At 42.4% G+C, this 144,179-nt stretch overlaps 2 protein-coding genes, 1 non-coding gene and 2 pseudogenes across 7 annotated transcripts in view; 2 read left to right on the top strand and 3 right to left on the bottom strand.

The window, feature by feature from the left end:
* Positions 1–1,265: 1,265 nt before the first annotated feature.
* NIPA1 (NIPA magnesium transporter 1) lies at positions 1,266–67,303 on the bottom strand. 2 transcript variants are annotated; one of them, XM_007533886.3, is made up of 5 exons: positions 67,096–67,303; positions 26,806–26,853; positions 19,464–19,554; positions 7,240–7,400; positions 1,266–2,253 (listed from the first exon to the last, which is right to left on the bottom strand). In XM_007533886.3, the coding sequence occupies exons 1-5, from the start codon at positions 67,256–67,258 to the stop codon at positions 1,742–1,744; spliced, it is 975 nt and encodes a 324-aa protein (XP_007533948.1). In that variant the 5' UTR covers positions 67,259–67,303; the 3' UTR covers positions 1,266–1,741. The 2 variants fall into 2 exon arrangements, with proteins under 2 accessions (XP_007533948.1, XP_060035224.1); XM_060179241.1 differs by lacking the exon at positions 26,806–26,853.
* LOC107523115 (large ribosomal subunit protein uL23-like) lies at positions 8,763–9,345 on the bottom strand (annotated as a pseudogene).
* On the top strand, positions 21,112–22,034 carry LOC103123237 (large ribosomal subunit protein eL32-like; annotated as a pseudogene).
* A 21,292-nt stretch (positions 67,304–88,595) lies between the features above and the next one.
* Positions 88,596–88,736, bottom strand: LOC132535198 (U4 spliceosomal RNA). The gene has a single exon (XR_009546969.1). It is a non-coding gene; the product is annotated as a U4 spliceosomal RNA (small nuclear RNA).
* A 3,907-nt stretch (positions 88,737–92,643) lies between these two features.
* HERC2 (HECT and RLD domain containing E3 ubiquitin protein ligase 2) overlaps positions 92,644–144,179 on the top strand; it is a 206,635-nt gene continuing 155,099 nt past the window's right edge. For all 4 annotated transcript variants that reach the window (XM_060179237.1, XM_060179240.1, XM_060179238.1 and 1 more), the window contains exons 1-17: positions 92,644–92,752; positions 93,349–93,451; positions 106,175–106,289; positions 111,516–111,653; positions 116,845–117,058; positions 118,842–118,942; positions 120,199–120,355; positions 121,974–122,084; positions 122,642–122,813; positions 127,669–127,842; positions 129,729–129,917; positions 130,478–130,629; positions 135,192–135,349; positions 135,438–135,551; positions 135,927–136,178; positions 138,923–139,116; positions 141,871–142,071. In XM_060179237.1, coding sequence (XP_060035220.1) covers positions 93,380–93,451; positions 106,175–106,289; positions 111,516–111,653; positions 116,845–117,058; positions 118,842–118,942; positions 120,199–120,355; positions 121,974–122,084; positions 122,642–122,813; positions 127,669–127,842; positions 129,729–129,917; positions 130,478–130,629; positions 135,192–135,349; positions 135,438–135,551; positions 135,927–136,178; positions 138,923–139,116; positions 141,871–142,071 — 2,514 coding nt within the window. In that variant the 5' untranslated portion in view covers positions 92,644–92,752; positions 93,349–93,379. The remainder of the gene's footprint in view (positions 92,753–93,348; positions 93,452–106,174; positions 106,290–111,515; positions 111,654–116,844; positions 117,059–118,841; positions 118,943–120,198; positions 120,356–121,973; positions 122,085–122,641; positions 122,814–127,668; positions 127,843–129,728; positions 129,918–130,477; positions 130,630–135,191; positions 135,350–135,437; positions 135,552–135,926; positions 136,179–138,922; positions 139,117–141,870; positions 142,072–144,179) is intronic.

The following is a 144,179-nucleotide window of genomic DNA, read 5'->3' on the forward strand; positions in this document are numbered from 1 at the left end:
TGCCTGGAAGAAAAAAACATATTTCATTCTTAGTAACATTAACTGGGTATTATTAAATTTCATGTTCTAGTTTATCACACCTACCTGACTCAATCCCATCTTTCGACTCAGGATAATTCCCTATTCTGATAAAATATTATACATAGGGGCCAGGAAATGTTTCACCTGATAGAGCACACATGTGCAAGGACCTGGGTGCGAGTCTCCAATCCAATGCGATTGCCTGCATTGGGATGCTTCACAAACAGTGGAGTGGTGCTGTGGTGTCTCTCTTCCTCCTCACCCCCCCCTTCCTTTCCTCTCTACCACTCAACTTCTAAGTGAAAGAAAATTATGGCTTCTGGGAGTAGTGCAGTCATGTGGGCATGAAGCCTCCAAAATAACACTGGTGACAAAATAAAATTGCAAATAAGACACAATATCTTGGTGAAATATCTGAATCACTTTGTGCTTGGCTCCCATTTAATACACATGGAAGGTTACTATTATACACAGATGAATGAGTTCTTTTATCTAAATTTTGGCTTAATTAATGAAACTTTGCATTTCAGAAATTTAACAAGAGATTATCTAATGTAATAGGGAGGTAACTTAATGAAATGTTTTCGGTTTTGTTAGAAATGGTTTTGAAAATACACTACGTTGAAAACGCTTTTAAAAATATGTCATAGCATCTAAAACACAGACAGTAAAAACTGGCTTAAGTTTAACAGTGTCCTTTAACTTTTTCCTGTGTTTTAAGAAACTCAGCATATGTGTTACTAAACAGTCTTTCATTTAATAGCCTTAATATTCAGTTAGACTATTTATTTATTCTGAAGGCCCACAAGACTTAAGAAAGTGAATTTGTACATATTTTATACTGCATCCCCTTTAAGTAAATTGAGTGCAAGTAAAATAACTCATGCTACTTAATTCTCTTTAGCTAGACTATTAACTATATGTTAAATAGACTGATTTGTTCTAATGTGTCTTCATCCTTGACTCTCTTCCAACAAATAGATATGCTATTGTTTCTAATTGCTTTTAACATTTATATTTTGAACAATGAGATAAAGTATAACTCAGGAAGCTGCATTATTCTAATCTGTAAGAACATACACAGTAATAGTCAAATAAAGTGAATATTTCAAGTGATAAAGGCACTGAAATTGATTTGAGCTATTAAAAATCATCCTGCAAATGAAGTACTGCATGGTGTCCATTCACACTTCTCTCTCTACCTGTAATTAAAATGTCTTAAAGAAGGGAAAGACACATGGGACTACAATGGGATGTTATAGGATTAAAAATAATCAAATGTATATATCTCTTATTTGAATGTGGTACCTGAATGTTACACATGCTTAATGCAAAATAACATGACTACATAAACATTTACTATATAGTCAAATTTCAACATGATCTTCCTATTTCCAAAGTAACCTGCTTCCCTGTGAAGACTCACCAGAAAGAGTCTCTATTTTCTATTTCAGTGTTAAAATGTTTAAAAAGTAAAGAGGATTCATGAAAACTTTCAGATTAAAGGAACATGAGATACCACTCATCAGAGAGAGATGGCGCCAAGCAACCATTTAGTAATGTCAGACTGCAGCAGGGGCTGGGCCCCCACCCTGGTGCTGGGCAATTCCCCCTCTCCCACTAATACTAATACCAGGTTCAGGGGCTCTTCTACTTCACATCAAATTAGGACCAGACACCACATCCATTTTTCCTGCCACCCAATTCCTCCCATTACATCTTAGTCTGTTTTCATATTTGATTTGTTCATTTCCCCAAGGTTGAAATTGAATTCTTTGAACACCTGTATAAGGACAATCCCAACAGAGACGGTGGTGAACCCACAGGCCATCCCCAAGAAGTCCACCAGCCCCACATTGCTCCATTCCCGGAAGAGGATGGCGGAGGCCAGCAGAACCAGCGTGGTGAACACGACGTAGTAGATGGCCCCAAACACGGAGGAGTCGAAGCACTCGAGCGCCTTGTTGATATACCTGAACTGGATGATGATGCTGCAGCCGAGCACGGCCAGGAGCACCAGGCACAGGCAGAGGGCGCGCTGACTGGACGGGTTGTTGTGGAAGATGTCTTGGGCTGCCAGTCCAATGCCCTTGGTGGAAGGCACGGTAAAACTGCCCAGCAAGGAGCAGATGCTAATGTAGACCATGATGTTGGTGGGTCCGTGAGCTGGTGCGATCCAGAAGATGAGCAGCAGCAGCATGAGAAGCACGATGCACAGATAGCCCACAAACACTGGAAAATAAAGCAGCCATGGGGAGTCAGGCGGTAGCGCAGCAGAGGATTAAGTGCATGTGGTGCAAAGCGCAAGGACTAGCCTAAGGATTGGTTCGAGCCCCTGGCTCCTCAGCAGCAGGGAAGTTGCTTCACAGGTGGTGAAGCAGGTCTGCAGGTGTCTTTCTCTTCCCCTCTGTCGCCTCTCCTCTCTCGATTTCTCTCTGTCCTATCTAACAACAACGACATTAATAGTAACAACAATAACTACTACAATAAAAAACAACAAGGGCAACAAAAGGGAAAATTAATAAATATATTTAAAAAATAAAGCAGCCATAGTGAGAGGCACATCAGGAGGTGTGCTTGCCTGTCCCCATAGTCACTACAAGAGCCAGGGGGGCCCTACGCACAGGGTATTCTAACAGACCCAGAGTGTGTGCCACAAGACTCATTCCCTACATGTCAACTGTGGGGTTAATTGTGAAAGCATGGTAAGAGCATAGGGAGCTCTCATCATAAAGATGGAGGTCTGAAAAGATACCCCACCTGTCAGTCTCTCCCTTTCAGGGGTTGGGAATGGAGGGAAAAGCTTTCCTGACTCAGTTTCTCCTTGTCAGTCTCCCAAGCATCACAGGAACCTACATGTCCTAACACTTAATTCATTTCCTTGTTATAAACCAAGTGGTTTGCCTGCTTAAAGTTCACTATAGTTCGCCTGCTTTTGATCACACATACTCCATATATCAACACTTCTACATTGACCAAAAGGCCCTTCTTACTATTTCCTTAACCCCCTCCTCCACTTTGGTCTAACTCCTCTATCTTATCTCTCTGCCTTCAAGGCTCACTTCAGTCTGCTTCTCTCTTGCCACTAATCACTTTGGAACTTCCCTTTACCACTATCAATTCTCTTCATTCCTTAGAACTTTCACCATGAAGGTTCTGACCTTCAAAACCCATCACTATCGCCACATGTGAAAAATGTCCTTTGTTCCCTTCTGCTACTTAAACCCTGCCTTCTGTATAATAAAATAGATCATTTGTGATTAAAATGGTCTCCTGGTCTTTTCCTGCTGTTAGCCACTAGAGTTAACAAGAGATGCCAGTAATAAGGCTTACCTCTGAGAGGCCACCCACTCGAGTACCAGCAGTCAACAATTGAACTCGTTCTCTCATTACTAATGCTTTGTCACAATAAAGTCAACACAGATGCTCAGAGATTTTGTTTTAAAGTCATTTACAGGGGGTCGGGCGGTAGCGCAGCGGGTTAAGTGCACATGGTGCGAAGAGCAAGGACAGGTGGAAGGACCCCGGTTCGAGCCCCCAGCTCCTCACCTGCAGGGGAGTCACTTTACAGGCGGTGAAGCAGGTCTGTAGGTGTCTATCTTTCTCTCCTCCTCTCTCTCTTCCCCTCCTCTCTCCATTTCTCTCTGTCTTATCCAATAACAATGACATTAATAACAGTGATAATAATAACTACAAAAAACGATAAAACAACCAGGGCAACAAAAGGAAAAAAATGGTCCCCGGAGCAGTGGATTCGTGGTGCAGGCACCGAGCCCCAGCAATAACCCTAGAGGCAAAAAAAAAAAAAAAAGTCATTTACAACATGGCCTTTCTGGGTCCAGGTGGTGCCCTACTGGCTAAGGGCATGTTACAATGCATGCAAGGACCCAGGTTCAAACCCCCAGTCCCCACCTGCAGGGGGAAAGCTTCATTAAGTAGTGAAGCAGTGTTGTAGGTGTCTCTCTGTCTCTCTTTTTATCTCCCCCTTCCTTCTCAATATCTGGCTGTCTGTATCAAATCAATAAAGACCAGAAAAAAAATTCTTTTAAATCAATAGAAACAACATGGGCTTGGGGGTGGGCGGTAGTGCAGCTGGTTAAGCGCAATTGGCATAAAGCGCAAGGACCAGAGTACGGATCCTGGTTCAAGCCCCTGGCTCTCCACCTGCAGGGGGGTTGCTTCACAAGTGGTGAAGCAGGTCTGCAGGTGTCTATCTTTCTCCCCCCCCCCCCCGCCTTCCTCTCCTCTCTGGATTTCTCTCTGTCCTATCCAACAACATCAGCGGCAACAATAATGACAACAACAAGGCAAACAAAATGGGAAAAAATGGCCTCCAGGAGTAGTGGATTAGTAGTGCAGACACTGAGCCCCAGCATTAACCTTGGAGGCAAAATAAATAAATAAACAAATAAACAACATGGGCTTTCTTAGGACTGGTTCAACAGCTCCTAAACAAAGTGCACTCTGTGCGTGCATGCATGTGCGTGCGTGTGTGTGCGCGTGTGCATACGTCTACATTAGGAAACTTGGGAGAGGGTATTCATTGCATGATGAAGTCTATATATAGTGAGCTGAGACCTTGGTCCTGGGATGTACAGAATTGTGCCATTCCACACAAGGAAAAATCATACTAGGAAATGGAGTGATAGTTCAGCAGGTAGGGAGCAAAATCCTAGAACCACATTAAGAGGTTCTATGGTACCCAAGGAAGCCATGCGGTGGTGCACCTGGTTAAGCGCACACATTACACAATATGCAGAGATCCAGATTCAAGCCCCTGGTCCCCACCCCCACATGGTGAAAGCTTCAGGAGTGCTAAAGCAGGGCTGCAGATGTTTCTCGGTCTCTTTCTCTCTCTATCTTCCCCATCTCTCTCAATTTCTCTGTCTCTATCCAATAATAAATCGATTTTTTAAAAAAAGACAAAACAAATCTTAAAAACTAAACAGAATACTTTTTCAAAAGTGGTTGCTTAATTATAATAATATCACAGACAAACAGTTGGCTCTTAAATAGCCTGAGGGTTTAGAAGAGCTGCCCCTTACCCAAGTGAAAGGACCAGTATAATTTTGACTCCCTCCAAATTGTATCACTGTATCCACAGAGGATTAGTTTCATGAATGCAGCTCAGCTTAAGAAAATCTGAGGACACTCATTCTCTGAGGTAGCCCCAGGGCTTGGGGAGATAGTATAATGTTCGTGCAAAATTTTCATGCCTGAAGTTCTGAACTTCCAAGTTCAATCCTTGCAATAAATATCCTGAGCTGAGTGGTGTGTTAGCAAAAAGAAAAAAAAATTAGAAGTAATTAAAAAGTAGTTAGCCCCTCATTATCCCCAGGTTCCATAGCCTAGATTTCAGCAAAATGATGTTTATTGAATCATGGTGGACTGAATGACTGAATCTGTGAACTTTCAGTGTTAACCATAGTGATGGGGACCCCACACATGGTAAAGCATGTGCTCTACCTGTGAAATTATCTCTCAAAAAATACATGAGAAGCCTGGTGGCTCACCTAGTAGTGCACACATGTTGTTGTGCTTGAGGCCCTGGGTCTGAACCCTGGCAACACATGGGAGCACTACACAGCACTCGAAGAACTCCACAGCTAATACAGTGGTACTATGCTACTTCTCTTCTCCCTCTCCCTCTCTTTGTCCTTAAAAAAAAATAATAAAAAAGGGTGGGGGTATAGCATAATGGTTATGCAAAGAGACTTTCATGCTTGAGGCTCTCAAGTCCCAGGTTCAATCCCTCACACCATACCATAAGCCAGAGCTGAGCAGTGCTCTGTTAAAAATAATAATAATAATAAAATTAAATTAAAAAATAGAAGAAAATTGGGCCGAACATGTTACAATGCACAAGGACCCAGGTTCAAGTCTCCAGTCTCCATCTGCAGGGGGAAAGCTTTGCAAGTGGTAACACAGAGCTGCAGGTGTCTCTGTCTCTCTCCCTCTCCCTTCACTCTTAATTTCTGGCTGTTCCTATCTAATAAATAAAGAAATAAAGAAATAAATGTAATTTAAAAAAAGAAAGAAATTTGGGCCAATAAGGCTACTTAGCAGTATCATACATGCATTGCAACCCTGGATATATTCCCTGGCTCTGTATCATCATATGTCAAAATGTATTAAAAATATGTAGGGGTCTATGAGGCTTCCTGCAGAATTTTCCATCTGAGGGAAGCACAGAGACAGGATACATAGTTTCCCCCTTCCCTTCCCTTCCCTTCCCTTTCCTTCCCTTCCCTTCCCTTCCCTTCCCTTCCCTTCCCTTCCCTTCCCTTCCCTTCCCTCCCCTCCCCTCCCCTCCCCTCCCCTTTCCTCCCCTCCCCTTCCCTTTCCTTTCTCTCTTTTCCTCCAGGGTTATTGCTGGGGCTCAGGCCGCTACTATGAGTCCACTGTTCCTGACGGTCATTTTTTCCATTTATTTTTTTATTGGACAGTACAGAGAGAAATTGAGAGTGGAGGGGAAGAAACAGAGGGAGAAAGACTCATGCAGACCTGCTTCACTGCTTGTGAACTGTGTCCCCCTCCCCTCCACCACTCCCTCCAGCAGGTGGGGAGCATGAGCATGAGCAAGGATTCAAACCTGGATCTTTGCACAGGTTCTTGAGCTTTGTACTATGTGCACTTAACTAGGTGCAACACCACCGGATACTCCGACACATACAGTTTCTCCAGGCAAGTAGCCCACTCCCACCCTTGGCAGGGAAAGCAGGTGTACAGATAAGGAGATAAGGTGGGAGTAGGGGTGGAAGGAGGTGTTGGGCATTTGAGAAGTTGTGCAAGGGAGGGTAGGAGAGATCACGAGAGGTAGAGATTTTAGGAAAGGGTACAAAAAAAGAAGTGGGAGATGAGAGCAGGGAGAAGTAGTAAGGTAGATGGTTTAGGGGGAAGTGAGACAACCAAGCAAATGATCCCTCTCTGGAGATGGGGCATTATAGAGGAGGAAAGAGAGAAAAGGCACAAAGTTTCAGAGGACAGAAAAAGACATAGAAAGTCAAGCCCCATGCATGAAGGTGGAGTATCAACTTGCCACCATGGTGTCAGGAAGAGGCAGAGAGGGAGGGCTGGAACTGGAAGGCGGGCTCTATCATCTTCTTTAACAGAGCCACACACACTGAGGGACAGTGGTACACACGCATGAGCAGATAGTGTAAGGGCAGGTTCATCCAGGGAAGATAAATTCTGGCATCATAGCTAGAAAGGACTTACCTGGATTGGTCAGTTTCTCTTCCAGCTCGGCCTGAGTTGTCACACTCTCTGATTTGGGGGAGTGGATAATCAGCACGACAGAACCTGCACAACTTAGCAGACACCCCAACTTGCCCAAGATGTTGAGTTTCTCCTTCAGAAGGTAAGAAGCTAAAATAGACCTTCAATTAAAAAGAAATCATCTAAGTTAAGTCAAACTATCTGATCCATTTCTACTTACTGCAGATACTTTATCTCAAAAAGTCACAGCCATTAAAATGTTTAATATAGTGTTTTTGTTTATTTTTTCCTCCAGGGTTATTTCTGGGTCTCAGTGCCTGCACTATAAACCTACTGTTCCTGAAGCCATTCTTTCCATTTTATTGGGTAGGACAGGGAGAAATTGAGAGAGGAGGGGGAGATTGAGTTGGAGAGAAAAAGACAGACACTTACAGAACTCCTTCCTGCTTGTGTAGCATCCTCCCTGCAGGAATTCGGGCTTGAACCTGGATACTTGTGCATTATACTATGTGCACTTAACTGGGTGAGCCAATGTCCAGTCCCCGTGTTTGTTAGATTTTTGGTTTTTGCCTTCAGGGTTATCACTGGGGCTCGGTGCCTGCAATACTGATCCACTGCTCCTAGAGGCTGTTTTTTTCCCATTTTTGTCGTATGCTTTACATTGGTTTGTCCTAGCCCTCCCCCCCGCCAAGAGAATTGGATGAGTCCTGTTAATTTCGCGGGCCTGCTTGGCCCCGCCCGAAGGAACCCCGGGAGAGGGTTCCTGAGTTGAGAGTAAGAGAGTTCCAGAGTTTCAGAGTATGAGAGTTCGAGAGTTCCTGAGTTCGAGAGTTTCAGGGTTACAGAGTAAGAGAGAGTGCCAGAGAGACAGAGTTCCAGAGTTCCTGAGTTCCTGAGTCCGAGAGTTCCAGAGTTTCAGAGTACGAGAGTTCGAGAATTCCTGAGTTCGAGAGTTTCAGGGTTTCAGAGTAAGAGAGAGTGCCAGAGAGACAGAGTTCCTGGGTTCCTGAGTTCCAGAGTAAGAGACGGTTCCTGAGTTCGAGAGTAAGGGAGAGTGCTTGTGCCACCGCAAAGAGACAGCCGAGTTCTGTTTGGTGATTAGTTTGTCTTAGTTTGTGAATCGTTGTTCCTGAATAAAGAAATACAGCTTCCCTGCCCAGCCGTTGTCTCCGCGTCTCTGTTACCCGCCTGTGAAGCAAGCCGGCCCGGCAAGAGCCTTACGAATTTTTAACAACACATTTTTGTTGCCCTTGCTACTGCTGTTGTTGCTGCTGAATAGGACAGAGAGAAATCAAGAGAGGAGGGGAAGACAGAGAGGGGGAGAGAAATATAGACACCTGCAGATCTGCTTCACCGCTTGTGAACCAACTACCCTGCAGGTGGGGAGCCAGGGGCTCGAACTGGGATCCTTATGCCTGTTGTGACCCCAAAAGGAGTTTGGGACAACTAGTAAACAAATGACGTTAGCCTGAGGCAGAGCAGACTGATAAGGGGACGTATTTATAGACCAACTTGGAGCAGCTCCCGTTCTTAATTAGATTACCTTCAAGATGAACTTGCCATGGCTCCAGATTGATCCTGGTCTTTTTTTTTAACAGTGAAAAGTTTTATTTAGAATTAGGCAGCTAGACTCAGTTTAAATGATCCCAATTTTGTTGGCAACACCCAAAGCATCATAGTCAGGAGCCAATCGAACATATGCCTTTTTCTCTCCATCAGGTCTGATCAGGGTGTTGACCTTGGCCACATCAATGTCATAGAGTTTCTTTATAGCCTGTTTTATCTGGTGCTTATTGGCCTTCACATCCACAATGAAAACAAGTGTGTTATTGTCTTCTATCTTCTTCATGGCTGAATCCATGGTTGGGGGAAGTTGATGATGGCATAGTGGTCAAGCTTGTTTCTCCTGGGGGTGCTCTTCCAAGGATACTTGGGCTGTCTTCAGAGCTGCAGTGTCTTGGGCCTACAGAAGGTAGGTGACGTGGGGATCTTCTTTTTCTTATGACTGTGGACGCCTTTCAGCACTGCTTTCTTGGCCTTCAAAGCTTTGGCTTTAGCTTCGGCTTCAGGAGGGGCAGGGTCTTCCTTCTTTGCTTTCGGCCATCTTCATAGAAAGGGTTTGATCAGGAGTCAGGCGGTGGCGCAGCAGGTTAAGCACAGGTGGCATAAAGCACAAGGACCAGCAGAAGGATCCCTGTTCGAGCCCCCGCTCCCCAGCAGGGGAGTTACTTCACAGGCAGTGAAGCAGATCTGCAGGTGTCTATCTTTCTCTCCCCTTCTCTGTCTTCCCCTCCTCCCTCCACTTTTCTCTGTCCTATCCAACAATAACGACATCAATAACCACAACAATGATAAACAACAAGGGCAACAAAAGGGAAAATAAATAAATAAAAATTTAAAAAATTTAAACAAAAAGAAAGGGTTTGATCCTGGTCTTTTCATGTGGTGATTTGGGATAACTTAGTTTGCAGACTTTGAAATTTTGCTTATTTTCCTAGCTAGACTTCTCCCCTCATATTCTCTGTGATTTTATTGAAAAAACCTCTCTTTTGCTTAACCTTAAATGGAGTGGCTTATTTTGCAGCATGTACATACCTGTCTTTTACCTGTTTCACGCTAATAAAGCCTATAATTGTTTTCACCTGTTCCCAGCCCCCCCCCCCCCCCCCCCCAGCGAATCCTTACGGGCCACACCACAGCCTAAAGCCCCTTTTAAGTTTCAAGTTACATGCACTTCACATCATATGTGTTTAACCCCCTGCGCTAACGCCCAGCCCCCTTAATTTAGTTTGGGGGAGTCGGGCTGTAGCGCAGTGGGTTAAGCGCAGGTGGCGCAAAGCACAAGGACCAGCATAAGGATCCCAGTTCGAACCCCGGCTCCCCACCTGCAGCGGAGTCGCTTCACAGGCGGTGAAGCAGGTCTGCAGGTGTCTATCTTTCTCTCCTCTCTGTCTTCCCCTCCTCTCTCCATTTCTCTCTGTCCTATCCAACAACGATGACAACAACGATAATAACTACAACAATAAAACAACAAGGGCAACAAAAGGGAATAAATAAATAAAATAAATATTAAAAAAAATAAAATATATATATATATATTTATTGGGAGTCAGGCAGTAGCGCAGCGGGTTAAGTGCATGTGACGCAAAGCGCAAGGACCAGCACCAGCATCCCGGTTCAAGAACTGGCTCCCCACCTGTAAGAGAGTCGCTTCACAGGCGGTGAAGCAGGTCTGTAGGTGTCTATTTTTCTCTCCCCCTCCTCTCTCCATTTCTCTCTGTCCTATCCAACAACAATGATATCAATAACAACAACAATAACTACTACAACAACAATGAAAAACAAGGGCAACAAAAGGGAAATAAAATAAATAAATATTAAATATATGTATATGTATATGTATGTTCTATGTCAAATATATATATATATATTTGACATAGAACAGAGAGAAACTGAGTGGGGAAGGGGGGTTAAGAAAGAGGGATACCTGTAACACTTCTTCACTGGTCATGAAACCTCCCCCCCTGTGTAGGTAGGGACCAGGGAACTCAAACCTAAGTCCTTGCACATTGTAATGTGGGCACTCAACTGGTACACTACCACCAAGCCTCTTAATTAAGTTTTTTTTTTTTTAAGAAGCTGACATTTATTTATTTACACATGTATTCTTTTTTTCATGTTTTTCCTTTATTGGGGGATTAATGTTTTACATTTGACAGTGAATACAATAGTTTGTACATGCATAACATTTTTCAGTTTTCCATATAACAATAAACCCCCACTAGGTCCTCTGCCATCCTTTTCCAGGACCTGTACTCTCCCCTGCCACCAACCCAAAAACTTTTACTTTGGTGCAATACACCAACTCCTGTTCAGGTTTTACTTGTGTTTTCTCTTCTGATCTTGTTTTTCAACTTCTGCCTGTGAGACCATACCAATTCTGCCTTTTGTTTCTGACTTATTTCACTTAACATGATTTCTTTAAGCTCGATCCAAGATGGGCTGAAAATGGTGAAGTCACCATTTTTAAAAGCTGAGTAGTATTCCATTGTGTATATATACCACAACTTGCTCAGCCACTCTTCTGTTGTTGGACACCTGGGTTGCTTCCAGGTTTTGGCTATTACAAATTGTGCTGCTATGAACACTGATATAAACAAATTTTTTTGGATGGGTGTGTTGGATTCCTTAGGATATATCCCCAGGAGAGGACTTGGAGGATCATAGGGTAGGTCCATTTCTGCTCTCCACAGAGGTTGGACCAATTTACATTCCCACCAGCAGTGCAAGAGGTTTCTTTTGTTCCTAGAACCTCACCAGCATTTGTTGCTGCTACCTTTTCTGGTGTATGATATTCTCACAGGACTGAAGTGGTATCTCATTGTTTCTTTATTTGCATTTCTCTGACAATCAAAGACTTGCAGCATTTTTTCATATGTTTCTCGACCTTTTGGATCTCTTCTGTTGTGAATATTCTGACCATATCCTCCCCCATTTTTGTATGGGGACAATTGTTTTCTTGTTCTTGGGTTTGGCAAGCTCTTTATATATTTTGGTAATTAAACTCTTGTATGATGTATGGCATATAAAGATCTTCCCCCATTCTATTCTTTGCTGGGTGTTTTTTTTTTTCATAAATATTTATTTGTTTATTCCCTTTTCTTGCCCTTGTTTTACTGTTGTAGTTATTATTGTTGTTGATATTGATGTCGTTGTTGTTGGATAGGACAGAGAGAAATGGAAAGAGGAGGGGAAGACAGACAGGGGGAGAGAAAGACAGACACTTGAAGACCTGCTTCACTGCCACCACAGGTGGGGAGCCGGGGGCTCGAACCAGGATGCTTACACTGTTCCTTGTGCTTTGCACCACGTGCGCTTAACCTGCTGCGCTACCGCCTGACTCCCGGGTATTGGTTTCTTTTGCTGTGCAGAAGCTTTTTAATTTGATTCAGGTTATACTTGCCTTAGTCTTTTTTGTAATTAGATTTATTTGATTGGAGATGTCTTTAAAATATATTTTTATTTATTCCCTTTTGTTGCCCTTTGTTGTTTTATTATTGTAGTTAATATTATTGTCGTCGTTGGATAAGACAGAGAGAGAAATGGAGTGAGGAAGGGAAGACAGAGGGGGAGAGAAAGATAGACACCTGCAGACCTGCTTCACCGCCTGTGAAGTGACTCCCCTGCAGGTGGGAAGCCAAGGGCTCAAACCGGGATCCTGTTAAGTGTTAGTTTAATTCCACTGTGGTCTGAGAAGATGCTTGGGATGATTTCAATGCTCTTGAATTTGCTGATGCTGTCTTTGTGGTCCAACATATGGTTTATCCTTGAGAATGATCCATGTGGACTTGAGTAAAATGTGTATTCCAGTTTCTTTGGATAAATGACTCTGAAAATGTCTAATAGTTCTAGTTTATCTCATTTAGCTCCCTCATATCTTTATTGATTTTCTGCCTGAATGACCTGTCAAGTTGAGAGAGCAGGGTGTTAGAAGTCCACTACTATTACTGTGTTGCTGTAGCTCTTTCAGTAGATGTTTGATGTATTTAGATAGATTCTCATTGGGTGCATAGATGTTAATAACTGTTAAGTCCTCTTGATTGATCCTCTAAGCATTAAGTAATATCCACCCCTATCTTTTTAAATTTTATTTAATTTAAAGTCTATTGAGTCAGATATGAGAATAGCTGTTCCTTCCCTTTTTTGTGGGCCATTGGCTTGTATGATAGTTTTCTATCCTTTCACTTTGAATCTTTTTGTTTTGTTGCATTAGGAGGCTTTCCTGCAGACAGCATATTGTTGGCTTGTTTTTTAGTCCATCTTCCTACGCTGTGCCTTTTAATAGGTGAATTCAGGCCATTGACATTTATTTAGATCATAGATTGAAGATATTTTAATGCCATTTGTAGATATTTAGAGTGTACTGATATATGGCATATTTATGGTGGTCTGACTGTTTATAGGAGACCTTTCAGAACTTCTTTCAGGGCAGGCTTCGTGATAGTAGATTCTTTCAGTTGTTGCTTGTCTGAGAAGGTTTTTATGCCTCCATCTAGTCTAAATGACAGACTAGTAGGATACAGTAGTCTTGGTTGAAAGCCTTTCTCATTGAGCACTCAATAGATATCTTGCCATTCTCTTTTGACCTGTAGTGTTTATGTGGAGAAGTCTCTTACAGACTTCAGGATCCTTTCTTTCTTTTTTTTTTTTTTTCCAGGATCCTTTCTTTACCCTTACTCCTTTCCATTCTAAATATGATGTGTCTTGGTGTCTTTAGGTCGGGGTTAATTCTTTTTGGGACCCTCTGGGCTTCTTGAACCTTTATGTCTTTGATGTTGTCTAGACTACAGAAGTTCTCAGCTATTATGTCCTGAAGAATGCTTTTTTACTTTCCCTCTCTTTCTTCCTCTGGTAAGCCAATAATGCATATATTATTTCTTTTGAAGTCATCCCATAGGTCTCTGTTGTTGCTTTCAGTATCTCTTAATTTCGTTTTGAGATCTACTTCTTTTTTAGTCATCTCTAATTCGTCCTCGGTCTTGCTAAAACTGTCTTCAGTCTCATTTATTCTATTCTCTCTTCCCTCTACTGTTTTCTGGAGTTCATCTATTATGTTACCCTGTTCTGATACTGTTTTAGCTTGTTCATCTAGTTGTGTTCTTATCTCAGCTATTTCACCTTTCAGCTCTCTAATAACCTTGAGATAATTAGTGTTTTCTTCCAGAATCTCATTTGTTGTTTCTGCATTTCTGATGATAATTCTTTCAAACTCTTTACTTACTCCTGTGATTATTTCCTTAACTAGTGTTTGGATGTTGAACTCATTATTTTATGCTTCACCCTTTGGGGGGCTTTTAGCTGGACTCTTGTCCTGGTTCATTTCTCCAATATTTCTTCTTGTTGGTTTAGCCATTTTATATATTATGTTATGAGTTCCCTTTATCAGTACTTTTCAAATTACTGATCACTCTTGCCTGGATTGACTTGTGTCTAAGTAAGGTAATTAAAGGGTTCACAGTGGTGGAAGTTGACAGTTGTTTCAATAGTATTTTAATCCCTGATTTGGAGCTCAGAGGCTTAAAAGCCTCTTTTGTTCTTTTTCTTCCCTGTAGACTATGGGAGCCTGAGGGCTTTTAAACTATAAGTAGGCTTCTTAGCTTAATCACTGACTCCTGACCAAGAGATAAAGCAGGGTGTGTCAGAGATAATACAGTGGTTATGCAAAGAGACTCTCACACCCCAAGGATTCAAAGCTCTGGGTTCAATTCAGGTTCTCTGCCAAGCTGGACAGTACTGCTTGGCCCTGTGAGTTTCTCAACAAGTCCCATTTATAGTCTGTGGGTTCTGAGGCAATTATTCACCATGTTCTCATCAGGAGAACAATGTGGAAAGGCTCCCACTATACAGCCTCACTGCTAGGCCACCGAGGTATAGCTCTTCTGCTGAGTTTCCTGGTCAGTTTTCTGTTCCCAGATGTCAGCACAGGGCCTCCCGCCTGCTGCTCCAGCCTCTGAGGGCAGTAGCAATGGAGACTCACAGTTGCATTTGGTGAATCTTAGGGAAGTCCTCTCCTCCCTTCATCAGTCTTTTTGTTAGTGAAACAGACTGGAGGTGGTGCCTCAACTGGTAAACTGTCAGACTGTTACCAGCTGCTGATTCTCTCCTTAGGCCACCTCTGTCCATGAGCCACATGTGTTTGCACTCACCAGTGATTTGATGGGTTCCAAAAGTCATTTTAGTCCTGTCTTGTTTCACTACCAGGTGATCTCATTTGGTATTTCTAATTTAGGTTTTTTTGTTTGTTTTGCCTCTAGTTTTACTGCTGGGGCTTCATGCTGGCACCATGAATTTCCTGTTTCTGGGGGCCATTTCTTACATTTTATTGGACAAGACAGAGAGAAACTAAAAGGGGAGGGGAGACAGTGGAAGAGAGAAAGACAGACACCTTGAGACCTGCTTCACTGCTTAATCAAGAACACCACCGCCCAGCTGGCCTCTTGAAAATTATTTTTAAATAGATTTTTTTGAAAACCTTTGAAAAGGGGCATCAGGTGGTAGCACACCAGGTTAAGCCACATAGTATGAAGTACAAGGACCCATGCAAAGATCCCAGTTTGAGTCTTTGGCTCCTGACCTGCAGGGAGGTCACTTCACTTCACTTCATAAAGCAGGTCTGCAGGTATCTATCTTTCCTCTCCCTCTTTATCTCCCCATCCTCTCTCAATTTCTATCCTACCTAATAGAATGGGAAAAAAATGACCTCAATGAGCAATGGATTCATAGTGCTGGCACCAAGTCCCACCAATAACCCTGGATGAGAGAGAGAGAGAGAAAGAAAGAGAGGGAGATGCTCAACAAATTGTTTGGCTTTGTATGTTAACTCTCTTTTCAATCACCAGGTTCCAGATGCCACCAGGATGCTGGCTAGGCTTCCCTGGATTGAAGACCCCACCAATGTGTCCTGGAGCTCAGCTTCCCCAGAGACACACCTTACTAGGGAAAGAGAGAGGCAGACTGGGAGTATGGACCGACCAGTCAACACCCATGTTCAGCGGGGAAGCAATTACAGAAGCCAGACCCTCTACCTTCTGCAACCCTCAACGACCCTGGGTCCATGCTCCCAGAGGGCTAGAGAATGGGAAGGCTATCATGGGAGAGGGTGGGTTATGGGGATTGGGTGGTGGGAATTGTGTGGAGTTGTACCCCTCCTACCTTATGCTTTTGTTCACTAATCCTTTCTTAAATAAAAAATTAAAAAAAAAAATGCAAATAAAGACAACAATGAGATAGCACTTCAAAAAAAAAAAAAAAGAAAGAGAGGGAGAGGGGGAGAGAGAGAAAGAGAGAAGAAGGATGGGGGGAGAGTCAGAGACAGGAGAGAGAGTCAGGAGTCTTTTTTTCCACTGACACTTTGTTTATTCTAACCAGGATTATTTTAGCCCTGAAAAATGAATCCACCACTATTCTTAGCAGCCACTTCTTTTCTTTTTCTTGCCCTCTTCCTCCACCTTTTCCTTTCATGATAGACAGGGAGAGAGAGAGGAGGGGGGAAGAGATAGGACCAGGTGGTGGTGTACCTGGTTGAGTGTACACATACTATGTACAAGGACCTGGGATTCAAGTCCCTGGTCCCCACCTGTAGTGGCGAGATTTCACAAGTGGCAAAACAGTGCTGTAGATGTTCCTCTCTCTCTACCATCTCTAGTTCCCCTTTGCCTTTCCATGTCTCTATTCAAAATAAATAAATAAAAACATATATATAGAGAGAACTGCAGCATTGCTCCACTACTTATGAAGCTCCTCCTCTCCCATCCCCTGCTGCAGGTGGGGACTGGGACTGACACACAAGGATCAGCTTAAGGATCCCGATTTGAGCCCCTGGCTCCCCACCTGCAGGGAGGTCGCTTCACAAGTGTGAAGCAGGTCTGCAGGTGTCTACCATTCTATCCCCCTCTCTGCCTTCCCCTCCTCTCTTTATTTCTCTCTGTCTTATCCAACAAGAACAAGAACAATAACAACATCAATAACAACGGTAACAAAATGGAAAAAATTGCCTCTAGAAGCAATGGATTCATAGTGCAGGCACAAGTCCCAGGGATAACTCTGTAGGCCAAAAAAAAAAAAAAAAAAAAAAAGATTAAGAATAAAACTGGCCACTGGAAGTAGTAGAATTTTGCTGCCATCTAGCCCCAGCAGTAATAGTGATCAAAGGGGGGAGGCTGGGTCAACATGCTCTGCCACTTGAAGTCTGGTCCTGAAATGAGTGTAGCCTAGAATGTTCCTTGCTATCATCACAGAATGAAATCAGACCAACAGGGATGCAAAGGTTACACAGGCTCCTATGCTAAATATGAATAGACAAGGGCCTGAGGTCAAAACAATGGGATTTACAGTTAATGTAAATAATGTAATGTACTTATATACTTTTTTCCATATTTGGGAGCTTCTCTCGGCTCTTATCCAGCTTTCTAGTCCTATTCTCAACTCTGACACCATCTTCCCAGATAATACCTTTAGCTCACAAGCATGTTAACTGTTGGGCTGAGTCAAAAATTAGTAAAGTCATGGGCCCCTTGGAATATACCTAAAATAGACTTCCTAGTTTCTTCTAACATGAAGGCCCCAAATTTAATCTGCTATACTCTTAGCTTTAGGTTCCTGATTATTAAACAAATTGTTCTGTTTCATATCTTAATGCTTTTTAGCCACCAAGTTACAGATGTTGCCATGACGCCAACCTGAATTCCCTGGGCAGATGACCTCACAACTGTGTCCTGGAACCCCACCTACCCAGAGCCCTACTCCACTAGGGAAAGAGAGAAACAGGCTGAGGGTTTGGATCGACCTGTAAATGCCCTTGTTCAGCAGAGAAGCAATTACAGAAGCCAGACCTCCTACCTAATGTACCCCATAAAGATCCTGGGTTGATAATCCCAGAGGGATAAATAGTAGGGAAACTTTCAATGGAGGGGAGGGAATATGAAACTCTGGTGGTAGGAACTGTATGGAATTTTATCCCTCTTAGACAACAATCTTGCCAATCATTATTAAATCACTAATGAAAAATTATTTTTTAAAAAAAGGATACAATAAAAAAGAGAGGTACAAAGCACAAGGACTGGCGTAAGGATCCCGGTTCAAGCCTCTGGCTCCCCACCTGCAGGGGAGTCTCTTTACAAGCGGTGAAGCAAGTCTGCAGGCGTCTTTCTTTCCCCTTCTCTGTCTTCCCTTGCTCTCTCCATTTCTCTCTGTCCTATCCACCAACAACGACATCAACAACAACAACAATAGTAACTACAACAATAAGACAACAAGGGCAACAAAGGGAATAAACAAACATAAATATTAAAGAGAGAGAGAGAGAAAAGAGAGAGAGAGAAAAGGGGGGAATAGGTTGTTTATTTGCTTGGCTACTCTTCACAGGAGTCAGCCGGAGAGTGAGGCTGGGTCTAGGGACACTGAAATAAGTAGCACTCATGCAATTCAAGCTTCTTAGGGCCCTTCAAATTGCAAATATGGTATCATATTAAGCATGTATTTGGATAAGACAATGTGCTACAAAAACATATCCCAAGGTCTACATATGAAAAACACATTTTTTGCATATAGGTCACAGAACCTTAAAGCTGCAGTGACTTTAAGACCTAAAATTTAATATATCCACTAGATATACTTCTCTGCAAGGATTTGGGAGTGTCTGGAATACAGCAGAAAATTATGTGTCAGTGAGTTGGAAACTTGGATTCTGAGGAGTAGAGAGCATAATGATTGCAAAGAGACTCTCATGCTTGAGGCACCAAAGTCCCAGCTTCAATACCCCACACCTCCTTAAGCCAGAGCTGAGCAGTGCTCTGGGGGAAAAAAAAAATTGGATTTGGATTTTGCTTCTCTTCCAGTCTCCTTCCATTCTTTTTTAATTCAAAGATAAAATAATATAAGTAGGTTCACAAGAGGATATGTGTTAAGCTACTTAATAAATGTTTCATAAAACGATTTTGTAGGTAATCCAAGCATAAAGAGAGATTGTGTGATGTGCAGTGGCTGAAAATCATCACACTCCTACCCACAAGTGGGCACAAATCTGGGAAACACAATAAAAGAGAGAAAGACAGATAGAGTCTTTCAGATAGGCCTGCCCTTAGCCACAGGCTGGTCCTTTGACACTGGAAGAAATTTCCACTCATTCAAACCCAGCCCAAGTGTAGGAACTTCCATTTGGCTTGCAAGCTAACTACAGTAAAACCCAGAGCCTAGTCTCATTCCTATTTCACCCTGGACAAACTGGAGGTCTCTTTGTGGGGGGAAATCTGTTTGCTATTGACAAGTGTTGTCATCAATCCTATTTCATATCCACTGGTACCATGTCATATTTGTACACCCTCCACCAATTTCTGTAAGAAATCTCTCATAACAAACCAGGAAAATGATAATATCAAATTTGTTGATATTCATAAACATGCTTCCCTCCCCCCCTTTTTTAATAGAGACAGAAAAGACACTGGGTGGGGGGAGAGAGTATAAGGAAGAAACCACAGTACCAGAGCTTCCTTCAGTGCAGAGAGGTCGGCCAAAATGAATGAAGTTATTTCACCAGGCCCATAAACAAGTTTTGATAAAACAAATGTTTAAGAGAATGGTCAATAATTTATACATCTAAAATTAAAGGGCTATTAAACCATAGAAAATGGAAAGCTGAAGATCTTCAGTGACAAGTTCTCACTCACCCAAATGGCACTCCGAGGGCACCCAGGGGAGTCACCAGGACTGTGGGGACCGCAGTGTAAGCCAGGAAGTTCCCAATCTGGCCAACAGCCACTGTGAAGAAAATCAAAAATGGTCACTCACAATTACAGAGCTTGCTTTGAGGCTTAAGCACAGAGTTGGGTTTGTCATAGCTTGGGCACTGAAAAGGGCTACTTTTCCACACTTATGAGGAGGAAATGTAGGGCATACTTTATATGTTTGAGGGTCCTGCCAGCAGGACAGAGCAGGCCCCAGGCCTTCACTGGTCAAATCAGCAGGGGCAGAAGTTTCAAACCTCTATGGAAATTCCAAATGTAAAATATTTGAGGACCCCAATCAGGTTTCAGATGTGTCAATGAGCATACCAATTCAAAGAAACAATAAATAAAATAAAATAAAATAAAATAGCAAGGGTCGATAGCATAATGGTTATGCAAAGAGACTCTCATGCCTGAGGGTCTCCAGTTTCTGGAGTGGACTAAGTTCTCACAAAAAAATACTGGCTGGTATTTTATTTACTAGCAGGAAAGATTCTAATCTCTAAGAAATCTCTCAGAACCAACCAGGAAAATGATAATATCAAATTCACTGATATTTATAAACATGTCCCCCCCCCTGGTTTTTTTTTGCCTCCAGGGTTATTTATTGCTGGGGCTCAGTGCCTGCACCATGAATCCACTGCTCCTTGAGGCCATTTTTTCCCCCATTTTGTTATCCTTGTTGTTGAAGCATTGTTGTGGTTATTATTGTTGTTGATGATGATGTTCATTGTTGGATAAAACAGAGAAATGGAGAGAGGAGGGAAAGACAGAGAGGGGGAGAGAAAGACAGAAACTGGCAGGCCTGCTTTCCCACCTGTGAAGCGACTCCCCTGCAGGTGGGAAGCTGGGGGCTTGAACCAGGATCCTTACCATGTGCGCTTAACCAGCTGTGCTACCGCCTGACACCCCCTTTTTTAAATAGAGACAGAAAAGACACTGGAGGTGGGGAGAGAGAGTATGAGAAAAAGAGTATGCATGGGGCCCACCATAAGCCAGAGCTGAGGAATGCTCTGGGGAAAAATAATAAGAATAAGAATAAATAAATGAAATAATAATTAAGGCTAGGAAAACAGTACAGAACATGAATGTGTGAAGTACATTCAAACTGCATGTACACCAAAGAGGTGCTCTGTTTTCTCTCGGGAAATCAATTATTCTTTCTTTTATTTATTTTTTATTTTTTATGTTATTTTAAAAAATATTTATTTATTCCCTTTTGCTGCCCTTGCTTTATTGTTGTAATTATTATTGTTACTGATGCCATTGTTGTTGGATAGGACAGAGAGAAATGAAGAGAGGAGGGGAAGACAGAGAGGGGGAGAGAAAGATAAGACACCTGCAGACCTTCTTCACTGCTTGTGAAGCGACTCCCCTGCAGGTAGGGACCCGGGGGCTCAAACCAGGATCCTTGGTCCTTGTGCTTTGCACCACCAGCGCTTAGCCTGTTGTGCTACCACCCAACTCCTAATTACGTTTTCTTTTAGAAGTTATCAAATATTTATTTATTTATTTATTTATTTCCTCTAGGGTTATTGCTGGGGCTTGGTGCATGCACTATAAATCCACAGTTCCTGGCAGCCATTTTTTTCCATTTTATTGGATAGAGCTGAGAGAAATTGACAGTGATGGGGTAGATAATGAAATGGGGGGGGGGCTCTGTGGTGGTGCATCTGCTTGAGCTCACGTTACAATGCACAAGGACCCAGCTTCCAGCCCCCAGTCCCCACCTGCAGGGGGAAAGCTTTGTGAGTGATGAAGCAGGGCTACAGGTCGGTCTCTCTCTCTCCCCCACCCCTTTCTTCTTGATTTCTGGTTGTCTCTATCCAATACATAAATAAAGATAGCAAAAAAGTATTCTTAAAAAAGAGGAGGGGCTGGGTGGTGGCGCATCTGGTTGAGAGCACATGTTATAATGCACAAGGACCCAACTTCGAGGCCCCGGTCCCCACCTGTAGGGGGAAATTTTCACGAGTGGTGACGTAGTGTTGCAGATGTCTCTCTGTCTCTCTTCCTCTCACCTCCTTCCCTCTAGATTTCTGGCTGTCTATCCAATAAATAAATAAAGCTAATAAAAATTTTAAAAAAACATTAAAAAAAAAGAGAGATCTGCTGCTCAGCATCATGGCATCCCTCAGACCCCTCGTGAAGCCCAAGATCGTCAAGAAGCGGACCAAGTAGTTCGTCCAGCACTAGTCGGACCGCTATGTGAAGATCAAGAGGAACTGGAGGAAGCCTAGGGACATCGACAACTGAGTCTGGTGCTGCTTCAAGGAGCAGATCCTGATGCCCAACACTGGCTACGGGAGCAATAGGAAGACCAAGCACATGCTGCCCAGCAGCTTCTGGCAAGTTCCTGGTGCACAACGTCAAGGAGCTGGAAGTACTGCTCAGTGCAGCAAGTCCTACTACGCAGAGATCACCCACAACCACAAAGCCATCGTGAAGTCGGCCACCCAGCTGGCCATCAGGGTCACCAACCCCAATGCCAGGCTGCACAGTGAGAACAAGTAGCCACCCCCACCCCGAGTCCTGTTAATAAACCACAGACTCACTAAAAAAAAAAAGAGGGGCCTGAGTGGTGGCACACTTCACTGAGCACACATGTTCCAATGCTCAAGGACCCAGGTTCAAGTCTTTGGTCCCCACCTGCAGGGGGAAAGCTTTGCAAGTGGTAAAGCAGTGCTGCAGGTGTCTCTCTTTCTCCCAGTCTCCCCCTACCATCTTGATTTCTGGCTTTCTCAATCCAACAAATAAAAAGTTTTTTAAAAAATTAAAAATTTAAAAGAGAGCTAGACACCTGAGGAACTGCTTCATGTTTGTGAAGCGAACCCTCTGCAGGTGGGGAACCAGGGGTTCGGATCCTTGCACTTAGTACTATGTGCACTTAACTAGGTACACAACCGCCTGGGCCACCCTCCTCTTCTTTTTATATTCATTTATTACTGGGTAGAGACAAAGAGAAATTGAAAGGGAAGGGAGAGATAGAGAGGGAGAGAGACAGACAGACACCTGCAGCCCCGCTTTACCACTCACTCATAAAGCTTACCCCTTCAGGTGGGGATCAAGGGTTCAAACTAGGGTCCTTGTGCGTTGTAACATGTGCACTCAACTAGGTGCACCATTACTTGGCCTGGCTCTTATTTGATAGGACAGAGAGAAATTGAGAGTGGAGCAGAAGGGAGAGAAAGAGTGTATCCCTGCTTGACCACTTGTGAAGTTCACTCCTGTAATGTGGACTGAGGGCTTGAGCCTGGGTACTTGCATATGGTTATATGTGCACTCAAGTGGGTGAGCCACCACCTGGGCCACACAGCTTTTAGAAATATATTAAGAGAAAGAAAAAGAAAGTTACCCTTTCTCCTAAACAGGAATTTTCTCTGGTCTTCTTCACTGTTCTCCCTGAAAGCAGGAAATAAATCTCATGCCCCAAATTTCTGAGTATGGAACCTTTTGAAATAGTATTGAGTCAAACACACACAGCACAGCATGCACACAGGCACATGTGTCACATCCCCTTTCTCGGCTGCTTAACCATAATAAAGAAAACTGTCCAGGGTGGTGGTGCCTCTGGCTGAGTGCACACATTAAAGTGAGCAAGGACCCAGGTTCAAGTTCCCAGTTCATTCCTGTAGCAGGGAAGCTTCCTTCCCTCTATCAATCTTTCTCTCTATCCAAAATAAAGAAATGAATAAATAAAACAAAGTATTTTAAAAAAGAAAAGTTTTGGAGGCCAAGCACAGTGGGTTAAGCACACATGGTGCGAAGCACAAGGACCAGCATAAGGATATCGGTTCGAGTCCCTGGCTCCCCACCTACAGGGGGGTTGCTTCACAAGTGGTGAAGCAGGTCTGCAGGTGTCTGTCTTTCTCTCCCCCTCTCTGTCTTCCCTGGCTCTCTTAATTTCTCTATGTCCTATTCAACAACAGCAATGACAATAACAACAACAAGGGCACAACAAGGGCAACAAAAATGGGAAAAATAGACTCCAGGAGCAATGGATCCATAGTGCAGGCACCGAGGCCCATCAATAACCCTGGACCAAAAAAAAGAAAGAGAAAGTTTTCATGGCCCAGGAAGTGGTGCAGTAGACAAAGCAGTATACTTTCAAGCATGAGGTTCCAAGTTCAATCCCCAGAATCACCAGGGTGATGCACTGATCTGTGTTTTCTCTCATAAGTAAATAAAATGTTCCTTATTTTTAAATACTGTTAAATAGCAAAAATCCTACCCACTGTCAAGACATTGCCAGCTTAACCATTTGTGGACAGAAAGAGTGATGGTGGGGGCCGGGTGGTAGCACACCCGGTTAAGCCCACATAGTACAAAGTGCAAGGATCCCAGTTTGAGCAAGCCCTCAGCTCCCCACCTGCAGGGGAGTTGCTTCACAGGGAATGAAGCAGGTCTGCAGGTGTCTATCATTCTCTCCCCCTCTGTCTCCCCTCCTCTCTCCGTTTCTCTCTGTCCTATCCAACAACGACATCAATAACAACGGCTACAGCAGTTAAACAACAAGAGCAGCAAAAGGGAATAAATAAAACAATATTAAAAAATAAGTTTAAAAAAAAACAGGGAAAGCAAGTTATGTAAACAGCCCTCTTTAGCTCACTAAATTAATTGTCCTAACCAAAACTTCCAGTATTTCTTGGTCCAGTTTGCTCTTTACAGATTTATTGCTCCTTTGTTAAAAATGAAAGAAAGGAAGAAAGAAAAGGAGAGAAGAGAAAAAAATATATATATATAGACACACACATACACAGACACACACTCCACTGTTTACCCTAGACTGGGATAAACATGTTTCATGAACCAGTCTTTTCTCCTGCTAATCTCTCTGTGTCAATTTATTTTAGGGAGCCAGCCAAATGAACCAAACAAGTGAGAAAGATTCCTCCCAAATTGAGTGGGGGCGGGGGGGACAGATAGAATAATGGTTATGTGAAGAGACTCTAATGCCTGAGGCTTCAAAGTTCCAAGTTTGATCCCTTGTACCACCATAAACCAGAGTTAATCAGTGCTCTGGTTAAATAAATAAATAAATAAATAAATAAATAAATAAATAAATAAATAAGAGATTCCCTCCTCCAATTACCATTGCACTGGCAATGACTGACAGCTGGTGCAATACAATGTGTTTAAATCTCTCCTTAACAACCCTTATTTCAAGCTGGTTACTGCAGAGCTCACCATTTCCCCTCAAATGCCCTAGGATGTATTTCTTTCTTTTTTATTTATAAAAAGGAAACACTGATAAAAACCATAGGATAAGAGGGGTACAACTCCATACAATTCCCACCACCAGAACTCCGTATCCCATCCCCTTCCCTGATAAGCTTTCCGATTCTTTATCCCTCTGGAAGTATGGACCCAGGTCATTATGGGTGCAGAAGGTGGGAGGTCTGGCTTCTGTAACTGCTTCCCCTGAAGCTGAAGATGGGCATTGGCAGGTCGATCCATACTCCCAGCCTGTCTCTCTCTTTCCCTAGTAAGGCAGGGTTCTGGAGAAGTGGGGTTCTAGGACACACTGATGGGGTTGTCTGTCCAGGGAAGTCCAGCTGGCATCATGGTATTAGCATATGGAACCTGGTGGCTGAAAAAAGAGTTAACATATAGAGCCAAACAAAAACTGTTGACAAATCATGAACCCAAAGGCTACAAAAGTTCATATGAAGAGTTGGGGGGGTCTCCTTTTTTTTTATTATTATCTTTATTTATTGGATAGAGACAGTCAGAAATCAAGAGGGTGATAAAGAAGGAGAGAGAGAGACACCTGCAGCACTGCTTCACTATTCACAAAGCTTTCCTCCTGCAGGTGGGGACCAGAGGCTTGAACCTGGGTCTTTGCTCATTGTAATACGAGAGCTCAACCATTTGCGCCAGCACCCGGCCCCCCCCCCCCCGTTCTTTTTTTAACACATTTAAAAAAATATTTATTCCCTTTTCTTGCCCTTGTTTTATTGTTGTAATTATTACTGTTGTTGTTACTGATGTCATTGTTATTTGATAGGACAGACAGAAATGGAGAGAAGAGTGGAAGAAAAGGGGGGAGAGAAAGAGAGACACCTGCAGGCCTGCTTCACCGCTTGTGAAGCGACTCCTTGGCAGGTGGGGAGCTAGGAGCTCAAACCAGCATCCTTACACCAGTCCTTGCGCTTTGCGCCGCTTGCACTTAACCCACTGTACTACCGTCCGACTCCCGGGGGTTTCCGTTTTGTAGATAGTAGTCCTGTTTTAGTTATATTCCAAAGAGCCCGTGACTATACTAGTTTTGTTTTTTTTTCATGAGTCTGACATCTGATATGCAGGTGGATCTAAGTTATTGTCTGGGGAGATGATGTCATGGCTGATATTGTGCCTGCTGAGTCAGTGACATAGTACTAGCACACTGAGTGGGAGCACTACTGCACAGAATAGAGAAATTAAAGATAGCTGTCTAAGGAAAAGAGATCCCTTCTTGCCTAAGAGATAGTGTGTAACAATTAAACCTTGTGATATTCCTGAAATTTCTACTGCAATGGTTCTTTCTCTATTTAGAGTTCTGCACTGTAATTTTATTGCTTATTTTTACATCATCACATCTGACCTCTGATCTGGTACTTAAAGCTGAGTGAAGAAAATATTATTTACAAAAACCAACTGAGTTCATCAAAAACATAGAATTCTGGGAGCTGGGTGGTAGTGCAGTGGGTTAAGCACATATGGCGCAAAGCGCATGAACTGGCCAAAGAATACTGGTTCAAGCCCCTGCTCCTCATCTGGGGGGGGGGGGCGCTTCACAAGCGGTGAAGCAGGTCTGCAGGTGTCTATCTTTCTCTCTACCCCTCTGTCTTCCCCTCCTCTCTCCATTTCTCTCTGTCCTATCCAACAACAACAATAGCTATGACAATAATAACAACTACAACAAGAGCAACAATAAGGGCAACAAAATGGGAAAAATGGCCACCAGAAGCAATGGATTCGTACTGCAGGCACTGAGTCCCAGCAATAACCCTAGAGGCAAAAAAATAAAGAAAAAATAAAGAATGGAATCCCACCAACTGCCAACAGCTCAACTACAGATGAGTAAGCAGGAACTATTCTCATTTCTTCAGGACCAGGACAGTCTGACCTGGACTAGATTTAGGTTTAATTACAGGCAGCAGGAGCTTCCTAGTCCCCGTTCCAACGAACAGAGCCAAATTCTGCCTATAGCCTTGCAGCCCTGCCAGACAAATAACAGATGGGGAGAGAGAGAGAGAGGGAGGGAGGGAGAGAGAGAAACAGACACCTGACACAGATTACTTACTTGCAATTGTGCCTGCCCACCACACAATGTCTGTCAAATAGGAAGTACCTATAAAAAAATGAGATAGAATATCAAGAAAATACAAAGTTAAGAGGCTCACAAGAAGTCACATGCTTAAAAAAGAAATTTCTATATGAATATAAAAATTTTATATAAGGGGACTAGGCGGTGGTGCACCACGTTAAGCACATATAGCACGATGAACAAGGACCTATTTCCCAGACAACAACTTGGGTCCACCTGCATATCAGATGTCAGGCTCATGAGAAAACTAGTATGGTCATGAGCCTTTTGGAATATAACTAAAATAGTCCTAGTAGCTATCTTCAAAACAGAAACTCCAAATCTACATCTGCAATATTCCAGCCTTTAGGTTCATGATTAATAAACAATTTGTTTGCTTTTATATGTTAACGCTTTTTTCAGCCACCAGGTTCCAGATGCTAACATGATGCCAACTGGACTTCCCTGGGCAGATGACTCTACCAATGTGTCCCACACACCACATATGCCTGAGTAGTGTTCTGATGTCCTCTTCTCTCAGAAAGCAGTTAGTTTTTTTTTTTTTTGCCTCCAGGGGTGCCTGCACTACGAATCCAACTGCTCCTGGATTTTTTCTCTTTTTTTGTTGCCCTTGTTGTTGTTGCTATTATTGTTGTTATTGCTGTCATTGTTGTTAGGACAGAGAGAATGGGAAGACAGAGAGGGGGAGAGAAGGTTAAACACTTGCATAAATGGTTCACTGCTTGTGAAGTGACCCCCTGGTAGGTGGGGAGCCGGGGGCTCAAACCAGGAACCTTACACGGGTCTTTGCACTGTGTGCCATGTGCGATTAACCTTATGCTGTGATATCATCCAGCCCCCTACAGCTAAATATTTTTAAAGAGAAAACTGAAATTGGAAAGAATAATGAATACCAAACAGTTAAACCACTCTACAAAAAAAATATTTAACCAACTATGACACCATCTCCCCAGACAATACCTTGGGTACACATGCATGTTAGCTGTCAGACTCAGGCAAAAACTAGTAAAGTCATGGGCCCCTTGGAATATACCTAAAATAGACCTACTAGCTTTTTCCAAAACGGAGACCCTCAAATCTTCATCTGTAATATTCTTGCCTTTAGGTTCATGATTAGTCAACAATTTGTTCTGCTTTATATCTTAACTCTTATTTTATTCAGCAATTTTTTTTTTTTTTTTTTTGCCTCCAGGGTCATTGCTCGGGCTGGGTGCCTGCACCATGAATCCATTGCTCCTGGAGGCCATTTTTTCCCTTTGGTTGCCCTTATCATTATTGTTGTTACTATTATTGTTGATATTGTTGTTGGATAGGACAGAGAGAAATCGAGAGAGGTGAAAACAAAGAGGGCGAGAGAAAGACACCTGCAGACCTGCTTCATTGCTCATGAAGTGACTCCCTTGCAGGGGCTTGAACCGGGATCCTTACGCCAGTCCTTGTGCCATGTGCGCTTAACCGACTGTGCTACCACCTGACCCCCAAATTAAAAAATTAAATTTTTAAATATTTATTCCCTTTTGTTGCCCTTGTTGTTTTATTGTTGTAGTTACTGATGTTGTCATTGTTGGGTAGGACAGAGAGAAATAGAGAGAGGAAGGGGAGACAGAGAAAGACACTTGCAGACCTGCTACACCACTTGTGAAGTGACTCCCCTGCAGGTGGGGAGCAGGGGCTCGAACTGGGATCCTTATGCCAGTCCTTGTGCTTTGCGCCACCTCTGCTTAACCTGCTGAGCTACAGCCCGACACCCCAACTTTTTTTTTAGTCTTCATGTATTTATTGGATAGAGACAGCCAGAAATTGAGAGGAGGCAGGGAGACAGAGAGGGAGAGATACCTGCAGACCTGCTTCACCACTTGCAAAGCTTTTCCCCTGCAGGTAGGGACCAAGGGCTTGAACCTGGGTCCTTGTGCACTGTAACATGATTTTTTTTTTTTTTTTTGCCTCCAGGGTTATTGCTGAGGCTCAATGCTTGCACTAGGAATCAACTGCTCCTGGAGGCTATTTTTTCCTTTTTTGTTGTCACTGTTGTTTATCGTTGTTGTGATTGTTATCATTGCTGTCATTGCTGTTGGATAGGACAGAGAGAAATCGAAAAAGGAGGGGAAGGTAGAGAGGGGGAGAGAAAGATAGACACCTACAGAAGGATGAATATGGGATGATCTCACTCTCTGGCAGAAGTTGAAAAACAAGATCAGAAAAGAAAACACAAGTAGAACCTGAACTGGAATTGGCATGTTGCACCAAACTAAAAGACTCTGGGGTGGGTGGGGCAGGGAGAATACAATTCCAAAAAGGATGACAGAGGATCTAGTGGGGGTTGTATTGTTATATGGAAAACCGGGAAATGTTATGCATGTACAAAACTATTGTATTTACTGTCAAATGTAAAACAGTAATTCCCCAATAAAGAAATTAAATGAGAAAACTGTAAATAAGACAGACACAAACAAAATGAAAACTAAGATCAGTTCATGTGTCCATTAGAAGTTCTCAATAGCAATAAGAAAAAAAAAAAGATAGACACCTGCAGACCTGCTTCACTGCTTGTGAAGTGACCCCCTGCAGGTGGGGAACTGGGGGTTCAAACCAGGATCCTTGTGCAGGCTCTTGCACTTTGTGCCATGTGCGCTTAAACCACTGTAATACCACTCTTCCCATCACTGTAATATCTTTAAAAAAAATTTTTTTATATTTATTTTCCCTTTTGTTGCCCTTGTTTTTTTATTGTTGTTGTAGTTATTACTGTTGTTGTTATTGTTGTCGTCATTGTTAGACAGGACAGAGAAATGGATTGACTAGGGGAAGACAGAGAGGGGGAGAGAAAGACACCTGCAGACCTGTTTCACCTGTGAAGCTATTCCCCTGCAGGTGGGGAGCTGGGGGCTCAAACCCGGGATCCTTCTACGGATCCTTGGGCTTTGCACCACCCTCAGTGTAATATCTTAACTCTTTTTCAGCCACCAGGTTTCATATGATACCATGATACAAACTTGACTTCCTTGGGCAGACGATCCCACCAATGTGTTCTGGAGCCTTGCCCCAGGAAGGAAAGAGAGAGAGACTGGGAGAATGCCAATGACCTGCCAACGCCCATGTTCAGGCGGGGAAGCAATTATAGAAGTCAGACCTTCCACCTTCTGAACTCCTTAATGTTCCTGGGTCCATACTCCCAGAGGGATACAGAATAGGAGAGCTTTCAAGGGGAGAGAGGGCAGATGGGATAGAGAGTTCTGGTGGTGGGAATTGTGTGGAATTATACCCCTCTTATCTTATGGTCTTGTCAATATCTCTATTTTATAAATAACACAAAAAATTAAAATATTTAAATTCATTTACAATTTATAATAGGAGAAACCACTAAGTGGCACAGTTTTTTTCTTTTTATAACCAACACAAGCTGACTCAAACAAATGAAGTGATTTTTTTTTTTTTTTAATTAACAAAACCATAGGGTAGGAGGGGTACACACAATTCCCACCGCCCAATCTCCATATCCCACCCCCTCCCCCGATAGCTTTCCCATTCTCTATCCCTCTGGGAGCATGGACCCAGGGTCATTGAGGGTTGCAGAAGGTAGAAGGTCTGGCTTCTGTAATTGCTTCCTCGCTGAACATGGGCGTTGACTGGTCGGTCCATACTCCCAGTCTGCCTCTCTCTTTCCCTAGTAGGATGGGTCTCTGGGGAAGCTGAGCTCCAGGACACATTGGTGGTGTCTTCAATCCAGGGAAGTCTGGCTGGCATCCTGATGACACCTGGAACCTGGTGACTGAAAAGAGAGTTAACATACAAAGCCAAACAAATTGTTGAGCAATCATGGACCCAAAGCTTGGAATAGTGGAGAGGAAGTATTAGGGAGGTACTCACTGCAAACTCTAGTATACTTCTGCTTTCTTACTTTGGTGCCATACTCCAAACTCAGTCAATTTCTGCTTTGCGTTTCTACTTCTTTTTTTTTTTTTTTACATGCATAACATTCCCCAGATTCCCATTTAGCAATACAACCCCCACTATTTCATTCATCATTTTTCATGGACCTGTATTCTCCCCACCCACCCACCCACCCCAGAGTCTTTTACTTTGGTGCAATACTCCAATTCCATTTCAGGTTCGACTTGTGTTTTCTTTTCTAATCTTGTTTTTCAACTTCGGCCTGAGAGTGAGATCATCCCATATTCATCCTTCTGTTTCTGACTTATTTCACTCAACATGATTTTATCAAGGTCCATCCAAGATCGGCTGAAAACGGTGAAGTCACCATTTTTTACAGCTGAGTAGTATTCCATTGTGTATATATACCACAACTTGCTCAGCCACTCATCTGTTGTTGGACACCTGGGTTGCTTCCAGGTTTTGGCTATTACAAATTGTGCTGCCAAGAACATATGTGTACACAAATCTTTTTGGATGGATGTGTTGGGTTCCTTAGGATATATCCCCAGGAGGGGAATTGCAGGGTCATAGGGTAGGTCCATTTCTAGCCTTCTGAGAGTTCTCCAGACTGTTCTCCACAGAGGTTGGACCAATTGACATTCCCACCAGCAGTGCAGGAGGGTTCCTTTGACCCCACACTCTCTCCAGCATTTGCTGCTGTTACCTTTTCTGATGTGTGACATTCTCACAGGAGTGAAGTGATATCTCATTGTTGTCTTGATTTGCATTTCTCTGACAATCAGAGACTTGGAGCATTTTTTCATGTGTTTCTCGGCCTTTTGGATCTCTTCTGTGGTGAATATTCTGTCCAATTCCTCTCCCCATTTTTGGATGGGGTTATTTGTTGTCTTGTTGTTGAGTCTGGTAAGCTCTTTATATATGTTGGTTATTAAACTCTTATCTGATGTATGGCATGTAAAGATCTTCTCCCATTCTGTGAGGGGTCTCTTGATTTGGGTAGTGGTTTCTTTTGCTGTGAAGAAGCTTTTTAATTTGATGTAGTCCCATAGGTTTATACTTGCCTTAGTCTTCCTTGTAATTGGATTCGTTTCATTGAAAATGTCTTTAAAATTTATGCGGAAAAAAGTTCTTCCAATATTTTCCTCTAAGTATCTGATAGTTTGTGGTCTAACATCCAAGTCCTTGATCCACTTGGAATTTACTTTTGTATTTGGTGAAATACAGTGATTTAGCTTCATTCTTCTGCATGTTTCAACCCATTGTTTCCAACACCATTTGTTGAAGAGACTCTGCTTTCCCCATGTAATAGTCTGGGCCCCTTTGTCAAAGATTAGATGTCCATAGGTGTGGGGCCTCATTTCTGGACTCTCAATTCTATTCCACTGGTCAGTGTGTCTGTTCATGTTCCAGTACCAAGCAGTTTTGATGACAATGGCACTATAATATAGTTTGAGATGTGGCAGTGTGATGCCTCCGGTTCTGTTCTTTTTTCTCAAGATTGTTTTGGCAATTCTAGGTCTTTTCTGGTTCCAGATAAACATTTGTAGCATTTGTTCTATTCTCCTAAAAAATGTGCTTGGGACCTTGATGGGGATAGCATTAAATTTGTAGATGGCTCTGGGTAATATATTCATTTTGATGATGTTAATTCTTCCAACCCATGAGCATGGAATATCTTTCCACTTCTTTGTGTCTTTTTCAATTTCTTTGAGTAGTGACTCATAATTTTCAGTATACAAGTCTTTCACTTCTTTGGTTAGGTTTATTCCTAGATATTTTATTGTTTTTGTTGCTATAGAAAAAGGAACTGCTTTCTGGATTTCAATTTCTTCTAACTTAGTGTTTGCATAGAGGAATGCCACTGACTTTTGAATGTTAATTTTATAGCCTGACACATTACTGTATTGCCTGATGATTTCCAAAAGTTTCTTGCTAGATTCCTTAGGTTTTTCCATGTATACTATCATGTCATCTGCAAATAAGTAGAGTTTGACTTCTTCTCTTCCAATCTGTATCCCTTTAATTCCTTGCTTCTGCCTGATTGCTATGGCAAGAACTTCCAACACTATGTTGAATAGTGATGGTGATAGTGGGCAGCCCTGTCTAGTACCTGATCTGAGGGGAAATGCTTCCAGTTTTTCACCATTGAGTATGATGTTGGCTGTAGGTTTGCTATATATAGACTCCACTATCTTCAGGAATTTTCCATCTATTCCTATTTTTTGTAGTGTTTTGATCATAAAGGGATGTTGTATTTTGTCAAAGGCTTTCTCTGCATCTATTGATATGACCAAGTGGTTTTGGTCTTGCTTTTGTTGATGTGGTGGATCACATTGATTGATTTACGTATATTAAACCAACCTTGCATGCCTGGGATAAACCCCACTTGGTCATGATGAACAATTTTTTTGATATACTGCTGTATCCGGTTGGCTAGAATTTTGTTCAATATTTTTGCATCTATGTTCATCAGAGATATTGGTCTGTAGTTTTCTTTTTTGGTTGTGTCCCTGTCTGCTTTTGGTATCAGGGTGATGTTGGCTTCATAGAAGCTGGCAGGGAGTATTCCAGTGTCTTCAATCTTCTGGAAGACTTTTAAAAGTAGAGGTATTAGTTCTTCTTTGAAGGTTTTGTAGAATTCATTTGTAAAACCATCTGGTCCAGGACTTTTATTTTTGGGAAGATTTTTGATAACTGTTTCAATTTCATTAGCTGTGATGGGCCTGTTCATGTTATCCACTTCCTCTTTACTTAGTTTTGGAAGTTGGTAGGTATCTAGGAAATCATTCATTTCTTCCAGGTTCTCTAGCTGGGTGGCATATAGTTGTTCATAGAAGCCTCGCATGATATGTTGAATTTCTGCAGTGTCTGTTGTGATTTCTCCTCTTTCATTTACTATCCGATTTATTTGGGTCTTCTCCCTTTTTTGTTTTGTGAGTCTGGCTAAAGGTTTGTCGATTTTGTTTACTCTTTCGAAGAACCAACATTTACTTTCATTGATCTTTTGTATGGTTTTCCTATTCTCAATGTTATTTATTTCTGCCCTAACTTTAGTAATTTCTGTCCTTCTGGTTGCTTTAGGGTTCCTTTGTTGTTCTTCTTCTAGGTCTTTAAGATGTGCAATCAGGCTGTTTATTTGTGCCTTTTCTTGTTTCCTAATGTGTGCTTGTATAGCTATGAACTTCCCTCTTAGGACTGCTTTAGCTGTGTCCCAAATATTTTGATAGCTTGTGTCTTCATTTTCATTGAACTCTCGAAACATTTTGATTTCTTCCTTGATTTCCTCTTTGACCCAGAAGTTGTTAAGGAGTGTACTGTTGAGCTTCCACATTTTGGCACTGTTACTAATCTTTTGTTGATTGTTAAGTGTTAGTTTAATTCCACTGTGGTCTGAGAAGATGCTTGGGATGATTTCAGTGCTCTTGAATAGGCTGATGCTGTCTTTGTGGCCTAACATATGGTCTATCCTTGAGAATGATCCATGTGGATTTGAGTAAAATGTGTATTCCAGTTTCTTGGGATGAAGGACTCTGAAAATGTCCAATAGTTCTAGTTTATCTATCTCTTCATTTAGCTCCCTTATGTCTTTACTGATTTTCTTCCTGGATGATCTGTCAAGTTGAGATAGTGGGGTGTTGAAGTCCCCTACTATGATTGTGTTACTGTTAATATATTGCTGTAGCTCTTTCAGTAGAAGTTTGATGTATTTAGATGGCTTCTCATTGGGTGCATATATATTAATAATTGTTAAGTCCTCTTGATTGACTGATCCTCTGAGCATTAAGTAGTGTCCATTCCTATCTTTTTTAATCTTATGTATTTTAAAGACTATCATGTCAGATATGAGAATAGCTGTTCCTGCCCTTTTTTGTGAGCCATTGGCTTGAATGATAGTTTTCCATCCTTTCACTTTAAGTCTGTATTTGTCTTGTTGCGTTAGGTGAGTGTCCTGTAGACAACATATTGTTGGGTTGTGTTTTCTGATCCATCTTCCTACTCTGTGTCTTTTAATAGGTGAATTCAGGCCATTCACATTTATTGATATCAAAGATTGAAGATATTTTAACGCCATTCTTGTAGAGTTTTAGAGTGTTTTGATATATGTTCTATTTGTGGTGGTCTGGTTGTTTATAGGAAACCTTTCAGAACTTCTTTCAAGGCAGGCTTGGTGATGGTTGCTTCCTTCAACTGTTGCTTGTCTGAGAAGGTTTTGATGCTTCCATCTAGTCTGAATGACAATCTAGCAGGATATAGTATTCTTGGCTGAAAGCCTTTCTCATTGAGCACTCGATAGATATCTTGCCATTCTCTTCTAGCCTGTAGTGTTTGTATGGAGAAGTCTGCTGCTAATCTTATGGGTTTTCCTTTGTAGGTGACTCTTAGTTTTTCTCTTGCAGCCTTGAGGATCCTTTCTTTATCCTTATTCCTTTCCAATATAAGTATGACATGTCTTGGTGTCTTTAGGTCTGGATTAATTCTGTTTGGGACCCTCTGGGCTTCTTGAATCTTTTTTTTTTTTTTTTTTATTTAAGAAAGGATTAATTAACAAAACCATAGGGTAGGAGGGGTACAACTCCACACAATTCCCACCGCCCAATCTCCATATCCCACCCCCTCCCCCGATAGCTTTCCCATTCTCTATCCCTCTGGGAGCATGGACCCAGGGTCATTGAGGGTTGCAGAAGGTAGAAGGTCTGGCTTCTGTAATTGCTTCCTCGCTGAACATGGGCGTTGACTGGTCGGTCCATACTCCCAGTCTGCCTCTCTCTTTCCCTAGTAGGATGGGTCTCTGGGGAAGCTGAGCTCCAGGACACATTGGTGGTGTCTTCAATCCAGGGAAGTCTGGCTGGCATCCTGATGACACCTGGAACCTGGTGACTGAAAAGAGAGTTAACATACAAAGCCAAACAAATTGTTGAGCAATCATGGACCCAAAGCTTGGAATAGTGGAGAGGAAGTATTAGGGAGGTACTCACTGCAAACTCTAGTATACTTCTGCTTTCTTACTTTGGTGCCATACTCCAAACTCAGTCAATTTCTGCTTTGCGTTTCTACTTCTTTTTTTTTTTTTTTACATGCATAACATTCCCCAGATTCCCATTTGCTTCTTGAATCTTTATGTCTTTGGTGTTGTCTAGACTAGAGAAATTTTCAGCTATTATGGCCTGGAGAACGCTTTCTTCCTCCCCTTCTCTTTCTTCCTCTGGTAAGCCAATAATGCGTATATTGTTTCTTTTGAAGTCATCCCATAGGACTCTGTTGTTGTTTTCAGCATCTCTTAATTTCTTTTTGAGATCTCTTACTTCTGTTTTAGTTGTCTCTAATTCATCCTCAATCTTGCCAATTCTGTCTTCATCCTCATTGATTCTATTCTCTCTGCCCTCTACTGCTTTCTGGAGTTCATCTATTTTGTTGCCCTGCTGTGATACTGTTTTAGCTTGTTCAGCTAGTTGCCTTCTTAGCTCAGCGATTTCAGCTTTCAGCTCTCTAATAACCATGAGATTATTAGAATTTTCTTCCATATTCTCATTTGTTGTTCCTGCATTTCTGATTACAATTTTTTCAAATTCTTTACTCACTCCTGTTATTATTTCCTTAGCTAATGTTTGGATGTTGAACTCGTTGTTTTGTGTTTCGCCCTCTGGAGGACTTTTAGCTGGACTCTTGTCCTGGTTCGAGTCTCCATTATTTTTTCTTGTTGTTTTAACCATTTTATATAAGTTAACAGTTTTTTCAATCCCTGAGTTGGAGTTCAGTGGTGTAAAAGCCTTTTTTTTTTTCCTGTAGGCTATGGTAGCCTGAGGGCTTTTAAACTATCAATAGGCTTCTTGGCTTAATCAATGACTCCTGACCAAGAGATAAAGCAGGGTGTGGCAGAGATAATCCAGTGGTTATGCAAAGAGACTTTCACAGCCCTTCAGCTATGCCACCGAGGTATAGGTCTTCTCCTGAGTTTCCCGGTTAGATCTCTGTGCCCTGGTGTCCCTCCCTGTTGCTGCTCCAGATTCTGAGGGTAGTAGCAATGGAGACTCAGAGTTGTACTTGGTGAGTCTCTGGGGAGTCCTTTCCTCCCTTCAGCTGTCCCCTTGTTGGTGGAGCAGACCGGAGGTGGTGTCTCCACTGACAAACTGTTGAACTGTTAGCAGTCACTTAATCTCTCCTTAGGCCCCTCTCTCCTCTCTGTCACCAGCCACGCGACGCGTGTTTGTACTCACGGGTGATTTACTGGGTTTCTGTGGTCATTCTAGTCCTGTCTTGTTTCGGTCCGGGTGGTCTCCTTTGGTATTCCTAGTTGATCCGGGAGAGGAGAGGAGAGGAGAGAAAGCGATCTGCTGCTCGTAGCTCCGCCTCCCAAAATGAAGTGATTTTTTTTGAGGGGTGTGTGTGTGTGTGCTATTTTAACTAATTTAATAGGATACAAATGTTTCTTATTTTTTATTTTTTTAAGCCTCCAGGGTTATTGCTTGGCCTCCATGCTCGCACTATGAATCCACTGCTCCTGGAGGCAATTTTTTCCATTTTGTTGCCCTTGTTATTGCTGTCATTGTTGTTGGATAGGACAGAGAGAGATTGAGAGAAGAGGGGAAGACGGGGGAGAAAAAGATAGACACCTGAAAAAAGTTAGACCTGCCACACCCCACTCAAATCTAGAATGATGGGTCTGACAGGGTCAGCACCCCGGAAAACTCTCTTCAAGGAAGAAGAATTCTGGAAGTGGGTCTTGGCATCCTGAGCAGATCTAAATTGGAAACTCTGATTATTGTTATCATTATGTACATGGTAATGATAACGTGTAATCCCAGATTAGATACAGATGAACAGGAAATGAGGTAAACGAAGTTATGGGTCATCAAATACATAAAGTTTTAGGAAAAATTCTTAATAATACCTCCTCTTATGAAATATGTTAAAACTCTACGTAAAATACTATCTGCTAAGCCTATTACTCAGAAATGCATCACTCCATTAAGTACGACATTTCTGCAAAACCTCAAGGCCATCTAATCAAGAAATGAGCTTTACTTTCTGTTTCAGATATTGTCTATGTAAGACTGAAATAAAAATGGAGCTCAGATTCACCCTCCAACAGACTGTGGTGTGTTCTGTTCTCCCTGTGCCGACTCCTCACCCACCAGGTGGTCGCCTTCGGAGTTCCCTGATCCTTCCTGCTGCTCTTTCGCTTGAGCATAGACCTACTTCACCGCTTGTGAAGTAACAACTCCCCACCCCTGCAGGTGGGGAGCTGGGGATTTGAACCAGGATCCTTACCCCATCCTTGTGCTTTGCACCATGTGCGCTTAACCTGCTGTGCTGCTGCCTAGCCCCCACGTTTCTTTAAATAAGGTTTTTTTTATGCTGATTTCAAATGAGATCTGCTCCACAAAGTCCAGTCCTCTCATGCATTTACTGTAAATGTAATTCTAACCTAGAATTCAATGACTCACTGTTTAAACAAGTTACTCAATTTTCATAATTCAGAATCTTTCCAATATGGCACTTTTTTTTGTTTTGGGAACCATTTGAGAATGGTTGAAAGCTGAACCTTCTGCTTACTCAATGCTTTCCCTCCAACTCAGTTGGGTCACACTCAGCTGTTATGAAAGTTGCCCAGGCCTCCCTCTCACATCTACCCTCCTTCTGCCTATGTGACAAAGAGAGGGGATATCCTGATCTATGAAACAAACTTAGTGTTGTCACCAAAGTTTCACTGCTTTGGGGCTGACTTTTTCAAAGTCAGAGTCTAGGGTGGGGGGGTAGAGATGGAGAGAGATGGAAGGAGGGAGGGGAGGGAGTCAGGGGAGAGAGAGAGAGACAGAACACCACAGGTCTGAAGCTTCCTCCAATTCGGTGGGGACTGAGTTCGAACCTGAATCATAAACAGAAAAGCAGGCATCCTTCCACATTTGAACTTTCTTTTTTTAATCTTTATTTATTGGATAGAGATGGCCAGAAATCGAAGGGAAGGGGGAGATAGGGAAAGAGACAGAGGGACACCTGTAGCTCTTCACCACTCACAAAGCTTTCCCCTGCAGGTGGGGACCAGGGGTTCAAACCAGGGTGTACATGTATTGTAACATGTACATGTATTGTAACATGTACATGTATTGTAACATGTACACTCAAATAGGTGCACCACTACCCAGCCTCCCTGAACTGTTTTATTTATCTATTTAAAATATCACAGCATCACTCTAGCACATGGAATGCCACAGATCAAACTTTAAAAACTTTTTATTTATAAAAAGGAAACACTGATAAAAACCATAGGGTAAGAGGGGTACAACTCCACACAATTCCCACCATTAGAACTCCATATCCCATCCCCTCCCTTGATAGCTTTCCTGTTCTTTATCCCTCTGGGAGTATGGACCCAAGATCATTGTGGGGTGCAGAGATGGAAGATCTGGCTTCTGTAATTGCTTCCCTGCTGAACATGAGTGTTGACAGGTCAATCCATACTCCCAGCCTGCCTCTCTCTTTCTCTAGTGGGGCAGGTTTCTGGGGAAGCGGGGCTCCAGGACACATTGGTGGGGTCATCTGCCCAGGGACGTCTGGTTGGCATCATGTTAGCATCTGGAACCTAGTGGCTGAAAAAAAGGGTTAACATATAGAACCAAACAAATTGCTGACTAATCATGAACCTAAAGGCTGTAATAGTTCATATTAAGAGTTGGGGGGGGGGGGGTCTCCGTTTTGTAGATAGTTAGTAGTCCTATTTTAGAGATCAACCTTTTTTCTACTTTTATGGACACTAAATAGTGTCCTGAAAGTGTGTCTACCCTGAAGTGTGTCTACCCTCTGTTGCCCCCATTTCCTTCCTCCTGTGCCTGGAGCTCCTAAGAGCCTGCATTCTGTAATAGCCTTCAACCCATCACACAGATACTTTTCTTTTTTCTTTCTTTCCTCTTTCTCTCTCTTTCCTTTTCTTTTGTTTTCTTTCTTCCCTTTTTATGAGAAGACTGCTCAGCTTTGGCTTACGGTGGTTCTCAGGACTGAACCTGGGACTTTTGGTTCCTCAGGCATGAAAGGCTTTGTGCACAACTATTACATTATTTCCCCGGCCTAGATATTTTTCTCTTATGTACTAAAATCACCTGATTTTTGTCAGTTTCACTTACAGGTATTAAAGTCCCTCACCAGACATTCTCAGGAGGTACCAGTTTGAGGCTAAGCCTGGGTTGGGGCTAAGTTACCCTCAGTGGAGAGCTGGGCTCCTCCTCTTCTCAACGGATGTCTAGGACTCTTTAAACCCTCTAGCTTCAGCAAGAACAAGGAACTTCAACACTGTGGAAGGCTGAAGATTTTCCATTTGGCTAAGGAACATGCTCCCCTCCAAGGTGTGGGTTGCAGAGGTCACAACTGTTAAGGTTTGGGGTTTGTATTTTCCTTTTTCTTCTCATTTTGAAAATTTAAATGCTAAGTGAGAGTTGAATTACAGCTAGACTGTAAGACAAAGGAGTGTTGTGCAAATACAAAAGAGACTTGTCAGGATCAAACTATCCATTGGCAGGGATGTTATCCAATCATGGCTCATGGTTTTTAAAATCTCCTGTTTCATTTTTGGTATTGTGTTGTACACTTATATGTAACTCACAGAGAAGCTGTGATTATACTGCTTATGAATAAATCTTACATTCAGTTCACTATAAAGAAAGCTTTTTTAAATTCTTTTAGATTTTAAAAACAAACTAAATATTTTTGTTCAAATTTATTTTATATATTACTTTGGTTTAAACTTGCTACTTTCCTTGTCTTTGTTCTTTACATAAAAATCATTGCTGCAGGGCTAGGCAGTGTTGCAGGCACAGCACAAATGGTACCATGTGCAAGGAGCTGAATTCAAATCCCCTGTCCCCACCTGTAGGGGGGAAGCTTCTCAAGTGGTGAGGCAGCACTGCAGGTGTCTCTCTTTCTCTCTTTTTTACTCTTCCTCTCCCCTCTCAATTTCCCTCTGTTCTGTTATATAAAAGAAAGAAGTGGGGCGGGCAGTGTGCAGTGGGTTGAGCACAGTGGGTTGACTGCACGTGACACAAAGTGTAAGGACTACCCTAAGGATCCCGGTTCGAGTCCCTGGCTCCCCACCTGCAGGAGGGTCGCTTCACAAGTGGTGAAGCAGGTCTGCAGGTGTCTATCTTTCTCTTCCCCTCCTCTCTCCATTTCTCTCTGTCCTATCCAACAATGAGAGCAATAACAACAACAACGATAAACAACAAGGACAACAAAAGGGGGAAAAATAGCCTCTAGAAGCAGTGCACTTCATAGTGTAGGCACTGAGCCCCAGCAATAATCCTGGAGAAAAAAAAAAAAAAAGAAAGAAGAAAAAGGGGGAAAAGGGGGAAAAAGACCTCTCTCAATATCTCTTTTTCTATCAAATAAACATTTTAAATATACACAGTAAAATACTATTCAGCTATAAAAATGATGAATTCAGAGGTCAGGCGGTAGTGCAGCGGGTTGAGCACACGTGGTGCAAAGCACAAGGATCAGCGTAATGACCCCAGTTCGAGCCCCCGGCTCTCCACCTGCAGGGGAGTCACTTCACAGGCAGTGAAGCAGGTCTGCAGGTGTCTATCTCCCCCTCTATCTTCCCCTCCTCTCTCCATTTCTCTCTGTCCTATCCAACAACAAATGACATCAATAATAACCACAACAAGGCTACAACACAGCAAGGGCAGCAAAAGGGGGAAAATGGCCTCCAGGAGCAGTGGATTCATGGTGCAGGCACTGAGCCCCAGCAATAACCCTGGAGGCAAAAAAAAAAAAATGAATTCACCTTCTTTACCTCAGCTTGGATGGAACTTGAAAGAATCATGTTAAATGAGATAAGCTAGAAAAAGACAGATGAATATGGGATCTCACTCTTGGACAGAAGTTGAGAAACAGGAACAGAAAGGAAAGGGACCAAGCAGTGACACACCTGGTTAAGCGCACACATTACAGTGTGCAAGGTTCAAGTCCCTGGTCCCCACCTGCAGGAGGAAAGCTTCATGAGTGGTGAAGCAGGTCTGCAGGTGTCTCTCTGTCTCTTTCCCTATTATTCTCTCCCCTTTCAATTTCTCTTTGTCTCTATCCAATAATGAATAAACAAACGCATAATAGTTAAAGAAAATTTTTAAAAAGAACAGAAAGGGAGACACAAAGCAGAAGTTGGACTGGGTTTGATGTATTGTATCAAAGTTAAGTACTCTGGGAGGAGGGATGGCTTTCAGGTCCTGGTACATGATGGTAGAGGAGGACCTAGGCTGAGGCTGAGAGTGTTTGAGAAAACTGAGAAATTTTACACATTTACCAACAACTGTATTTGCTATAAACCATTAATCCCCCTAATTAAAAAATAAATAAATGAAAATAAAAAGGTGGTTCGGAGCAGTGAAGTCCCAGCAATGATAGATAGTAAATAAATAAACAATAGCAGCAGTGTCAGAGCTCACTAGGTATGCCCTGCCATGTTCACAGTCCAGGTTCTAGTCCCAGTACCACATGGGAATGCCACAGCTCTGGGGAAGCTCTGATATTGTGGTTTCATTCCTTCTCTCAAAATCACTCAATTTTTCTAGTTAAATGGAAAACTCAGCCTGGAAGTAGTTGAATTCATGAGTGCTAGGGACACTGATTCTGCAATAGAGATAAGAAAAAAAATAGAAACAACTAACATGTTTATCAGCAGGTATATTCAAACAATGAGCAATACTTAGCAGTATAGGGAAAGCATTGCTGACATACAAATTATCATTAAGAAAATTTTTTTTTTCCTCCAGGGTTATTGCTGGCGCTCAGTACTAGCACTTCTGGTGGCCATTTTTTCCTCTTCCTGCAAACTTGCTTCACTGCAAACTTGCTTCACTGCTTGTGAAGGGTCCCCACGAATCTTTGTGCATCATAGTACTATGTGTGCTTAACCAGGTGCAGCACCACCCAACCCCTTTGACATACAAATTATAATAAATCTTTAAACTATGTTCAACAACAACAAATTCAAGAGTACAGGTACTGTATAATTTAATTTACACAAAGTTCAAGAGCAGTCAAGGTCCACACAAACAGCTCACTGGGTAGTAATAGCCCTGTGCGTAGCCCAGATTTTAGCCCTGCCACCATATGGAAGGTAACACTCAGAGAATCTCTAGTAATGTGCTCTCTCCCCCCCATCCCACTCTCAATGAAAAAACAGCAACCCAGGAGCTGTAAGACCACGTATGAGAAAGGCTTCAAGTCCACAAGCACACACACACACCAGAAAGAAAAAAAAAAGGAAAGAAAGAAAAAGAGAAAGAAAGGGGCAAAGAGGGTTCTGGAGTGAGAAGAAAAATAAGAACATGGGGGCCAGGTGGTTGCACACCTGGTTGAGCACACATATTACAGTGCACAAGGACCTGAATTCAAGCCCCTGGTCCCCACCTGCAGAAGGGAAGCTTTGTGAGTGGTGAAGCAGGGCTGCAGGATCTCTGTCTCTCTCCCTCTCTATCACCCCCTTCTCTCTCGATTTCTGGCTGTCTCTATGCAATAAATAAAGATAATAATAAAAAAAAAGTTGCTCTCACTTAAAAACATTCTTTAAAAAAAAGAAAAAGAAGAACACAAGGGAGACAAACATAATCAAGAGGGAAGAGGGTGACAGAGAGACAGATAGACACATGCAGCACTGCTTCACCACTTGCAAAGCTTCCTTCCTACAGGTGGGGACCAGGAGCTTGAACCCAGGTCCTTGCGCACTGTAATGTGAACTCAACAAGGTGCACCACCACCTGGCCCCTATAATCAACTGGGCTTGTTGGTCACACAGATATATCTGTCAGAATTCACCAAACTATACCTTAATGATCTGTGCAGCAGACTATGTAATTATATTGCCCCTCCCCCTTTTCTTAAAAAAATAGTTTGTAGCTGGAGCGGTGACTCAGTGGTAGAACACAGTACTTGCATACATGGGGCCCTGAGTTGAGTCCCTGGAATTGCACAGGCCAGACTGACTTTCTGGTTCTCTCTTCCTCTCTTGTTACAAAAGAGATCAATCTTAAAAAACATAATTTACAAACAATAATTAGACTTTAAGGTAAACTCACACAATACTGAACATCAATAAGCCCCGTAGTAACAGGAAAAACTGATGAGATAATCATATAAATCTAACACTATACAGATATATATATATGGGAATGTTGAAGAATTATTGTCCACTGGTAGGTATCATGGCTACGTTTAACTAAGAGACACTCACTAAAATATACACTTGATTAAAAAACAAGATCAGAAAACATAAGTAGAACCTGAACTGTAGTTGGTGTATTGCACCAATGTAAAACACTCTGGGGTGGGCGGAGGGTCCAAGAAGGATGGCAGAGGACCTAGAGGGGGTTGTATTGTTATATGGAAAACTGAGAAATGTTATGCATGTACAAACTATTGTATTTACTGTCGAATGTAAAACATTAATTCCCCAATAAAGAAATTTTAAAAATGTATATATACATTTGAGATTCTGCCTAGAATCTGTTCCCAAAACTGCCCTGGGGCAGGGTGGGAGCTTCCAATGGGGGTGGGGGGGGGGACACAAAAGGGATTGGATGAGACAGGCTGAGACTGAGGATGACAGAAGCAGGTGAAGTTCATTACACCATCACACCTTATGTTAGCCAATTTCCATAAGAGGAAGTTCTTTAACAGATTTTGAGGATATATATAGAGAGTGTGTCTGAAGAGTATTGTTCACCCTACATATGTGCCCCCCCATATATATATGGATTTAAGTTAAAATTCAATTTTGAGAGCATTTGGACACGTAGGTGCTGTGCACCTACAGCCTCCAGCCTGCTGGGTGTCCCAGCTCCCCAATTTCACATTGGGGCCAGGGTCAGTGAGAGGTGCCTGGCTCCACTGCCACCACAGCCTGTGCACCCAGCAATACCAACATGAGCCTCGACTGTGACAGATTTTGAATGTCAAGTGGCAAAGCACCTGTTTGATAAATGTGAGGATGCTGGGAACTTTGGGGGACTGTTGTTCTCTAGATGAGGCCACCACCTATGGCAGACTGACAGCAAAGGCACAGGACTGTGTTGGGATATTGTACAGATGTGGTTGAACATTGGCAGGGCCCACAAACCACTATATTTTTATGCAAGTATTATTTACATATTCCCCATCACATTATCCCCTCAGGGTATTGCTAATTTCCCCAGCTAAAACTACAGCAACCAGAACTAAGGAAGTTCCCAGAATGCCTTTGTCTTTTCTTTACTCTCTTCCCTAGCCAATTCCGTCCTGACTTGCCACTTCCATTTTTACCCTATAAAACCCACCCCGGTTTCACCCTTTTTCTCTTCTGCGTCCCGACCTGGAGAAGGGCTGGCGTGCATAGCGGGAGGTGGCCATTTTGCTAGCTCCACTCCACGTGGCCTAAACCCGCTATGCTCACATCCGACTCTGGCACATCCGCATCAATAAAGAACTGTATTACCACATGCCACGAGTTCCTCGTCTTATCTCTCGTGAAGCTAGCCCGGCAGGAATGGGTGGTTTATCAAAGACCTTGCAGATAAACCTTATGCATTTGAAGACTATCATGTGGCCTCTGGGTGTGGTATTTTGACAAGCAAGCTGGATGGAGATCTAGGTCAACAGCAGACCTGAGGAAGGAAATCTCCAGTGGACCCAAGTGTTAGAACTAAACTGGGAACACTGAGTGTGCTCTCACAACAGGGTGTCCTTCCAAACTGCTGGCTATGGAGCTAATTAAAATCTTAAGGAGCAAGGAGTTGGGCAGGGGCACACCTGATAGAATGTGTTACAATGCTCAAGGACCCTGGTTCAAGCCCTCAGTTATAAGACTGTAAGATTACAGTGTATAGTCCCACACCACACCCAAAGTTATGTATCCCACAAAGATAGTTCTCACAAATCCTACAGTTTGCTGGCTTCTTTTCTTTTCTTTTTTTGCCTCCAGGGTTATTGCTAGGGCTTAGTGCCTGCACCATGAATCCACTACTCCTGGAGGCCATTCTTCCTCCTTTTGTTGCCTGTTGGTATGCATGAGACCCCTTCTGTTTCATTTGGTTTAAATCCCCCCTGCTTAACACTATTCTATTTACATAACCACTGTTAACAAGTTCCACCCTCCCTCCAGGGCACTGTGGTTCAGTGATAGGATTCTCGCCTGCTCTGCCCCTTCTTTGTCACACTCTGATTTTCACCAGTCACTTTCTCTCCACCCTCTCTATGTCACATCCTGTTTCCACCCTACTTGGCAAGTATATATAAAGACAGCATTGTGAGTTTTAGAGTACTTTACCTTGAGTTTAGCTTAGCTCGTCTTAGATTGTGCTGCGTCCTGCATGAATAAAGAGATACTGCCTACAGCTCAACTATGAGTCCCTGGTCGTCTGTTACCTGCCCGTGAAGCCAGCCCGGTGAAAACAACCTAACCCGTCGAAAACGACATATGGCGCAACAACGTGGGACCAGACCTGCGCAACTCCCAGATAAGTGAAGACTTTGCCTACCTATGCACTATGGTCTTCTCTTCTACTTACGAAGAGGTTTGCCAAAGCCTCTACTGTTTCATTATGAGACAGTTTCTCTGTCTCTGGAACATTTTACTCTGGGCCACACTTCGGTTCCCTCACAGGGAACTTTGGTTTCTTATGACCGGGATCATAGAGCTTGGGAGATGCACGGAGATTTCTCCTTGGACTTTCTGGATTCCCTCTCCCATGTTTCCTGAGGAAAAGGACTACATTTTGCTCCGGGCCACAGTTTGGTTCTTTATGACCGTGGTCGTAGACCTTGGGATATGCATGGGGATTTCCCCTGGAACTTTCTGGACTTCTTCTCGAATGTTTCCCATGGAGAAGGACTACTCTAATTTGAAGAACATTCTCGAGTACCCTGGCAGTTCCCAAGTATGGAGACATGTGGCTAGTTCTACTCTCCTGATTGGATTCTTTCTTCGATGGGAAGACGCTTTTAAAAATGGGTGCCTGAAGCAATCCAGCAGGAACAGTCAGAAACACCCTAAATGGAATTTCGAGGACCTTTTTGGACTAGGTCGCCCTCCGGGGATTCTTAATCCTACATGGTGAGATCTTGATAATCTGGTTCAAGTTGCGTTTCATAAGAGAATGATTTGAATGACTGAATTTTTGTTTGACATTGACTTAAAAAAAAAAATGCTGGACGCAGCCATGATTTCTAGAGACATCCAGAAACAATCCAAAAAGTTGTTTTTTCCCTCCTTTGATTTCTCTTTTACGTCTTGACATGAATCTGAAACGTTTAATCCTGAAAACTGTATGAGTTATGGGTGGGGCAGATAGTGCAATGATAATGTTAATTATTCTCATGCCTGAGGCTTTTAACCGTGGTTCTTCTATTTACCTTTCTACATTTTATTGAGTTTAAACTGTTTAAACAACCTTAAAATGATACTAGAAAGGACTTCCAATTATAATGGAGTTATCAATTATAGTAAACTTCTAATCTGCTACAAGTTTTGTTTGACAAGTAAGTGAATTTCAGCTGTCAAGTCTTCACATGAAAAAGCATCTACTCAAATGGAATTCCCGGAAATCCATTTGGACCCCTGTTCTCTGACATCGCCCCCGGAAACCAATGATGTGACCTGGCACGACCTGAAGAAACAGATTTACAGACTCGAAAGCTCACTCTCTACAGAAAAGCAGAATTCTGGTGGCCAACATTCCCCATCGAGACAGACGTGCAGCGTTTCATCCTCCGGCATTTTCTTCTGTGGTCAGCTACTTTGGACTGACACCTCCATCGGACTTACTGGTACACACTGCTGTGTTTCTCAAAGACTAACTTCAGCCAATTGCCTTGAAACTTTATAGACCATGTCCCCTCGCCTGCAGGCTCTGTCCCAGAGGCAGAAAGCTCCCCCTCCTTATTAGGTTATGCCCACAGAGGCATGAAGCGCCCCAAGAGGCAAGAGATGCCCACAGAGGCAGGAAATGCCCTTTGAGGCAAGAGATGCCCCCAGAGGCATGAAGCATTCCCAGAGGCAAGAAATGCCCTTTGAGGCAAGAGATGCCCCCAGAGGCATGAAGCATTCCCAGAGGCAAGAAATGCCCTTTCGCCTGCTAGGCCTTGACCTTTGAGGCAAGAAAAGCTCCACTTGGCATCACACTGGTTATTGCTGCTCGCCTATTTTGTTTTCCATGTCTTATGCCAGTTCTTTTGAAAATGCCTGTACGATATAGGTTTCTGTTCACCCCACAATGGCCATTAGTTAAAAAGAAAGGGGGAATTGTTGGTATGCATGAGACCCCTTCTGTTTCATTTGGTTTAAATCCCCCCTGCTTAACACTATTCTATTTACATAACCACTGTTAACAAGTTCCACCCTCCCTCCAGGGCACTGTGGTTCAGTGATAGGATTCTCGCCTGCTCTGCCCCTTCTTTGTCACACTCTGATTTTCACCAGTCACTTTTCTCTCCACCCTCTCTATGTCACATCCTGTTTCCACCCTACTTGGCAAGTATATATAAAGACAGCATTGTGAGTTTTAGAGTACTTTACCTTGAGTTTAGCTTAGCTCGTCTTAGATTGTGCTGCGTCCTGCATGAATAAAGAGATACTGCCTACAGCTCAACTATGAGTCCCTGGTCGTCTGTTACCTGCCTGTGAAGCCAGCCCGGCGAAAACAACCTAACCCGTCGAAAACGACATTGCCCTTGTTGTTGCAGCCTTTGTAGTTATTATTGTTGTTGATGATGTTGTTTGTTGTTGGATAGGACAGAAAGAAATCGAGAGCGGAGGGCAAGACAGAGGCGGGAGAGAAAGACAGAAACCTACAGACCTGCTTCACCACCTGTGAAGCGACTCCCCTGCAGGTGGGGAGCCAGGGGCTTGAACTGGGATCCTTACACTGGTCCTTGCACTTTGCACCACGTGCGCTTAACCCACTGCACTACCGCCCGATGCCCTGCTTCTATTCTTTTTTGGGCATGTGAATCAGATCTCTAGATTTCACATATGAGTGAAACCAACTGGTAGTTGTCTTTCACCTCTTTATTTATTTCCCTAAGCATAATCACCTCCAGTTCCATCCATTTTTGCCCCAAAAGGACACAATATCATCTTTTTTTATCACAGAGTGATAGTCCATGTAATATATATGTCATAACTTCTTCTGCCAATCAGGCTGTTTCCCCTCTTTGACTATTGTGAATAATGTAGCTATAAACACAGGGGTGCATATGTCCCTTTGAATTAGTGTTTCAATGCCTTCTGAATAAATGCCTGAGTGGTATTGCTGAATAACAAGGTAATTCTATTTTTATTTGTTTAAGGATTCTCCACTCAGTCCACTTTCAAAACCTTCCAGTCTCCCCACTTTAAAGTCCTTGGGTCCTTATATCTACTGCAGTAGAACTTGGCTAATTAAAGCTTTGGGCTCTGTATTAAAAAAAGAAACACTTCCGGGGGCCGGGTGGTAGTATAGCAGATTAAGTGCTCATGACACAAGTGCAAGGACCACAGTAAGGATCCCAGTTCGAGCCCCTGGCTCCCCACCTGTAGGGGTATTGCTTCACAAGTAGTGAAGCAAGTCTACAGGTGTCTATCTTCCTCTCCCCTCCGTCTTCCCATCCACTCTTGATTTCTCTGTCCTATCCAAAAATGACAGCAATAACAACAACAATTACAACAGCAACAACAACAATGATCAACAAGAACAACAAATGGGGAAAAAAATGGCCTCCAGGGGCAGCAGATTTGTAGTGGAGACACTGAGCCCCCAATAACTCTGGAGGCAAAAAATAAAAAAGAAACACTTTCTGTTACTGTATTTACTTGAGAATCTAAACAATCTTTTACTCTGTCTAGAATGATGCCCATGTAGTAGATGGAAGCTATAATTCTCCCCAAGTGCCTTATTTTTCTCTGATATTTGTTTTTTTTTTAATATTCTTTTATTTATTTATTCCCTTTTGTTGCCCTTGTTGTTTTATTGTTGTAGTTATTATTATTGTTATTGATATCGTCATTGTTGGATAGGACAGAGAGAAATGGAGAGAGGAGTGCAAGACAGAGAGGGGGAGAGAAAGACAGACACCTGCAGACCTGCTTCACCGTCTGTGAAGTGACTCCCCTGCAGGTGTGGAGATGGGGGGCTCGAACTGGGATCCTTACGCTGGTCCTTGTACTTTGCGCCACCTGCGCTTAACCCGCTGCACCACCGCCCGATTCCCTCTGATATTTTTTTATAAAAATCTTTTCCAGTGGGTTTTTTGATGTGTTTGCTGGACCAAGATTACAGGGAGTAGGCACATAAGTGGGAAGTGTCTAAAAATGAGTACTTTTTCTCTGGGGGAGTGGGGGAAAAAAAAAACTCAATTGAACATCTGAGCCATAGTGTTAAGCCAAATTCCTAATGTGAACTTTTCCTCTCCACCATACTCCTCTCCAGTCTTTAGCGGCATTTTTTTTAAATGTTGTTTTAGGAAGTCAGGCTGTAGCGCAGCGAGTTAAGTGCAGGTGGCACATAAGGATCCCGGTTCAAGCCCTGGCTCCCAACCTTCAGGGGAGTCACTTCACAAGCGGTGAAGATGGTCTGCAGGTGTCTATCTTTCTCTCCCTGTCTGTCTTCCCCCTCCTCTCTCCATTTCTTTCTGTCCTATCCAACAACAATAACAATAATAACTACAACAATAAAACAAGGGCAACAAAAGGGAATAAATAAATAAAACAAATATTTAAAATGTTTTTTTTTATTTACTATTGGATAGACAGAAATTGAGGGGGGCTGATAAACAGGGAAAGAGAAAGAGAGACACCTGTAGCCCAGTTTCACCACCTGTGAAACGTTCACCCTGCAGGTGGGGACCAGGGGCTTGAACCTTGGTCCTTGTGCACTGTAATGTGCGTGTTTAACCAGGTGTGTCACTGCATAGCCCCCCTCCCTTTTGTGTAAATACTGGAGCACTGTTCAGCTCTGACTTATGGTGGCATGGTGGATAGAACCTAAGACTTTGGAGCATCAGTCATAAAAGTCTTTTTTGTACAGTCATTATGCTATCTCCCACACCTATAGTGATTGTCGTACACCCTTGATACTATAGTCATTTAGTTAAAAAGAAAAGGGGGGGGGCGGAAGTACATAGCATAATGGTTATGCAAAGAGACTCTCATGCCTGAAGCGCCAAAGTCCCAGGTTCAATCCTCTGCACCACCATAAGCCAGAGTTGATCAGTGCTCTGGTAAATAATAAATAAATATCTAAAAAGATAAATAAAATTAGAAGACAGTAGTTAAAAAGAAAAGGGGGAATTGTCGTATGCTTTACATTGGTTTGTTCTAGCCCTCCCCCTGCTAAGAGAATTGGATCAGTACTATTAATTTCGCGGGCCTGCTTGGCCCCGCCCCAGGAACCCCAAGAGAGGGTTCCTGAGTTCGAGAGTTCCTGAGTTCGAGAGTTCCAGTATGCCAGAGTTTCAGAGGGTTCCCAAGTACGAGAGTTCCTGAGTTCCTGAGTTCGAGAGTTTCAGGGTTACAGAGTAAGAGAGTTCCAGTGTGCCAGAGTTTCAGAGGGTTCCCGAGTACGAGAGTTCCTGAGTTCCAGAGTTGGAGGGTTCCTGAGTTCGAGAGTAAGAGAGAGAGTGCTTGCGCCGCCGCAAAGAGACAGCAGAGTTCTGTTTGGTGATTAGTTTGTCTTAGTTTATGAATCGTTGTTCCTGAATAAAGAAATACAGCTTCCCTGCCCAGCCGTTGTCTCCGCGTCTCTGTTACCCGCCCGTGAAGCTAGCTGCCCCGGCAAGAGCCTTCCGAAATTTTAACAACAAATGGCGCCCCACGTAATTTTAACAACAAGTGATAATTTCGTTTTTTTTTTTTTTTTTGTCCCCAGCTACAGGATAATTTCTTTTAAACTATTTTTTGAAGCCCTGTGATTTCATTTGTTTCCCAATTAAGTATGTACTGTAATTCAGAGAACTGAAGATTCCAAGTAACTATTTTTTGTATGTACTCCAAAATATGCAAATACAAGCATTTAAAATGAATGGACACTCTCGGACTTCCGGAGGCGGAGCTATGAGCAGCAGATTGCTTTCTCTCCTCTCCTCTCCTCTCCCGGACCAACTAGGAATACCAAAGGAGACCACCCGGACTGAAACAAGACAGGACTAGAATGACCACAGAAACCCAGTAAATCACCCGTGAGTACAAACACGCGTGGCTGGTGACAGAGAGGAGAGAGGGGCCTAAGGAGAGATTAAGTGGCTGCTAACAGTTTGACAGTTTGCCAGTGGAGACACCACCTTCAGTCTGCTCCACCAACAAGGGGACAGCTGAAGGGAGGAAAGGACTCTCCAGAGACTAACCAAGTGCAACTTTGAGTCTCCATTGCTACTACCCTCAGAATCTGGAGCAGCAACAGGGAGGGACACCAGGGCACAGAGATCTAACCGGGAAACTCAGAAGACCTATACCTCGGTGGCACAGCTGAGGGGCTGTGAAAGTCTCTTTGCATAACTACTGGATTATCTCTGCCACACCCTGCTTTATCTCTTGGTCAGGAGTCAGTGATTAAGCTAAGAAGCCTATTGATAGTTTAAAAGCCCTCAGGCTCCAATAGCCTACAGGGGAAAAAAAAAAAGGCTTTTACACCACTGAGCTCCAACTCAGGGATTGAAAAAACTGTTAACTTATTTAAAATGGTTAAAACAACAAGAAAAAATATTGGAGACTCGAACCAGGACAAGAGTCCAGCTAAAAGTCCTCCAGAGGGCGAAACACAAAACAACGAGTTCAACATCCAAACATTAGCTAAGGAAATAATAACAGGAGTGAGTAAAGAATTTGAAAAAATTGTAATCAGAAATGCAGGAACAACAAATGAGAATATGGAAGAAAATTCTAATTATCTCATGGTTATTAGAGAGCTGAAAGCTGAAATCGCTGAGCTAAGAAGGCAACTAGCTGAACAAGCTAAAACAGTATCACAGCAGGGCAACAAAATAGATGAACTCCAGAAAGCAGTAGAGGGCAGAGAGAATAGAATCAATGAGGATGAAGACAGAATTGGCAAGATTGAGGATGAATTAGAGACAACTAAAACAGAAGTAAGAGATCTCAAAAAGAAATTAAGAGATGCTGAAAACAACAACAGAGTCCTATGGGATGACTTCAAAAGAAACAATATACGCATTATTGGCTTACCAGAGGAAGAAAGAGAAGGGGAGGAAGAAAGCGTTCTCCAGGCCATAATAGCTGAAAATTTCTCTAGTCTAGACAACACCAAAGACATAAAGATTCAAGAAGCCCAGAGGGTCCCAAACAGAATTAACCCAGACCTAAAGACACCAAGACATTTCATACTTAGATTGGAAAGGAATAAGGATAAAGAAAGGATCCTCAAGGCTGCAAGAGAAAAACAAAGAGTCACCTACAAAGGAAAACCCATAAGATTAGCAGCAGACTTCTCCATACAAACACTACAGGCTAGAAGAGAATGGCAAGATATCTATCGAGTGCTCAATGAGAAAGGCTTTCAGCCAAGAATACTATATCCTGCTAGATTGTCATTCAGACTAGATGGAAGCATCAAAACCTTCTCAGACAAGCAACAGTTGAAGGAAGCAACCATCACCAAGCCTGCCCTGAAAGAAGTTCTGAAAGGTCTCCTATAAACAGTCAGACCACCACAAATAAGACATATATCAAAACACTCTAAAATTCTACAAGAATGGCGTTAAAATATCTTCAATCTTTGATATCAATAAATGTCAATGGCCTGAATTTACCTATTAAAAGACACATAGTAGGAAGATGGATCAGAAAACACAACCCAACAATATGCTGTCTACAGGACACTCACCTAAGTCAACAAGACAAACACAGACTTAAAGTGAAAGGATGGAAAACTATCATTCAAGCCAATGGCCCACAAAAAAGGGCAGGAACAGCTATTCTCATATCTGACATGATAGACTTTAAAATAGATAAGATTAAAAAAGATAGGAATGGACACTACTTAAGGCTCAGAGGATCAGTCAATCAAGAGGACTTAACAATTATTATCTATGCACCCAATGAGAAGCCATCTAAATACATCAAACTTCTACTGAAAGAGCTACAGCAATATATTAACAGTAACACAATCATAGTAGGGGACTTCAACACCCCACTATCTCAACTTGACAGATCATCCAGGAAGAAAATCAGTAAAGACATAAGGGAGCTAAATGAAGAGATAGATAAACTAGAACTATTGGACATTTTCAGAGTCATTCATCCCAAGAAACTGGAATACACATTATACTCAAATCCACATGGATCAATCTCAAGGATAGACCATACGTTAGGCCACAAAGACAGCATCAGCCTATTCAAGAGCACTGAAATCATCCCAAGCATCTTCTCAGACCACAGTGGAATTAAACTAACACTTAACAATCAACAAAAGATTAGTAACAGTGCCAAAATGTGGAAGCTCAACAGTACACTTCTTAACAACTTCTGGGTCAAAGAGGAAATCAAGGAAGAAATCAAAATGTTTCGAGAGTTCAATGAAAATGAAGACACAAGCTATCAAAACATTTGGGACACAGCTAAAGCAGTCCTAAGAGGGAAGTTTATAGCTATACAAGCACACATTAGGAAACAAGAAAAGGCACAAATAAACAGCCTGATTGCACATCTCAAAGACCTAGAAGAACAACAAAGGAATCCTAAAGCAACCAGAAGGACAGAAATTACTAAAGTTAGGGCAGAAATAAATAACATTGAGAATAGGAAAACCATACAAAAGATCAATGAAAGTAAATGTTGGTTCTTCGAAAGAGTAAACAAAATCGACAAACCTTTAGCCAGACTCACAAAACAAAAAAGGGAGAAGACCCAAATAAATCGGATAGTAAATGAAAGAGGAGAAATCACAACAGACACTGCAGAAATTCAACATATCATGCGAGGCTTCTATGAACAACTATATGCCACCCAGCTAGAGAACCTGGAAGAAATGAATGATTTCCTAGATACCTACCAACTTCCAAAACTAAGTAAAGAGGAAGTGGATAACATGAACAGGCCCATCACAGCTAATGAAATTGAAACAGTTATCAAAAATCTTCCCAAAAATAAAAGTCCTGGACCAGATGGTTTTACAAATGAATTCTACAAAACCTTCAAAGAAGAACTAATACCTCTACTTTTAAAAGTCTTCCAGAAGATTGAAGACACTGGAATACTCCCTGCCAGCTTCTATGAAGCCAACATCACCCTGATACCAAAAGCAGACAGGGACACAACCAAAAAAGAAAACTACAGACCAATATCTCTGATGAACATAGATGCAAAAATATTGAACAAAATTCTAGCCAACCGGATACAGCAGTATATCAAAAAAATTGTTCATCATGACCAAGTGGGGCTTATCCCAGGCATGCAAGGTTGGTTTAATATACGTAAATCAATCAATGTGATCCACCACATCAACAAAAGCAAGACCAAAACCACATGGTCATATCAATAGATGCAGAGAAAGCCTTTGACAAAATACAACATCCCTTTATGATCAAAACACTACAAAAAATAGGAATAGATGGAAAATTCCTGAAGATAGTGGAGTCTATATATAGCAAACCTACAGCCAACATCATACTCAATGGTGAAAAACTGGAAGCATTTCCCCTCAGATCAGGTACTAGACAGGGCTGCCCACTATCACCATCACTATTCAACATAGTGTTGGAAGTTCTTGCCATAGCAATCAGGCAGGAGCAAGGAATTAAAGGGATACAGATTGGAAGAGAAGAAGTCAAACTCTCCTTATTTGCAGATGACATGATAGTATACATGGAAAAACCTAAGGAATCCAGCAAGAAGCTTTTGGAAATCATCAGGCAATACAGTAATGTGTCAGGCTATAAAATTAACATTCAAAAGTCAGTGGCATTCCTCTATGCAAACACTAAGTTAGAAGAAATTGAAATCCAGAAAGCAGTTCCTTTTTCTATAGCAACAAAAACAATAAAATATCTAGGAATAAACCTAACCAAAGAAGTGAAAGACTTGTATACTGAAAATTATGAGTCACTACTCAAAGAAATTGAAAAAGACACAAAGAAGTGGAAAGATATTCCATGTTCATGGGTTGGAAGAATTAACATCATCAAAATGAATATATTACCCAGAGCCATCTACAAATTTAATGCTATCCCCATCAAGGTCCCAAGCACATTTTTTAGGAGAATAGAAAAAATGCTACAAATGTTTATCTGGAACCAGAAAAGACCTAGAATTGCCAAAACGATCTTGAGAAAAAAGAACAGAACCGGAGGCATCACACTGCCACATCTCAAACTGTATTATAGGGCCATTGTCATCAAAACTGCTTGGTACTGGAACATGAACAGACACACTGACCAGTGGAATAGAATTGAGAGTCCAGAAATGAGGCCCCACACCTATGGACATCTAATCTTTGACAAAGGGGCCCAGACTATTACATGGGGGAAGCAGAGTCTCTTCAACAAATGGTGTTGGAAACAATGGGTTGAAACATGCAGAAGAATGAAGCTGAATCACTGTATTTCACCAAATACAAAAGTAAATTCCAAGTGGATCAAGGACTTGGATGTTAGACCACAAACTATCAGATACTTAGAGGAAAATATTGGAAGAACTTTTTTCCGCATAAATTTTAAAGACATTTTCAATGAAACGAATCCAATTACAAGGAAGACTAAGGCAAGTATAAACCTATGGGACTACATCAAATTAAAAAGCTTCTTCACAGCAAAAGAAACCACTACCCAAATCAAGAGACCCCTCACAGAATGGGAGAAGATCTTTACATGCCATACATCAGATAAGAGTTTAATAACCAACATATATAAAGAGCTTGCCAGACTCAACAACAAGACAACAAATAACCCCATCCAAAAATGGGGGGAGGACTTGGACAGAATATTCACCACAGAAGAGATCCAAAAGGCCGAGAAACACATGAAAAAATGCTCCAAGTCTCTGATTGTCAGAGAAATGCAAATCAAGACAACAATGAGATATCACTTCACTCCTGTGAGAATGTCACACATCAGAAAAGGTAACAGCAACAAATGCTGGAGAGGGTGTGGGGTCAAAGGAACCCTCCTGCACTGCTGGTGGGAATGTCAATTGGTCCAACCTCTGTGGGGAACAGTTTGGAGAACTCTCAGAAGGCTAGAAATGGACCTACCCTATGACCCTGCAATTCCCCTCCTGGGGATATATCCTAAGGAACCCAAAACAGCCATCCAAAAAGATCTGTGTACACATATGTTCTTGGCAGCACAATTTGTAATAGCCAAAACCTGGAAGCAACCCAGGTGTCCAACAACAGATGAGTGGCTGAGCAAGTTGTGGTATATATACACAATGGAATACTACTCAGCTGTAAAAAATGGTGACTTCACCGTTTTCAGCCGATCTTGGATGGACCTTGAAAAAATCATGTTGAGTGAAATAAGTCAGAAACAGAAGGATGAATACGGGATGATCTCACTCTCAGGCCGAAGTTGAAAAACAAGATTAGAAAAGAAAACACAAGTCGAACCTGAAATGGAATTGGAGTATTACACCAAAGTAAAAGACTCTGGGGTGGGTGGGTGGGTGGGGAGAATACAGGTCCATGAAAAATGATGAATGAAATAGTGGGGGTTGTATTGCTAAATGGGAATCTGGGGAATGTTATGCATGTAAAAAAAAAAAAAAAAAAGAAGTAGAAACGCAAAGCAGAAATTGATTGAGTTTGGAGTATGGCACCAAAGTAAGAAAGCAGAGGTACACTAGAGTTTGCAGTGAGTACCTCCCTAATATTTCCTCTCCACTTTTCCAAGCTTTGGGTCCATGATTGCTCAACAATTTGTTTGGCTTCGTATGTTAACTCTCTTTTCAGTCACCAGGTTCCAGGTGTCATCAGGATGCCGGCCAGACTTCCCTGGATTGAAGACCCCACCAATGTGTCCTGGAGCTCAGCTTCCCCAGAGACCCACCCTACTAGGGAAAGAGAGAGGCAGACTGGGAGTATGGACCGACCAGTCAACGCCCATGTTCAGCGGGGAAGCAATTACAGAAGCCAGACCTTCTACCTTCTGCAACCCACAATGACCCTGGGTCCATGCTCCCAGAGGGATAGAGAATGGGAAAGCTATCGGGGGAGGGGGTGGGATATGGAGATTGGGCGGTGGGAATTGTGTGGGGTTGTACCCCTCCTACCCTATGGTTTTGTTAATTAATCCTTTCTTAAATAAAAAAAATTAAAAAAAGGGAATAAATAAATAAAATAAATATTAAAAAAAAAAAAAAAAAAGAAAAGAAAACACTAGTCGAACCTGAAATGGAATTGGAGTATTACACCAAAGTAAAAGACTCTGGGGTGAGTGGGTGGGTGGGGAGAATACAGGTCCATGAAAAATAAAATAAAATAAATAAATAAATAAATAAATAAATAAATAAAATGAATGGACAAAGAATTTGTGGCCATTAAAAAAAAAAAAGAGGGGGGAGTAGCATAATGGTTGTAGGTTTAATTTCTAGCACCACCAGAAGCCAGGGTTTAGCAGTGCTCTGGCAATAATAATAATAATAATAATAATTAAAAAGAATAAAATAAATGTAAGGGACTGGAGGCTGGGGAAACAGAGCAGCAATAGCACATAGTACCTATAAGCAAGAGATCCCAGGTTCAGTCCCAAGCAATGCCAATAGTACTGTTGAGGGACAATGCAGGGCACAAGGGGTCCTAGGGAGCAAGGACACTTTGTTTTTACCAAGTTTATACATGTGGAACTGGAATGCACTGCACTAATAGCATGGGAAAGGGTCTTTGCACTGCATGTTTGTGAAGTAGGAACCCAATAAAGGACAAATTTAGAACTGCACATCTGTGTTCTCTTAAAATTCGTTTCAAGCAAAACTTACGTCGGACCCTAAGAAAGGAACTCTCTCAGTACCAGCAGTGCTCTGGTCAAAAATAAACTCAAGGGGGAGCTGGGCAGTAGCGTAGCGGGTTAAGTGCAGGTGACGCAAAGCACAAGGTCTGGCGTAAGGATCCTGGTTTGAGCCCCCAGCTCCCCACCTGCAGGGGAGTCGCTTCACAGGCGGTGAAGCAGGTCTGTAGGTATCTGTCTTTCTCTCCCCTTCTCTGTCTTCCCCTCCTCTCTCCATTTCTCTCTGTCCTATCCAACAACAACAACAATAATAACTACAACAATAAAACAACAAGGGCAACAAAAGTGAATAAATAAATATTTAAAAAAACACAAAAAAACAAAAATAAACTTAAAGGAGTCAGGTGTTTGTGCAATTGGTGAAGCACACACATTGCCAAGTACAAAGACCCAGATTTGAGCCCTTACTCCCCAACTGCAGTGGAAGTATTTCATGAGCAGAGAAGCAGGTCCACAGGTGTCTTGTTTTTTTCTCACTCTCTCTCTCCACCCCCTCTGACTTTCTCTCTAAACTATATATAAAAAGAAAAAAAAAAAAAGGCCACCGAGAGTGGTAAATTCGTAGTGCCAGCACCAAGCCCCAGTGATAACTCTGGTGGCTAAATAAATGTTTTTTTTTTTTAAATGTAATATTTTAAAGGGGGAGTGGGGGAACCTGGGAGACAGCTCACCTGGTAGAGCATGCACATGATCGTGCATAAGGCTCTGGGTTCAAGCCCCAATATCATATGGGAGCAGCACAATACCAGGGTATTGTGGGAAGCTCCACAGATGGTGAAATACTGCTGTGGTATCTGTCACTCTCTTCCTTTCCCCCTCTCTCTAGCTGAAATAAAAACAATTTAAAAAGTCAGCCTGGTTGGGAGTATGTCGTGTCAACGTCCATGTTCAGCAGGGAAGCAATCACAGAAGCCAGACCTTCCACCTTCTACATCCCATAATGACCCTGGGTCCATGCTCCCAGAGGGATAAAGAATAGGAAAGCTATCAGGGGAGGGGATGGGATACGGAGTTCTGGTAGTGGGAATTTTGTGGAGTTGTACCCCTTAAGAGGTACAACTGTGGTTTTGTCAGTGTTTTCCTTTTTATAAATAAAAATTTTTTAAAAAGTAAAAGAAAAAGTCAGCCTGGGAGTAGTGAAGTCATGCATGCACAAAGCACCCCCAAATCTTAAAGAACTGAAAATGCATACAAAATTAAGGGGGGTGAGTGGATGGAGAGAAGATAACTCAGCAGGCAAAGAGAATTATGAGAAGGGGCTGGGAGACAGCATAAGAGTTCTGCCTGGGGCTCTGAGGCCCATCCAGGTTCAGTTTCCAGCACCACCAAAAGCCAGAGCTTCCAGTTCTTTCAGCATTCCAGACAAGGAAAGAAGCCTGCTTCTTCACTCTTTTGTCTGGAATCCAGTTGGAATCCAGTCAGAATCCAGATGACTCTAGCTCCTGTTGCAATCTTAAGTCCAGTCAACCTAAGGACCTCATAGATGCAGTGTCTCTCTCTCTCTCTCTCTCTCTCTCTCTCTCTCTCTCTCTCTCTCTCGTTTGCAGGGAGAGAGTGGCAAGTGAGCCAGGAACACACTCAAATCCTTCTCTCTTGCACTATTCTCACCAAGTTCTTTGGTAGAGTTACAGATTTTCCAATCTAGCAGGAATTCCATTACTGTCACTTAGTAGAGGCTATAAGATCAGCTTTAGATAATTTGAAAAGAGCTCTAAAATTGTCTCACACAATATAAAGTTCAGCTGCACCCTTCTTGTCCACAGTCACTCATTGTTAGAGTGCATTAGTGAAAGTGAAAAGGCAGGGGCAGAGGGTAGATAGCAAAATAGTTATGCAGAGACTCTCATGCCTGAGGCTCCTAAGTCTCAGGTTCAATCCCCTCTCCCCACCACAAGCCGGAGCTAAGCAGTGCTTCAGTTAAAAAAAAAAACAAAAAAAACTGACTAGCTAAATTCCTGTAGCATGCCTAGATGTGCAGAGGAGAAGCCCCAGACCTGTCTGTCAGTCCAGCCAGAGAGCACAAGACCCTGGGGAGTTTCTCCACTACTCCCACCACTTGTGGTTATGGAACTTCAGTGCCCCCGCCTCAAGGCAGGCACCTGGCTTTGGAGATAAGAAAGAAACTGTGTGGTGCAATGGTGCAGCTCTCCCTAATCTTGCTTTTTGCCTTTGTAAGCCCACTTTGCCCTCCCTTTTTATTCTTTGGCTCTTAACCTATAAAAACAGAAGTGCTGGGGGTTGGGCAGTAGCACAGTGGGTTAAGTACACATGGCAGAAAACACAGGGACTGGCATAAGGATCCTGGTTCAAGCCCCTGGTTCCCCACATGCAGGAGGGGTCCCTTCAGGAGCTGTGAAGCAGGTCTGCAGGTGTCTGTCTTTCTCTCCCCCGTCTTCCCCTCCTCTCTCCATTTCTCTCTGTCCTATCTGGCAACAATGACATCAATAACAACAATAATAATAACCACAACAACAATAAAACAAGGGCAACAAAAAAGGGGGGAAAGTAGTCTCCAGGAGCAGTAGATTCCCCAAGCCCCAGCAATAACCTTGGAGGCAAAAAAAAAAAAAAAAAAAAGGAAGTGTGCTGCCAAAACAGGGGGTCCAGGCTCTTAAAGGCCCAAGCTACCTGATCCCACCAGCATAACCAATAAATGAAGTGGTGTTATTCCTCATATGCAGAGGGTCGCTTGTGTCTCTGCTGTGGGTAACTGTACCTGTCTTTACAAAAGTCCACAAGTGTGCCTCAACTTGAAGAGCCAAGACCCAGGGAACAAAGTTGAGTAAAATGGTCATCCTGTCACAAGTCTCAGAGGGCAGCAGGAGCTGAAAGGCATTGACACACCCATATCTCAAGGTCCACGGGAGCAGTGGAAACTGAAGACACACAAGGCTGTAGGGGTGAAACCAACCTGTGCCTGTGATCACATGGTGATTCTCTTGTTCACTTTCTTAAGCAGTTACCACAATGGTTTTCATATCAAATTTCATTATCTTCACCAACGGTGCACAAGAGTTCTGATTTCTTATTTGTCACCAGGTGCTGGCACTACAAATTCACTGCTCCTGGAGGAGGCCATCCCTCAACCCCATTTTATTGGATAGGACAGAGAAGTTGAGAGAGGAGGAGATAGGGAAAGAGAAAGGGGCCAGGTGGTGGCTTACCTGGTTAAGTGCACACATTACAATGTGCAAGGACTCAGGTTCAAATCCTGGTCCCCACCTGCAGGGGGAAAGCTTCATGAGTGGTGAAGTGGTGTGACAGGTGTCTTTCTGTCTCTGTCCCTCTCTATCTTCCCCCTCCCTTCTCAATTTTTCTATGTCTCTTACCAATAAATAAAATTTAAAGAAAATTTTAAAAGAGAAGGAGATAGATAGACACCAGCAGACCTGTTTCACCACTTGTGAAACGTCCCCTCTGCTTGTGGGAAGCTGGGGCTCAAACCCAGATCCTTGTGCATGTCCCTGCACTTTACTATATGTGCTTCGCCAAGTGCACTACGACCCAGCCCCTGGGGTCTGACTTCTTTACAGCCTCACCAAGGACTTGTGGTTTTCCATGTCCATATGTAGGGAAATAAGCAAACTGCCTACAAGTATAGCACTGGGAAAGCTTCCATGCTGTGTCTCTCTCCCTCCCTCTTTCGTTTTTGAATCCAGGGTTATCTCTGGGGCTCAGTGTCTGCACCATGAATCCACTATTCCTGGAAGCCATTTTCCACTTTGTTGCCCTTGTTGTTATTGCTGTTATTGTTGGATAGGACAGAGAGAAATCAAGAGAGATGGGGAAGACACAGATGGGGAGAGAAAGATAGACACCTTCAGAACTGCTTCACTGCTTGTGAAGCAACCCCCCTGCAGGTGGGGAGCAAGAGGCTTGAACCAGGATCCTTATGCTGGTCCTTGCGCTTGGTGCCATGTGCTCTTAAACTGTTGTGCTACCACCGGGCCCCTTCTCTCCCTCTCTCCATAGCTGAAAAAGTTAACCTCAGGGTGGTGATGCCCTAGCAAGGACAATAAATAAATAACAGCATATATAGAGCTCAGAACACTGCTTAGTATATGTCAAACACTGAAGAAACAGTAAGTAGTAAAATCATACAATTCTGACTAATGGTGTATGCTCAACTATTGCCTAGTTAAACTCACCTATGATCTAGTTAATCCCAACATATCTGAAAGAATCATATTTTCAAGATTGTTCAGTGCTGGGCAGTGGTACATCTGGTTGATCACACATATTACCATGTACAAGGATCCAGGTTCAAGTCCTAGTCCCCCCACCTCCAGGCAGGGAAGCTTCATGAGTGTTGCAGGTGTCTCTCTTCTCCCTCTCTATTTCCACCTCCCCTCTCAGTTTCTGTCTGTCTCTGTCTAATAAATGAGTAAATAAAATATTAAAACATAGTAAAAGTATTTTTATTTATTTGCCATTTTATTAATGATTTACAAAATTATAATGATATAATTTCACACCATTCCCATCACCAGAGTTGTGTGTCTCCCCCCCAACCAGTAAAAAAAAAAATCTTTTTTTTTTTTTGCTATCATGGCAGCATAAGCTATCTCTTCGTCTCCCCATCTTTTTTTTTATTATCTTTACTTGTTTATTGCATAGAGACAGACAGAAATCAAAAGGGAAGAGGGTGACCGAAAGAGAGAGACAGAGAGACACCTGCAACACTGCTTTGCCACTTACAAAGCTTTCCCCCTGCAGGTGGGGACCAGAGGCCTGAATCCAGGTCCTTGTGGATTATAACACATGCACTCAACCAGGTGAGCAAACACCAGGCCCAAGAATATTTTTTTAAAGACTGTTCTAAACAAGGGATGGGGGTAGATAGCATAATGGTTATGTAGAGACTCATCCCTGAGGCTCCAGAGTGCCAGGTTCAATCCCCCTGTACTACCATAAGCCAGAGCTGATCAATGCTCTGGTAAAAAATAAATAAATAAATAAATAAATAAATAACTGTTCTAAGCAATACTGAGAATACCAAGGATCAGATGTCTATCTTCAGGTAGTATGAGCAGCAGTATGCCGGAAATTGGCTCCCTGGAAGCGAAACTCACTGAAGGTGCAGCACTTGACAATTCATTTAAAGTTGAAATTTTCAGTGTTATTTTTTATTTTTTGAACAATGCAAGAAACTATCATAGCCAAGGATATAGCATAGTAGTTATGCAGAAATGACTTTCATTCCTGAGGCTCTGGGATACCAGGGTCAATCTTTGACACCACTATAAGCCAGAACAAAGCAGTGATCTGATTAATAAAATCTTTATTATTAATAAAAAAAATTTAAAAATACCCGGGGGGGTGCTGGGCACACTGGTTAAACACACATAAGTACTAAGCACAAAGACCCATGCAAGAATCCCCTGGCTCCCCACCTTTCACAAGTGGTGAAGCAGGTCTGCAGGTGTCTATCTTTCTCCATTTTTTTTTGCCTCAGGGGTTATTGCTGGGGCTCAGTGTCTGCAGTAGGAATCTACTGCTCCTGGAGGCTATTTTTTTCCTTTTTGTTCCCCTTGTTTTATCGTTGTTGTGGTTACTATTATTGTTATCATTGTCATTGCTGTTGGATAGAACAGAGAGAAATCAAGAGAGGAGGGGAAGACAGAGAGGAGAAAAGAAAGAGAGACATCTGCAAACCTGCCTCACTGCTTGTAAACTGACCCCCTTGCAGGTGGGGAGCCCGGAGCTTGAACCAGGATCCCTTACACCGGTTCTCGCGCTTTGCGCCATGTGCACTTAACCAGCTGCACTACCACCTGACTCCCCTTTCTCCCTTTTTTAAAAAATATATTTTAACATTTTACTGATTTATTTACTTATTTATTTATTAATGAGAGGGCTAGGAGGAGAGAGAAAGAACCAGACATTACTCTGGTATATGTGCTGCCAGGGATTGAACTAAGGAGGACTTCATGCTAGAGAGTCCAACACTTTATCTACTGTGTCACCTCCCAGACCACTCATTCACACCTCCACCCCCAATTTTTCTCTGTCCTATCCAGTAAAATGAAAAAAAAAAAAAAAAAAAGGCCATCAGGAGCAGTGGATTCCTAGTGCAGGCACCAAGCCCCAGCAATAACCCTAGAAGCAAATAATAATAATAAATAATAATAATAAAAGGAAACCATCAGGGGAGACCTGATTGATCCATAAAACTATGTTAGTTACAAAGTTCTTAGCTACCTCCTCTTTACTCCTGTCTCGTTTCAGTCATTCTGAATGGTCAATTCTACCCCTTGTCAGCAAAGGTAGACAAAGGTCTAGGGGAGAGGAGGAAGGAGTATACTGAGCATATCCTCAATATCTACAATTGTGTATGAGTCAAAAGGGTTTCATGAGTGTCTGCTAGGCAAATCATAACAAGATTCTATCATCTACTACTATAAGCAGCCCAGCTACTTTGAGTCAGTGGTGGTGGTAATCAGGGAATTACGAAATTAGGAAAGACTGCCAGTTTTGTTAATTAATTTAAAATATTTAATTTATTTATTTTTAGATAGAGACAGAGAGATTGAGAGGGAAGGGGGAGATAGAGTGGAAGAGAGAGAGACGATTGCAGCACTGCTTGTGAAGCTTTCCTCCTGCAGGTGGGGGCTGGGGGCTTGAACACAGGCTCTTAAACAAACTGTAATGTGCACTCTACTGGGTGCATCACATGGCACTCTTGTTAATTTGGAGGTAAAGTAAAAGTATAATTAATAGCATCAATCCTGGGGTTCTTCTTCAGCATTGTTTTGGGATTTGTTTATGTTTCTTATTCACTCATTTCCATGAGCACAAAGTTGAAATAATAAATTAGTTGTACCCAGTAATTGTGGCTTATATAATTAAAGTCTATGTGCAGGCTCCCTTAGTTTTTACCTAATATTTTGTTATCATGTATCCTTAGCCTCTTCCTGGCTATGACAGTCTCTCTGACTTTTATGATCTTTGCAGGACTGGCCAGCTGTTTTGCAGGCTACTCTTAAATTCAGGTTGCTGGTCTACATAGTCAGACAGGGACAGGGGGGTTCTGGGGAGGACAATCACAGAAGTGAGGTGCCCTTCTCACTCCACCTACCAAGGATGGTTACTGCTTATGCTTTGTTGCTGGTGTGTGTGTGTGTGTTTAGTGAAACACTTCACCCATCTCTGAAGCCCCTCCAGCTGACAAGCACTTCATGGAGAAGGAGTTGCTGCCAGATGTTTATCTGTATCCTGGAAAGTCACACTTGATTTTGTTTACATTTCAAATAATACTGCAATACTTTCACTCCAAAGGATACTTTAAACAAATGACCATGCTTTTATATTTCTACTTGAAACTGTAAAAGGGTTTATCACCTTCCTGAAAGCAGCACCACCTGGCTCCTAATGCAAAGAAACTACTGTTGCCTGAAGTCTGAATTCCAAAGAAACTCCTGTTGCCTGAAGTCTGTAATCCAGAGTATTAAATAAGTTTACTTTTCACACCCCATTATCTCGCAGCCTGTTCCTGCCTAACTACTCTTGTGCAAATCCAGCTGAATCCAGCTACCAAGCACAGGTCCTTCTTTCTCTGCTCCTCTTGAAGCAAAGTATTTAAGTGTACTTCCAAAGCACCCTGTGTTCAGTCGACTGTCCAGGCCTCTCAGTTCTGACAGACACAAGCAAAGAATAACTGCTAGTTATTAACCGCTACAGCTCGCACTGTGAACTAAGGGGATAAAGTCACCTACATGAGACTCAACTTGGGGGTGGAGTGGGCTGCCTTGTGGTTCCTTTATAGTTGTCACCTAGTCAGATGGCTAAGTCTAAACCACAGAGAGCTCCAATCAAGAGCCCCAGGACCAGCAGCCACCAGATAGCACAACGCTCTGTCCCAGGTTCCTGGCAGTGAGCACCTGTACTGTTCCTTCTTTTGCACCTGCCAACCTACCGCTAGCAGCCAAGCTAGAGCCTGGAGCAGAGATCCCCGGGCCAGGCCAAGCGCAGGCTGAGGCCCCTCGTTCCTTCTGGGCGGACAGTGGGCGCCCCCATCTCGAGGACACTGGGACAGACTTTGTATGTGGGTGAAAGGGGCGCGCGGGGGTGGAGGGCTCCCCGCACAGGGCAAGTCGGTGGGCTGTGAGGCTGCTGAAGGAGCGTAGGGTCTGCAGGCCAGGAGAGAAGTCAGTTGCAGAAACTCAGTCAAAGTTCCTAGGACGCAGGGACGGGAAACGAGCCGTCAGGGCGCATGGTGACTCAGGCCGCTCGCGGGGCTCAGAGCACCGGTCTGCACGCAGGGCCGCGTCCACGCGCCGTGAGGGCGAGGGACCCAGCCGGCCGACACCTTTCCCGTGGCCCCGGCTCGCGGCCACCCGCGGAGCGCCCCCCACCCCCGCCTCGGGAGCACCAACAACACGGCGCCCCCCACCCCCTCGCGCGGCCCGAGACGCGCCCTACCTCGCCGCTTGGCGCGCACGATGCCCTTCTTCTGCAGCACAAACGTGGATCCGTTCACCAGGCTGGACACCACAGCCACGCCCAGGCCGAGCGACACTGCAGCCGGGCTCGGGCTGCGCGCCCCCTCCCCGGCCGCCGCCGCTGCCCCCGCTGCAGTCCCCATTCCGCCCGCGCCGCCGCCCTCCGCGCCTGCGCACCGCGCCCGCCCGCCGCCTGCGGGGCGGGGCCTGGAGACGCTAGGGGCGGGGCCTAGAGACGCGGTGGGGCGGGGCCGGAACTCCGGGGCGGGGCGGGGCGGGGCGGGGCGGATTCTGGGGGGACCTGCCCAGGCTGGGAGTCTTTAGGGCTAACCCTGGCCTACCTGGAGAGAGGGGCTGGGAGTCCTTAGGGCTGACACTGGGAACTGGGCTTTGCCGAAAAGTTGGGGGACGGGGTTCTCACTGGGGTGGGCGTGGGGGTGCCGGGGCTGCAGAGAGGAACCCGGGCTTCCAGAGCGATGCCAAGAGGGGAGTAATTGGAGGACCATAATAAGGAGGACATGGCGGTAGGAACGAAAGGGGTAAGAAATTGAGGGTGGAAGGCCCTGATTTAACAAACAAAAATGCAGGTGGTCCAGCTAAATTTGCACCTCATATCAACAATTTTTTGTATTATTTAGCTATCGGATAGAAAAATCCAGATGTCAAGAGGGAAGGGGAAGATAGGGAGAAAGAGAGACCTGCCCCACGTTTCGCCACTCGCAAAGCTTTCCTCCTGCAGGTGGGGACTGGGGGTTCAAACCTGGGTTCTTGTGCACATTCTAACGTGTGTGCTTAACCAGGTGCGCCACCAACACCGGGTCCCCTCTACCATTTTTCAGAGTTGTCCCAAGCGGTGTTTGGGTCCGGACAAACGCTGGCAGGACACAGTCCTCGCTCTGATCTGGAGTGTACCCAGTCTGTGGGGAAGGCCTACACCAATCTACTGAAGGGGGGGGCAGGGCTAGGGGGGAGCCATGTCCTTCAAACCTGAGCTTGATGGGATCACTTCTTCTAGCGTTTGCCGATGGGATCACTGAACCCAGTGAAGTCAGGGAATCAGGCTTCACACACTGGATTCTTCAGCTGGTGTTCCTGCCATCTCATTTCCTCGCCTATTTTTTTTTGAAGTTGTTCACATTTTCTTTTCTTTTTTTTTCTTTTTTTAATTTTTTAATTTCTTTATTGGGGAATTAATGTTTTACATTCAACAGTAAATACAATAGTTTGTACATGCATAACATTGCCCAGTTTCCCATATAACAATACAGCCCCCACTAGGTCCTCTGTCATCCTTCTTGGACCTGTATTCTCCTCACCCACCCACCCCATCCTCACCTATTTTTAAAGAAACACCAAAATGAGCTGGGGCCCTATTCAGGGAGTCCTGAGATTACCAAACAGACATGATGGGCCTAGACCTTGAATAAATGCCTCTCTCCATTGTTACCGGTCATCTCTATCAGGAGCAACACTATAGACCCCTTTGTGGGCCCCCATAGGACCTTGCCCTCAACCTGGATCAACAATGGTAGAATGTTCCATCCTCCGAAGGGAGGCTGGACAATATACTCTATGCTACACCTGAGGAAGATGGGTGGATATTGGGACAGCTTGGAATGTTTCAACTTTTGACCACAAAATGTGAGCACAGATCTACAGGGATGCAGAGGTCACATAGGCTCTTAAGCTGAATATGGGCCCCAGATCACATCAAATTGATGGGGTTTACAGTCAACAATATTTATACACCTTTCCTATATATGGGAGCTACTCTCGTCCCTGATCCAGTGTTGTTAAAATTCGGAGGCTCCAGCAGGCCGGGCTAGCTTCACGGGCAGGTAACAGAGACGACCAGAGACATACGGCTGGGCAGGGAAGCTGTATTTCTTTATTCAAGAACAACGATTCATAAACTAAACCAAACTAATCACCAAACAGAACTCTGCTGTCTCTTTGCAGCGGCGCAAGCACTCTCTCTAACTCTGCAACTCTCCAACTCTGGAACTCTGGAACTCTGGCGGGGTTCCTCAGGGCAGGGCCAAGCAGGCCCGCGAAACTAACAGGACTGATCCAATTCTCTTGGCGGGGGAGAACTAGAACCCAATGTAAAGCATACAACAATTCCCCCTTTTCTTTTTAACTAAATGACTACAGTATTAAGGGTGTGGGGTGAAAAGAAACATATATCATACAGGCATTTTTAAAAAAGAAACTGGCACAAGCATGGAGAAACATGCAAGCAAGTAACAAGAACCAGTGTGCTGCCAAGGGAAGGCCTGAGGGGGCCATATCTGCCTCTGTGGGCAAAACTTTATCAGCTTAAAAAAAAACATTTCTTGCCTCTGGGGGGCGTAGTTTCTTGCCTCTGGGGGGCGGAGAACGGCCTAGAGTCGCAAAGGCAGCTGGCTGCAATTTACTTACTATGAAACAAAACTTGTTATTAGCATATTTCTAATAGAGAAGGAATTTGAGACTTTTACATATCAACAACGTCTTTTTAACCTTTTGTTACACCCATTCAAGATGGAGTCAGGAAAGGAAACCTCAGGCATGAGAATAATTAGCATAGCCATTGTGCGATCTACCATTTCTAATAGAGAAGGTAATGGAGAGTTTTACATATCAACAAGTCTATTTAACCTTTTGTTTAGACCAACTTAGTTAAAATATATTGCTTGTTAACTAATTTTTACCTTAGACTTTAAATGTAAGTTAATTTTATCTTTATGAGAATTACGTTGAAAACCTTTTTCATTTAACTTTGTCTAGTAAGAATTTAGCCTTAAAGTTGTTTACCAAACTTTAAACATACACATAAACATGGTCATTAATACACAAGGAGAGAAACCTTTGTTACGAAGACATGTCATTTTAAACACGAATTTAGATATGTACTGTCTTAGTTGTTGGGGGGGGGTTCACCATGCGGAGGTGGCTTTCTGCGCAGCTTCACTTCTAGGAATTGCAGGTTGCGATCTCTGCACAAATCTCTGTGTACTCCAGCTTGTCTGCCTTCAGACCGGACCGGCAGCTGGAGATCTCGTGTGCCCAGTTTCGGCAGGGAGCCCGGGGATCCGGGAGGTCCAGGATCGTTCCAGAATTCATAGCAAGAGGGCAGGCGGGCCAGTTTTGTAGAAGGTGTGGGACTAGGTGCCCAGGGGGGGCGGCCATGATAGGCCGCCGCAGCCCTGCCCCATGGCCCTGCCATGTCTGCTGCCCTGCTCGCAGTGGCCGAGCAGCATGGAGGGATCACACGTCCAGTGCCCTGTGCCACGCGGTGGAGAGCCGGCTCCTGTGGGCTGGCCTGCATGCTGGCATTGGGCTCCTGCGTGTTGGCATCGGGCTCCTGCGTGTTGGCATCGGGCTCCTGCATGGTGGCATCGGGCTCCTGCGTGCTGGCATTGGGCTCCTGTGTGGTGGCATCGGGCTCCTGCGTGTTGGCATCGGGCTCCTGCATGGTGGCATCGGGCTCCTGCGTGCTGGCATTGGGCTCCTGTGTGGTGGCATCGGGCTCCTGCGTGTTGGCATCGGGCTCCTGCGTGTTGGCATCGGGCTCCTGTGTGGAGGCATCGGGCTCCTGTGTGCTGGTGTCAGCCTCCTGCGGGCTGCGGGGCTGCGGGGCTGCGGGGCTGCGGGCGCGGTGCGCGGGGTTGTCTGGGCGCAGCCAGCTGGCTGGCTGTTTAATGTAAAGCATACAACAATCCAGCTTTCTGGTACTTCTGCCAGCCATGACATCTCCCCAGACAATAATTAGGATCCACCTGCATATCAGATTTCAGACTCAGGCAAAAAACAAAACAAAACAAAAAAAAAAACTAGTATAGCCAGAGGCACTTTGAAATATAACTAAAATATACCTACTAGCTATCTACAAAATGGAGGACCACCCAACTCTTCATCTGCACTATTCCAGCCTTTAAGTCCATAATTGGTCAATAATTTGTTTTGCTTTGTATGTTAACTGTCTTGTCAACCACCAGGTTCCAGATGCTAGCATGATGTCAACCAGACTTCCCTGGACAGACAACCCCACCAATATGTCCTGGAGAACCCTTCCCCACTAGGGAAAGAGAGAGACAGTCTGGGAGTATGGATCGACCTGTCAATGCCCATGTTCAACAGGGAAGCAATTCCAGAAGCCAAACCTTCAACCTTCTGCATCCCACAATGACCTTGGGTCCATACTCCCAGAGGGATAAAGAATAGGTGCGACGGACCACTACAGCAGAAGAGCAGCAGGAAGGATCAGGGAACTCCGAAGGCGACCACCTGGTGGGTCAGGAATCGCACAGGGGAGAACAGAATACACCACACTCTGTTGGAGGGTGAATCTGAGCTCCATTTTTATTCATCCAGTGAGAGTTTATATATCTTTCAGTCTTACATAAACAATATCTGGAACAGAAAGTAAAGCTCATTTCTTGATTAGATGGCCTTGCGGTTTTACACAGAAATGTTGTACTTTATGGGGTGATGCATTTCTGAGTAATAGGCTTAGCAGATAGTGTTTTATGTAGAGTTTTAACATATTTCATAAGAGGAGGTAAGTATTATTAAGAATTTTTCCTAAAACTTTATGTATTTTATGACCCATAACTTCGTCCACCTCATTTCCTGTTCATCTGTATCTAATCTGGGAACAGGGGCTGTTCTCCCCGATTACACAGCATCATTACCATGTACATAATGATAACAATAATCAGAGTTTCCAATTTAGATCTGCTCAGGATGCCAAGACCCACTTCCAAAATTCTTCTTCCTTGAAGAGAGTTTTCCGGGGTGCTGACCCTGTCAGACCCATCGTTCTAGATTTGAGTGGGTCATGGAATTTCCTCCTTTTTAATTTAATTTATTTGATAATAATTTAATGAGATGAATTTTTGTCTGGAGTTGTTTGAGGGATCTCAACAGGAATCTGAGGACGACTGGCGAACAGAGAACAAGAATTAGTACTAGAGTAACAGATTCAATCATGATAAGATAATGGATCTAACTTATAGGAATAAGTAAAATGATTTTATCTTAACCCATCTAAAGAAATCTGCTACAAAGCATGTAGACTCTTCTCTGGCCAACTCGCACACATATGAAAGTTTACTAACCCCCAGCCAACGAAAGTTTACTTACTCTTACCCACACAATCACTTACTCTTACCCACACAAGTTCACTTACTTTTACCCACACATCTTCTAAATCTGACAGCTTTTCTTTTTTTTAATTCTTTATTGAGGAATTAATGTTTTACATTCAACAGTAAATACAATAGTTTGTACATGCATAACATTCCCCAGTTTCCCATTTAACAATGCAACCCCCACTATGTCATTTATCATCCTTCATGGACCTGTATTCTCCCCACCCACCCCAGAGTCTTTTACTTTGGTGCAATATGCCAATTCCATTTCAGGTTCTACTTGTGTTTTCTTTTCTGATCTTGTTTTTCAACTTCTGCCTGAGAGTGAGATCATCCCATATTCATCCTTCTATTTCTGACTTATTTCACTCAACATGATTTTTTCAAGGTCCATCCAAGATCGGCTGAAAACGGTGAAGTCACCATTTTTTACAGCTGAGTAGTATTCCATTGTGTATATATACCACAACTTGCTCAGCCACTCATCTGTTGTTGGACACCTGGGTTGCTTCCAGATTTTGGCTATTACAAATTGTGCTGCCAAGAACATATGTGTACACAGATCTTTTTGGATGGATGTGTTGGGTTCCTTAGGATATATCCCCAGGAGGGGAATTGCAGGATCATAGGGTAGGTCCATTTCTAGCCTTCTGAGAGTTCTCCAAACTGTTCTCCACAGAGGTTGAACCAATTGACATTCCCACCAGCAGTGTAGGAGGGTTCCTTTGACCCCACACCATCTCCAACATTTGTTGCTGTTACCTTTTCTGATGTATGACATTCTCACAGGAGTGAAGTGGTATCTTGTCTTTATTTGCATTTCTCTGACAATCAGAGACTTGGAGCATTTTTTCATGTGTTTTAGAACTTTCTTACTGCCCTTCCTGCTTCTGCTTTGCCTGTCATGTTTTGGCCGTTCCAGCTCACTTTCTACAGAGAAGAGGAATTCCAGTGGCTGACCTTCCTCATGCAGCATTTCATCCCCTGCCATTTCTAGTCACCTACTTTGCACTGACACTTCTATTGGACTTGCTGGTTTACTCTTTGGAGACTTTACACAATTTTACAGCAGCTTCCTTCCCTTCACGCTGCTGGCTTTTCAAAGACTGACCCTGAGTAGTTCATAGACTTTCCCTAGGCTCCTCTCTGTCACCAGCCATACGTGTTTGCACTCACCAGTGATTTGGTAGGTTCCTGTAGTTGTTCTAGTCCTGTCTTGTTTTGGTCCCAGGTGGTCTCCTTTGGTATTCCTAGTTGATCTGGGAGAGGAGAAGAGAGGAGAGGAGAGGAGAGGAGAGGAGAGGAGAGGAGAGGAGAGGAGAAGAGAGAAACAGATCTGCTGATGCTCATAGCTCTGCCTCTGGAAGTCTCCCAATGTTTCCTTTTTATAAATAAAAAAATAAATAAAAAAGAAACACCAAAATTGTTGAACGCAGGGAAAACGAGATATGTAATAGTTGTTTGAAAAATGACTCAGTTTGAAAACCCTAGACTAATATTTTTTCCATGTCTAATTGGTTTTTTGACTTATTTTGCAAGCCCTCCTAGGCACTTGGACACTTCTCTTTTCTTTAATTCTATTTTAACTTATTTATTTATTTATCTATTTTGGATAGAGATAGAAATTGAGGGAGAAGGTAGAGATAGTAAGGTGTTGTATGCTTTACATTGGGTTGTTCTAGTTCTCCCCCGCCAAGAGAATTGGATCAGTCCAGTTAGTTTCACGGGTCCGCTTGGACTGCCCCAAGGAACCCCGCCAGAGTTCCAGGGTTCCTGAGTTACAGAGTTAGAGAGAGTGCTTGTGCCACCGCAAAGAGACAGCAGAGTTCTGTTTGGTGATTAGTTTGTCTTAGTTTATGAATCGTTGTTCCTGAATAAAGAAATACAGCTTCCCTGCCCAGCCATTGTCTCCGCGTCTCTGTTACCCGCCCGTGAAGCTAGCCCGGCCAGCTGGAGCTACCGAATTTTTAACAACAAATGGCACCCAACGTGGTAAGGGATACAGAGAGACACCTGCAGCACAACTTCATTGTCCATGAAACTTCCTTGTTGCAAGTGGCGACTTGGGGCTTGAACCCATGTCCTTGCAAACTATAACAAGTATACTCTACTAATTGTGTCACCACCCAGCCCCCTAAGGACATTTCTTATCTGTTCTCCACTTTCCACTTGAAGCTGGCTCCTGGATTATCAGACACACATGCATAGTTAGTGAAAATATGCTTTCCTAGCTGGTACAGCAAAACAAAAATTACTGGGAAGTTCATGGAGAGGTTTGCTAAGTTAAAGTTTCCTGCTTCCATAAAATTTCGTTCCATAAGATGCTCTGTAACAATATACTGACTTCATTCTATGATTTGGACTGAGCACTCTGGAATGGTTAGTTTTTCTTGTGTGTGCATAAACATTTAATGGTCACTGCTTAGGTACTTCATTGGTTGAGGGGTAAGTTCAGTTTTCTGCATATCAGACTTTTAAAGGAAATACCTTTCTAAATTCTTAAATTTTCACTTTTCTGAAGGCTCATCTGGGAATTTTTTAAATTTAGTATCCTCCCTCATTTTAGATTGAAATTCTTCTACCATATGACTGTATTTTAATGCTGTGCTTCACCCCTTGTGGGGACCAGGGACTTGAACCTGAGCCCTTGTACACTTGACTAATGTGTGTAGTCAATGTAGTGTGCATTCATCCATTCAACCTGAGATCTTGCACACTTGACTAATGTGTGCAGTCCATGTGGTGGCACTCATCCATTTATCTCTTAATGGACCCTTGGGTTGTTTTTACCTTTTGAATAATTTGATATTGTGAATAATATCATTATAGAAACCTGATCAGTGACTCATATTTGGGGTGTATAACTAAATTAAGATTGCTGAGTAATATTCAAGCCCTGTATTTAGCTTTTTTATATTTTTATTGTGAAGTTAATGGTTTACAGTAGTTTGCACATGGGTACAATTTCTCATCTCACCCAAATTAGGTACATCATCATGTACCAGGACCTGGAAGTCTTCCATGCCTCCAACTTCTTCCCTCCCCTCCTTCTAGAGTTCTTTGCTTTGATGCAGTATACCACCAATAAGTTCTACCCATGAGTGAGATTTTGAGGAACCACCAAATTTTTTCTTAGCCCCTCCACCATTTTACATTCCCACCAACAATATACAAGGGTTTCAATTTCTCATGTTCTTACTAATACTTGTATTTTGTTTTCCCACAGGATTTTTCATTGGGGCTTTGTGCCTGCATGATTCCACCATTCTCAATGGCTTGCTTTCTTTCCTTCCATCCGTCCTTCCTTCCTTCTTTTTTTTTTGATAGAAAGTGAGATAGGCCAGTGGAGAAGCAATTAGAGAAGCCAGAACTCTCACCTTCTACACCCCAAAAATAAATTTGGTGTGTACTTCCAAAGGAGTAAAATATAAGAAAGATAACAGGAACACTGTGAACCCCAACTCCACCAGGACCTGAAACATTGATCATCAGGAATCTTGTTTTATACCATCACCAGAAGGGAAGCAAATCTGGAAAACACCAGAAGAAGCCAGGCACTGTTTCTCTTATCTAAGAGAAAAGAAGAAAAAGGGAAGGATACTCTCATCTTGGGTGGAGCTTGAAGGAATCATATTAAGTGAGATAAGCCCAAAACAGAATGATGAAAAAGGGATAATCTAACACATACACAGAAGTTGAGAAATAAGAACAGAAGGGAAAACACAAAGCAGAACTTGAACTGGGTTTGGTGTACTGCATCAAAGTAAAGGATGTTGTGGAAGGGGGGAGTTCAGCTCCTAGAGCATGATGGTAGAGGAGGACACAGGGGTCCTCCTGGGGGTTAAAGCTTTATGCAGAAAACTGAGAAATTTTACCCATGTACCAACTACTGTATTTACTGTTAACTCTAAGCCATTGAATCTCCCCAATAAAATAATTTTTTAAAATTTAAATTGAGAAATTAAAAAAAGAAGTGAAGTCAGGAAAAGAGAAAAATGGGCAAAATATATAGATGTCGGTGTAGGTGTAGATATAGATATCCAGGGGCTTGGGCAGTGCCACATCTGGCTAAGCCCCTTTTTGAGCACCCCACCTGCAAGGGGATACTTCATAAGTGGTCAAGCAGGTCTATAGATGTCTTTCTCTCTTCCTCTCTACCTCCCTCTCTCCTTTGTCAATTTCTGTCTTATTTAATAAAAATTAGAAAGAATAAAAATTTTTTAAAAAGATACAGTTATTAAAGTCAGCTAATGTCTGTGACGTTGGGAGAACTATGCAGTCTCCAATGGAGAGGTTGGCGACACAGAACTCTGGTGGTGGGAACATTATGGAATTATACTCCTATTATCTGATAATTTTGTAAATCAATATTAAGTTATTAATAAAAATAAATTAAAATATATAAAAAGCTTAGACACACAAAAGAAAGAGAGACAGAAAGGAAAGGCACTATAGGACTGGTCCACCATTTATGAAGCTTCTCCTTTGTATAATGCTTTCATGTAGTGGCTGAGGGCTTCAAACCCAGGTCCTCACGAATATGAAGTATGCATTTTACTGAGTGAATTATCTCCTAACCACATTTTTAAAAATCGCCATCCTTGTAAGTGTGAAATTGTTGCTTGGACTTTTAAGACTATACTTCTGAATATAAAAGATGTTTCTTGGGAGTCGGGCGGTAGCACAGTGGGGTAAGCGCAGGTGGCACAAAGCACCAAAGACTGGTGTAAGGATCCTGGTTCCAGCCCCCGGCTCCCCACCTGCAGGGGAGTCGCTTCACGGGTGGTGAAGCAGGTCTGCAGGTGTCTTTCTCTCCCCCTCTCTGTCTTCCTCTCCTCTCTCCATACCTCTCTGTCCTATCCAACAATGAGGACATCAAGAACAACAACAATAATTGTTGGTATGCATGAGACTCCTTCTGTTTCATTTGGTTTAAATCCCCCCTGCTTAACACTATTCTATTTACATAACCACTTCATTCTATTTACATAACCACTGTTAACAAGTACCACCCTCCCTCCAGGGCATTGGTGGTTCAGTGATAGGATTCTCACCTGCTCCGCCCCCTCCTTGTCACACCCTGATCCCCTCCTTGTCACACTCTGATTTTCGCCAGTCACTTTTCTCTCCACCCTCTCTATGTCACATCCTGTTTCCACCCTACTTGGCAAGTATATATAAAGACAGCATTGTGAGTTTTAGAGTACTGTACTTTACCCTGAGTTTAGCCTAGCTCGGCTTAGATTGTGCTGCGTCCTGCATGAATAAAGAGATACTGCCTACAGCTCAACCATGAATCCCTGGTCATCTGTTACCCGCCCATGAAGCCAGCCCGGCGAAAACAACATAACCCGTCGAAAACAACAAATAATAATTACAACAATAAAACAAGGGCAACAAAATGGAGTAAATAAATAATTTTTTAATTTCTTTATTGGGGAATTAATTAATGATTTACATTCAACAGTAAATACAATAGTTTGTACATGCATAACATTCCCCATAAATATTTTAAATAATTTTTAGGGAATCGGTGGTAGTGCAGCGGGTTAAGCACACGTGGCACGAAGTGCAAGGACCAGCGTAATGATCCGGGATCCTGGTTCAAGTCTCCAGCTCCCCACCTGCAGGGGCGTCACTTCACAAGCAGTGAAGCAGGTCTGCAGTTGTCTATCTTTCTCTACCCTTCTCTGTCTTCTCCTCCTCTCTCCATTTCTCTCTGTCCTATCCAACAACAACGACATCAACAACAACAACAACATTAATAACTACAACAATAAAACAAGGGCAAGAAAAGGGAATAAATAAATATTAAAAAACATTTTTAAAAAGGCGTTTCTTAAAATAAATGATATTTTGTCATAATTTCAACAATAGCAAGAATTGAAAGCATCAATAAAAATATTGCCAACATAATATGATTATTTACTCTTCCAATAATGCCAGTATGAAATAAATGATTAGCAGTGCAGAAAGCAGGAGCTTAAGCCTGGGTCCTTGCACACTGTAATGTGCTATACATTGAATCTCCTATATAATATATGATTATATACATACCTCTGTTGCCCTGTCTTTTTCTACCTGGAAAAGTCAGCTCAGAGCAGCGCAACCCCAGTAAAGATAAATGTTTAAAAAAGATAAAACTTAATCTACTTAGAGGTCAGGCAGTGGCACACCTGGTTACTTGCACAGATTACAGTGCAAAAGGACTCAGGTTCAAACTCCTGGTTCCCACCTGTAGGGGGAAAACTTCATGAGTGATGAAGCAGGGCTGCAGGTATCTCTCTGTCTCTCTTCCTCTCTATTTCCCCCTCCCCTCTCAATTTTTCTCTGTCTCTGTCCAATCATAAATAAATAAATAGACAAATAAATACTAGTTTTATTTATTTATTTATTTTATTTCTTTATTGGGGAATTAATGTTTTACATTCAACAGTAAATGCAATAGTTTGCACATGCATAACATTCTCCAGTTTCCCAACTAGGTCCTCTATTATCCTTCATGGACCTGTATTCTCCCCACCCACCCACCCACCCCTATTTATTTATTTATTTATTATTATTTTTAAAAATATTTATTTATTCCCTTTTGTTGCCCTTGTTGTTTTATTGTTGTAGTTATTATTGTTGTTTTGATGCTGTTGTTGTTGGATAGGACAGAGAGAAATGGAGAGAGGAGGGGAAGACAGAGAGGGGGAGAGAAAGACACCTGCAGACCTGCTTCACTACCTGTGAAGCGACTCCCCTGCAGGTGGGGAGCCGGGGGCTCGAACCGGGATCCTTAACACCGGTCCTTGCACTTTGCGCCACATGCACTTAGCCCACTGCGCTACCGCCGACTCCCTATTTATTTATTTTTTAACCACTGCTCAGCTTTGGCTTATGGTATTTCAGGGAATTGAACCTGGGACTTTGGAGCCTCAGGCATGAGAGTCTGTTTGCATAACCATTATACTGTCTACCCCCTGCCCCCCAAAATTTCAAAAGTTCGCAAAATAAAGTAATTAATCTACTTGGAATCTACCTGCCAATATATCGGTTTTTCTGTTTCATTCATTATCCAGATGTTCATGGCATATTTACCAGATAACATTTTAGATGGTTCTGGGGTATGGCAGATAGCCCATCTAATAGAACCAAAACCCTACATGAGGCTCAGGACTGAAGTCCTGGTACCACATGAGAAGATCGTGGATGGCACCAGGGGAGCTCTATGGATAGTGGGTTGGTGCTATGATGTCACTCTTCCCTCTGTGTCTTTCTCCTTCTTTTCTGAAAAAATAAAGAGTAGGGTTGGGGCAATCACTCAGCAGTATTATGCAACTTCAGGGCTGTGGGCTTATTTCCTGGGAAAAAATGTATCCCATTAATTATTTGAGGTCATATTGAAACAGAGCATAACGAGTAAGGATCCCAGTTTGAGCCCCCAGTTCCCCACCTGCAAGGGAGTCAGTCGCTTCACAAGGGGTGAAGCAGGTCTGCAGGTGTCTATCTTTCTCTCCCCCCTCTGTCTTCCCCTCCTCTCTCCATTTCTCTCTGTCCTATCCAACAACGACGACATCAGTAACAACCATAACAATAACTACAACAATAAAACAACAAGGGCAACAAGAGGGAATAAATAAATAAATATTTTTTAAAGCAAAATGTAAATAAAGCACTTGCATGGAAAAAAGGTTTCTGTCCATCTTTTCTATACTTTTTTAGTCACTTGATTTAGTTAGTTGGTCTCATTTTCTGTTTGTAAGTCAAAAAGACTTTCCAGTTGTGTTTCTCTTTTTTATTATTTTTATTTTTTTCCTTTTTAAAAATTATTTATTGGATAGAGACAGAAATCAAGGGGGAAGGGGAAACAGAAAGGGAGGGAGAAGGAGAGACACCTGCAGCACTGCTTCGCCTCTGTGAAGCTCATCCCCTACAAGTTGAGGACCAGTCTTGGCGCACTGTAGCATGTGTGCTCAACCTGTGTGCCACCACACATGCGCGCGCACACACACACACACACACACACACACACCTGACCCATTGTTTTCCAATTTCTAAAGTGAGTGATAGATCTTAGATCTATTTAGAGATAAAGATAGAAAACTGAGCAACCCAATACTATACAAGTCACATGTTCTAAAAATAAGTTCACATACTGTCTACCCCCTGCCCCCCAAAATTTCAAAAGTTCGCAAAATAAAGTAATTAATCTACTTGGAATCTACCTGCCAATATATCGGTTTTTCTGTTTCAACATAGTTGAATCAGGAGGATGTAAATTGCGCTTAAAATGTGAAATTTTAAGTTTGTAAAGAAACTTAATTATGACTCTTTAGGTTTAGCTTATTTAATGTATTTCCTCTTCATAGTACTAAGCAATTATTTACCTTATGAGCAAATGGTTGCCATGTGTTTCTCTCTTTTTTAAACCAGACATTTGATATTATGATGTTGCACCTGGGTCCGTGATATAAAGAAATCCACAAGGCATCAAAGGTGATGTAAAAGCAAAGTCTTAATTACTAGCACCAGGGACGGACACTCTGGTTTACTAACGCAGTAGTAACCAAAAGTGTCCGACCCCCACTTAAAGTTTTAGCCCTCTTAAATAGGAATCAGTCTCCCCCCCCCCCCCCCCCCGCCCAGGCCTGTGTCTACGACTCAGGACAGGTTTCATATCCCAATTTCGGGTAAACTTTACAACAACAAATTATCACAAGACAGTTTGTCCAGGGGTTTTTCGTGGTCTTTGACTAATGGTTCCCTCCACTCCTGTCTCCAAGGCTCTTTTCTCATTCCAGTTCCTTATGTTTATTGTCCAGATGCTTTACTCAAAGCCTTATCCCTTAGTCCTGCATTCTTTCTCTCAGGAGGGGTCCATCAACTTCTAGCCTCTACAATTCTTTCTCTCAGGAGGTGTCCATTAATCTCTAGTCTCTACATTTCCCCCTTGTCTTATTCCTTCTAACTAATCTTAGATTTGGTCTTCTGCCTCTTGCCTCACACTTTGATACTGGTGTAACTGTTGCTGCCTAACTAGAAGCTGTACAGTATCTAAGCGGTTTTTCACAAAAGCAGTTAGCTTGTTTAGTATGCAAGGTCCAAAAGTCACAATTAATAAGAACATGATTATGGGTCCCAAAAAGGGAAGCAGGTACGGGAGCCAGCCACCCAAGCCTGTGAGGAGGATATTTTCTGTATTTTGGAGTTGCAGCCTTCTCTTTTATAAATCTTCTTGTAAGGTTCTGATTTTATCTCTTACTATGCCTGACCGGTTAGCGCAGAAGCAGCATTCTTCCCCCAAGAAGGCACAAATACCGCCTTCTCTAGCCGCCAGGAGATCAAGTCCCCGACGGTTCTGCAAAACCACCTCTACCTCTGCCAGGGAGTCAAGCTGAACCTGGAGATCTAGTGCTGTTTCTGTTAATTGCTGAACATCATCAATCAGTTGGGAAGAGAGTTGGTGATAAGTATGGATAGAAGTTCCTACACCTGCGAGTCTGGTGCCCACCCCTGCTGAGATTCCCAAACCTACCAGCAAAGGAATGAAAACAGCTCTCTTGGGGCGATTGTTTGATCGGGAGCTCACCTTTTCAACCACTGTGACAGGGATACTCTGGTTTCCCAGGATAATGTCAGCCTGGGGGAGAACCAGGGAGACCACACATAGGCCTCCCCATCCCTGAAGCAAAGAGGGGTAGGCAAGGCTCCCGCAGAGGAAAACAGTACCGGCGACAGGGGGGCACTGAGCCCCTCCTGGGCCAGTGCTGAGTTGTAGGGGGTCAGTGGAGCAAAAAGCCTCATCTACGCTTCCAACCTGCAGTTTCCCTGTGCCTCGTAAGCAGCCAACAGGGCCATTAGGGTAGGCTTGGGATCCCCAACACAGGGATTGGTTGGGGGGTTGCCAATTTCATACCTGGAGGCAGATAGTAAATAGCACTCCTGAGTCTTTCTCAGTCACATACAGCCTCAGGCCCCACCTCATCTCTACCTCTCAACTAGTTGCTTCTTTTTTTTTTTTTTCTTTTTCGGTAAACAGGATCTGTATCTGGTTGCATCTACCCCCAGGTGTGCCTTGTGGAGCGGGCAGCAAGTGACAGGGTCCCCTCTGTTGTCCATTGGGCATAAATCCAGCTCCTAGTGATCCGAAGTCTTCCACACATTTGCAATATAGTTATTTTTAACTGGAGGTGTCCATGACTCCCAGGTCTTTCACAGTTTTTACCAGATCACAGAGGTTGAAGTTTAAGTCTGGATACTAGGTTCCAACTGGGTAGAGTCCTGTCTGAGATACAATCATGTCTCTGGTGTCCAGACAGCCATGTCAATGTCCACTCCCCTATAGACTGAGGTTGCCAGCTCCTGATGCCTACCACTGGTGGCTTCTGTTGAGCTAGTGACTGGTCCTTTCCAAAAGCTTGTAGCACAGCATTCTAATTTGTCCTGCAATATAGGCTGGAGATCTGTAAGAACTTGGTAACAGTGGTGGAATATATCAGAGACAAAGCATCAGGGATCATGACAGCAGCAGTCTGCCAAAAGCAATTTCAAAGGGAGACAATTTGTTTACAAATGGGAAGCAGCCCACTCTCAGAAGGGCCAGGGGCAGGAGAGATACCTGTCCCCTGCCAGTTTCAAGGGTTAATTTAATTAAAGTCTCCTTTAGGATCTAATTTATCTCTCTTCCTTCCCAGAGCTATGGGGTCCATTAGCACAATGAAATTTCCAATTTGCTCCCATTGCTCGGACCACCAACTGAGGCACTGTAGCAGTGAATGCCATCTCATTACCAGAACCAATGGTGAGAGGAAACTCTCCACTTGGGCACTATTTTATCTAAAAATTTTCTTGCTCATCATCTATGCCCCCCTCAGACTTTATTGGGTAAACCTCTACCCAAGCTGAAAATGTGTCTATAAACATCAGCAAGTACTTATACCCAAAAGTCTCTGATTTTACTTCTGTAAAATATATTTAGTCTCTAGTCCTAATCTCTTGCCCATCTTATCTTTCTCCTTACTGTATCCAGGGTCCTTTGGAAGCAGGGAGTCTAGTAGAGTCAATGCCAAGGCTGTCCCTGCTTGCTGTGTAGCTTCACAAGCAGCTTCATCTGCCTTCCAGTTTCTTTTCTGATGTCCGGAACAATGGATCACAGCTGCTCTTGCAGGGTCCATGTGGCCTCCAGTAGGTTCAGTATCTGGTCCTTGTGCTGGATCTTCTTCCCGGTGGAGGTCAGGAATTTTTCCTCTTCATGTGCTTCATGCACATGCCATGTAGCAAAGGCATACCTCTTGGCAGTCAAGCTTTTGTGGGGAGCCTCAGGATCTGTCTCTGACATCAGGGCAGCAGGGTTCAGGGCGATGGCAGCGCTGAATTTCACTCATGGCTGGTCTAGGAACAGAACTTGGTAGCAGGTTAGGTGAGCATTGGACTTGCCCCAGTGATGGCTTGTCTCCTTTCCTTACCAGTTGTGCCACAGGTGCTTTTGTCCTCAGGCATTTTTGTTCATCCAGCAGCCACTGGATCCAATATTTGACAAATAGGCAACGGGTCTGTGCCATGGCCCAAGTTTTTGGGTCAACACTCCCCGGCTTATGCCTTTAAGTTCATCTACAAGCAGTCTAAATGGCTTGTTGATAAAACAGCCTTTCTTCCAATGTCCTTTCTCTTTGCAGTAACATCTCTACCCGTAGCCCAGTCTTTCTGACTTTTCTTTTCCCTCTGGGCACTGCCCCAACTTTTTCTTTCTTTCTTTTCAAAGTCTAATGTCAAAACATTTGCCATCTTCTTAAAAACCCTCTGAGCAATCTCTCAGCTTTCTTTTAAATCTTTCTGTCTTCTGTAACTTTCTTCTAATATCTGGGGCGGATTTGAGCAACAAAAGGCCCTCTCCCCAAAGGGAGGCTGGGTCAACATAATCTGCAACTCATGGAAGATAGGTCCTGCAATGAGTGCAGCCTAGAATATTCCTAGCTATCACCATGGCACGTGAGCTCAGACCTACAGGGATGTAGAGAATACACAGGCTCCTGTGTTGAATATGGGCCCCAGGTCAGATCGATAGAGTTTACAGTTAACAGTATGTATATACTTTTCCCATATTTGAGAACTACTGTCTTCCCTGATCCAGCTTTCTAGCCCTATTTCCAACCCTGACACCATCTCCCCAGATAATACATTTAACCCACCTGGATGTTAGCTGTTGGGCTCAGGCAAAAATTAGTGAAGTCATAGGCCCCTTGAAATATAACTAAAATGAACTTCCTAGATTTTTCCACAATGGAGACCCCAAATCATCTGTTCTATTCTTACCTTTAGTTTCCTAATTATTAAACAACTTGTTCTGCTTTTCAGCCACCAAGTTGCAGATGCTACCATGACACCAACCTGATTTCCTTGGGCAGATGACCCCACTATTGTACTCTGGAACCCCACCTCCCCAGAGCCCTCCCCCACTAGGGAAAGATAGAAACAGGCTGGGAGTGTGGCTTGACCTGGAAATGCCCATGCCCATGCCCATTGGAGAAGCAATTATAGAAGCCAGATCTTCCACCTTCTGCACCCCATAATGAACCTGCATCCACACTCCCAGAGGGATAAAGAATAGGAAACTGGGGAGTCAGGTGGTGGTAGCACAGCGGGTTAAGTGTAATGGCGCAAAGAGCAAGGACTGGCATAAGGATCCCAGTTCAAGCCCCCAGCTCCCCACCTACAGAAGAGTCACTTCACAAGCGGTGAAGCAGGTCTGCAGGTGTCTATCTTTCTCTCCCCCTCTGCCGGTTTAGCCTGAGGGTGCTTCTTCCCGAGCAAGTGCTCTCTGGATTGGAGAGACCTTGACTGGAGCCAGCCTAGGCTGCTACATGGGAGAAGGATCAGGAACTCATGTAGGGCTAGCATAGCAGGAGAGAGACTCTGGGACTGGCGGAGCCAGAAGGCAATCCAATGTGTGTTTAATCAGAAAAGAAGATTCTTTTATACATCCCAAGAAGGAAGTGGTAGGGTTTGACTAGGAGAGGGGGTGGAGCGAAAAGAGAGTGTGGACCAGTGGGATTAAACCAATGCCCTGCAGGCAGGGCTGGTCTCAGGTAAAACAGTGATTATGTAAATAGACCACAGCATTAAGCAATGGAGCAGGGGGGAGCTGGCGTACTGCCCAACACCCGTCTTCCCCTCCTCTCTCTGTTTCTCTCTGTCCTACCTAACAATGATGACATCAACAACAACAACAACAATAATAGCTACAACAATAAAACAAGGGCAACAATAGGAAATAAATAAATATTTAAAAAAAAAAGAATAGGAAACCTTCAATGGAGGAGATGGAAAATGGAACTCTGGCAGTGGGAATTGTGTAGCACTCTACTCCTTTTTAAAAAAATATTCATTTATTTATTTACTTATTCCCTTTTGTTGCCCTTGTTGTTTTAATGTTGTAGTCATTGTTGGATAGGACAGAGAGAAATGGAGAAAGGAGGGGAAGACAGAGAGGGGGAGAAAAAGATAGACACCTGCAGACCTGCTTCACCGCCAGTGAAGCGACTCCCTTGCAGGTGGGGAGCCGGGGCTCGAATCGGGATCCTTATGCTTTGTGCTTTGCACCACATGTGTTTAACCCACTGCGCTACCGCCCAATTCCTGCACTCTACGCCTCTTAACCTATGGTCTTTTTGATAATTATTAAATCAATAAAAATTTCTTTATGGGTTGTAGAAGGTAGAAAGTCTGGCTTCTGTAATTGCTTCTTTACTGAATATGGACATTAGCAGGTCAGTCCATAAGCCCAGCCTGTCTATATTTCCCTAGTTGAGTAGGGCTCTGGTAAGTTGAAGTTCCAGGACACATTGGTGAGGTCGTGTGTCCAAGGAAGTCAGGATAGCATTATGATAGCATATACAAAAGACTGTCCATTCTAGGGGGCTGGGCAGTAGCACACAGGGTTAAGTGCACATGGCTCGAAGCAAGGACCTGTATAAGGATCCTGGTTGGAGCCCATGGCTCCCCACCTGTATAGGCAGGTGATGTAGCAGGTCGGTAGGTTGCTTCATAGGCAGGTGGTGAAGCAGGTCAGTAGGTGTCTGTCTTTCTCTCCCCATCATTGTCTTCCCTTCCTCTCTCCATTTCTCTCTGTCCTATCCAACAACAATGACAGCAATAACAACAACAATAATAACTACAACAATGATAAACAAAAGGGAAAAAATAGCCTCCAGGAACAGTGGATTCACAGTGCAGGCAACCCTGGAGGCAAAAAGAAAGGCACTAACCCCGGAGGTAAAAAAGAAAGAAGTTAACTGTCATTGTTTTCAGATTATATGGTAATACACCTGGATAACTCTTTTAAAAAGTCTACCAAAAACTACTGCAAACCAATTAAGTAAAATAGCAGAATAAAAAATCAATACACATAAATCGGTGGCATTTCTATATATAAATGATGAGTCACAAGCAAAAGAATTGAAGGAAGCAATTCCATATACAACTGTATCCCAAAAGATAAAATATCAGGAGTTAATATAACAAAGGAGGCAATTCCTCCTTACACCAGTAAGAATGTCCTACATCAACAAAATGATAAATGTAGGCAAGGATATAGAGAAGTAGGAACTCTGTTACACTGCTGGTAAGAATACAATTTGGTTTAGTCATTATGGAGAAAAGTGTAGAGAATTCTTAAATAAAAATGGGAATGCCTTATGATCCAGCACTATTACTCTTAGGTATTTATCACTGCTTTAGCTTTTCCCTCCTCCAATTTTGTTGTTACATATTTATTTTAACTCAAAATATTTTCTATTTTCTTTATAGTTTCTGTAAAATAAGTGTGGCACTTATTTTCCAAGATTGGTAGCCTAACTTCAGCATAATAAGAGAACATATGTTGTATAACTTCAACTGTTTATTTTATTTTATTTCTGAATTTTACTTACTATATATGGTGGAAGGGATGGCACACACATCTGTGTTCCAGCATATACTTGAGGGGATCTAATCAGGGTTTTCAGGTATGCAAATCTGAATTCCACTCACTGAACCACTTCCCCAACCACTTAAATAATCTTAAGGTTTGTTTTCAATGATACTTCAGGTTTCAATTTTTTCTCGACTTTCTCTGCTACCAGCAGTAACATGAGTTCTGTCTATGGTAAGATAGGCAGTGTCCCTTTAAGACCTGATATCACGTTTAAAAAATGTGCAGCAGGTTGAGTGCACGTGGCATAAAGAGCAAGGACCAGCTTAAGGATCCCTGTTTGAGCCCTGGCCCCCCACCTGCAGGGGAGTCACTTCACAAGCAGTGAAGCAGGTCTGCAGGTGTCTGTCTTTCTCTCTACCCTTCTGTCTTCCCCTCCTCTCTTCATTTCTCTCTGTCCTATCTAACAACGATGACATCAATAACAACAATAATAATAACTAACAACAATAAAAAACAAGAGCAACAAAAGGAAAATAAATATAAAAAAATGTACCTTTTTGCAAAGATCCCAGTTCAAGCCCCTGGCTCCCCACCTTCAAGGGAGTCGCTTCACGAGTAGTGAAGCAGGTCTGCAGGTGTCTTTCTCTCCCCCTCTCTGCCTTCCTCTCCTCTCTCCATTTCTCTCTGTCCTATTCAACAATAATGACAGCAATAACAACAATAAAAATAACCATAACAACAATAAAAAAAACAAGGGAAACAAAAGGTAAAAAAAAAAAAAACTCTCCAGGAACAGTGGATTTGTAGTGCAGGCACCAAGGCCCAGGCATAACCCTGGAGGCAAAGAAACAAAAACAAACAAACAAACAAACAAACAAACAAACAAGTACCTTCTGGATCATAGAGCCTATGTAACCGCTACATCCCAATAGGTTTGAACTTATATTTTGTGGTCATCAGAGCATTCAGAGTTGCACCAATTTCAGGACCCATCTTCTTCAGGTGGTAGATAGAGTATGCTATCTAACCCCCCTTTGGAGGATAGAACATTCTCTACCATTGTTGATCCACATTGAGGGCAAGGTCCTATGGGGGCCCACAAAAAGGTCTATTGTGTTGTTCCTGATAGAGATGACCAGTAACAATGAAAAGAGGGATCTATTTGAGGTCTAGGCCCATCTTGTCTGTTTGGGAACCTCAGGACTCCACAACTAGGGCCCCAGATGATGGGGTGGCCTGACTGTGACTAAAGAGTCATTGTTAAAGTCTGCCAATCTCTTGTCCTTATTCAGCTTTTGTAGTCCTTACTTTGATAAGGTTAGCTTTGGAGTGACTGAGGGAAGTGTAATAGGAAGTAGGTGCGGAGGGTATCTAGATCTAAGTAGAAACTATTTCATTAAGGTGTCTTTTTAGGTCTTTGTACTTGCTTGCTATTTTTTTTTTATTCAGTCTCCGTAGAGACTGTCAAAAATTGCCAATGGCGACTATATTTCAATTCATCAATGCAGGATATTGGGAAAAGTTTTCAATTAGCAATAATCGCACCTCAGATAAACCTAATTGGCTATGATACTGCCACTGCGCAAAGCTGCTTGCTTCATTTATTGACTCATTGGAAACTATTGTGCACTTTTGTTTTAAGAGATATATTTTGCCCTAATTTATGGATACATGTGTACATCTGCCCTATCTCATGGAACCTGGTCTATATCTAGGTTTTGAGGCTTTGTTAGGAAGTGGACCACCCAAAATGGAATTAAGGAGTCTTATGAGAAAGGAAAGGTCTCACCAGAGTAATGATGCTGAAGGGTTGACATTCCACACCTTACGTCTCTGGACACACTCTGAAGTGAAGCATGCTGCGGTGGTACTCATTGAATTGAATAGGTTGGATCAGCAGATGCAGTATCAATTGGTATGAATTGAGAGAAGCATGCTGGAAAGTGAGCTCTACCCTAGAGGTTCCAGGACTGACCTCCAGCCTGTTTCTATCTTTCACTGGTGGTGTATGGCACTGAAGAGGTGAGACTTTGGGCCACATTGGTAAGGTCATCTGTCCAGGGAAGTCATGGTAAGATATTAAGCAGGACAAATTGTTTAACAAACAGGAACCCAAAGGTTGAGCAGATGAAATTAGGGGTCTTTGGGTGGGAAAAAGCTAGGAAGTCTATTTTAGGTATGTTCTAAGGGGTCCATGACTTTAGTTATTTTTGCATAAGCTTGATAGCTAATATGCCGGTGGACTAAAAATATTGTCTGGAAGATAGTGTCAGAGTTGAAAATAGGGCTAGAAAACTGGATTAGGGCAGAGAGTAGCTCTCAAACATGATAGAAGTATATAAATACCATTGGCTGTTTACCCCATCTATCTGAGTTAGAGCCCATATCTATTCTTATCTCAGGAGCCTTTGTAACTTCTAAGTCCCTGTCAATCTGAGCTCACAGTCCATTTTCAAAGCTAGTAACATTCTAGGCTATATTCATTTCAGGACCCATCTTCCTTGAGTGGCAAAGTATGCTGACCCAACCTCCCTTCAGAGAGCAGGGGAGTCCCTACCATAGCTATTCTACATTGAGGGCATGTGCTGGGGAGGCCTACAAGAGGGCTTACGATGATATTCCTGGTGGAAATGACCAGTGATGGTGGAAAGAGGAAATCTATTTGAGGAATAGGCCCATCATATCTATGTGGGAATCCAAGGATTCCCTGACTAAAGGCCCAGATGTCGGGGTGGCCTGGTAGTGACCAAAAAGGCCATCATTAAAAGTATGCCAGTCTCTTGCCCTTATCCAGTTTTTGTAGTCCTTTCTCTATCTGAAGAGCTTAGACTTTCTCCTAGTTGTTAAATCATTGAGTGTCATTTGTTGTATCGAAACAGGACATAGATCATGGTAAGGTCATATATGGTACCGTAATTCATAACCATGGGATTTTCAAAGTAAACCAAACTCCAAAATAACTTGGTTATAATAATAATTATCTATTGCTTTCTTCAAACCTGAGATAGCAAGGAACCTTTCCCATTCTCTTTAAAAATCCATATTTCTCCCAGTCCTGGGACCTCCTGGACTTTGCTTGTGTTTCTTGATGCTTCTCCTCTTGTTCCCGTACCCTGTTGCCAGGAACCATTTCTCTGCTTGATAGATGATAAGCTTTGAAACAATGGAAGCCCTCGAGACAGGTTTTATTTCCCCTCTGGGCAGGCCATTTCCCCTCAGGTAAACCATTTATCAGTAATCAAGTGAGACAACACACAGTTGTGGTAATAAACATGGTTTCGGCCATTGTTTGTTGCAAGGAACATTCCACTTTGAAGTTTGCTCCCCCTCCTCCTCCTCCAGCATCTCCCCCCCCTTCCCAAAGTCTTATAATGCCTGTGAACACAATAAAATTTTGCAGCTTGATCAGAAACTTGTCTTGCTGTCGTTCTTTCATGTCTCTTGTCCCTGTCATTCCAGGTCTTTAGGTTCCTAGCCCCTGTTCACTGCCCCGCTGGTCGGGGCACCCTGTGATACTGCTTCTGATTACCTCAACTAAATCAGTGCCACTATGTCACATTTTACTTTGGAATGTGTCTAGAGACACCAAACCTGAGATCTCAACCATCCAACTACACTAATCTGGTGAGACCTTTCCTAATGTAGAGGACTCCCTAGCTTCATTTCATTTTTTAAAAATATTTAAAAAAATATTTATTTCCTTTTTTTTGCCCTTGTTTTTATTGTTGTTGTAGTTATTATTGTTGTCGTCATTATTGGATAGGAAAAAGGGAAATGGAGAGAGGAGGGGAAGACAGAGGGGGGAGAGAAAGATAGACACCTGCAGACCTGCTTCACCGCCTGTGAAGTGACTCCCCCACAGGTGGAGAGCTGAGAGGTCAAACCTGGATCCTTACACAGGGCCTTGCACTTTGCGCCATGTGTGCTTAACCTGCTGCACTACTAACTCCCCCTAGTTTCATTTCAAATGGCACACTCTCTTACAAAGTTACAGATCCTAGATATAGATCAGGGCCTAGGGGACAGGATACATGTACACATGTATCCATAAATTAGGGGAAACCATATACCTCAAAGTAAAAGTGCTCATTAGTCTGCTGTGATTAGAAGTAGACTTAATAAGGCCATCAAGCAAGTAGAAAGCCCTAAAGAAGACACCACAAAATATTTAGTTAAATATTTAGTACTTAGACATAGACACTTTCCTCTCTTACCCTCTACTTCACTTCCCTCAGTCACTTTATGTACTCAATTAACTATACAGAAGAAAATAAGTAAGAGATACCCCTAATCTCTTCTGACAGCAACATCATTAATGTCACCCTCTTGATAAGCTTAGAAGAAATAATGTGTAAATTGGTCAAGAGATAGACAGGCAAAAGTATATATCAACTAAAGGACAATAATTGTCCCCTATGACAACCCTTTTTATAGTCATCAAACAAAGTAAAATATAGTAAGACTTAAGGCTAACTTAGATCCCACTTAAACTCTAGATCTAGTCCCTCCCCAACTTGAGGCCAGATCACATAAGCCCAACATTGGTTCTTGTCTTTTCTAATGCGTAACAGTCTCACATGTGTAAATTGATATCTTTGTATTTTTATTTGCACTTCCCTGATCATCAGTGACTTTGAGCATTTTTTCATATAACCATTGACCCATTGGATCTCTTTATTTGGAGAAGGTTCTGCAAAGGACTCTGGGGAAAGAAGGGGAGGGGTGGCTTGAGGGGAGGGGTGGTGGTCCAGCGAAAAGATGATGGAAGAGGACCTAGGTTGGGGGAGAGAAGTATGATGAGATGAGAAGTTGTATTTTTGTGACAAGGACTATACTGTAGACCATCAACTCCCCACCTCACAAAAAAAAAAAAAAAAAAAAGGAAGAAAGAAAGAAGGAAAAATGAGAAAATAGAAAAGAATGCACCATGGTGTATCGCACCAAAGTAAAAGACTCTGGGGTGGGTGGGTGGGTGGGGAGACTACTGGTCCAAGAAGGATTCAGAGCACCTAGTGGGGGTTGTATTGTTATATGGGAAACTGGGGAATGTTATGCATGTACATTGTACTTACTGTTGAATGTAAAACATTAATTCCCCAATTAAAAAAAGAAACTAGCCTAAGCAAATGAACTGGTCCAAATAACAGAACTTTACTCTCAGACTTTGACAAAAAAAAAAAAAAAAAAAAAAGAATGCACCTTTTTCCCTGACTACTCAGAGTGCACCCCACCAGGTAGAGAATGTGGGAGGGGCTCTGTAGATGAGTTGAGGGAGGAGTCCATCGGGAAGCCTTGCGTGTGGGAGTGAAGCGGAAATCCCGCCTTTCGGTGCCTGAGGTTGGTCCTGACCGCAAAGGCCCTGCTAAGAAGAAGATGAACAGGACTGGAGGCAGCAATAGAGTCGGGAGGAGGAGCAAGAGGACTTCTTCTCTTCTATTGGCTCGGATCGCCAGCAGATGTGTGCCGATTGGCTGAGCGGCTGGGCCGGCAGCCCATCCTCCAGCCGCGAGTGGAGCCGGGATAGCTAGTGCCAGAGGAGGCAGTGGCGGCTGGGAGGCTGAGTCTGCGCGCCACGGGAGCCAGGCGGCCGGGCTCCTGCGCGCCAGGTCCTAGTCCCGGGGGTCGGCGAGGGTGGTGGCTGCTGGGTGCGGGTGGGGCCGGGGCCGGGGCCGAGCGGAGCCGGGGCGCGGCGGGCGTTGGCGCGGCCGCTGGACCTGGGCCTGCGCGGATCGCCGGCGGCGCGCGTCCCGGTCTGTCTTTACATTTCTGAGCGATTATTGTTTTGATTTTTCTGCAGACGTAAATTTTGATGAGTTTGTTCCGTGTTCCACGCACTGCTCAGGGGTGAAGCAGCGGGCACACGCTATTGTCACTTGGCGTTGAAATGTGGGATTCTTGTCTATTTGTGTGTGTAGCTTGCGGATTTAAGGGAAGGGGTGACATTGTGATTTGGTCTCCTGTGACTGTCAGCTCTCGGGGTCTCTCCCGCGGGCGAATCCCACGTGTAGGTCGCACCTGGAAACAGGCATTTTCCTTTCTCCCTCTCGTCTCTCCATTCTCTTTCCCTCTCTCCTGCTGCCACTCCCCTCCCCCAGCTCTCCTCGCCCATCTTTCCTTTCCCTTTGCGGCATTAAACCATGCCGGAGGGTCTGTGTAAAATCCCACGAAGGTGAAGGTCTTCAATGTTTCGTTTTATTTGCAGGTCTAAAAACTGGAAGGGAACTGGAGGAACCATGCCCTCTGATTCTTTCTGTTTGGCTGCTCAGGCTCGACTAGACTCCAAATGGTTGAAAACAGACATACAGGTGTGTATGTGCATGTGTATTTTGTTTTCAGATAGAGGCAGAGAGGGGAAGACACCACAGCACCTAAGCTTCTCCCAGTGTCGTGAGGGCAGGGCTGTACCTGGGTGGCAGGTATGGCAAAGCTGGCACCCTCCCAGGTGAGCTGACAGGTCCTAGGTGGGGTTTTCTTCATGTCTTTTTTTTTTCCTTGCTGTCTTCTTATTCCATTTTAAATGCCTGATTAAGACTTCCTTTTGGTTATGTCTGGGTATGCAACTTGGATCATGACATATTGAAGAGAACAGGTTTTTTTTTTTTTTCTATAGCCTAAAATATATCTTGTTTCTGTTTTATTATTTTTTTTAGACTGTGACTTTTTTTTTTTTGCCAGAGCACAGCTCAGCTCTGGTTTATGGTGGTGTGGGGGATTGAACCGGAGACTTTGGAGCCTCAGGCAATGACAGTCTGTTTCTTTTATGCTATCTAGCTCCCACCCGTGACTACATTTTTTTATTCTTTTTTAATTTTTAAAAAATATTTATTTATTCCCTTTTGTTGCCCTTGTTGTTTTATTGTTGTTATACTTGTGGTCGTTGTTGGATAGGACAGAGAGAAGTGGAGAGAGGAAGGGAAGATAGAGAGGGGGAGAGAAAAACACCTGCAGACCTGCTTCACCACCTGTGAAGCGACTTCCCTGCAGGTGGGTAGCCGGGGGCTCAAACCTGGAACCTTAGGATGGTCCTTGGGCTTTGCGCCACGTGCGTTTAACCCACTGTGCTACCGCCAGACTCCCCGGTGACTACATTTTAATTATTGTTACTTGTAGGAAGCTTTTATCCATGGCATTTTTGTCTATTATTATTTTAAAAGATTTTATTTATTTATGAGAAATACAGGAAGAGAGAGAAAGAACCAGACATCACTCTGGCACGTGTTGCCCGGGATCGAACTTGGGACCTTATGCTTGAGAGTCCAAAGCAATATCACTGTGCCACCTCCTGGACCACGTATTATTATGATTTAAAAGAAAATTTAAAAAATATTCCCTTTTGTTGCCCTTGTTTTTTTATTGTTGTAGTTATTATTGTTGTTATTGATGTTGTCCTTGTTGGATAGGACAGAGAGAAATGGAGAGGGGAGAGGAAGACAGAGAGGGGGAGAGAAAGACAGACACCTGCAGACCTGCTTGTGAAGCGACTCCCCTGCGGGGGGGGGGGGGGGGGGGGGAGGGCGCTTTTACCGGGATCCTTACCTCTGTCCTTGGCTTTGTGCCACCAACACTTAACCCGCTGCACTACTGCCTTACTCCCTGCTTATTATTTTTAAAGAAGTCTGTGTCATTCTTAATGATGTCTTGCTAATATGATAATGAATGTGAGGTGACATGTAGTCATATATCCTGCAGAAATTCACTTGGTTTATAGGCCCCATGTTTGTGTTTTTGGAGACATGAGTTCAGTAGGGCTGTTTTGTATTAGTTTAGTCTTAATAAGAGAAGTACTTAGGTATTTTACATCAAGAGCACAGGGACATAAAATATTGGCCTAGCGCAAGGACCTAGTTCAAGTCTCTAGTCTCCACCTACAGGGAGGAAGCTTCAGGAGCCTTAAAGCAGTATGGCAGGTGTCTCTCTTTCTTCTTCACTGTGTCCCCGCCCCCCTTCTCAATTACTCTTGGTCCTATCATGTAAAAAAGGCAAAAAAAGGAAGAAACAACTAACTGCTAGGAGCTGAGGATCCATCCTGCATGCAGGCACTGAGCCCCAGCTATAACTCCAGTGGCAAAAAGGAAATTGAATAAAGACAAATAATGCTTTTTAAAAAAGTAAATAAAATGCTGGCTCCAAACATCCTAATAATATATTTAATAAGGTAATTGTAAGATTGTCCAAAAACTATTACATATATACAAATCCTTGCAGGGGGGAAGCTTTATGTGTAGTGAAATGGCCCTATGGTCATACTCCTTGTTCTCTCATCTCTCTCCTTTGCCTCTCACCTTCTGTCTATAGCTGGGGTGGGGAATGTCTCAGCCTATATAGTCTGAAATCATTAGGTCTGACCCTAACAAGGCAATTACAATCAGGACTCAAGAGTCAATAGATCTAGGAGCTTTTTATTTTCATAGCAACATTAAGTGCTAATTTTATTTTATTTTTATTTACTTTCCCTTTTGTTGCCCTTTTAAAAAATTGTTGTAGTTATTATTGTTGTTGTTATTGATGTCATCTTTGTTAGATAGGACAGAGAGAAATGGAGAGAAGAGGGGAAGACAGAGAGGACAAGAGAAAGATACATGTAGACCTGCTTCACTGCGACCTCCCTGTAGGTGGGGAGCTGGGGCTCAAACCAGGATCCTTAAGCCATTCCTGCACTTTGTGCCACGTGCGCTTAACCCACTATGCTACCGGGCGTGAATCCTGGTTCTTGTGTATAGTAAAGTGTCTGTTCAACCAGGTGAACTACCTCTTGCTTCTTAGCAGTAATACTGTTTATAGTATATATAAGGTTTTTTGGACTAGAGTACTGCTCAGTTCTGGTTTATGGTGGTGTGGGGGATTGAACCAGGACCTGTAGCCTCAGCTGTGAGAGTCTGATGGCATAACCATTTTGCTATCTCCCCCTACCCTAGACTGTTCTTTATTCTAAACTAGTTTTGTTTGCAGATGGCTTGGAAAAATTCCTTTTAAAGCTTCATGTTATCAGCAAGATTGTTTGAAATGTGTTTTTTTTTTTTTTTTAATTACCAGAGCACTGCTCAGCTCTGGCTTATGGTGGTGCAGGGGATTGAACCTGGGATTTTGGAGCCTCAGGCATGAGAGTCAATTTGCATAACTATTATGCTATCTACCCCTGCCTTTGAAATGTTTTTAGGTGTGTGTTTTTACACTTTGAGGTTAAACACTTAGTATTTCAGTTAATCTGTTTTTTGTAATAACATCTTGCATACTGCATGATGTTTATCAAGAATCATGTATTCTGTAAGTAGTTGATTAGAGATACTTGTAGTGATGAGCTATGCTGAGATGTTGATTGTTAGTAGGTATGAAATTGAGTGTTAAGAACTTTGCTGTAGGGCTGTGGGAAATAACACAATAGACTTTCGTTCTTGCTATATCAGAAGACCTACGTTCAGTTGTTAATACAACCATAAGCCAGAGCTGAGCAGTGCTCTGATTAGAAACAGGCAAAAGAAGAAATGAGAGAAAAGAGGAAGGAAGGAAGGAGGGAGGGAAGGAAGGGAGGCAAGAGAAAACGGCGGGCTACAGGTGGATTATTGGGTAGGGTGCACACCTCATCATGTACATGGACGTAGGTTTGAACCCTGGGCTACCACTTGGAAGTGCTTTTGCTTGCAGGGGGCAATCTTTTATGTGTAGTGAAATGACCTTATGGTCATAGTCTTTGTTCTCTCGTCTCTCTCCTCTGCCTCTCACCTTCTGTCTATAGCAGGGGTAGGAATGGCTCAGCCTATACAGTCTGTGAAATCATTAGATCAGATCCTGACAGGGCAACTACAATCAGGACTCAAAATTTAATAGATCTAGGAGCTTTTTTTTCATAGCAACATTAAGTGCTAATTATTTTATTTTATTTTATTTTATTTTATTTTATTTTATTTATTTTTTGCCTCCAGGGTTATTGCTGGGGCTTGGTGCCTGCACCATGAATCCAGTGCTCCTGGAGGCTTTTTTTTTTTTTTTTGTCCTTGTTGTTTTATCATTGTCATGGTTATTATTGTTATTATTGATGTCTTTGTTGTTGCATAGGACAGAGAGGAGGGGAGACAGGAGAGAAAGACAGACACCTGCAGAAAGCTGAGAAATTTTACACATCTATCAATAACTCTTACCTACTGTAAACCATTAATCCTCCCCCAAAAAATGTATTCTATACACATCATGTGAGATAGAGTATTTCACATGAGAGAGGAGAACAGAGAGACAGAGACAGTAAGGAGCAACCTTGGTACATGCAATACCAGCAGTGAAATAGGGAGCCTCAGGGATGCAAGTCCTGCACTCTACCAACTGAATCACCCCACCCCCAGCAGCCACTCCCACTGTCAACTTAATTCTTTGAGCTTTTTTTTTCCCTACTGCCTCCAGGGTTATTGCTGGAGCCTGACAACTGCCGTATAAATCTACCACTCGCAGTAGCCATTTTTTTCTTCCTCCGCCACCCCCCAATTTTGTTTGATAGAACAGAGAGAAATTGAGAGGCCAGGGGAAAATAGAAAGGGGGAGAAAAAAATATCCACACCCCCCCACACACACACACTGCAGACCAGGAGTGGGGCCTCAAACTTAGGTCCTTGTGCAGAGTAATGCAGGTGATTAACCGGGTGTGCCCCCTCGGACCCCTCTTTGTGCTTTTCTTATCAAATACTATACCATGAACAGCAATTGCATCATTTACAACACAGTTTTTTGTACTTGTTTTGGTCACAAGGTTATATTGCTGGGGCTTATACACCCTGAGGCTTTATGTTATTTTATTTTTTGGTCTTTTCCTCTAGATCGGGTTAGGGGAGTTATTATTCTGTCAAGGGTCATTTGAATATTTATAACATCATTCGCAGGCCACATGAAACAATCAACTTTAAAATTAGCACTTGGGGATCAGGTGATAGCACAGAGGGTTAAGCGCACATGGTGCAACATAAGGGAGAGAGAGCACTGGCATAAGGGAGAGAGAGCACTGCTCATTTCTGGCTTTTGGTAGGGGTAGGCGGGGCATTGAACCTGGGACTTTGGAGACTCAAGCATAAGAATCTCTTTGCAGGGGGCCAAGCAGTAGCACAGCTGGTTAAGCGCACATGGCACAAAGCACAAGGATGGGTATAAGAATCCTGGTTTGAGCCCCCAATAAAGAAATTAAAAAAAAAAAAAAAGAATCCTGGTTCGAGCCCCGGGCTCCCTACCTGCAGGAGTGCCACTTCACAATTCTGTCTTTCTCTCTCCCACTCTGTCTTCCCCTCCTCTCTCAATTTCTCTCTGTCCTATCCAACAACAACAAGCAGTGACAACAATAACAACAAGAGCAACAAAAAATGGGAAAAATGGCCTCCAGGAGCAGTGGATTTGTAGTGCAGGTACTCAGCCCCAGCGATAAACAAAAACGAACAAAAAATAATCTCTTTGCATAACCATGCTATTTACCCCCTTCTCCCAAAAAGTTTACCTTTGTTTATTAAATGTGATGAATAAATGTCGTCTATTTACTCTAAGGAATTACTTAGACATAGTTTCTTTTGTTAAACAAAATGTCTTTTATTTATCAAATTGTGTGCACACATGGGAGAGATAGAGAGAACCTGCACATTACTATGGCAAATGTGTTGCCAGGGATTGAACTCAGGACCTTATGCTTGTAAGTCTTGCACTACTCTTCTTATGTCACCTCCAGGGCCACTATCCATAGTTCTATTTTGGGGAATCTTTCCCTGCAAACACACATTGTGTATGCAAGCATTGTATTGACATTTGTTTGTCTCATCTTGTCAGGATGTCTGAAATGTATACCTTCCTTTCCTAGCACGGTTTTTAGTGTTGGGAACAGAACTGACAATTGGTTAATAAATAGCATGTGAGGGGCTGGGTGGTGGTGCACCTAGTTGAGTACACACATTACAGTGCGCAAGGCTTCAGGTTCAAGCCCTGAGGGGAAGCTACATGAGTGGTGAAGCAGAGCTGCTGGTGGTCTCTCCCTCTCCTTCCCCTTCCCTCTCTCTCCCTTTCCCCCTCTCCCTCTCTCTCCCTACCACCCCTTTCCCTCTCAATTTTTCTGTCTACTCACAGTAAATAAATAAAAATATGAAAAATATTATGTGAAGTAGAAACATTTTTCTCAACCATAGGACGTAGCAGGTATTTGTGGCTGTTTTAGTTTATAATGCTCTTGATATTCTTAACTTTAAAAAGCAAAAAAATTAGGGGGCTGGTGGTAACACAGTGGGTTAAGCACACGTGACACGAAGCACAAGGACCCCAGTTTAAGCCCCCAGCTCCCCACCTGCGGGAGGGTCACTTCATGGGCATTGAAGCAGGTCTGCAAGTGTCTGTCTTTCCCCTTCTCTGTCTTCCCCTCCTCTATCCATTTCTCTGTATCATATCTGGCAACAATAACAACAGCAATGACAATAATAACAACAACAAGGACAACAAAATGGGAAGAATGGCCTTCAGGAGCAGTGGATTCATTGTGCAGGCATCGAGCCCCAGCAATAACTCTGGAGGCAAAAAAGGAAAGAAGAGAAAGTAGGAAGTCAGGTGGTGGCCCAGTGGGTTAAGTGCACGTGGTGCAAAGCGCAAGGACAGGCATAAGGATCCCTGTTCGAGCCCCCATCTCCCCATCTGCAAAGGAGTCGCTTCACAAGCTGTGAAGCAGGTCTGCAAGTGTCTGTCTTTTTCTACCCCTCTCTGTCTTCCCCTCCTATTTCTCTCTGTCCTATCCAACAACAATGACATCTATAACCACAACAATGTTAAACAACAAGGGCAACAAAAGGGAAAATAAATATAAAAAAATAGAAAAACAAAAAAACCAAATCATTAAAAAAAAAAAAAAGAAAAAAGAGAAAGTAAAAAATTTTGGAGACTATAACCTTTTTTTCTCCCACCAGAACTTTATCGGTCCTTTGTGCCTGCACAATCCCATTGCTACTAGCAGATCCCCCACTACAGTACTACAGCACCTCTCCACTGCTCATGAAACTTCCCTTTTTAATGCTCTCAGGTGTGGTCACCAGGAGCTCCAACCTGGGTCCTGGCACATTGTAGTGTGTGTTGTACTGGCTGAAGAGTGCTCTGCTGCTCTTCCCTGGGCCCCTATAAAGCTTTTAATGCATGTATATTATAAAGAACATAGACATTGATTCAAGACACTTTTGATTGTAGATGTTTAGATGCATTTGAACTAGCATGTTGCTGTCTCTAATAGAGTGCCTTTATTTATTTATTTATTTATTTATTTATTTATGTATTTGTCTTGATAGGACAAAGAGAAATTGAAAGGGAAAGGGGAGATAGGGAGAGGGAAAGACGACACCTGTAGTTGATGCTTCAACACTAATAAAGCTTCCAGTAGGTGGGAACTGGGAACTTGAACTTGGTTTCTTGCTCATGGTGACATGTATACTTTCAACTGGTGTGCCACTGCCTGCTGGGTAGCCCCCCCTTTTTTTTAGAATGTATGCTGCTTTTACTATTCTAGACTCTTCTGATTGTTGTGTAGAGCACCTTGAACTGAGATGGAAACATCTTTTTCGCTACTATCTTGAAGTGACAGTAAATAAATTTAAGAAATATTAGCTGGGTAATCACTACATTTCCTTCCTTCCTTCCTTCCTTCCTTCCTTCCTTCCTTCCTTCCTACCAGAGCACTGCTCAGCTCTGCCTTATGTTGGTGTGTGTGTTGGGGGGGGGGGCTCAGGCATAAGAGTCTCTTTGCATAACTGTTAGGCTATCTACCCCACCCCCCCCTTTATCTACCCCACCCCCTTTTTCTATTTACATTTACAGTTTAGTGTGGTTGGTTGTTTCTCAGGTAACAATTTAGCAAAAGAACTATTAAAAACGTTGTAAAAAAAATGCTGTAAGGAACTATACAGATCACTCTGGTGGAGCACAGTCCTTGCATATATGAAGACCAGAGTTCAGTCTTTGACACTACATAAACCAGAAGGAGAAAACAAATGAGTATAACATCCTAAATAATAGAATGGTGCTGTCTTTCATAAAAAGGATTCCCTAAGTTGTTTATTCTTAAAATATAAAATTTGCATATTTGCTGGTTTTAGTAGGATAAGAGCATTTGTGAGCATGAGTCCAAGAGTGGTGTTACCCTTTCTTGCATAAGCTGTACTCAGATGAATCTCTTACAGCTTCTATTTTGGGTTCTTTGAAGTCAAGTATGAAATTAGATATGTATGAAGCATTTTTTTAAACTTTATTTTGAAATAATAGACTAGTAGGAAGTTGCAGAGAAAGTAGAGAGGTCACTGTTTATGCTGAGAGAGAGAGAGAGAGAGAGATACTCCACAATATAAGACCAGCAAATTGACATTGGTACAATGTGTGTGTAATTTTGTGCATTTTTATCATGTGTCTGAATCATTTAAGTACAGCCATCATTAATATCTAGGTATATTCTATCACCACAAAGATTTCTCTCATGCTTCCTCTCTTTGATCACATTCACATCTCTCTCTCTCTCTCTCTTTAACCTCCAGTGTTATTGCTGGAGTTTGGTTCATGAATTTACTATGAACTTACTGTTCCTGGTTGCCATTTTTTTCCATTTTATTGGACAGCACGGAGAGAAATTGAAAGAGGAGGGGGAGATAGAGAGGGAGAGAGAAAGTGGGCATCAGGGGGCTCAAACCTGAGTCCTTGCACATAGTACTGTTGTGTGCTTAACCAAGTTTGCCACTGGTGGCCCCCAATCACATTCTCTATTTATCTTCTACCACCTCTGAACTTTGACTGCCTCTAATCTTTTCATCTCTATGATTTTTGCCATTTCAGGTATGTCGTATGTGGGGGCTGGGAGATAACATACCTGGTAGAGCTCACACTTTACCATGTGTGAGGTTCCAGCCCCTTGCTACCCCATGGGAGCACGCACGGTACAAAGTAGCACAATGCTGTGGTGTTGCTCCGTCTCTCTTTCGTTCTACCTTTCACCCTCTACCATGCATGTCCCTGGCTGCCATAATGACTTCTTGTGATTATTTTATCTTTAGGATATGTAATCAAACTGGGTTCTTAATTTACTTTATTATTTCTTAATTATCTTTATTTGTTGGGTAGAGACAGCCAGAAGTGGAGAGGGTAGGGGGAGACAGAGGAGAGAGAAAGAGAGACACCTGTAGCACTGCTTCACTACTCAAAGCTTTCCCCCAGCAGGTGGAGATTTGGGGCTCAAATTCAGGCCCTTGCACATTGTAACGTGCTCAACCAGGTGTGCTGCCACCTGGCCTCTGGGTTCTTAATTATAGATATTGTATTTATCAGTTCCAGGATTTCCATGTTTTTTTTTTTTTGTTGTTTAAATGAATTTTATTGAGATACAGTTCTATTTAGTAAATTCTATATATCTAAATCACTTTATTGGGTAGATTACTATAGCAGAGTCTTTGACTCTTTTATAGTCATATATGTTTTACTCTGTATTTTCCCTTTTTTCCCCCTCTGTCTTTGTTTCTTAAGTCCCACCTATGAGTGATGTCATTTGGTATTCATTTTGCTCCTTCTGACTTACGTCATTTAACATGATTATGTCAAATTCCATTTAACTGTAGCAGAAGAGAAGATTTCATCATTTCTTACAGCTGAGTAGTATTCCACTGTGTATATATAACACAACTTAATTAACCACCCATCTGTTGGGTTATTTCCACATTTGGGCTATATAGTAGTGTAGCCACAAACCTATAGGTGTGCATAGATCTTTTTGGGTGTCTTTTGGATAGGTCCCTAGAAGAGTTGTCTAGTCCTATGGTATACGGTATGTTTATTTCTAATGCTATGAGGGATCTCCAATCTTTTTCCCTCCCTTCCTTCCTTCCTTCCTTCCTTCCTTCCTTCCCTCCCTCCCTCCCTCCCTCCCTTCCTTCCTTTCTCTCCTGAGCACTGCTCAGCTCGGTTTATGGTAGTGTGGAGGATTGAACCTGGGACTATGGAGCCTCATGTGAGAATCTGCTTGCATAACCATTATGCTATCTACCCCCACCCTATCTCCAAATTTCTTCCACAGGCCTGAACTAATTTACATTCCCATCAATAGTATAGAAAGGCTTCCTTTTCTCCACATCCTTACCAGCATTTATTTCTGTCCCTGGTTCCTTGAGCATGTTCTGTTGAAGATTCTTTTCATGTTCACACCTCATCATTCTGTTTGTTTGTTTATTTATTTATTTAGGTTGTTGTTGAGTTTCGTGAGCTCTTTACATATTTTAGTTACTAGTCCCTCAGCCGATTTATGGTGTGTAAAAATGATCTCTCACTTAGGGTATCTTTTGGTTTTGGTGATGATTCCTTTTGCTGTGCAGAAACTTTTCAGTTTGATATAGTCCCATTGGCTTATTTTTGTTTTTGTTTTTCTTTTTGCTGGAGTCATTGAGTCTCTGAAAAACGCTTCCAAAGCAGACATTGTGGAGGGATTTGCCAATATTTATTCATATATTTTATGGTTTTTAGTCTGATGTCCAGGTCTTTGATTCATTTGGAATTGACTTATACTTGGTGACATATGGTGCTGTTTTATTCTTCTGTATGTTTCAGCCCTATTTTCCCCGAACCACTTGTATAGAAAACCCTTCTCTACATTTAATACTTTGGACTTCCTTGCCATAAATTGTCTAAAGGTTTGAGGGCTTATTGCTGAGTTGTCAGTTCTATTCCTTTGATCTGTATGTCTATTTTTCTTCTAGTGCCACACAGTTTTTCTGACTATAATCTTATAATAAAATTGAAGTTAGGAAGGATGATGCCTCCATTGCTAGCTTCCTCTCCTCTCCTCTCCTTTCCCTTCCCCTCCCTTTCTTCTCCCCTCCCTTCCTCTCCCCTCCCCTCCCCTGTCAAGATTGCTTTGGCAATTCTAGGTATCTTCATATATATATATATATATATATATATACATATATATATATATATATATATATTTAAATGTATTTGTAGCATTTCTTCTATCTCTTTTAAAGCATTTTCTTTTTCCTCCTTCAATCATGGGTGTTTCATTGCTCAGGACTGACCTTTGAAGTGGGGGAGGGAAGACTATAGCACCAAAGCTTCTTCCAGTGCACTAGGTTTGAACCTGGGTTGCGTGCTCAGCAAAGCAAACACACTATCCAGATGAGCTATTGTTTCTCTGGTTTATTTCTTCTCAGGATCTTGTGTTTCTCTTCTCACGCTTTGAACCTTTCCCAGGGGAGTTCATCTCTATCCCCCATAGTAGCTTTTTAAAACCTTCCTCCAGGGAAGCTTGTTTTGTTGCCTTAGCAATGTTCTTCCTCTCTCAAGTCCTAGGAGAGAATTCTTTGAGATGCCTGGCCATTGTTTGAATAGTAGACACTCAACTCCACACCTCTTTTCCGTCTTTGTGTCATCAGATCCTTGGGCCTTCTCTATAGTCTTTTTCTCTAGATACTTATTCTTTGCATCTCCGCTTACTACATAGTTTCTGCTCTAACTTATTCCCTGTCGGCTCAATTCAAGAGCCCAAAGAATGGGCAGTGGAAATAATTCTTGTATCCCTATAAGCTAGACTTCTTCCTTAACTTATATATGTTTCAGCTGTTGGCTTCTCTCTTCCTCCTCCTCCTCCTCCTTCTTTTATTTAAGTTACCACCCAGGGTCATCAATGAGGTTTGGAGCCTGCACTATGAACCCACAGCTCTTGGCGGCTTGCTTATTTATTTATTTAGCCTCCGTTGTTGTCTCTGGGGCTTGCTGCCTGCACTATGAATCCATTGCTCCTATGGCCATTTGTTTGTTTGTTTGTTTTTTTGGATAGGACAAAGAGAAATTGAGAGAGGAGGCCAAGATAGAGAGAGGGAGAGAAGGATAGACACCTCCAGACCTGCTTCACCACTTTTGAAGTGACCCCTCTGCAGGTGGGGAGGCAGGGGCTCGAACCGGGATCCTTGTGTAGATCCTTACACTTCATACTATGTGCTTAACTTGGTGTGCTACTGCCTGTCCCCCATCCCCCCACTTTCTCTTATACTTGATAGGACAGTGAGAGATTGAGAGAGGTGAAGAGATAAGAGGGGGAGAGAAATATAGACATCTGCAGCCGTACTTCACCACTTGAGAAGTTTCTTCCTTGCAGGTGTGGTGTGAGGTCTTGAACCCGAGTCCTTGTGCATGATAGTATGTGTGCTTAACTGGGTGTGCCACTGCCTGGCCCTCATTTCTTCTTTTTCTATAGTTTTCAGCACCAGTGTTTCACAACATATGCTACATCCAAAGCACTCACCCCAGCCCTCCTGGGATGAGACCAGTGTGTTGTTATGGCTGAGGACATAAGTCTGCTTTGCTTTCCCTTTGGGGTCTCACCTAGGGCAAGATATAAAGCCAGCTTTCTGAATCTCTAGCTCTGCACACTGTGGATCTGGATCTGTATTTTGAGTATGTGTGTGCACAAGTCTCTGGGAGTATGTGTGCGTGCATATACTTGTGTATAGGGAAAGGATGTTATTGTTTATATTTGGTAGTTAGTGCAAGCTTCAATGGTTAAAACTGAAGTAATATTCATTCCACTTCTGTTTCCTGCATCCTTTTCCCCCTTTAACCATCTCTAATACTGTACTTTCCTTGTCTTGGCCTAGGCTGTCATCCTTTTTTGGAAGGTGGTGGTGGTAGGGGAGAGAGCATATTTATTTATTATTTTACTAGAGACAATGATGCTGTTTGGCTTATGGTGCTATCTGTAATTTGAACCTGGGACTGCAGAGCCTCAGGCCTGAAAGTCTTTCTGATAACTATTATGCTATCTTCCCCCACCCATGTGTGTTTTTTTTTTCTTACACTTTACACAGAAGTTAACTTATTATATACACAATTATGCAATGTCTTTTTTCACTTTACTATATTTCTTGAAATAATTTTCATTAAATGTTGAATGACTTAAGAGTTGAGATGTTCCACCCCCACCCCCCACCGCCCTCATATTATTCTTTGTTAATTGTGGTCTGAGTATTTTCATTCTGGGGATTTGTTTTTCATTTTCTCTTTGCCAGCTTGCATTCACAAGAGATGGACTATGTGGCCTGTGGAATGAAATGGTTAAAGATGGAGAAATTATATATACTGGAACAGAATTAGCCCAGAATGGAGACCTTCCTTCTAGAAAAGGTAAGGGCCTTGAGTTGCTATTTTTCATTCTGTAGTAGCCTTGTAAGTTGAATTTTATAGACATATTGCAATTACTAGAGGAACAGAAGTATCTGAGCATAACTCTTTGAAGTTTTGTTTTTACTGTGGTAATTGCTGTCTAAATGATAGTTAATACTACGAGCAACCAGGATTTCATTGTTGTATGTGAATTGAAGATATTTTCATTGTAAAACTGCCTTGTTGGGGTGTCCTTTCTCTGATGGCTTACTTGAAGTTCCAGTATGAATTTTTTTTGTGTGTGTATTTAATTTTGAAATAGATCCTGCCTAACTGTACATAATGGTTATTATGAGGTTGGATGGAAATAATTATTCCTGACATTTTTCCTGGACAACTCTCCTTTAGGAGAGGAGAGAACTCTTTGAAAGTCCTTGTGGATTGGACATGGTCCTTTACTATGTTTTGGCATCTGTGTGAGGAAATATAAAAATATAAATATAAGTAAGTGAACACTCTTACTTATTCCTGTACTAATAGAAACTCACTATGACTGCTATTTGTTTTTTGTCTTAGGCTGCATGTCAGAATCACTGAGTTTTTTTTTTTTTTGCTTTTTAATATTTATTTGTTTACTATTTGATAAAACAAAAATTGAAAGGGGAGAGGGGAGATTGAAAGAGGGAGAGAAAAATGTCAGTTGTACCACTTCACCCTCCTGGAGCTTCCCCCTGAAATTGGGACCAGGGGCTTGAACTTAGGTCTTTGCCTATGGTAACGCGTACATTCAACCAGGTATACCACCACCTGGTTGCAGCCACTAAGGTTTTCAAAAGAAACGAATATCTTTACCTACCTGAAACCTGTAGAATCTGGAAAAAAAAAAAAACCACTAGAGAGTCACTCCTATGATTTGTTAGTCTTACTATTTGAAAATTATCAAGATGGGTAAAAATAGTACTTACATAGAAATTGTCACCTTTCTCTGCATACAATGAGTTAGGACAGTGTCCACTCTGAAACATATTGGAAACTCCATACATTTTGTCCTTTCATTCCTGTTTATTAACTAGTTCTTTTAGATACTTCATGTATATCCTTATAGCTCTGTTGAGCTTAGTTTATTATTTTGTCTTCAAGGTAACAGTTATAATGAAATGTATGTATATATTTTAAGTTTACTATCCCACAAGTTTTGTCAAATGAAAAGCAAGTAACCTCTCTCTAGGCTTTCCTCACTCAGTCCCCATAATAGCTCGTCAGGTAGTTGTCGGACCTTGCTGTGCACAAGACAGAGCTTTGATTCAAGGCACCCAAGGAAGCACTAGTACTGTGGTCTCTACCTTTCTCTTTCTCTGTCCAAGTGAAAATAATGACGTAAGAGTGGTGAAATTGCATGTGTGTGAGATCCTGGCTCAGCCAAAGAAAGAAATCTTGTGGTTAGAAAATAAAGTTATATATATATATATTTTGTTTGTTTCTAATTGCCACCAGGGTTATTGCTGGGGCTTGGTATGAATCCACTGCTTTTTTTTTTTTTTTAATTTCTTTATTGGGGAATTAATGTTTTACATTCGACAATAAATACAATAGTTTGTACATGCATAACATTTCCCAGTTTTCCTTGGACTTTACTTTTGTGTTTGGTGAAATAGTGGTTCAGTTTTATTCTTCTGCATGTTTCAATCCATTTTTTCTAACACCATTTGTTGAAGAGACTCCCCTTTCCCTATTTAATAGTCTGGGCACCTTTGCTAAAGATTAGATGCCCATAGGTGTAGGGGCTTACTTCTGGGCTCAAAGTTCTATTCCACTGGCCAGTATGTCTATTCATGTTCCAGTACTAATCAGTTTTTATGACAATGGCCTTATAATACAATTTGAGATCTAGGAGTGTGATGCCTCCAGTTCTGTTCTTCTTTCTCAAGATTGTTTTGGCAATTCTAGGTCTTTTCTGGTTCTAGATAAATATTTAAAGCATTTGTTCTATTTTCCTAAAAAATGTGGTTGGGATTTTGATGAGGATAGCATAAAATTTGTATATGGCTCTGGGTGGTATATTCATTTTGATGATGTTAATTCTTCCATCCCATGAACATGGAATATCTTTCCATTTCTTTGTGTCTTTTTCAATTTCCTTGAGTAGTGACTCATAATTTTCACTATACAAGTCTTTCACTTCTTTGATTAGGTTTATTCCTAGATATTTTATTGTTTTTTGTTGCTATAGTAAAAGGAGTTGATTTCTGGATTTCATCATCTTAGTGTTTGCATAGAGAAATTTTACTGACTTTTGTATGTTAATTTCGTAGCCTGACACTTTACTGTATTGCCTGATGATTTCCAAAAGCTTCTTGCTGGATTCCTTAGGTTTTTCTATGTATATAGTCATGTCATCTGCAAATAGGGAGAGTTTGACTTCTCTTCCAATCTGTATCCCTTGAATTCCTTGCTCCTGCCTGATTGCTATGGCAAGAGCTTCCAACACTATGTTGAATAGCAATGGTGATAGTGGGCAGCCCTGTCTAGTACTTGACCTGAGGGGAATTGCTTCCAGTTTTTCACCATTAAGTATGATGTTGGCTGTAGATTTGCTATATATATAGACTCCACTATCTTGAGGCATTTTCCATCTCTTACCATTTTTTCTAGCATTTTGATCATAAAAGGATGTTGTATTTTGTCAAAGGCTTTCTCTGCATCTGTTGATATGACCATGTTGATTTTGGTCTTGCTTTTATTGATGTGCTAGATCACATTGATTGATTAACGTATATTAAACCAACCTTGCATCCCTGGGGTAAACCCCACTTGGTCATGATGAACAATCTTTTTAATATACTGCTGTATCCAGTTGGCTAGAGTTTTGTTCAGTATTTTAGCATCTATGTTCAGAGATATTGTTCTGTAGTTTTCTTTTTTGGTTGTGTCCCTGTCTGCTTTTGGTATCAGAGTGATGTTGGCTTCACCGAAGCTGGAAAGGAATATTCCAGTGTCTTCAATCTTCTGGAAGACTTTTAAAAGTAGAGGTAGTAGTTCTTCTTTGAAGGTTTTATAGAATTCATTTGTAAAACCATCTGGTCCAGGACATTTATTCTTGGAAAGGTTTTTGATAACTGTTTAAATTTCATTAGCAGTGATGGGCCTGTTCATATTATATAGTTCCTCTTTAATTTTTGTAAGTTTGTAGATACCTAGGAAGTTGTCCATTTCTTCTAGGTTCTCTTGCTTGGTGGCATATAGTTGTTCATAGAAACCTCACATGATATGTTGAATTTCTGTGGTGTCTGTTGTGATATCTCCTCTTTCATTTACGATCCAATTAATTTGGGTCTTCCCCCTTTTTCTTTCGTGAGTCTGGTAAAGTTTTGTTGATTTTGTTCACTCTTTTGAAGAAGCAACATTTACTTCCGTCGATCTTTTGTATGATTTTCTTATTTTCACTGTTAGTGATTTCTGCCCTAACTTTAATTATTTCTGTCCTTCTGGTTGCTTTAGGGTTCCTTTGTTCTTCTAGGTCTTTAAGATGTGCAATCAGGTTGTTTATTGGACCTTTTTCTTATTTCCTAATGTATGCTTGTATGGCTGTGAACTTCCCTCTCAGTACTGCCTTAGTTGTGTCCTAAATATTTTGATAGCTGTGTCTTCATTTTCATTGAACTTTTGTAACATTTTGATTTCTTCCTTTATTTCCTCTTTGACCCAGCTGTTGTTAAGTAGTGTACTGTTGAGCTTCCACATTTTGGGACTATTACTAATCTTTAGTTGATTGTTAAGTGTTATTTTAATTCCACTGTGGTCTGAGAAGATGCTTGGGATGATTTCAATGTTTTTGAATTTGCTGATGCTGTCTTTTTCACCTAACATATGGTCTGTCCTTGGGAATGACCCATGTGTACTTGAGTAGAATGTATTTTCCAGTTTCTTGGGGTGGATGACTCTGAAAATGTCCAGTAGTTGTAGTTTATCTGTCTCCTCATTTAGCGCCCTCATGTCTTTATTGATTTTCTGCCTGGATGATCTGTCAAGTTGAGAGAGTAGGGTGTTGAAGTCCCCTAGTATTACTTTGTTGCTGTTAATATATTGCTGTAACTCTTTTCAGTAGATGTTTGGTGTATTTAGGTGGCATCTCGTTGGGTGCATAGATGTTAATAATTGTTAAGTCCTCTTGACTGATCTCTGAGGATTAAGTAATGTCTATCCCTTTTTTAATTTTATTGACTTTAAAGTCTAACGTGTCAGATATGAAAATAGCTCTTCCTGCCTTTTTTGTGGGCCATTGGCTTGTATGATAGTTTCCCATCCTTTCACTTTGAGTCTGTGTTTGTCTTGTTGAGTTAGGTGGGTTTCCTGTAGACAGCATATTGTTGGGTTGTTTTCTGATCTGTCTTCCTACTCTTGTGCCTTTTTTTAAAAAAAGTGTATTATTTATTTATTAATGAGAAACATAGGAGGAGAGAGAAAGAGTCAGACATCACTCTGGTACATCTGCTGCCGGGGATTGAACTCAGAACCTCATGCTTGAGAGTTCATCTTTCTGACTTAGCTTACTTAACATAACTCCGTTGTAGCTCCATCCAAGATGGGCCAGAGAAGGTGGGTTCATTGTTCTTAATAGCTGCATGGTATTCCATTGTCTATATATACCACAGCTTTCTCAGCCACTCATCTGTTAGGCACCTGGGTTGCTTCCAGGTTATCATGAATTGTGTTGCTATGAACACAGGTGTATGAACTTAAATTTCAAGGTTTCCAGTTTAATCCCCAGCACTGCATGTAACAGAGTGGACTTATCTCTTGTCTCTCTGTTTCTTTGTATCATGTGAAATTTGCATTTTCTCTCTCTCTCTCTCATAATGAATAAAAATAAATATAAAAAAATAGATGTCTCTAAGGAATTTCTTGACATTTGCTCTTCACTGAACTTTAAAAGAAGCATGAGGTCCTGGGTTCAATCCCTGGCAGCCTAGGTACCAGAGAGATATCTGGTTCTTTCTCTCTTTCCTCCTGTCTTTCTCGTGAATAAAGAAATAAAATATTTAAAAAATTTAAAAAATAAAAAAGGATCATTGAATAAACATGATTTGTATAAAAAATCCACAGTAGCTAAATATCAAAGACAAAGTTTCTTAGTTGTGAACTATATATTAAGAAATTGATGAGATGTCATTTTGGAAGGCACATGCTTCTAAGAATAATTTGAGTGATATGTTGACATACAGATTAAAATAATTTTCAATTTTCCAGATGATGGTATTGATACTCAAAATGGAACAAAGAAAGAAGATCTTAATGACAAAGAGAAAAAGGAGGAAGAAGAAACACCTTTGCCTGCATGTAGGGCCAAGTCAATCCTAGAGAGCTGGGTGTGGGGCAAACAACCAGGTATTGTGGCTTCTGAGACTATGTCACTTTGGAAAGTGAGATTTGCCATTTCATTCCTTGTCACCATGGTGAACTTCCTTTTATTGAATATGAAATTGATAGCACTTTAAATAAGGAGTAGTCTCATGGAAATAACCTAAGTATAAATTGGTAGATGAGTGTGTGTATACAGAAAATGTGATTGATTGTATTGCCTATAATATTATTCAGCCATAAAAAGTGAATAAAGGGAGTCGGGCAGTGGCGCAGCGGGTTAAGCGAACATGGCTCAAAGCTCAAGGACCGGCATAAGGATCCTGGTTCAAACCCCTGGCTCCCCACCTGCAGGGGAGTCGCTTCACAAGCAGTGAAGCAGGTCTGTAGGTGTCTGTCTTTCCCCCTCTTTGTCTTCCCCTCCTCTCTCCACTTCTCTCTGTCCTATCCAACAACAATAGCATCAATAACCACAACAATTTTAAACAAGGGCAACAAAAGGGAAAATAAATATAAAAAAAATTTTAAAGAGTGAATGAAATATTGCCATTTTGCAACAATTTGGATGAATGTTCAAGGAATTATACCAAGAGTAATACACAAGGGGGTGTCATCTATTCTTTCAAATTAGTGGATTATTTTCTTGAGATAAATACCCAGAAGTAAAGTAGTTGGTTAAATTCTGATTTCTCTTTTTTGAGGAACCTCTATAGTGTTTTGTGGACTATAATAATTAATATTCTCATCAGAACTGCATAAGGATTTCCTTTTTTTTTTTTTTTTTTTTGCCTCCAGGGTTATTGCTAGGGCTCCGTGCTTGCACTATGACTCCACTGCTCCTGGAGGCTATTTTTCCCATTTCGTTGCCCATGTTGTTGTGCTTTTTGTAGTTGTTATTGTTGTCATAGCTGTTGTTGCTTGATAGGACAGAGAGAAATGGAGAGAGGGGAAGACAGAGAGGAGGAGAGATAGATACCTGCAGACCTGCTTCACCGCTTGCGAAGCGACCTCCTGCAGGTGGGGAGCCGGGGGCTCGAACTGGGATCCTTAAGCCAGCCCTTGCGCCATGTTTGTTTAACCCGCTGCACTACTGCCGGACTCCCAGGATTTCTTGTCTTTTAAATAGCCATTTTTTTCCCCCTCCAGGGTTATTGCTAGGCTCAGTGGCTGCGTAATAAATCCACCGCTCCTGGAAGCCATTTTTTCCCCCTTTTGTTGCCCTTGTTGTTGTAGCCTCGTTGTGGTTATTATTGCCATTGTTGACGTTGCTTTGTTGTTGGATAGGACAGAGAGAAATGGAGAGAGGAGGGGAAGACAGAGAGAGAGGGGAGAGAAAAATAGACACCTGCAGACTTGCTCCACTGCCTGTGAAGCGACTCCCCTGCAGGTGGGGAGCCGGGGGCTTGAACCGGGATCCTTTCGCCGGTCCTTGCGCTTTGCCCCATGTGCGCTTAACCCACTGTGCTACCGCCCGACCCCCTTAAATAGCCATTTTAACAAGTGTGAGGTGATTTGCATTTTGTGATGATTGGAAATGTTAGCATCTCTTCACATACTTGTTGGTTACTATATGTTGACTTTGGAAGGATACGCATTTGGATCTCCTGTCCATTTATTTTCTTTAGCCAGAGAGAAATTGTGAGGGGAAAAGGAGATGGAGAGGAAGAGAAAAAGAGAGAGAAACTTGTGAAGCTTTCTCCCGGCAGGTGGGGTCCAGGGGTTTGAATCCAGGTCTTTTGGGTCTTTATGCATAGTAATGTGCTCTGAACTAGGGGTGCCACTGCCTAGCCCACTTTCTGTTCATTTTCATTTTTTATTTTTATTTTTATTTATTTTCCCTTTTTTGCCCTTTTTTAATTGTTGTTTTAGTTATTATTATTGTTACTGATGTCATCTTTTGTTAGCAAGGACAGAGAGAAATAGAGGAGGGGAAGACAGAGAAGGGGAGAGAAAGACACCTGCAGACCTGCTTCACCGCCTGTGAAGGGACTCCCCTCCATGGGGGGAACTGGGGGCTGGAACCGGGATCCTTACCACGCATGCTTAACTCGCTGCACTACCACCCGACTCCCTCTGTTCATTTTTAAATCAGAGTATTTATTTTATTTTTTACCAGAGCATTGTTCAATTCTGGCTTTATGGTAGTATGGGCGGATTGAACTTGGAACCTGGGAGTCTTAGGCATGAGTGCCTGTTTGCATAACTATTATGCTATCTCCTCTACCCTAGAATCAAATCTTTAAAAATTGAGTTTTTTTTTATTTTAAATACACAGTTTTTGGTATTATCGTTTTTTTCAAAATTTTTTTTCTTTCCAAGGGAAAGGGGGAGAACAAGAGAGCCAGAGATAGAGTATCATTCTGGGATGCGCCATTTCAGGGATGGAACTCAGAACCGCATTGTGCCACCTACTTGGCTTATGCTGTGCAAAGCTTTTTTACTTTTATGCATTTCCACTTACTTTTTCCTTTTTATTTATTTATTTATTTTTTACAGCCACCCAGAGGTTCTTACCCTCTCTCCTCCTGACAGCCACCCAGAGGTTCTTTTTTTTTTTTTTTTTAATTTCTTTATTGGGGAATTAATGGTTTACATTCAACAGTAAATACAATAGTTTGTGCATGCATAACATTCCCCAGTTTCCCATTTAACAGTACAACCCCCACTGTGTCATTTATCATCCTTCATGGACCTGCATTCTCCCCACCCACCCACCCCAGAGTCTTTTACTTTGGTGCGACATGCCAATTTCAGGTTCTAATTGTGTTTTCTTTTCTGATCTTGTTTTTCAACTTCTGCCTGAGAGTGAGATCATCCCATATTCATCCTTCTGTTTCTGACTTATTTCACTGAACATGAATTTTTCAAGGTCCATCCAAGATCGGCTGAAAAGGGTGAAGTCACCATTTTTTACAGCTGAGTAGTATTCCATTGTGTATATATACCACAACTTGCTCAGCCACGCATCTGTTGTTGGACACCTGGGTTGCTTCCAGGTTTTGGCTATTACAAATTGTGCTGCCAAGAACATATGTGTTCACAGATCTTTTTGGATGGATGTGTTGGGTTCCTTAGGATATACCCCCAGGAGAGGAATTGCAGGGTCATAGGGTAGGTCCATTGCTAGCCTTCTGAGAGTTCTCCAGACTGTTCTCCACAGAGGTTGAACCAATTTACATTCCCACCAGCAGTGCAGGAGGGTTCCTTTGACCCCACACCCTCTCCAGCATTTGCTGCTGTTACCTTTTCTGATGTATGACATTCTCACTGGAGTGAAGTGGTATCTCGTTGTTGTCTTTATTTGCATTTCTCTGACAATCAGAGACTTGGAGCATTTTTTCATATGTTTCTCGGCCTTTTGGATCTCTTCTGTGGTGAATATTCTGTCCAATTCCTCTCCCCATTTTTGGATGGGGTTATTTGTTGTCTTGTTGAGTCTGGCAAGCTCTTTATATATGTTGGTTATTAAACTTTTGTCTGATGTATGGCATGTAAAGGTCTTCTCCCATTCTGTGAGGGGTCTGTTGATTTGAGTAGTAGTTTCTTTTGCTGTGAAGAAGCTTTTTAATTTGATGTAGTCCACTTTTTGCTTTTTAATTACCTTTGCTTTTAGTGTGAGATCCATAAAAAGTCATCACCAAGCCCATTGCCAAGGAAGGAGCTTAGTTCTTATTGTTTTATCTAGGAATTTGTGGTCTATTATCAAGTATTTAATCTATCTTGACTTGATGTTTGTATACTGTATAAGACAATGACCCAGTCTCTTTTGTTGGGTTTTTCTATCACCATCTATTTTCATTTTTTATTTATTGGATATATATAGAGAGATATTTAGAAGGGAGGGGGAATAGAGAGGGGGAAGGAGACAGAGAGACATCTGCAACCCTGCTTCAACACTTGTGAAGCTTTCCCCCTGAAGGTGGGGACCAGGGGCTTGAAACTAGGTCCATGTGTACTGTAGTGTGTATGTTTCCCATGTCACCATTTATTGAAAAGACTTACTCAGTGGTCCGGGAGGTGGCACAGTGGTAAGGCAGCAGACTCTCAAGCATGACGTCCTGAGTTCAGTCCCCGGCAGCACATGTACCAGAGTGATGTCTGGCTCTTTCTCGCTCCTCCTATATTTCTCATTAATAAATAAATAAAATCTTAAAAATAAAAAGACTTATTCTTTCCTTGTTATACATTCTACACTTCATCATAAATTTTTGCATTCATGTAATTATCTTCTAGCTACTTAAAAAACTCCTTAATTATGATATTGTCAAACATACCCAGCGGAGAGAACAGTGCTGTGAGACACCACTTAGTTATCATCCATTTGAGCGTACTATTTAATCTCCTTATGAAATACTCTTTTTTTCATTTTTTTAATTTTCTCTTTTGTTGCCCTTGTTGTTTTTATTGTTGTAGTTATTATTATTGTTGTTATTGATGTCGTTGTTGGATAGGACAGAGAGAAATGAGAGAAGGGGAGACAGGGAACGGTAGAGAAAGACAACTGCAGACCTGCTTCACCTCTTATGAAGTGACTCCTCTGTAGGTGGGGAGCCGAGGGCTCGAACCTGGATCCTTATGCCGGTCCTTGTGCTTTGCGCCACGTGCGCTTAACTCGCTTCGCTCCTGCCTGACCCCCATGAAATATTCTGATGTATTATCTATCTATCAGCAGTCATCAGGGTTATTTAAGCTAAAAAGTCAAATATTCTTAAAACCATTTTTAATACATACTGACCTGTCAAGTATTACTTATACTATTCACTTTATCAGCATTGAAATAAACTACTCTAGATGCTGAGAGATGGGATATTTTCTATTTTTCTCTTTTGGAGGAGGGAAGGGGGCCAGTGTCAGGACATCAAACTTAGGAATTCAGATATGTGAAATCCATGTTCTACCACAGAGCTGCATCCCAGATCCTGGGATGGTGTTGGTATCAGCCTCCTCCCCCCCTTCTCCCCTTCCCCCCTCCTCCTCTTTCACCTTCTTTTCCTCTTCTTCCATCTCTTCCTCTTCTGCCTCCTCCTCTTCCTTCTCCTTTTTAATAAAGGTTTACTTATGAGCAAGAGAGGTTGAACTGGGGTTACCAGGGATTGGACTCAGGACCTCATGTCAAATGTCCATCTCCTATGCTGCTGTCTACTGTTTTGTCCTGAAGTGCTAGCGAGCTAAGAGGGGAGGGGAATGTCTTTCTGTGATGTTTCCTATCTATTTCCAGATGTGAATGAACTGAAGGAGTGTCTCTCAGTGCTGGTGAAAGAGCAGCAGTCCCTGACTGTTCAGTCGGCTACCACAACCTTATCAGCCCTGAGACTCAAACAGAGGTTGGTCATCTTGGAGCGATACTTCATCGCTTTGAACAGAACTGTTTTTCAAGAGAATGTCAAAGTTAAATGGAAAAGCATTTCTTTGCCTCCTGTGGACAAAAAAAGGTAATAATTTGATAAAGAAGTAAATTTGGTACTGGCTCAAGTATAAAATTTCAGGCTGTTTGTGAAACTCAGATCTACAATATACCCCTATTTTCCATCACATGACATTTTATTCTTGCTTTTCCTTTTTTTTTTTTTTTCTAAGCTAGAGAATGACTTTGTCCATCTGTTTATATAGTAACAGGCCATGCAGTCCCATCTATGTCATTACTTCAATATCTTTTTCAGTCAGTAACTGTAGAGGTGGGTCCAAGGTTTAGGTCAGTATATCTTGATTTAATAGGCTCTGGGGCCTTGTGCACTGTAATATATATGCTTAACCAGGTGCGCCATCACCTGAATTTCATGTCCTTTCTTATTTGTTTTGCTACTAGTTAGAAAATAGATTGTAATACCTAATGCCTGACTTGTTCAGGTGTTTCTTCTCTTCCTCTTCGCACCCCTTCTTTTTCTTCTCCTCCCCCCGTAGGCTCCTTCTTCCACTTCTACTAGCCTCTCTCCCACCTTCTCCATGCCCCTCACCTTCTCTTCCTTCCCTTCCTTCCACTCCTTCCCTTTTTTTCTCCTCTTTCTCCTCTTTTTTCTTGCCACCAGGATTATCACTGGGGCTTGATGCCTACACAATAAACCCAATGTTCCTGGTGGCCATTTTTGTTCATTTTATTTTTGATTCTTGTTGTTGTTGTTGTTACCAGGGCACTATTTAGCTCTGGTTTATGGTGGTGTGGTGGGTTAGGGGGGTTGAATCTGGAACTTTGGAGCCTCAGGCATGAGAATCTATTTGCATAACCATGATGCTATTTTTTCTCTGCCCTTTTAATTTTTGATAGGACAGAGAGAAATTGAAAGAGGGTGAAGGAGATAGAGAGGGAAAGAGAAAGAGAGACACATGCAGCAGCACTGTTTCAGAGCCCATGAAGTTTCCCCCCTTCCCTGGGGCTTGAACCCACATCTTTGCAATGTGTGTGCTTAACTGTGTTTGCCACCACCTGGCCCTAGGTATTTCAATTTTTTTTTCATCCTGAGGTGATTTTTCTATTCTTTTATTATAAGAGATGCTTTTGGACAAAGTATTGTTTAATGTACAATATTTCTTTGTTACATTAAAAGCTTAATGCCTAAATGAATGCTTGTATAAAGAGGTAGTTTTCCAAAATATAGTTATTTATCAGACTTTGTTCTCAGAAGTCTAGATTACAGAGTAACTGAAACTCAGTATTTTATGTAACTACTCATAAGAGTTGACTTTATTGATTGTATTAGTGACATTTTCCATTTGGAACATGTGGAGAATGTATGAGGCAGACAGAAGGGGGAAAAACTATTATCTTACCATCCTGGGACAAAGAGGGCTAAGAAATATTAGCATGTTTTCCCTGAAGAGAAAACTTTACCTTTATTTATTTTTATTTATTTAAATTTCTTTATTGGGGAATTAATGTTTTACATTCAACAGTAAATACAATAGTTTGTACATGTATAACATTTCCCAGTTTTCCATATAACGATACAGCCCCCACTAGGTCTTTTGTCATCCTTTTTAGACCTGTATTCTCCCCCTGCCCCCCCATCCCAGAGTCTTTTACTTTGGAAAACTTTACCTTTATAAAGGTCATTTGATTAAAAAAAAAAAATTAAAACAGGAAGCAAAAGTCATATGGCATTCTGCCAACTAAGTAAGACTGTTGATCACATTGTGGCACAAGTCCATTTTGTTGTATTTTATTTTCTGTCTTCAAGTTCCTCTGAATGACCTCTTCTCACAACCTCCCTATGTTTGCAGTTCCCGGCCTACAGGAAAAGGTGTGGAAGGACTGGCTAGAGTTGGTTCCCGAGCAGCCCTCTCCTTTGCCTTTGCATTCTTACGAAGGGCCTGGCGGTCAGGTATGTATGTGTCTCCCTCTATGTCCAGAGACTTGAGTTCTCAGCTCTTTTACTACATGGCCCTGGGCATCCCATGTACTCAATGCTCTCCCCTTCCATGCCCTTCCCTCACCGTCTCTCCCTTTTTCTCCCCTCCCCTCTCTCTTTCTTTCCCTTTTCTCCTCTCCTCCTCTCTCTGCTCCCCTCCTCTTCCTTTTCTCCCTTCCCTAACTTTCCCCTTGTCTTTTTCTCTCTTTCCCATTGCCAGATGTTCATCACTCCAGGCTGACTTTTGGGGTGAGGGGTGAAATAGCACTGAAGCTTTCCCCAGTGTCGTGGAGCAGGTCCACTATCCGGGTGAGCTGTCTTGCTCACTCCATGATTCTGTTTCTTGAGTATCAAATGAGAGGCTTCAGAGTCTGTCTGTTCAGCTCTGTGCTGCTTTAATAAACAAGACAAAGGCATTACACAAGCATCTTCAGTAAAGAATATGGGTGTGGCTCTTTGTTGATTTATTTTTTAGTAGGATATAAAGTTAGAATTGTTTGTTCAAAGACCATAAAATAAACAAACAAAAATTGACTGTGAAACAACTGTGTTTTAAGAATTTAATAGGGAGTCGGGCGATAGCACATCGGGTTAAGTGCACGTGGCACAAAGCGCAAGGACAGGCAAAAGGATCCCGGCTCAAGCCCTTGGCTCCCCACCTGCAGGGGAGTCGCTTCACAGGCGGTGAAGCAGGTCTGCAGGTGTCTGTCTTTCTCTCCCCCTCTCTGTCTTCCCCTCCTCTCTCCATTTCTCTCTGTCCTGTCCAACAATGACGACATCAGTAACAACCACAATAATAACTACAACAATAAAAAGAAAAAAAAAAAAACAAGGGCAACAAAAGGAAATAAATAAATAAAAAAAAAAGAATTTAATAATAGGTGCCAAGCAGTGGCGTACCTGGTTAAGCACACACATCGCATTTTGCAAGGATGCAGGTCCAAGCCCCTAGTCTCTATATGCAGGGGCAAAGATCCATGAGTGGTGAAGCAGGGCTGCAGGTATCTCTCTGTCTCTCTCCCTCTCCCCTCTCAATTTCCTTCTGTCTTTATCCAGTAATAAGTAAATAAATAAATAAAAATTTATAAGAATTTCATAATAATAACATTTTAAATTTTAATAAAATATTTCCTAAGCTTTTGGAATAGCTCATTAAGAGGAAAGTAAGGATTGAAAATGGGACAGTAGTGTGCTCACAGGCTCATATGTACTCGTGCGGCTGCTTTCAGGGGAGGATGCAGACCTCTGCAGCGAGCTGTTGCAAGAGTCTTTGGATGCCCTGAGAGCTCTGCCTGAGGCTTCACTCTTTGACGAGAGTACCGTGTCCTCCGTGTGGCTGGAGGTTGTAGAAAGAGCAACCAAGTTCCTTAGATCCGTTGTGACGGGGTGAGTGCTTCCATTTCCCATCTTATTACTTCAAATGAAAGCCTTGGTAGCTTGATTTCTGGTCTGTGTTTTCACTACTTCTATGAGTCCAGGTCTTGGTTTTCTGTGCTTTTCACATGTTTTGATTTTGATACACTGCTTTGAACCAGGAAGATGTACTATTGAATGCGATGACAAATTAAAGATTTCTTACCCCCCTCCCCCTTTTATAGTTTCTGGTTTGGGACTAAGTCACTTATAAAAATATTGTCTGACCATTATTCTGTCTCCCCATCCCAGACCTTTTGGTGATGTGAGTGGTTAAAAAATAAAAAGATTATGCTCAGTGAAGGAAGTAAGGAGGTGAAGGACAACTACAGAATGGTTTCACTCATATACAGAATATGAGAACTGAATATATAAATGTGGAAAAAAAATGATGTCAGCCTGTTTTTAAGACTGTGGGAGAACTACAGTGGTTATCTATGGGGGAGGGGATGGGGACACAAACCTTTGGTGATGGGAGTGGTAAAAAAATATATGTATATGTAAAATTACTGTTAACCTATTTTCAAGACTGGGAGAACTGTAGTGGTTATCTCTGGGGGTGGGGATGGGGACATAGACCTTTGGTGATGGGAGTGGTGAATAATAAAAAATAAATTATTGAGCATTACTGTGTGCTTTATATTGAGAATGTGGATGAAGCAGTTTTGAGTGATGAGTATTATATTTAAAAATAATATGAAGAGACTGGGTCAACTTACCTGGTAGACTGTTAACAAGTCGATGAGAAGAAAAAAATGCTCATTATCATGGGAGTGCAAACTAAGACTACAATGGATTGTCACACTTGGGAGAATGACCTATATCAATACAGTGAGAAACAATGTGCTGGCAAAGGTGTGAAGAAAAGAAGACAGACACTGCTGGTGGCAATATAAATGCATTCAGTCCCTGTGGAAGCCAATATGAAGATTTCTCAATATATTAATTCGATATATAGAATTGCTAGGGTTAGGTGGGGAGCATACCTGTTAACCATGCTCAAGGACTTGGTCTCCACCTGCAGGGGGAAGCTTCATCAGTAGTGAAGTGGGTCTGCAGGTGCCTCTCTTTTGCTCTCTCCTTCTCTATTCCCCCCTCCCTCTCAGTTTCTCTCTGTTTTATTAAGTAAAAAGGCTACTGGGAGTGGTGAATTCACTCATGCAGGCCCTGAGCCCCAGAGATAATCCTGGGGTAATTAGAAAAGAAAGGAGGAAAGATAGATTTGCCATATGACTGAGCAATTGCACTCTTAGGTCTTTATCTTTAGAATACAGAATCTCTATTTTGAAAAGATGTATACACAGCTTTGTTCACTGTAGCACCATATACAATAGCTGAAATACTGGAAAACAACTCAGGTGTTCAGTGACAGGTAAGTAGATATAGGTGATGTGGCATGGATAAACAGCAGAATTCTTTTTCAACTATAAGAAAGGATGAGGCTTTGCCTTTTGCTATAACGGGTGATCAACTGGAGAGGGTCATGTGAAATTCCCTGGGAGAGAAAGCATAATTGACATTTTAGTATTCATCTTGCAATCTTTAGCTCTGATAAAGGCATACATCCTTATTTCAGTGCTTGCCATTTTAGGGATGTGCACGGATCGCCGGGGACTAAAGGAACTGGGAGCATTCCCTTGCAGGACCAGCACCTGGCCCTGGCGATTCTGTTAGAGCTAGCTGTGCAGAGAGGCACCCTTAGGTGAGTCTGTGCTGTTGGGATATGTCTCTGTTGAAATAGCTCCTATACTTTGTGGCATTTCATTGAATCATTTGTGATTATTACAAATGTATGATGGTCTTTATTCAAAGAACTAGGACCCAAATCCATCTCTTTCCTTTAAAATTGGGTACATGTAGCATCTCTTGACTTCCTTGTTAATGTTCACTTTGGAATCTAGGAACTGTACTCTGCCCACCCATCCTCCCCCTTAGTTTTCTCAAATAGTTTAATTCACTCATTTTAAGGACCTACAAATTTCCTCTAGTAAATTCTGTGTGGGCTTCTTAATTTTATATTTCTTATCAGCTGAAAGCAGATGTGCTAAAATCTTTGTGTTGATTCAGTCACTGTACTATGAAGAATTGGTTTTTTGGCATTATTTTAATTTCTTTTCACATCTAAGGAAATCCTTCAATTTTATTTAGCTGTCTACTTTAATTTTTGACAGGCAATGGCCAAAAGCAAAACCACCCCCCACACCAAAAAAAAAAAAGTTAACTCTTTTGATTAGAGAATGAAGACATTTTCTCTTGCAGCCAAATGCTATCTGCCATCCTATTGTTGCTTCAACTGTGGGACAACGGGACACAGGAGACTGACAATGAGCGATCTGCCCAGGGTACCAGTGCCCCCCTCCTGCCTCTTTTGCAAAGATTCCAGAGCATCATCTGTAGTAAAGATGGCCCTCATACAGAGGCTGACACCTTCGTAAGTGTGACGAGACCTTGTATTGGCATGGCAATCTTCATTCCAAGAGAAACATTTATAAACAAGAGCAGAGTGAATGTCTTCGGTGGTGGTTGTCTTTGAGGTAGTGCTTACTTGGTGATTACAGTAGGAAGATGACTATGGGAGCTTGGACTCAGTAGTAGCTGAGGCAGTAGAAGCCTGCAATGAGCATGTTAGGATTCTCTGAAGCAGCTCAGGAGTGGCCAGAATCAAGTCTGTGTGTTTGTCCTAAATGTGAATATTTAGCAGGAGGGATTTCATCTTTTGACATTTGTCAACTTGTATTTTTACTTATGTATTTTTTTTTAAATTTATTTTTAATTTAAGAAAGGAGGCATTAACAAAACCATAGGATAGGAGGGGTACAACTCCACACAATTCCCGCCACCCAATCTCCATATCCCATCCCCTCCCCTGATAGCTTTCCCATTCTCTATCCCTCTGGGAGCATGGACCCAGGGTCGTTGTGGGTTGCAGAAGGCGGAAGGTCTGGCTTCTGTAATTGCTTCCCCGCTGAACATGGACGTTGACTAGTCGGTCCATACTCCTAGTCTGCCTCTCTCTTTCCCTAGTAGGGTGGGTCTCTGGGGAAGCTGAGCTCCAGGACACATTGGTGGGGTCTTCAGTCCAGGGAAGCCTGGCTGGCATCCTGATGGCATCTGGAACCTGGTGGCTGAAAAGAGAGTTAACATACAAAGCCAAACAAATTGTTGAGCAATCATGGACCTGAAGGTTGGAATAGTGGAGAGGAAGTGTTGGGGGGGGGGGGTGGTTACTCACTGCAAACTCTAGTGTACTTCTGCTTTCAGGTATATATTTTGCACTAGTTTATGGATGCATGTGAACATATGCTCTCTCTCACAGAACCTGGTCTATATCTAGGTTTTGGGACTTTGTTAGAAAGTGAACCACCTGGGATGGAATTAGAGAGTACTATGAAAGGAAAGGTCTCACCCAAGTAATGAAGCTGAAGGGTTGTCATTCCACACCTGAAGTCTCTGGACACAGTCTGAGCTGAAGCATGTTGAGGTGGCAATCGTTGCATTGATTAGGTTGCAATGGGCAGATGCAATATTGTTTGATATGAATTGGGAGAGGCATGCAGGAAAGTGGGCCCTACCCTAAGGTTCCAGGACTGGGGGAAATATAGTCTCTATAGTGGAAATGTGAGGTTCCTGCTGTCTTAGGGTTCAAAAAGACAATGGATAGTTATTGTTATCATCACATTATTTGGTAATTGGGTTAACTTTGAAAAGTCCTTTTGTTAGGGTTTGCAGTATAGTACCCAGTATCTTGTATATAGCTGTGCCACCGGTTGCTTCTGTTCTACTTGGTCTAGGCTTTTGAGAGAGTCCGCATATCAAATACACAGCCTATATATTAAAAAGACTCAGTCTGTGTTTTAAAAACTTCGAGACATACAATCAGTTTTCCCCCTCTCATATTAATTAACTAGTGATTTATATGACTGCAACTGGGGCTTGGTGCCTTCATGACAATGAATCCCTTGCTTCTACTGGCCTTTTTATTCATTTATTATTATTTTTTTTGATAGGGAAAGAGGAATTGAGAGGAGGAGAGAGAGACAACTGTAGCCCTTCTTCATCACTTGTGAAGTTTCCCCCCTACATATGGGGGCTGGGAGCTTGAACTTGGGTCCTTGCATATGGTGATGTGTGCTCTACCAGGTGCACCACCACCCACATCCTCACTTATTTTTTACTTGTGCTTTTGCAGAGGTCTTTCTCTTCCCTGATGACTGCTGTTTTCCCTTTTGCTGAACTAGTTCCACCAAGAACTTTGTGTTCACGGGTTTAGGTCATGTGTGCCACCTCAGTCAATCATGCTTTGGTTTACTGTGATGAGGAGAGCATTTCAGACTATTTGGTTTATTTGGAAGATATAAAGGTTTGCTTATGTCCACAAAGGAGAGAGAATTGGTAACAGGATGAAAGTGGGTCAATTTCTGATGATATTTGAGGTGTGAAAGGTCAGAGGTAAGTGTTAGCAGCAACACCAGCAGTCATGAAGTGAGAGGAGGTGCTGGGAGGCCATGTGGGAAGGAAACATGTCTGATTCAGAGGGGATGCTCTGCTGAGCATGCCTGCTGTGTCCTCATTGAAAGTGCACATGTGCTGTTGCTTCCTTGTTTTGTGCTTGTTCTGGTGTTGCTCTGAGAAGCAAGGTTAAGTCCTTCTCCTGAGTACTCATCGTGGAGAAGACCTTTGTAGAGAAGACCTCAGTCAGGTAGCACGAACTGTGGTAGTGGCAAATAATTTTTTTTTTTTTTTTGCGGGTCCATGTGCTTTATGCCACCTGTGCTTAAATAACCCTCTGCAATACCGCCCGACTCCCTTCAACCAATATTTATTTATTTATTTTTTTAATTTTTAATTAAAAAAAAATTTTTTTTTTTAATTTAAGAAAGGATTAATTAACAAAACCATAGGGTAGGAGGGGTACAACTCCACACAATTCCCACCGCCCAATCTCCATATCCCACCCCCTCCCCCGATAGCTTTCCCATTCTCTATCCCTCTGGAGCATGGACCCAGGGTCATTGTGGGTTGCAGAAGGTAGAAGGTCTGGCTTCTGTAATTGCTTCCCCGCTGAACATGGGCGTTGACTGGTCGGTCCATACTCCCAGTCTGCCTCTCTCTTTCCCTAGTAGGGTGGGTCTCTGGGGAAGCTGAGCTCCAGGACATATTGGTGGGGTCTTCAATCCAGGGAAGACTGGCCGGCATCCTGATGACACCTGGAACCTGGTGACTGAAAAGAGAGTTAACATACAAAGCCAAGCAAATTGTTGAGCAATCATGGACCCAAAGCTTGGAAAAGTGGAGAGGAAGTATTAGGGAGGTACTCACTGCAAACTCTAGTGTACTTCTGCTTTCTTACTTTGGTGCCATACTCCAAACTCAGTCAATTTCTGCTTTGCGTTTCTACTTCTTTTTTTTTTTTTTTTTTACATGCATAACATTCCCCAGATTCCCATTTAACAATACAACCCCCACTATTTATTCATCATTTTTCATGGACCTGTATTCTCCCCACCCACCCAGCCACCCCAGAGTCTTTTACTTTGGTGTAATACTCCAATTCCATTTCCTTGCTCTGAGAAGCAAGGTTAAGTCCTTCTCCTGAGTACTCATCATGGAGAAGACCTTTGTAGAGAAGACCTCAGTCAGGTAGCACGAACTGTGGTAGTGGCAAATAATTTTTCTATGGTACCAGGAGATGAACCCATGGTCTCATGTATGCATGATACAGTCAACTGGCCTTACTGGCTTAGTCTTTTCTTATAGAGGGGGAGGGAAAGAGTGCCCCTCCAGCCTTCATGGAATCCTTGGTGAAACATTTAAAAAAATTTTTTTTATTTGAAGTCTTTTTATTATTATTTATTCCCTTTTGTTGCCCTTGTTTTATCATTGTTATTATTGATGTCGTCGTTGTTGGATAGGACAGAGAGAAATGGAGAGAGGACGGGAAGACAGAGAGGGGGAGAGAAAGAGAGACACCTACAGATCTGCTTCACTGCCTGTGAAGCGACTCCCCTGCAGGTGGGGAGCCGGGGGCTCGAACCGGGATCCTCAGGCCGGTCCTTGCGCTTTGTGCCATGTGCGCTTAACCCGCTGTGCTACCGCCCAACTCCCTGGTGGAACATTTTTAAGACAGTAGTAAAAATACATTGACATTGGAGGTGTGGGGCTCTCCAGTAAGGTGTCCGGGTTGTCACTATATTCAATTCCAACAAAGTCTTTTGTGAGCATGTCAGGGCCAGAGGTAGATCACAGTCTGCTTGGACCCTTCATGGATGGAATTTTTTTTCAGAGGCACCTGTTTGAGCCTCTGGTCTTTTCTGAAGAGACTTAGCTATTACTTTATAAAGTTTTAATTAAACTTTTTCTATTACTTGTTAATTTGTAATGATACGGTTTTATGAAAATTAGAGTTTTTACATAATTCTGAAAATAAAATGAGGTTTTCTCTAGACTGGGCAACATTTAGATTAAAATAAGTTTTTATAAAATTCCAGTTTTCTTTCTCCTCTCTTCTTCTTTCTTCCTTTTAAATTGCCATTCGGGTTATCTCTGGAGCTTGGTGCCTGCACAGTGAATCCATTGCTCCTACTGATCTCTCTTTGTCTCATTTTCCTTCTGGGGTTATTGCTGGAGCTCGGTGTCAGTACTACAAATCCACTGTTCCTAGCAGCCTTTTCTTTCTTTTTTTTTTTTTTATTTATTATTTATTTTTATTTGATAGGACAGAGAGAAATTGAATGGGGAATGGGAGATAGGGAGGGAGAAAGACATGGTAGAGCTGCTTTACTGCTTGTAAAGTGTCCTCCCCCTGCAGGTAGGGGCTGGGGGTTTGAACCTGGGATCTTGTGCTACTCAAGATCATATGTGCTACTCAACTGGGTGTGCCACCACCTGGCCCAGAAGTTCAGTTTTTACTGAAATACAGTGAAAATACAGTCAGGGTGAAATGTTCTCTTGAAGCTTGCTCTTTGTTTCTCCATAGGCCCTTGGGTTGGGAACCTTGCAGTTGGCTAGGCATATCATTGCCTGTATGGGGTTTGTATATGGTTTCAGATCACCCGTGTAGTAGGTGTGCAGAAATTCAGGCACACTGCATTTGTGCAGTGACTATGTTAGTATATCCGTGCCTAGTGTCCTTGTGTCAAAAACTCTTGTGTTTGATGAACAAAAGGAGCAGCTTATTTGTTAGTGAATCGCCAGATGCCAACAATTAAAAGGTGGTTAAAGGCTAATTGTAGCTTTTAATTTTTCCCCACTGTTTCTGAAGATGCTTGTCTCCTTTTCCTCTCTAGCTTCTGTCTGGCCCTCTGAGCCCCAATGAGAGTTTCCTACGGTACCTGACTCTCCCACAAGACAATGAACTTGCCATTGACCTCCGCCAAACGGCGGTTGTTGTGATGGCGCACTTAGACCGCCTGGCTTCCCCCTGTATGCCACCTCTGTGCAGCTCCCCAACATCTCACAAGGTATATGTTGATTCTGTGTGTATGCCATGGCTAGTGCCTTGCCCAGATGTGCTTGTGCTGGTAAGACTCAATGCTGGTAATGGTGTGGGAGTCAACTTACAGCTTTTTATTCTTTCCCTTTTTTGGGGGGGGGTGGCTTGGGGGGAGAGGTAGTGGTTTACATTAAATACATTTGTTGGTACTTGTGTAAAATTTCTGTTTTCTACAAAACACTCTCACCCCCAGCCTAGGTCCTCTTCAACCATCATGTACCAGGACCTGAAAGCCACCCCCTCCCCCAGAGTCCTTTACTTTGGTACAATACACCAAACCCAGCCCAAGTTCTGCTTGTGTTTCCCCTTTCTGTGCTTTCTTTCTCAGCTTTTGTCCAAGGGTGAGATCATCCCATATTCACCTTTCTGTTTCTGACTTATCTCACTTAACATGATTCCTTCGAGCTCTGAGCATTGTTGCACTTTTACAAGTTGGCTATGAGTGCCTCTGCAGAGCTGGTCTGAAGATACAGAGTTACAGGGAGTGTTTGTGTCTTAGATATGACTTAGCAGTAGTGTCAATATTCTTCCAGTCACTGCACTCCCCTGAGTGCATTCTGCACTCTCTTCAGCTTGGAATATTACATTCTTCTTGCTAATCATGCATACATAGGGGCAGTTGTTATAAACATTGTGATGGTAGAACTGCCAATCCTCTTTGGTAAGCCCAGCCCTGAAGCCTGGGCATAAAAGTAGCACGAGAGTCTTCTTGGACCATCCATATTTATTTTCAACATGAAGAATATTTATTTGATTTTACAGTCTTCTATTTTTTCAATATGAGTGATATGATTCAAAACATAAAAATTCGGTGTGGAGAGGTACTGTCGTGGTGCCACCCATCTACCCATCTGCTGCTTTCCACTGTTCTTATCTCTTACAAATGTGTCCTTTTTGTGTTCTCTGGGATAATACTAGCATGTTGCATTACTGTTGTGGCTTATTTTTCCAGTGAAGAGTATATGCTGAAGAACTTTTTGTATAAATAAACAGCTCTATTTTAAATTATTATTTACCCATTTATTAACTGTGAAAGAGAGATTGAGACAGCAGAGCTCTGCCGTTTTGTTGTGACTTTCCTGTTAGGATGTCACTGCTCCAGGTAGCTTTTTCAATTAGAAAGACATAGACAGAGATGGAAAGACAGAGAGGAAGATACCATAGCAGCAAAGCTCCCTTCAGTGTGGTGGGGGCCAAGCTCACATCTGGAATGTGCCCATAACAAAGCACAAGCCTTGTCCAACTGAGCTGTTTTTCTGGCCCTGCTCTGCCATTCTGTGTTGCACTGGGTATCCAGTTCAGGACCTCCTCCATGCAAGTCATTTGCTTTACCACGAAGCCAGCTCCCTGGCTTCCTATTCATTATTTTTCAAAAGTATTTATTTTATGAAAAAGAGAAATCCAGGGATGGAATGTGAGGGTGAGAGTCCAGAGTACTTATCTGGCATATGTTTTGTGCTGGGGATTGAACCCAGAGCCTCATGCATTCAAATTCTGTATTGTATTTAAGTTACCTTCCTAGATGCTCTTTATTATGTTTCTCTCACTCCTACCCTTTTCCACTAGGAGTATTGCTGGGCCTCAGTGCCTGCACAAAGTTGTTGCTCCTAGTGGCCATTCTTTTCCTTTTTAGATAGATGGTGACAGACCGGTGGGGGGAGGAGGAGAGGTAAAGAGAGTAGAGAGAATGAGAGATAGTGTAGTACCTTTCCACCACCTGTGAAGCTCCCCTTCTCTTGACTTGCTTTGTTTTTACCTTAAAGCAGGTCTGTGTCACTACAGCCACAAATTGTTCTTTCTTTTTTCTTGTTGCTGTAAAAAAAAGAAAAAAAATGCTAATTTATGATTCTACAGGGATCATTGCAGGAGGTCATAGGTTGGGGGCTAATAGGATGGAAGTACTATGCCAACGTGATAGGTCCAATTCAATGTGAAGGCCTTGCAAACCTGGGGGTCACACAGATCGCCTGTGCCGAGAAGCGCTTCCTGATCTTGTCAAGAAATGGCCGAGTGTACACGCAGGCGTACAACAGCGACTCTCTGGTGGGTATTCTCTGATGTATCTGATCACTTCCCTGAGTGGGAGGGTTCTCTGCTGCAGGTGATGCAGAAGTCTAGTCTGTTTGATTTCTGTCTACTACTGTTCACTGTTTGTTAAATGATGCTTAATAATTGCAGTCATGATTATCAAGACTTTGGGGCAGAACTATGAAGATCAGAAACTATGCAGTGAGGCTCTGTGTGAATCTTAATTTTCATTTGTGAACTTACTTTCTCGATGTAATCTTATTTGACTTTAGGGCTCAGGACCAACAACTGAGGTAATTGGTTTCATAGAGATGGTGACAAATTTGGGTGCCCATCTTCCTGTTCTAGGAGGCACATTGCATTTTGAGTCAAGAGATTCCATTATGCTGTAGTGTTGGTGCCATGTAGGACAGGCACCAGGGGTTCATGTTCTTTGAATTAGAGAAGGATTTGTTAATGTGAGGTGCATAGTTGAGAGAGTTTTTCGTTGTTTTCACTGTCTCTGGTATTGATTTTATTCCTTATTTATTTATTTATTTATTTATTTATTTATTTATTTATTTTAACCTCTTTAGGCCCCACAGCTGGTCCAGGGACTTGCATCCAGGAACATTATAAAAATTGCTGCTCACTCTGATGGTCATCACTACCTGGCCTTGGCTGCCACTGGAGAGGTGTACTCCTGGGGCTGTGGGGATGGTGGACGGCTGGGCCATGGGGACACAGTGTATGTATTACCTATCCTAACCCTTTCCCCCTGATGTTGGTATTTCTACAATAAGATAGAAAAGTAACATAGCTATTGGTGTTCTCCAACCACTCTTATCTATGGGATTATCATGGGGAGGGCTGCCAAGATGTACCTGCCCATCTTCCTCACCTTCCACACTTCCAGCTTTCTGCTGTGACCTCTAATCTGAACCATGGAGCTTTTCACAGCAGATTCCATAGTGATGCCTCTTTATCATAGACACTTTAGTATGTCCCTGTCAGATAAGATTCCCCTTTTCTTGAGCCATAATCATAATTTTGACAGCTGAAAAAATTAAGTTCCGTAGCATCCTGTAATTCTTTTTTAAAAAAAATCTTTTAAAAAATATTATTTATTCCTTTTTGTTGCCCTTGTTGTTTCATTGTTATAGTTATTATTGTTGCTGTTATTGATGTCATCGTTTTGGATAGGACAGAATGGAGATAGGGGAAGACAGAGGGGGAGAGAAAGATAAGAGACCTGCTTCACTGCTTGTGAAGGACTCTCCTGCAGGTGGGGAGCCGGGGGCTCAAACCGGGATCCTTATGCCAGTCCTTGCGCTTTGCGCCACGTGTGCTAAACCCACTGCGTTACTGCCCAACTCTCAACATCCTGCAATTCTTAGACACATTATAAAGAAGCTTTTGATTTTAAAAAAACATTTATTTATTTATTTATTTGTTAGACAGAGACAGAAGTCAAAAGAAAAGAGGGAGGTAGAGAGGGAAGGAAAGAGAAATCTGCAGCACTGTTTCACTGCTTGTAGCTACTGGGGGCTTGAGCCCTGGAAGCTTTTGATTAAGAGTAATCAGATGTAGAACAGGATGGAAATCCTTTTATACATTGTTGGGTTGACGGTATTATGGTAGAGAAAACTTTGCTCTGAGGTTGAAATTACACATGCAAAAGTGCTGGCCCAGCAGCCCCACATTATCTATCTGAGCCAGGAGGAGAGAGTGAGCTGCAGCAGGGCTGGGAGGAAATTGGCTTGTTCTCACTGTGAGGTGAAGTTGAACATTATCAGGAAGAATTCCCAACTATGGAAAAATCAGAGCAACATACACTAAGTGGTAGCCTCCAGCAAAGAATATCCTAAACTTGATAATGTTGTAAGGGATTCAGACAAATGAGGTAAGACAATAGGAAAATAAAGGAATCCCAAACACAGAAATAGAATTAGAAGTAAGAGGTTTTTTTTTTTTATCATTGTACTTCTTTTATGCTATTTATAATTCAGAATATAGACATAATATAGACATAATAAAATAATACTTGGAGACTGGGAAGTGGTACACCCAGTTAACCGCACATAGTATAAACAAGAATCTGGGTTCAAGCCCCTATTCCCCACCTGCAGCAAGGTTGCTTCACGAGCAGTGAAGCAGGCCTGCAGGTATCTATCTTTTTTTTGAATATTTATTTCTTTTTGTTGCCCTTGTTGTTTATTGTTGTAGTTATTGTTGTTGTTATTATTGTCATCATTGTTGGATAGGACAGAGAGAAATGGAGAGAGGAGGGGAAGCCGTAGAGGGGGAGAGAAAGACAGACACCTGCAGACTTGCTTCACTGCTTGTGAAGTGACTTACCTGCAGGTGGGGAGCTGGGGGCTTGAACTGGGGTCCTTATTCCAGTCCTTGCGCTTTGCGCCATCTGCGCTTAACCTGCTGCATTACTGCCTGACTCCCGGTATCTATCTTTCTCTCTCTCTCTCTTTTAATTTTTTTAGTCAATGATTTAGAAAATTTATTTCTAATCTGTGATTTTACATTCAAATTTATAAGAACAGATGAAAACTAAGACCAGAATAGGCACAAAATAATGGGGAATAGTAATTAATTAAGCATGTTAAAAACCATACCTTTTTAGAAATCAAGAAGTTCAAATAAAGGCAAATGAGATGCAATTTGTAACTTTAGAAAAACTTTTAAATTTCTCTCTCTTTTTATCTCCCCTTCCCTTCTCAATTTCTCTCTAAAAAAAGGTAAAAAATAAGGCCTCCAGAAGCAGTAGGTTCATAGTGCAGGCACCAAGCCCAGTCATAACCCTGGAGGCAAAAAGTAAATAAAATGAAATGAAGTAAGTTAAAACTCAACAGAGGTTAGTTGCCAAAATAATAATTTGCCCTTTTGTTGAGGGAAAGAGATCAGTCTAGACGGAAGGAAGAGGAGGCAGGTTGGAAGTGACCCAAACAGAGGAAGGGGACAGTACTATTGTAGAGCCATTTGACTGTTATTGTCCTTGAGTCATTTATATTCCTTCCTCCCTGTGCCTTTATTTTGCAGAATTTTGGGTTCTCAGTAAATCACATTTTTGGAGAGACTAGAATGGGATTTACCTATCATAGCAAATGTATTCTGGGGACTAAGCATAGGGCATTTTTGAATTTTGAAAATGAAGAATCAGCTAATAAGCCATTTTTTACACCCAATTAATCCTTACTGACTCATACTTGATTTACTAAAGATTTTTTTACTTTATTTCATAGGAGAGAGTGAGAGAGACTTGAGTGCAGTTCTAGTACAAACATTCCAGGCCAAGATTGACCTAGAAGTTTAAGGCTTTTCAAGTTCTATATTCTTCTATATTCTGCTAGCTGAGTTCTGTCTCCTGATCATCCCTTCCTTCCTCACACTTTATATTCATAAAATATAGATTATGAAGTGATTAGCATACCTTGCTAACTTTATCCTTTCCATACACACACACATACGCACACACACATACACACACACACGTATATGTATACATATACATACAATAATTTGATGGTATCTTTTTTTTTCCTTTTTCTCATGATAGAACAGAGAGGAACTTTGAGGGAATGGGAAAATAGAGAAAGAGAGAGATAGTTGCAGCTCTGCTTCACCACTAGTGAAGCTTCTATCCATCTCCTGCTCTACATAGGTGGGAACCCGGGGCTTGAACCCAGATTGTTGTGCATGATAGTATGTGCATTCAATCGGGTGCACCACCGCCTAGGCTCCAATATGAATAAATTTCAAAGCTAAATGAGGTTTTTAAATCTATCCTTTTTTTTTTTTTTTTGGGTCTCTAGGATTATCGCTGGGGCTTGGTGCCTGTACTCAAATCCACTGCTCCTGAAGGCTATTTTTTCCCTTTTTGTTGCTCTTGTTGTTTATCGTTGTTGTTATTATCATTGTTGTTATTGCTGTCGTTGATGTTGGATAGGATAGAGAAATCGAGAGAGGAGGGGAAGATTGGGGAGAGAAAGACACCTGCAGACCTGCTTCACCACTTGTGAAGCGACCCCCCCTTGCAGGTGGGGGGTTGGGGGCTCGAACTGGGATCCTTATGCCGGTCCTTGCGCTTTGTGCCATGTGTGCTTAACCTGCCTGGCCCCTAAATCCATCCTATTTTAAGTGTTGATGAATTTCAGCAAGTGAATATACTCCTGGAAGTACTATCATTGAGTTGGGAGCATTTCCTTTGCTCCTGCTATTTTCTTAGCATCCTTTTGCAGTCCCTCTTGCTACCCACCTCCCACTCCTTACAATCACTCATCTGCCTGATAGTTTGTGATAGCTTGTTTCTGATTCTCACTTTACAGAGTTCCTGAGCTTTAGCCATGTTCCTTGGGATGTCAGTTTCTTTATCCCTGTTATTGAGAAGTCTATTGAACAAATAGGTCACTGTTTTGACTGCTGTGATGCTGCTGCTGCAGACTTGATCTTGTGTGTTTGATGCTATGTTTGGCATGGGGTATCTGTTTATCACAAAGTCATGGAAGTGTTTGATTTGTTTATTTATTTATTGGATTGAGACAGAAAATTCAAAAAGGGAGGGAAAAATAGAGAGGGAGAGAGATAGAGCAACACCTGCAGCACTGATTCACTGCTTATGAAGCTTTCCCCCTGCTGGTGGGTACCTGGGGCTTGAATTTGGGTCCTTCTGTATTGTAACACTTGCACTCAACCAGGTGCACCACCTCATGGCCATCTTTGCTGTTTGATTTCTTTTTTTCTTTTTTTTTTTTTTTTGCCTCCAGGATTATTGCTGGGGCTCGGTGCCTGTACTACGAATCCACTGCTCCTGGAGGCTTCCTCCCCCCTTTTGTTGCCCTCATTGTTTATCATTGCTGTTGTTATTATTGTTGTTAGTATTATTGTTGTTGTATAGCAAGAGAGAAATTTAGAGAGGAGGGGAGACGGGGAGAGAAAGACACCTGCAGATCTACTTCATCCCTTGTGAAGCTCCCCTACAGGTGGGGAGCCAGGGGCCCGAACCAGGATCTTTATGCCAGTCCTTGCACTTTGTGCCATTTGTGTTTAACCCGCTGTGCCACCGCCTGGCGCCGTGCTGTTTGATTTTTATAAGATACCTGAAAGGCCGAACTGTTTTGCTGACTTTGATGGTTTAGTTCTGTGAGTGAGTCTTCCTTTTGGAATTCTCCTATTTCTTATAACCTTGCATTAAATTTTTTTCTTTTATTCCTCACCTCATAGTAATCACAAGTTTCCATTTAACGTGATAGGAGATGCTTACAAGGGAGTTAATATTTGTTCCCTTTTTCTCCACAGGCCTCTCGAGGAACCGAAGTTGATCTCTGCTTTCTCTGGAAAGCAGACTGGGAAGCATGTGGTGCACATCGCCTGTGGAAGCACGTACAGTGCAGCTATCACTGCTGAGGGGGAGCTGTATACGTGGGGCCGTGGGAACTATGGCCGCCTGGGACATGGTATATTTGCTCTGAGCCAGCTTGGGATGCAGTGGGAGGCTGCCTCTTCTGAGAGACGTTCAGTAACAGTTGTGCTGTCTGCTTTTAGGCTCCAGTGAAGATGAGGCTATCCCAATGTTGGTAGCTGGACTTAAAGGGCTAAAAGTCATTGATGTGGCATGTGGTAGCGGCGATGCTCAGACTCTTGCAGTAACTGAGAATGGTAGGTGAAGCTCATGTGGACTTGGAGGGCTGTTACTCTGAAGGGAGTGGGCTTTGGAGTGGAAAGAAGTTTAAGAGTCTGCCCTGTTGTCTGTCTTTGTGTGAGTGAGACCTTTAATGCCCCTAAAAGAGACCTTAAAGCTATAGGATTTATAATTTCTCTTACACAGAGATAGAGATGTCTACTATTCTTCCTATTGGGACATTTTGTTAATATAAGATGAGAGTTAAAATGAGTAACCAACATTTTAAAGTGTTTTTGGTTATTATTCTTGTTTGTAATGGTCAGCCACCCTTGCTTGCCTTTATTTATAGCCCTTAAAAATTCCACTAAGTTGTACAGTTATTTTAAGTTTAATATGCTTATAATTTTTAGGTCAAGTATGGTCTTGGGGAGATGGTGACTATGGGAAATTGGGCAGAGGTGGTAGTGATGGCTGCAAAACACCAAAGCTAATTGAAAAGCTTCAAGACTTGGATGTTGTCAAAGTGCGATGTGGAAGTCAATTTTCTATTGCATTGACAAAAGATGGTCAAGTTTATTCATGGGGAAAAGGTGATAACCAGAGACTTGGGCATGGAACAGAGGAACATGTTCGCTATCCCAAACTCTTAGAAGGCTTGCAAGGTAAGCATCAAACAGAAGCTTTTGAAACCTTTGTGGGTTATTTACCCTTTGTAAACTTGCACTGTTTTCTTTATCTGGTGTTCCATGAATTATTCTTTGCTAGAAGCTATTGTCCACATCTTGTTACTGATTTGGAAGTATGGTGGAGATTGGTATATCAGATAGGGTTCTAGAGCTTTATCTTGGCAGGGGGTTCAGACTTTTTCCTTAAAGTGATTGAATGCCATACTTTGTTCCAAGTACTCAATTCTGTTGTAATCTAAAAGTTTTAGACAATAAGGGCAATAAACAAATGGGCTTACTGTATCACCAATACAACATTACTCACAAAAACCAACTTTGAGCCATATTTGGCATTAGTTTTCGAGTTTGTTGTTTGTTGGATCTTTGCCTTAGTTCTTATTTATTTATTTTTTTTTGCCTTAGTTTTTTCTGTTTTCACTTTTATTGTCAAGAAAGTTTGTAAGAGAGATTTTTTAAATGTTTATTTAATCCCTTTTGTTGCCCTTGTTGTTTTATTGTTGTAATTGCTGTTGTTATCGATATCATTGTTGTTGGATGGGACAAAGAGAAATGGAGAAAGGAGGGAAAGGCAGAGGGGGAGAGAAAGAGAGACACCTGCAGACCTGCTTCACCGCTTGTGACGCATTCCCCTGCAGGTGGGAGCCGAGGGCTCGAACCTGGATCCTTAACGCTAGTCCTTGCCCTTTACACCACGTTCACTTAACCCGCTGTACTACCACCCGACAAGAGAGGTTTTTTAAGTAGTACTTGTCAACTCTTTGCCCTATTATTTTAATTTTAAGTCATGTTGATATCTTGAATATTAGGAATTTTGAATGTTTCTATGGTGTTTACTATTTTCTAGGCTTCCAAGATAAGTCAGAGTAATATAGTTTTATGTTGTATGGAAGTGTGTTTGAATTTCATCTTATCTACAAAAAAGTGTTTGATATGGTCAAATAAGACTAATTGTTGAGATGTGGAGTAATGTGAGAAATCTATGTGCCACATGTCTTTAGTTTTTCAGACAAATAGAGACAGTGAGAGAGAGGACAGCTTAGCACCGAAATCTTCCCCAATATGATGGGAGGTTGGGCTGGAACCTGGGTCTTGTGCATGGCAAAGCAGGCACTTTCCCACCTGTGCTATCTTGACAACCCAGAATACAAAATTTTAATGAAATTCCACGTACTTTGCATAATTATACGTTGAAACAGAATAACATAGCCTAATGTTAATTAAAAGTGCTCTTGGAACTGGGAAGATAGCTCATTTGGTAGAATGCCCACTTTACCATGCAGGGAACCTGAAGTTAAGTCCAATTACTACATGGGAGCAACAGGGTTTTGGGGGTGGGGAGCTCCACAGATGGTGTAGCAGTGCTGTGGGATTTCTCTTTCTGCACATTCCCCCACTCCCTAATAAAGTGAGAATTTAAACAAAGGTTGACTTCGTGACTGGGGAACAGTGGATTTGCCCCAATGCTGCTAAAAAAAAAAAAAAAAAATTCCTGTTTCCTTTTGAGTGAATCAAGGAGGTGAAAACATATCCTTTTCGAATCCCCTGGCATTATTTTATTTGCAGTTTGCAGCTCTTAGTAAATCATAGTTGGTAAAATACTGGGGTTTTGTTTTTTTATTTTTAATATTTATTTATTTCCTTTTTGTTGCCCTTGTTTTTATTGTTGTTGTAGTTATTATGTTGTTATTAATGTCATTATTATTGGATAGGACAGAGAGAAATGGAGAGAGGAGGGGAAGACAGGGGGAGAGAAAGATAGACACCTGCAGACTTGCTTCACCGCTTGTGAAGTGACTCCCCTGCAGGTGGGGAGCCAGGGGCTTGAACTGGGATCCCTATGCTGGTCTTTGTGCTTTGTGTCATGTGAGCTTAACTCACTACACTACTGCCTGACTCCTAATACTGGGGTTTTAATACATGTAGAACAGTTGAATTGCACATCATTTTATAACTGTGAATTATTCTTGTTTTTGTTGTTTGCCTTCAGGGTTATCACTGAGGCTTGGTGCCTATACTGCTCCTACAGCCATTTTTCGATTTTTTTTTTTTTTGATAGGACAGAGAAATTGAGAGAGGAAGGTAAAGATAAAGAAGGAGAGAGAGGGGCAGAGGTAGATAGCATAATGGTTATGCAAAGAGACTCTCAAGCCTGAGGCTCCCAAGTCCCAGGTTCAATACCCCCCGCGCCACCATAAGCCAGAGCTGTGCAGTGCTCTGGTGTTTCTCTCTGTGTCTTTCTCTCTGCATCTCTTTCAAAAATAAAATAAATAACATACTTTAAAAAGAAAAGAAAAGAATGTGTATTCAACTTCTGAAAAAAAAAAAAAAGGAAGAGACACACCTGCAGACCTGCTTCACCACTTTTGAAGTGTTCCCCCTGCAGGTGGGGAGCTGGGGGCTCAAACCAGGATCTTTGTGAGGGTCCTTGTGCTTCATATTGTGTGGGCTTAAACCCATGTGATACTGCCTGGCCCTGCCATGAATTATCCTTTAAAAATTATGTATTAAATTTCATTTGACAGGATGGCAGAGGACCTAGTGGGGTTGTATTATTGTATGGAAAACTGAGAAAGATTATGCATGTACAAACTATTGTATTTAGACTCTTAAACATTAATCCTCCAATAGGTTAAAAAGAGTTTCTTTTGATTTAAGTGACCTATTGTAAGTAACATTATTGTAATACATTTATGAAGCTGTATCTGCCTCACTCCTTCTAGGGAAGAAGGTGATTGATGTGGCTGCGGGCTCCACCCATTGCCTGGCTCTCACTGAGGACAGTGAAGTCCATAGCTGGGGGAGCAATGACCAGTGTCAGCACTTTGACACCTTGCGTGTGACCAAGCCAGAACCTGCTGCACTGCCAGGACTGGATACCAAACACATAGTTGGAATTGCCTGTGGGCCTGCTCAGGTACCGAGTGTTTGGCGTAGTTTGTAGACTATTGGTTTCCTGTCATTTATTGCTAGGTTATAAAAACAGCACTGACTGGTTGACTCTGTGTTGTGTGTGTTGCCCTTATATCTTGCAGTTGTACTGGATTCACTTAGGAGTTCTAGAAACTTCATTGTCATTGTCAGTTCTTTTTCTTTTTCTTTCTTTCTTTTTTTTTTTTTTTCCAGAAACAGTTATTCAGTCTGTACATAAAGGTAGTTTTCTTTCTTTTTTTCCATTTGCACTAACCAGAACTTTCAGTATGTTGATTTAGAGTGGTGAGAATAGACACTTACTTTGCTCTTGATGAGCAAGTATTTGGTCATTTATCTTTAACTGTGAGGTTCCTGTAGATTTATTTTATTTATTTATTTTAAAATTTTAAATATTTGGGAGTCGGGCTGTAGCGCAGCGGGTTAAGCGCAGGTGGCGCAAAGCACAAGGACCAGCATGAGGATCCCGGTTCGAACCCCGGCTCCCCACCTGCAGGGGAGTCGCTTCACAGGCGGTGAAGCAGGTCTGCAGGTGTCTATCTTTCTCTCCTCCTCTCTGTCTTCCCCATCTCCCTCCATTTCTCTCTGTCCTATCCAACAACGACGACAACAACAATAATGACTACAACAATAAAACAACAAGGGCAACAAAAGGGAATAAATAAATAAAATAAATATTTAAAAAAATTTAAATATTTATTTATTTCCTTTTATTGCCCTGGTTGTTTTATTGTTGTAGTTATTATTGCTGTTGTTGTTGATGTTGTCGTTGTTAGATAGGACAGAGAGAAATGAAGAGAGGAGGGGAAGATAGAGAGGGGGAGTGAAAGACAGGCACTTGCAGACCTGCTTCACCACTTGTGAAGTGACCCCCCTGCAGGTGGGGAGCTGGGGGCTTGAACCGGGATTCTTTTGCCTGTCCTTGCGCTTTGCGCCAAGTGCACTTAACCCGCTTCGCTACTGCCCAACTCCCCCATATAGATTTATTTGTAAGTGTCTTATTAGATTAAGAATATTTTCTTTAATTCCTCCTATTATTTGAGGCATTCATTTTGAATTGATAACAAATTTTGTCAAATAGCGAGCAAACTTTGAGTTACTAGAATAAACTCCATTTGTGTATTAATCATGGTATATTAACCTTTGGTTACATTGACAGATTTAATTTGTTAAGACACTTTTAACAGTTTTAAAACTTAAGAGAATTTTCCTGTTGGTGGTCATCAGCAGTTGATTTGTGGTTTTCTTATACTGCTTTTAAAAATTATTAGTGATTTAATAATGGCTTAAAAGGTTCCATACATCACACACCACTAAAGTTCTATGCCTTGCTTAACAGTAACCACCATAGTTCTCACAAAGTCTTAGAGACAGTTTAGTTCTTTTTAAAATATATTTTCTATAAGTTCATGAGTTTCAGTTAATCCATATTCTGTCAATACATATGGACAAAACCATCTGGTAGTCCGTCGTCTTTCACCTCCTTACATACTTCTTTCACTAAACATACTATCTTAGAGTCTGACTTTTTATCAAGGTAAAACTGTCCTCATAAAATGCTAGCATGAGGGAGTCGGGCGGTAGCGCAGTGGATTAAGCGCACGTGGCATAAAGCACAAGGACCGGCATAAGGATCCCGGTTTGAGCCCCTGGCTCCCGACCTGCAGGGGAGTTGCTTCACAAGCGGTGAAGCAGGTCTGCAGGTGTCTGTCTTTCTCTCCCCCTCTATGGCTTCCCCTCCTCTCTCCACTTCTCTCTGTCCTATCCAACAACGACATCAATAACAACAATAACTACAATACTAAAACAACAAGGGCAACAAAGGGAATAAATAAATATTAAAAAATTTTTTTTTAATGTTAGCACGTGTTCTTTTCTACTTTAAAAATATTTTTTCCATATTTTTATTTTTAAATGTCTTCTTTTAATATTTTATTCATTTGTCGGCTAGAGACAGGGACAAACTGAGATGAAAGGAGCAGATAGAGAGGAAGAGAGATAGACACCTGCTGACGGCTTCACCATTTCTGAAGCATTTCCCCTGGAGGTGGGGGCTGGGGACTTGGACCAGGTCCTTGTGCAGTAACAGGTGCACTCAACCGAATCTACCACCACCAGGCACCTATTTTAATTTTTCAAGGTTTATTTATTTTGAGAGATAAAAAAGGGAGAGAAAGTGCCAGAACATAAGCTCTGGCATAAGGTGGTACGGGGAACTCAGTTTATGAATGATAAGAGCCTAAGGTAGTGCATAACAGGATGAACTACCTCCCCATTATTCTTTCTTTTTTCTTTTTAAAGATTTTTTATAATGGGGGGGGAGAGAGATAGATAGAGATAGAGATAGAGAGAGATAGAGAGAGAGGGAGAGAGAGCAAACCAGATATCACTCTGGTACATGTGCTGCCGTGCTGCCAGGGATTGATGGGACCTCATGCTTCAGTGCTCACTGGGCTACCTCCCAGACCACTTCTCTTCTGTTTTTAAGAAGGGATTCTTAGGAAACCCCCCCCCCCCCCCCCAAGCAGTGCTCAGCTCTGGCTTATGGTGGTGCTGGGGATTGAACCTGGGACCATGGAGCTGTAGGCATGAGGGTCTCTTTGTGTAACCATTATGCTATCTACCCCTGCCCTGAAAAAGTGATAATTTAAGGCATTAATATTCACAAGAGTGAATCTCCCTGATGGAATGAACCATCAGATCAGCTGTGGAGATTCATTTTCTTCTGTTTTTTCCCTAGAGTTTTGCTTGGTCATCTTGTTCTGAGTGGTCCATTGGCCTCCGTGTCCCTTTTGTGGTAGACATTTGCTCAATGACTTTTGAACAGCTGGATCTCTTACTTCGGCAAGTGAGTGAGGGGATGGATGGCACCTCAGACTGGCCACCCCCCCAAGAGAAAGAATGCATGGCTGTGGCAACGCTGAATCTTCTACGACTTCAGGTAGTGAAGATCTCCTTTCCTCCTCTTCTTTTTATAAGCATCCATAACCGTATTTATGCATATTAGGATTTCATGGGGTTTAGCTTGTTAAATGAACTGTTAACAAAAAATTTAAAGCAAGATGATAATGGAGTAAATTAAAATTTTTATCTAGTCGTTTAATGTTTTTGGTGGAAATGGGCTTCTCTCAATGCAGGTAAAAGTGTCTGGACTGTATTCTTTCTGTTGTAATAGCTTGTTGGCATTTCTCAGGGAGTCTTGAATGTACTGTGGGCAGGGAGAAAGAACTGGGTGCATCAGTCAGTGACAGAGGTAGATGAGGCTGTGGAAGCTTGACTTCACAAGCAAGTCTCCAGTAGGAGCTCGATGTTGTCACAGAGAAGGTTAAAATTGAAAAAGAAGAGGAATAATTTTTTTCTTTCTTAGTGTAAATAAAATTGGTAGCTGATTTCTTTGGACATTGCCTTTTGTCTTTGTAATATAATTCCATGACTTAAAAGCCTTATAGCCCTGATCTTCTCTCAGCTCAGCACTGATCAGCTCTTGTCCTGTATTAGTTCTTCTGGTTTGACCCTTGAGGAGTTTCTTGGTATATTATCAGCTTCACTATATGCTCTTTGACAGTTTTTTCATATACCAACTAATTCTGTGCTTGGGCGGATAGTTGGGAGGGGTAGATGCTGCTGTTTTCATGCTGATTAATCTTCGCTGATTTGACTTTTTCTTTATTATTGGATAGATTCAGAGAGATATTGAGATGGGAGACAGAGAGGGAAAGATAGATAGAAAGACACCTGCAACTCTGCTTCACCACTCCTGAAGCTTTCCCCCTGCAGGTGAGAACTTGGAGCTTGAATGTGGGCCATTGTATTTAACTACATGTACCACCTACCACCTGTCCCTGCTGATACTGAGTTTTTCTAAGTATTTAGTTGGGTCCATAATTTTTTCCTCCTCCCTCACTCCTTACCTACTCTATCCCTTCCCTTCCCTTCCCTTCCCTTCCCTTCCCTTCCCTTCCCTTCCCTTCCCCTTCCCCTTCCCCTTCCCCTTCCCCTTCCCCTTCCCCTTCCCCTTCCCCTTCCCCTTCCCCTTCCCCTTCCCCTTCCCCTTCCCTCCCCTCCTCTTCCCCTTCCCCTTCCCTCCCCTCCTCTTCCCCTTCCCCTTCCCCTACCCCTTCCCCTTCCCCTAACCCTTCCCCTTCCCCTTCCCCTACCCCTTCCCCTTCTCCTTCCCCTTCCCCTACCCCTTCCTCTTCTCCTTCCCCTTCCCTCCCCTCCCCTTTCCTTCCCTCCCCTCCCCTCCCCTTTCCTTCCCTCCCCTCCCCTTCCCTACCCCTTCCCCCTACCCTCCCCTTCACTTTCCTTCCCTTCCCTACTCCTTCCCTACCCCTTCCCCCTCCCCTCCCCTGCCCTACCCCTTCCCTTCCTTCTCCCCTCCCCTCTCCTCCCCTTCACTTTCTTTCCCTTCCTTCTCCCCTCCCCTCCCCTCCTTCTCCCCACTTCCTTTCCCCTTTCTTTTATTTTTCTCTCCCCTTCTCTCCCCCCCCCCTTTAATCTACTAGAACCTTACTCAATTTCTCACTTGCTCCCCTTCCCTTCCTTTCCCCTCCAGGGTTATCACTGGGGCTTTTTGCCTGCACTATTAATCCACTGCTTCTGGTGGTCATCCCCCCCCCTCCATTTTATTTAATAGGACAGAGAGAAATTGAGAGAGGAGGGGGAGATAGAGAAGGAGCGAGAAAGAGAGGCATGCAGGTGGCTCATTGGGTTAAATGCACAGGACCTGTACAGGTTTGAGTTCCCTGCTCCCCACCTGCAGGGGGGATGCTTCATAAGCTGTGAAGCAGGTCTGCAGGTGTCTCTCTTTCTCTCCCTTTCTATCTTCCCTTCCTGTCTTAATTTCTCTGTGTACTATCCAATAAAAATAAATAAAATTTAAAAAAGAAAAAGAAAGACACATGTAGGTGGGGACTGGGGGCTCAAACCTGGTTCCTTGCACAGGTCCTGAGTGTAGTACTATGTGTGCTTGCCCAGGTGCACCTCTGCCTGCCCCCCCCCATTAATTTTTTTCTAATAAATTATCTTACTATGAATTCCTGACTTCTA

Source organism: Erinaceus europaeus, chromosome 20, assembly GCF_950295315.1.
Source record: "Erinaceus europaeus chromosome 20, mEriEur2.1, whole genome shotgun sequence".
Taxonomy (NCBI): domain Eukaryota; kingdom Metazoa; phylum Chordata; class Mammalia; order Eulipotyphla; family Erinaceidae; genus Erinaceus; species Erinaceus europaeus.

Excerpts from the sequence above, each read along its gene's own strand:
- NIPA1 (XM_007533886.3), bottom strand. The coding sequence starts at position 67,258 with ATGGGGACTGCAGCGGGGGCAGCGGCGGCGGCCGGGGAGGGGGCGCGC. Across the intron at positions 26,854-67,095 it reads CGTGCGCGCCAAGCGGCGAG|GTACTTCCTATTTGACAGAC; the intron begins GTAGGGCGCGTC and ends ATTTTTTTATAG. Across the intron at positions 7,401-19,463 it reads GCCCTCGGAGTGCCATTTGG|GTCTATTTTAGCTTCTTACC; the intron begins GTGAGTGAGAAC and ends TTTTAATTGAAG.